The following is a 144,179-nucleotide window of genomic DNA, read 5'->3' as shown; positions in this document are numbered from 1 at the left end:
TGTACTTGCTCTGTTCATGGAAGCATTGAATCCAGTCCGATGTTCCTGCATGTGGAGTATTTTGCTTTTGCCCTACAATTTTTCAGTGGTAAATTCCACATTTAATTTTTTTTTCAAATGCTGAAAGTCTAGTTACGTTCTTTCACATCTCTTGTTTTTTCTTCATCTAAGCAAACTCTGCCTATGTAAAACTTATGAAGTGTCACCAAGCTCAAAATTCTCCTATCAAAATCAAATGAATATGATTCGCTTTGGATGGATTGAGGCTATTGATTTCAAAGAAGCCTTGGCAAAATAAATAAAAGACAATCAGAAGCTAATAATTATTAAGAGATGTGTGCCTTTCTGCAAGTACAGAAAATAATTAACCAACAAACACATTTCCCTAGTTTACTGTTCCTACTGATATATTTGAACAAGGAGAAAACTGGAATATATGGCAAGACTAATATGGATCCAGGTATTTTTACACTTCTGCGAACTATCTGTAACAGTAGCAGTAAAACTTTCAAAAACAAATGACCCTTTTTATGTTCCCTTTTATTTGTCTCCTGTTCCAATTGTAAAGAAAGTCCATAAAAACTGGCAACTCTGTAACTTGCAATATGAAACCCAACCTCTGGCCATAATGAGCAAACAGTTCTCCCACCCCCCGTAAAAATAAATAAATAAATAAAACTGGCTGTGACCTCCACAAAAGTCACTGAATGTGTTTCAGTGCTTTGGCATGCTATTTATTATCGGGACTGATGTTCCAGCTAACCAAACTTGAAGCCCTGTGTTATTCCGCATTGGTTAAGGTAATGGAAATGTTACCCACATGGATTACGTGAAGGCTATTTGGCAACATCAGCAAGATTCTCACTGGGGCTAGACTTTGGGAATGGGTCTCACCAGTATTAAAATGAGAGATGCTACCAATGCTCATACTTCCTGTGCTCAAAATGAAAATCTCAGTCAAAATGAAATACTTACCATCCACGCAAAAAGTAAGCATTCCAGCTGCAAATTCTTTTCTGTCTCAGATTGAAATGGGTTCCCTATTTTTCTGCTCTCTTTGCCTCCTCCAGATTGTCACTTTGTGATGGCTTGTGTCCTTGACGGCACCAGCTGCAGTGATGGCTGCCTAGCTAATGAATGGAGAAATAGTTTGTCCTCATCTCCCTCCTCCTCTTCCTCACTTCAGCCAGTGACTTAGACATGTTGTAGAAGCATCCAAGATAATCCTGGAAAATGTATTCCTCATGGTGCCTCACACCTACCCCAAAGAGTATCTGTTGTGGGGAGAGGAAGGGTAGGCAATTGTAAGCCACTCTGAGACTTCTTCAGATAGTAAAAAAGCACGATACAAAAAAACTCTTTTTTTCTTCCTTTTTTCATCTTAAAAAAAAAAAAAGGCCATGGAGAAGCAAAGCTTTGCTCTCCCTGAAACCTGAAACATTCCTGAAATTCCAGGAGATAACTTTTCATTACTCCTGGAATTTGAGGAGTGGGGGTGGGTGTTTGGCTCAGATATACCTGAACTGAATTAAACTGTCTGATTTGCGGAATATTTTCAGCTTGGGTACCTTCAGAAACACACTCAAATAGACTCTCCCTTTGTGGCTACATAGTACTATTAGCACTGGTCTCACTCCTGTACTATATTGAGAAGAAGAAGAAATAGTTGATTCTTACATGCTGCTTTTCTCTACCCGAAGGAGTCTCAAAGGGGCTTACAGTCACCTTCCCTTTCCTCTCCCCATAACAGACACCCTGTGAGGTGGGTGAGGCTGAGAGAGCCCTGATATTACTGCTCAGTCAGAACAGCTTTATCAGTGCTGTGGCGAGCCCAAGGTCACCCAGCTGGCTGCATGTGGGGGAGGAGTGGGGAATCAAACTCAGCTCTCCAGATTAGAAGTCAGTGCTCCTAACCCCTACACCAAGATGGCTCTACAGTTGTGTTGACGTCAGTTGTGCTGCCACCCTAGCAGAGCATCCCGGGACTATAATTATAACTTAGAGTTGAGTCACATTCTGGCTGGATTCAGTAGAGTTGGGTTGGGGTAGATTGTTTTCTGCCACTTTATGGGACACTATGTGTATTGTTCTGCTGTTTTAATGCGGTTTTATGGGATATTGTTTGTGGTTTTAATTGTTAGTTGCCTTGAGGCAACAAGTCGTGAGAAGCGGGATACAAATCCAAACATGAATGAATGAATTAATTAATTAATTAATTAATTAATTAATTAACTGTCTAATATATCTTATCATTCCACATTTAAGTACCCAATCTCTGGGCGGGCCATGAAAGCACACAGCGGGGCATCATTCTGGAGATGCCTGTTGTTAGAGGCATGGATGGGCTTCTGTACTCAGCAAGAGCCAAGATTCATCAACAATATATTGGCTCGAAATAGGAATCTATACCAAATTGGCTTTGATTTTTTTCCCCCCAAGAGGACATCAGACAGCATGAATAACTGGTAGAAAATCTTTGATCAAGATTTATGAAATATCTAAGAACCAGTGATACGGTTCAGAGACCACGTGAAATAGGGAGGGCAGGAAGGAAAGGAAGCAAGGGTACAGTTTGCAGGAACGGCATGAGGGCTGAGTTGTCTTTTAGCAGATGTATGGGAGCAAACTTGCAGAAGGCAGGCCAAAGAAGTTTCAAATTGCCAAGTGAACCAGACATTCTATTGCATCCTGCTATCTTTTAGTTAGCAACTTACTCTCAGGGGACTTCTGTAAACTCCTGGTACTTTTGTGGTTTTTAAATTGTCACCTTGAAGCCCCAGGGGGATGCATGGCAGCTTGGGGAAGTGTCAGTGAGACATTTAACCATTTTGCCCCATGGCAATTCCACAGTTTAAAACTCCTCTCCAAAACTCCAATTTATTCTTGCATGAAAATACTCAGCTTCAGACACACCGACCGTGGCATTTTTCTGCATGAGCCAAACGTTTAAACACCTTCTCCTGCTGGGGGAAAGGGGAAAATTTGCTATTGATCCTCTCCTAATTGATCCTCTCCTAATCTTCAAAGCATCCACGTGGGACAGTAAATTAGGATTAAAATATGTAAGTCCTTGTACATGAATCTCATGTATCATCTAGATGGACCTGAAGCCATCAGAACATTACTGGAGAAAATACAACTTTCCTATCTGCTATATAGTCTCAGTCGTACAAGTCAGTTTTGTCAGCATTTTCACTACGCTATTCTTCTCTGAAGAGGTGACAAGATCTGTGCTTTCACTGAAATAATTTTATTGTGTTTGATGGATGCATCATGGCTATAAAGTTCAGGATCCATTGACCTCTTTGGATGACCCAGTGCCATGAGGATCCTTCTGGAAGATAGCTATCTGAGTGTACCTGTTACAAAGTCAATTTAGGAAGTTTCCAAGCAGAAGCTATTTTCTTCTGAATTGCAGCACTACAATGAGACAAACCCAACTTTCTGATTTCTTTCACAATTCCAAAAACGTGCCCCTCATGGGCCCTAGCACTACCCAAAGTAAATTCACTGGGACATCTGCCATACTATTCAATGTATACTTTGATTTCCCCTTCAATACTTGGGTCCATTCCGCACAACTTAAATGTAGCTCAGTTGTAACACTCCAGCAACACTCCCACAACATTCACTTTTTTATAGCGCTTCAGGGGGAATCATAAAAAGTGGATTCCCCCTTTAAAAAGCGCTTGACTTTTCCCCCCCCTACAAACTGTATAAAGCAATAAACAAGCGAGCATGCTTTTCGTTTGACAGGTTTTAAACTTTAAAATTTCAAAGCAAGCATCATAACGTCACAGAGTCCCTTGCTCACCATGTGCCCGAATTTTGCCCAGCTTGCACTAACATGCATTGTATGTTATTTTTTTTCTCTTGGAGACGTGTGTCAACAATTACATGCATGTCCGCCTGCAGGCTGTATTAATTAGCGTGGATGGAGGAATGTGAAAGCTCCCTCAGTGGGCTGTTTTTCATCTGCAATGAACACCTCCCCCCTGGTTTAGCCTTGTGTAAAAAGCCATTTGGGGGGAGATTACAACTAAATACAGTTCTGTGTGAAGCAAAAAAGCAATGAATTAACACATTCATTTCCACATGTGTTTTCGGATTTAAAAAAAATAAAATTTAAAGGGAGGGGGCATTTCAGAACCACAAAGGCAATTCTCCATTTGATTGGTTCTTCAGTTTGATTGACGGGCTGAGGCAGGCAGAAGCGCCACAAATTTAGAGTGCCTTGTATGCAATTCCTCCAAGACCGGAAACGTGTTACCAAAAAAAAGAGCTACTGAATATTGCGCTACAATTTGCACTGTGCGAAATGTCAAGATTCCACTACAAATTGTAGTTCAGGCTGCCGCAGACATCCAGCAACATTGGCAGATGTGCGGAATGGACTTTGGCCATTGTTCAGCATTGCTGAAAAATTCAAATAACTCGCAGAGGTTGTTTCACTCATTTAAGAACCAGTTTTATAAAATAAGCTGGCATCCAGTGTGTCTAGGGCTTAACAAGGTGAGATATGAACTGGAGATTTCATAGCTCACTGCCACACCAGTTCTTCAGTCTTTTAATCCTATTAATGCACTTCTCTGTCCTCCCTAATGCTCTTCTACACATCTTCACTAACGAACGGCAGATGATGTGCTGTTCTTAAGGACAGTAGGCTGAAAAACTTATGAGCCTGCCTTGATCACTAGCAGTTGTCTGTTGATCAAGGAGCATTATTGGTTAGGATGTTCTTGCCATCCTTCTTTCATCTAAGTAGGATGTTGCAACTATTTTCTCTTAAATGCAGACCTTTCCTCCTATGATATTGCACTCAAAAGCAAATGTATGCCGTATCATTTCAGTGATGGGCTTCCATGTTGAAGATTTCCCATAAAGCAGTATAAAATTCTCAGGTACAATCCAGTAACAATGGATCTTAGGGGAACAATCCTAAGGTCCTAGTCCTCCTGAAAATGAAATGAGGGTGTGTTTGGGTGGCTCCAAAACAGGTCTACTCAGCAGGAAGTCCCTTGTTATTCAATAAGGCTTAATCCCAGCAAAGTGTCTTTAGGACTGTAGCATGTCCTGCTGAAATCCATTTGACCAGACCATTTAACAGGGCCCCCTTGTTTCATTTTCGGTGGGACTGGAACTTCACTTTATCAGGATTGGGCCCCTGAAATCCAAAACTACAATGACATATTATACATATAAGACAGCGAATCAAATAGTATGCGTCTTTAAGGAATCACTTATGCTGCTGTCTTCAGAGTAACAGAATTTGTTTATTATCAAACATTTATATCCTGCCTTTTCTCTTGGTTCAAGGCAGCTTACAATAAAACATCCCTAGCTGAAGCCAACAATAAAACAGCAGGCTCCAAACCCTTCCCCCTAAAAAGGCACCTGCCATCCAAATCCCTTGAAGCCCCTCCTGAAGATCTCCAAGGAAGAACCCTCCTCCCCTCCCCCCCCCTGCTCTTCAGGGAGCTCATGCCACAATGGGGAAGGCCCAGGCTCTGTTCCATGCCAGATGGCCACCCTAAGTGGTGAGATAGCCTGCAGATGGCTGCCTGATGACCCTAGTTGGCACGCAGGAACATATGGAAGGATGTGATAGAAGAGATGCACATCATGTGCCCTGGCTCTCATTAAAGGTTATTCTTGTGACAGGGGAGAGCATATAAGCGGATAACATAAAAGCTGTGGCTGTTTGCAAATGCCAGCGTGCCAGAATCTGGACATAACAGGGGAAATCCTAGACATTCTATAGGATATATTATTTCCAGACAGATACTGACTGGGGGATCTTTACCTAGACTCATAGTTACTGAATGCTAGGGAGAGTCATACTGTCTGAAGTGCTGTTATGGTTTTCTGAAGACAAACTCCTAAAATCCAGACTGCTGAGAGGGGACACGAAAGGGTACAGAGATCTGGGGACTTGGTTGCCCTTAGGGTTGCATACTCAGGTTAGGAAATTCCTAGAGATTTGGAGGTGGAGACTGAGGAAGGAAGGGTATAATGCCATAGATTTCACCCCACAAAGCAGCGGTTTTCTCCAGGGTAACTGTGCCATCTGGGGATTAAGATCTCCAGTCTCTGCCTGGCAGTTGGCAACCCTAGTTGCCCTGAAGGCCAGGAGCTGAGCAAACACCATTAGTAGCAGCATATCTAATCAAAGATCCTGAGTGTTATTTGATGAAGGTAAGGGTTTTTTTGAGGTGGTGGAGGGAGCCTATAGGGAATCCTTGTTTAGGGATCTGTGGTTCTTCTTATTGGCTTTATACTGTTCTCAGACTATTAGCACCCTTCTGAATTCATTAATGATACTGTAAAATGAGAATGTATTCAATGTTTTGTTTAAAATGTTACCTTCCTACAACTAAACCACAGAATCATCATTATTAATTAGACTTATTACCTGCTGCTATCGGTCAAGTCGTCTCATGGCGGGGTTACATTAAAAAAAAACCATACAATACATAAAACCTTTAATCCCCTATTAAAAATAATATATATTGGCAACAAAAAACTACCCTCCTCCCTCCCAATCCAACAGCTCCCACCCCTGCACCTCAAGGGACAATCTGTGGATGCCGACTCCACTGCAGATGATCCTGTCTAGAAGGTCCCATCTGATCTCCCACGCCCTGGCCTCAAACAAAGACCCGGTGGAAGAGCTCCATCTTACAGGCCCTGCAGAACACCAAAAGTTCCTGCAGGGCCCTCAGCTCTTCCAGGAGCTCATTCCACCAGGTCGGGGCCAGGACAGAAAAAGCCCTGGCCCTGGTTGAGGCCAGGCGAACCTCCTGGGGGCCTGGTATGACCAGCAAGTTGGTATCATAGTCATGAACATTGCTGTCTCCGTTCTGCCCAAGGTGCCTGCAAGGCTTTTTTGTTCTCGTTTTTGTTGTTTGGGAATTTTAATCCCAATTGCGAGTAAGTAGCTTTTAAAACAACATTTCCCCCTCTCTTGCTGCATTTAGCTCAGTAAAGGAAGAGGGAAAAAATTAAATAAAAAAGATGCCAGATGTCATGAGGCCAATAAGCAGGTGGGCTGAAGCTTTGTACCAATTCAAACTGGCACAGCATCAAACCTGGTGGGTATAACCTTTAATTCAGTGCTTCCCTGGCACCAGATCTAGCGCCATCTGCTTAACTTTGCTAAGCTGTGCTTGTTTCTGTGCAGGGACGGTGCCAACAAAGCAAACTGTCTCCTTCCTACATGTGCAGGGAATCATCAGTGCGAGGGTTCCCCCCCCCCTTTCTTTTTTTTTCATTTTTTCTTTCCAGACCCATATGGTGGCATCTGCAAATGTACACTGTCAGCATCGCTGCTCGCACCACCCTTTGTGCTCAAGAACAAGAGCACCGAGTCCTTCTTCAGAGTCTATGGAGAGCTTGGAGGAAGGACTATCATGACCCAACACCCCCCACCACCACCCGGACTCTGCCTCTCTTCTCCGCACCTCTAGGGAAGGCGTAACACATGGCATCAAAGGCAAGGGAGTCAAGGAAACAAGGGGATCCATCAGAATAATGACAGAGAAAACAGACCCCCAAGATGGATCAGAAAATTCTTCTTCATACAGCGGTGGTGGCAACAGACGGCTATTGACATTGGCCGTCTCTTTGATGGTGCTTAGAAAGTCAGTCAGAAGGGTCTTCAGTTGTTTCCTGAGGTGATGATCACATAGGGATGCTTTTGAATTTCTTACAGGGAAAATATGCTTCCCCAATTTTTGGTTTCTTTTTGTGTCCGTACATCATCATGGTGAACAGGTTCGGTTCAGTGATACCATTAATGCTTCTATGTACTATCTTGTCAGGCTCTGGTGGGTACGGGCTGGAGACTAGAGCTGCTGGCCCTGCCAGAGATCCCACTTAGGTCCCTGTCCTCTCCAGACTTCATCCCAACATCTCCAGGACATTTCCAACCTGGATCTGGCAACCCTACCCCACATCCCCCACTATTAGCCAGGGGGTACCTGGCAACCCTACACAAGGAGCATCTAGTAGGGATGTCAGATAACCCCTGGTGACAGAAGTCAGTTCCCCAGGGGGGGGGGGGGATGGCTTCTTTGGAAGGTGGATTCCATAGCATTATACTTAATTGAGGTTTCTGCTTTTTGCCTCCCAACAAGCCTGCAAGGGAAAGTAAAACAAACTTCCTCCCCCCCTCCCACACACACAGACTTTTTGGCTTGTCAATCACAGCACAACAGCACAAATACAGCACAACAGTTCTCTTGTGGACTGAAGCTTTCTCCCCCCCCCCCCCCGCCTCAAAATTAATTATTTTTTTTAAAGGCACTTTCATGTTGCTATGCCATGCCACAACACAGATGCATTTTTAATACAAAATTAACACTTCCACATTGCTATGGAGAAATGATGTAACGATACAGCATTGCAGCCCCCTTTTGGGGGTTCATGGACTCTGTTTATGTCTGGGTGGGTGAAAATGGAGACGGGTACCTGGATCAACGTGGGGCTTAAATCACATGTTCAACGGTACCTATGCTGGATGTAATATGAGAATTACTTGACATGTATAAAGAAAAATCAAGGGTACGATGCACATGGGTTGCACATGTATGTGTTCCCTGTTTCTTGTGAACACTGTATGTGTTCATGTGCTGTGAGTGGATGCCCATTGCTATTCTGCTCCTTTATTATTCTGTAGGGTTACCAATCTCCAGGTGGTGGCTGGAGATTTATCGGCATGACAAGTGATCGGTTCACCTGGAGAAAATGGCCACTTAAGAAGGTGGGCTCCTTCTTTTCACCCTTCCCTCCCCAAACCCTGCCCCACCCCTCATATCAACAGTTCATCCATCCAAAGGGTATTTCCCAACCTGGAACTTATACCCCTACAATTCTGGATAATTTTCTTTCTGTTACATTTCACTTGGCATTTATTCCCTTTGAACTAGAAGATCTTCTAAAAATTAGAAACTGTGTGTGCAGTTTGGCAATTTTCTTACTGCTTTAGTCCATTCACATTCTTTTTCATCTCTCTTTTACTGAAGCATATCAGAGGATTAATAAAACACTGCCAGATAATAATTGTATTCTATTGAGTCAATTCTGAGAGCGGCAGGTAAGAAATCTAATCAATAATATAAATATTTTTAGAGCCCACCATTCCCTGCTGCTTCAGAGTGAGTAAGAAGTCGTATACAAGTATAGGATTACATGGATAACAACTTTAAAATGTTTAAACAAATCATCTTACTTAAATTATAATAGTAAATTGCCTCCTTAAAAACCTTCCATAGGGTAAGTTATTTCTTTTGGAAGGTTGATGTTATGGATGGTGCCTTTTTTGATGTGGTTTTATGCATGCAACATTAATATTCCTTTTTGCAGTTGTTTGCTGATGTATGGAAATTGCTTTTTTGCCATGTTTAAGTGCTAAGCGACTGCTTTTCTTGCAGTGTTTTATATCGGGTGGAAAAGATGCATGTGAAATCAAACAGTGGTTCTACATGATTTTGAAAGAAAGCCAAATTACCCCGGAGGAATACTGACGCATAAGTCCCACTTCGCTAACAGGAGTATGCATTTTGAAAATGGAAAATGCAAGAAGAAATATGGACAAAGAGAATCCCGGAAACATTTGTTTTTATCATGTAACGACAGCCTTTGTCACACTGCCGTGTCTTTCTCTGTCCACCACTCAGGAACAGCAAGATGCAATTGCCAATTAAACTGTACTCCTTTTTGTGCCCACAAGAACTGGACAGAATCCTAGTTCAATTAACACTTGTTTCAGCCAACAGGAGCACTGTCAGTACATCACAGAGACCAGATAATTGACTGTATCCTTTCCTCGTGCTATAAAGTAGAATTTTTGTTCAAAGAAAAAAAATTACTTGCAAATACTCCCTCTTGTGATCAAAAGCTAGAAAACCAATGAGATCACTTCCCACTGGTATAGCCCTTTACGATTGGCGGGGTGCAAACCCCATAGGCAGTTCTAAGCCAATCTGTCCTTTGTTCTCTATAAGATTAGAGTAGCTTTTCAAAGGGATGGGGAAGGGTCAATTCATTTCCTGATGTGGCATTGTACATGTTAGGCACCATGTTTGGATTCATTACTCACGTGAAGGAGAACATCAAGGGAGAGGACTTGGTATGGCTTATTTCATTCTTTCAGGAGCAATAGTATGAAGTGATCTGGTTTATTACTATTGTCGCCGGATTCCAACGAATGTACAGAGTCCTAAAAACATGGTTGCTTTATTTGTGTCTGCAGCAGAAGCTGCACTGATGCGTTTTTTTCCTGTTTCAATGCAAAATGACCATTACAGTAAGCCCTGCAAAACTGCATTGAAAAGGTTGCCTGGGGAATTTCCTAAAGGACCTGTAAAGGGTCTGATCTTAATGGCTTAGGGTCCTGAATCTTGCTTCTGCTTATAAAGTGCCCTTTACTTTTACGAAGATGGTCCTTTACTGCAGTGGTCCCCAACTCTTGGTCCGGAGACCGGTGCTGGTCGGTGGATCAGTTGGTACCAGGCCGCAGCCCCTCCTCATCCTCCTCCCCGGCTTCTGGCTTGGGAGTTGCCCTGCCACTCTGCTGCCGGCTCACCTTTGATGCTCTCCAGCGGCTGCCGTGGCTGAGGCATGGCACTGCGCAGCTGCTGATGGCAGCGCCCCCCAGTGGGTAGTGGGAAGTCAGGGGCACCGGAGGGGAAGCAAATGGAGCAGGGGCTCAGGCGGCGGCACTGTCCCTCAGCAAAAGACTACCCCCCCCCCGGGCCTCAGCAAAATTGTCAAGTGTTGACCGGTCCCCAGTGATAAAAAGGTTGGGGACCACTGCTTACTGTACTAAGCACTTCTGCTCATGCAGGATCCATGTCTTTCAATAGCCAAAAAAAACACCTAGCACTATAGGAATGTGCTCTGCATACAGCAGAGGGCCACCCCCCACAATAGACAACATGAGGGGCAAGTAGAAGCAATCTTAGTATCCAAGCCAATGCTTTCATCAAGGGATCTGATTTCCACATATATATATCAAGATGATTTGAAACTGGTTTCCTATCTCTCTGCATGGCCCAATATATATATGGTATGGTTGCATAGGATGCATAACAGAAACTGCTTTATTTTGGTGGTCCATCTGCTGTAACGCTATTGATTCTAACCAGCAATGTCTCTCTAGGTCTTTGGGGAAGAGGCCTAATTGAACACTTGCTATCTGAGATGCTTGAATGGGAAAATACCAGAAACTGAACCAGAAACAATGTACATCCTTTACTATTACTGTAAACGCTTGACTCCCAATGGGATGCACCATTTTCACAGCTCAGCTTCTCTCGTGTCGTATTTTACTTGCTTTTGTGGAATGCTGAACTACTAATTTGACCCTGAAATTGCACACCAACAATGATTAAAAATTCTCAGGGGAAACAAAAAAGTTATTCACACATGCCAATCATCTGCTAAGGATTCCATATGATCCTACCCCCAAATGCCCATGTGCCAGATTTTAAGAAAGTGTGAAGCCTAACTACATAGATCTCTTGCTATTTCCTACTATCAAAGCAGCAACAGAAGCATAGTCATGGTCACCAAAAACAATGCACAGTGTATTCATGCAATCCCTGTGTCCCCCCCCCTCAAATCACAGCTGAATTATGGCAACTGCATAGGGTTTTCAAGCCATGTGACATTCACAGGTGGTTTGCAATTGCCTGCCTCTGCATAACAACCTTTTGTTGGAGAGGGGGAGGTTTCCCATCCATATACCAACCAAGGATGATCCTTTACTGCAGTGGTCCCCAATCCTCAGTCCGGAGATCAATGCTGGTCCGTGAATCAGTCGGTATCGGGCTGCGGCCCCTCCTCATCCTTCTCACCGGCTGCTGCCTTGGGGGTTGCCCTGCCACTCTGCTGCCGGCTCACCTTTGATGCTCTCCAGCGGCTGCCATGGCTGGGGCTCCCCCTCGGCATGGCACTGCGCAGCTGCTGTCTGATTCAAGCAATGCACAGTAATTGCCTGAGATGGAGTTGCAGTTCCTCCTGCCTTGCAGGCATTTTTGCACCCACACAGTGGGCAAAATCATTTCCCCCCAATATTGTGAATAGTTGTGTCAGGTAACTGAATGGGGACTAGATCCATAAGGCTGAGCAAACATACGTGTATACAAGCCAGTAACCAATAACATCATTGAGTTGGCCCCCTCCTGGGACGGATCCTTCCCCTGGAATGAGGAACACTATTGGAAGCTGCTTTGATGCTATTATGTCAACCGAATCTTTGAGAATTATTTTAATAGGTTTTGTTTTAATTAATACTATAACTGTATAAAAGTTTCAATCTTCACGTAATTCTTGTGTTGTTAACTACCCAGAGCCAAATTGTTGGGAGGGGTGGCATATTAATCCACTAAATAAACAAATAGACAGACAGACAGACAGACAGATAGACTGACCGACTGACTGACAGATAAAGTGATATCAAGAACACAGATCAAAACCATATGGGAAGAGTTACTTATTTATAAACTAGGAAAAGAGCCCATTGTAACCCAAATACAATGGGCGCTAGAATGGGAAGGACAGGGCAGCAGGCAGGAAGGGAGCGAACCTTACATGACAGAGCCCCAGAAGCGACTGCATGTATGGATCTCCACGAAATACCAAAGGGCAGAGTGTCATTCAAATGCACTTGAGCCGCAATGTAAATTTTCCAGCAAAGCAAAGAATATCTGAGGGAGAAGGGATCTCTGCAGGCTGCCTTAATTAGCCGGGAAAGGTTATTTAACCCCGCAAACGCAGCTCTGAAAAGAGCTTTCACGGAAGATAACAAAATGCGCACCTTTAGGCTCTGGGCGGCGGCGGCGGCGGCGGCAGCAGCGGGGTATCCTCAGCTGCTCCACGGTTGCGTGGGCGGTCACTCGGCGGCCATTTCCTGAGCTGCGTCGTGAAAAGGGACGGGAGTCCCCGGCAGCCGCTCGCAGGGCGGCTGGTGGGTGGCGATCCGAAGAGCTTTCACAGAAGAAAGCAAAATGCGGACCTCTAGGCTCCAGCCGGCGGCGGCGGCGGCGGCGGGGCATCCTCAGCTGCTCCGCGATTCTGTTGGCGGTCCCTCGGCGGCCATTTTGTGTGCTCCGTGGTCATAAGGGACGGGAGCAAAATGCGACCTCTAGGCTCCGGGCGGCGGCGGCGGCGGGGCATCCTCAGCTGCTCCGCGATAGCTCTTCGGATCGGCCCCCAGCAGGTAATAAGGGACGGGAGCCCCCAGCAGCTGCCCTGTGGCCGGCTGCCGGGGACTCCGTAGGTGGCGCCCTGACGCGGCGGGAGGCGCTTTGCGCCTCCCGGCGCATCAGGCCGCCAGGCGTAGTGCGGCTGGCGGGTGCTCCCTTGCCAGCAGCCTGACGCCTTGGGAGCTCCGGGCGGCGGCGGCGGCGGGGCATCCTCAGCTGCTCCGCGATAGCTCTTCGGATCGGCCCCCAGCAGGTAATAAGGGACGGGAGCCCCCAGCAGCCGCCCTGCGGCCGGCTGCCGGGGACTCCGTAGGTGGCGCCCTGACGCGGTGGGAGGCGCTTCGCGCCTCCCGGCGCATCAGGCCGCCAGGCGTAGCGCGGCTGGTGGGTGCTCCCTTGCCAGCAGCCTGATGCCTTGGGAGGCGCTTCGCGCCTCCCGAGGCGTCAGGCCGCCGGCCAAGGAGCAACTGCGAGCCGCGCTACGCGCGGCTCACAGTTGCTCCGGCAAGGAATCGGAGGGACCAATCGGCAGGCGCGAAGCGCCTGCCGATTGGTCCCTCCGATAGTCTGTCATGAGGAAGGGGCCAATCAGCACCCTTCCTCATCCCGGACACAGCCTGCCTTCCAAGGGCTTACTGTTTTATTTAGTCCGTGGCGCCGCCCTCGGCGCCACAGGCGGTGTAAAGATGAAGAAGACCTGTTGTTTTATAGCCCACTTTTCATTACCCAAGGAGTCACAAAGTGTCTTACAAACACCTTTCCCTTCCTTTTCACATAACACACGCCCTGTGAGGTAGGTGGGGCTGAGAGAGTCTAAAAGAACTCCTCCCACATTACCCGGCCCCCTCGTCATGGCTTTTTCCTTCCCAATGAGGCAGTGGAGAAGCCTAAAGCATGGAAACCCACACTTCTCCCCCTGCTCCTCAGGTAGTCAATCAATGCAAACCACCAATCCCTTCACAGTGGTTAATTAAAAAACAACAACAACACTTCTATGTTGTTATGGGGAAATGCCAGAACAATAAAACATTTTTTTAATCGCTTCTGCATTGCTATGGGACCACTCAATAACAATAAAACATTTCCTTAGATCCCTTTTTCCGATACTTTGCATAATGGTAGATTCAGGTAGATTTGTAATTGGCTGGCCATGGTAACTGGACCCTGATGACTGTGTTGTTCACAATAAAGATTTGAATGCCAAACGAGTAGGGAGATGGCTGCTTTATCACATGCCTCCCACCTAGGCTTGTTCGATTCAGCCGCTTTGGTGGCCGTTCCCTCCGGGCGCAGTTAGTGCCGCGCCACGGGGGGGGAGGGTGGTGCGGGTGGCGATGTGATGGCAGGCGCAACCACGCAGGAGGGGAGTTCTGCACCTGCATGGTTGCGCCCGCTGTCACGTCGCCGCTCACGCCACCCATCCCCCCACACAACGCAGCTCTGGCTGCGCCCGGAGGGAACAGCTGCTTCGGCGGCCAAATCGCACAAGCCTACTCCTACCTTCTTTCCCCGTTCATACCCCACTGCCAGAAAACACAAACAGGAATGTTTTTTAGATGCCCAATCCCAATATTACTGTGCACAATGAAGAGAACATTTTATTTGTACTGTACAAGGCACGCTGCTTGTGGTCCTGTAGCAATGCAAACCATGCCATTTATTTTATTAAAATTTCAGTCAGGAAATGGGGAGTGGAGGGCAGGTGTGAGGGTGGGCAAAACACTACTGAGACAGTTGCCTGTTTCTCCCTCCAGACAGGCTTGCTCCCGTTTGCATCCCGATTTGTGGCATGACAATAGGAAATAGGGGTTTTTTTGCAATTTCCCTCACCGCGGAGCAAACCGGACAAAAATTTGCGCCAACTCCTACACAGCCATGGGTTGCTGCTGACATCATGAGGAAGCAGCACTAAAACCCATGAGCAATGAGAGGCTGTGCAGGGGCATATTCCTCATGCAGAAATGGTCTAGGATTTCATTGGGCAATGTGAAAATGTACATGAGTGAAATGTCGCCTGTTGCACAGTGCTGTTCTGTTTGGATACTCAGAAAGTATCCTGAACAGGTTTAAGCTGCTCACAATAAAGCAGTCCTGTGAAAAACTAACCCCCTGTTTGTGACTGGGGAGCAGAATGTGAGGCAAACCAGCAAGGGGTTGAGTATCCCTGGCTAGCAATCCAAACATACATTAAAAGTATCTACTCCACTTTTGAAAGCTTTACTGAATCTTCAAGGGAAAAAATTGTCATGATTTTAAGCTGTAAGTAGAAAGAATTCATTTCTGCCCCTACATTGCAGGAAGTCCCAAAAGGCAGAATTTAGCCTCAGTTTCACAAATGAAATAGAAGTAAAATATAGTGCCAAAATCAGATGATATTTATTTATTTATTTAAGACATTTCTATGCTAGTTTTTCATATGGGTCAAAGTGATGGTGTATCTGCTTCAGGATTTCCCCACTCATATGAGGGAGCGTGGAAAACCTGTAACATGAGCAAAATGTCTTTCAAAGTTATACTTTTACTCCTTAAAATGCAAGGGTGCACTTAGCTGCCCGAACACTATATCTGAAATCTAAATAAATGCATATCTGCTCAAATGCAAGGGCTGTAAAATTAAAAAGGTTCTTTTAGGGGGGTTATTTTTTCCCATCACTTTTACTGGTATTTCAAAATTTCCCTCGGGGCTTGGAGATGCTGAAAATGTATTGCTACTTACTGGCTTTGCAGCCGATTGAAAATCTTAGCAATTTTTCTTAATCAAAAAGTTTCAGAGTTTTTGTATGTGTGTGTGTCCTTGTTTAGTTTTTCTGCACATAAAATTGAAAATGGATTCCGCTCCCACCCCCTACCCCTACGAAAAAGATTTATGTGCATCTTTCAGCATGTGTACTATTTTGTGCCTAGGCTTAAAGGTAATTTCTTGATGATTGTATTCAAAATGTTCCCTTGAGTTATTGACTATTCTTCAGTTGTCTGCTCCTCAAACAGACCTTCAATGATTCAGCTTTACCTCTATCACCATCCTGAAGAAGAGTTAGTTCTTATATGCCGCTTTTCCCTACCTGAAGGAGTCTCAAAGCAGCTTACAATCTCCTTCCCTTTCCTCTCCCCACAATGGACACCCTGTGGGGTGGGTGAGGCTGAGAGAGCCCTGATATCACTGCTCGGTCAGAACACCTTTATCAAGGGCTATGGCGAGCCCAAGGTCACCCAGCTGGCTGCATGCGGGGGAGTGGGGAATCAAATCGGGGCTCCTCAGATTAAACATCTGCACCTGTAACCACTACACCAAGCTGGCTTTCTGAGAATGTTGTCCCCCATCTTTAACCGCTCCTGCGGAGCGGATTAAATAAAAGGCTAAGGGCTCCTGGGGAGGAGTTAGGGGGGGCTGTCCGGGATAAAAACTCGGAGGGGCACTCAGGGGCCAAGTGGCCAAAGTGGCAAAGCGTGGCTCCCCATTGGCTGCTTGGCCCGGCCTCGCCTCGGCCACCAGGGGAGTCGCCGCGCAGACAGAGAAGACCTCCGAGGTGGTGAGTCCTCCCGGTGAACTCCCCATTGGGAAAGGAGCAGGGATGCCGTGTCCCTGTTCCTTTCCAGGGCTCCCCAACAACGCATGTGCTCTCTCGGCCCCGGGAACAGCTTCGCCACATCGCAGACCTAGCACCCATTTTATTTTATAATAAAATGGGCTTTAATTCTAGTAAAGCAATAAACAGATAAAGTCACCTTCTGCTGAGCTAGCCCACTGGTCTCCCTGTCCCAGTGTTTCTTCATCTGAGGCTCCATTAGGGTTGTCAGCCTCCAGGTTGTGGCTAGAGATCTCCTGGGATGACAACTGATCTCCAGGCAACTCGTTCCCCTGGAGAAAATGGCTGCTTTGGAAGGTCGATTAATTGAAGTCCATCTGCTCCTTAGACTCCATTCACCCCAATCGATGTGTATTTCCCACCCCACAACTGGCCACCTTAGGCTCTGCCTACACATTACCAGGTCTTGATGCTTATAGGGGAACAACATGAACATTTCATATTACACATGCAATGGAGGTGTTGTGACCTCCCCCGTCCCAACAGTGTTTTGTGTCCTTCAAGCCATTCTATAGAGTTGCTGTTAGCTCCATTGTGAAACTTGTAAATAATGTAATTTTTACAACTGAGCCAACAGCAGTTCCATGGGGCAGTTTGCAAGTGCAGAAACAGGGAAGGAGGTGAGGTTGGGGGGCTAAAGCTGTTCCTCTCTGTGTCTTGGTGTTACAACCCAAAAGAGCCAGTACACATCTGGGAGGCACAAAATTCACATGGCACATTTGATACAAAGTCCACATGTTTCCCCCAACAAGACAAAAAGAAGGGAAGAAAAGCTGTTTTTTTTATACTCCACTTTTCACTACTCAAAGCAGCTTACAATCACCTTTCCCTTCCTCTCTCCACAACAGACACACTGTGAGGTAGGTGGGGCTGAGAAAGTCTAAGAGAACTGCTCTGTGAGAACAGTTCTAAGAGAACTGCAACTAGCCCAAGATCACCCAGCTGGCTGCAAGTGGAGGAGTAGGGAATCCAACCCAGTTCTCCAGGTTAGAGGCCACCGCTTTTAACCACTACACCATGCTGGTTATATAACGTGTACATGGAGTCTGGGATGTAGAATGGTATAGCGAAGCCCAATCTGATCAGATCTTGAAATCTAAGCAGGGTCACTACTTGGATGGGAGACCACCAAGAAAGACTTTGCAGAGGAAGGCAATGGCAAGCCACCTCTGCTTGAAAGCCCTGTAGGGTCACTATAAGTTGGCTGTGACCTGATGTCACTTGACACACAGAGATGGAGCCTATTAGCAGCAGGCACAGCTCTTCAAGGTTTTACACTGACACTTCAAAAAGCTTACAGACAAAATTGAGAGGGTGCAGAGGAGAGCAACAAAGATGGTCCTGGGGACCAAGTCCTGTGAGGAAAGGCTGAGGGGCTTGAGAATATTCATCCTGGAGAAGAGAAGATTGGGAGGGGACATGATTACTGGCTTTAAGTATTTGCAAGGTTGTCACTTAGAGGAGGGTAGGGAAAGGTTCCTGTTGGCAGCAGAGGATAGGACCCAAAGTAATGGGTTTAAACTACGTGGAGAACAACATCAGCTGGATATGGGAGGGGGGATTCACAGTCAGAGTAGTTCAGCAGTGGAATCAGCTGCCTAAGGAGGTGGTGAGCTCCCCCTCACTGGTGGTCTTCAAGAAGTGGCTAGAAAACAGTTGTCAGGGATGCTTTCAGCTAGATGGCCTGTATGGCTCCTTTCAACTCTATGATTCTGAGTTTGGTATTTTTCACTCTCAATGGAAACATCCAATTAAGTTTATGAGACATTTAAGATACTGTCTCCTTTCAGCTGTTGCACTCACACACACACACGCACAACATTTGTTTTGAATCACTGGAGCTGCTGGCCTTTGACAGTCTGGTTTAAAAGGTTTCCTGGCAATATGCGGATTGCTGCCAAGAAATGGGCCGCAGCTGAGGTCTTTCCCATTCTTGCAAGCCTAGTTTATCAGACAGCAGATGAAATCTTTTCTTGTGTGCCAGTTTACTCAGTCACATCTGATATTATTTAGCAGCCCATTCATTTCCCTGCAGAAAGCAAAGTACAGACTACGGTAGGACCCCTTTTGCTCCAATCCTGTCTGCAACATAGCCAGAAGGTTGGTGCAGTAACTGTGGGAGCTAACTCTCCCTTCCCTGGCACTGTGTGCTTTGCCCCTTAGGATGTCTCTCTTGCGTGAATGCAGCTATTGAACTGGGAGCTGGGGTGTGCTGTCCAGATCTGTGGGAGCCTGGCTCTGATTCATTCATGGTCAGTCCTTCCAGGCTGGGCCATCTGTTTCCCCAGGTGCTGGCACATCCCTCAAACACGTTCCACTACATGCTGGTGACATCCAGGGCACAGTGCTTGAAGTCTATGGTCTTGTGAGGGTAAATTTTAAAAAAGTGATATTTGCAAAGTGTGAAATTGTCATTGCTTAAGTGATGGTTTGAGGGGTTTTTTTTGGCATTGTCAGACCAACTCATAGAAGCAACTTTGGTATTCGAACAGCAGGTTAGTGTTGCCGGCACTGTTTTCTTTCACCTGTACTTGGTGCATAGACTCTCCCTGCCTACCTACACACATCCCAACTCAGCTAACCTAGCTACAGCGATCCATGCTCCTATAGCCTTAAACCTGAATGACCATGAAACATTTTGTGTGGGGCTGCCCTTGAAGGTACATCGTGTCTTTTGGGAGGAATAGAACAGCATATCCATTGGGATGTGGGATGCAAGGTATACATGCAAGCAGAGCTACACATTCTCACAAAGCCCATTCATTTCTTTTCAAAGTTTTAAATGCTTTCCACCATAGATGTGAGAACCTGCATCAATTCATTCTGCAAACCGGCATGTAAACAAACGTTTATTTCCACTAATTTGTGCATTTGTGTTTAGTCATGCTGTTATTTAGCCAAGCTTAGTTCAAGTTTCTTATCTCCACAGTTTGGGACCCTCAAAGAACATCCTCTATACCTGTGCAAGCAAACATGCCTGCAAAGTTCTTCTGAGCAAAGTATGTGTGCTGTTAACTGACACATACCTGATGTAGTTGATAGTGTATTATTTCTGAAGAGCATAACAAACATTAGCTAAAGCATTTGAAGAACCAAAATAACTTCAGCATTGAAGTGCCATTTCCGACCTCTCCATTACCCAGAATGCCACAAGGTTCTGTCTTAAAGGGGCAGTAGCATATCAGCAATCAAATATGGAAGTTACACCAATTATTACTCCCTGTCATACTAGGACATTCACTATGACCGATTATGCACAGCGGCAGCTGCACAGGGCTACCACTGATTCCTAATGGTGGGGCAGCATGCTCCGCGGGGTCCCATGTATGCACAGGGTAAGACATCCCCTGGCACACACGGTTCACCCCAGAGTTGTGCACGGGAATGCACAACTCCAGGGCGGAAAAGGTTTGCCACACCTCATGGTGGTGGCTGCAGCAGCAGCAGCAGGGGGGGACCGGGGATCCCACTGCAGGATAGGAGGATAGTGGCATGCCCTTCAGCTCTGTTCGGCTCTACAGCACTGCAAAGCTGAACTGGGCATTTTGTGTCCCTGCAGAGACACCATAGTTGGGAGAAGAGCCGGGCCTCAAAGGCCTGGCTCTTCCCCTAGGCACAGACCTGTTCAGACTGGACCTCTGCTGGCCATCGCAGCAAGATAGGGAACACGGAAGAATCTACATTCCCTTGCTGCGGGCCAACCAAGACCCTGATTCAGGCCAGAGCTGGGAGGGGGCCAGGATGGTGGTGATGTCATATGTCTGCAGGAATTAGCCCCACTGCCCTGTTGCTGCCAGCCAGGCCTTTCCGCCCCATGCATAATCGGTCTATGTGATCCCTGATTGTCTAGGATTATGATACAAAGAAAACAGTGTCATATCAGCATCAAATCTAGGGTTGAACAAACCTGTAAAAATGTGAATCTCTGCACATGGGGGGTGTCAGGGAGTTTTCTGTCCCTCTGAAATTCGGCTCTAAATATTACCCAAGTCAAAATATAGCAGAGCCCTGCCTGTGAGTGAAATAATATACAGATATCAATGCAGTTAATGTTCATCTCTGTAGCTGGAGTGAAATAATATGAATATATTTTAAAATGTAAGAATATCACAAAATATATTTTCTGAGATTTTCTAACACATTCAACTTTGATTACCCTCAACACCCCATTTAATTTTTGTTAACCTTTCACCATCTGTCAATAATATCACTATCCATTAGAGATAGATTTTTGTAAAAAAATAATAATAATAATAATAATAATAATAATAATAATAATAATAATAATAATAATAATAATAATAATAATAATAATAATAAAACCAGATAGTTACATGGTCTTTCTTCTTGACCCTTTAAAATTGCTGCTGAAGAATCGTGGTCAATAACAGACTATTGGGTAGTGTGTTGATTATAGACATCTATTGCTGGAAGGCAAATTGATCCAAAAGCGAAAAAGAAACATTTTAGTTGGCTGGCTAGTTTGATTTTCAGAACTAACCTAGTGCTGTTTCGAAATACCAAAAGGATTCTTGAATAAGAAACAGATCAATATGAGACCTCCCAGTAATTTTGGTTCAAATCACCTGACTATGTCACAATGTTGATATCAATCGAGTTGCTTTCTTCTCGGGCAAATGACAGCTTAACCTCGTATCGACTCATCCATTTACACGTTATAGTCAGCTATTATGTGGCCCAAAGTATCTAAAGCTAAATAGAAGAGAAGAGACCACCTGGTCTAAACTAAGCCAGGAAGCTAAAATGGTATTTCATGGTATATATTGTTCACAGCAAAACATGTTAGGATCCTTTTTCCATGCTTGGCTGCATATGGTATAGTGTGTAGAGAGGGAGACTCCCTCTAAAGGAATGTTTAAAGTAAACATTTTCTGAACAGACAACATCTGATTTTCATATGGCAAGGAAAACTGATATAAAAATAGCTGTCCTTGTGTGAGTAATCTGAGATTATGAGGACATTCTCACACAGGCCGTTCATTTCTCTTCAAAGGGTTTAACTCTTTCCACCATGGAAGTGCAAGACTGCATCAGTTCATCCTGCTGTCCAGCATGTAAACAAGCCTTTTCTCTTCAACAATTAGTGAAATATAACCTCTCATCGTAGCCAGTTTAACTACATAGCACATGAAGCACGTGCCTACAGGCCCTGCGCTTTCAGGGGCCTCTATGGTGCCTCCCCCCCCCCCTGGCCATTCACTTTCCACTGTTGAGAGGAGGAAGATAAAAGAAGCCCATGGGACTGCAGCCCTTTCCAAACTAATTTCTATGGTGGCTGATACAGGACAATACAAAAAGGCAGCTTGCCCTGCTTCAATACCTTCAGCTTCTGGTTGGATGTAGTAGCTGGTGGTAGCAGGAATTCTTTTGGTCTCCTTCCTGCTGTGGGCAGGGGATTTCAGTTCTTCCAATGCACACCTTTTGTCTCCCCAGCTTGGAGACACAGTAGCACAAATGTATGATTTGTGCTGTCCTGGGGAGCAATAACAAGAGCCCCAACATGGCCACCCGCATGGCAGATGCATTCCTTGCTGCTAGAAACCTGTGTTCTGGCTTGGGGAGTAAGCAGCCTGGAGGTCTCCTCATGAGCAAGTTTCTGCTGCTCTCTATTCCATCAGAAAGTAATGGCACATTGCATCTAGGGAGGAGGAACTAATACAAGTAGTATGCACAAGTGCAGGGGGGGCAGGGCAAGTGCCTATAAACAAATGCTCCCCCAAGCATTTGTTTACTGTTTGTGTTGAAGGATTTCCTTCCTTCTGAGGCAGTAAAAGAATGGAAGGGTTTAGCTCAGTGGTTCTCAACCTGGGGGTCGGGATCCTTTGGGGGGGTTGAACGACCCTTTCACAGGGGTCGTGGCAGGGCAAGCATCCTGGCTGGGAGGGGGGCGCCATCCACACAACAGCCTCCTGGGGTAGATCGAGATAGAGCGTTTGTCTGCCTGGAGCAGCGGAAAAGAGTGAGATTGGCATGGTGAGACAAGAGGAAGAACTGAACTGAGAAACCCCCTGAAAAAAAAACAATTTATATACAATCATGAACAATGGATCTTCACACAATTGGTCAGTTTTGGTTTAATTTCTGTGAAAGAACTCTTGCATAATTTTATGGTTGGGGGTTACCACAACATGACGAATTGTATTAAAGGGTCACGGCATTAGGAAGGTTGAGAACCACTGGTTTAGCTTCATTCGTGGCAAATTTGATGGCGATTTCAAAATGAATCCTTTTTTTCTGTATCTAGCAGACACATGAATGCTTCTACCTTGAATAAAATTTTGTTCATCTTAAAGGTGCTACTGGATTCAAAATTTCTTTGACCTAGCTTGTTCTGCCATATGGCCCTGTGTTGGCTGCCATGTGATCCTAAGTATATGTGCTGGTACGTTCAGTGGTGCCTACTGCCAAGTTAGTGTGGGTAGGGTTGTTGGTCTTAAGGGCATAAGTGGATTGACCTCACAAAAACTTAAAGAAACAACTGCAAACAATGCTGGTTAGTGGTCCTTTGTTCATATAGTCACCCTGAGTCAGAAATGACTTGATGGAACCTGACAACAATTACTTAACGACCCCAATTTGGCTTGCAAATCCTAAAACCAGACCTGCCCCTCATTAGTGTGAGTTCTTTTAGAACTGTCACCTGTGTTATATGGAATACTTCTATGCAACTTTACTCAGGATATCAAACTTTTTCTCCTTTTAAGCAGCAACATTTAACTCTTCAGATTTAAACTAATCAAAAGGGAAGGGAGAAAAGAAAACAAGAGAAGAGCAGCAGAGAAGTCCAGAGAACCATAAATTTCCACGGCTCTTGGATTTCCATTCAAACAGATGTTTCCTTTTCCAGTTTAGGGCTAAATCATATTTGCAACTTGCAAGTAACTGATATGCTCAGCAGACAAAGTATTTCCTCTGGGAAAAGGCAGTTTATTTAGGGTGTGATAGAAAGTTCCAGACCTATCCAAATAACAGATATATCCAAAAAACTCAGATGAGGTAAGATAAAACTCAAGGCATACCTTGGCAATTTTTTTGTCATTAACAGCTTATTGAGAATTTATAGAAATGTTTTAAAACTGTTTCATAGATAAAGTAATCTTAAACATTCATTGATTTGAAAATATGAGTAATCTTCTCCATATGCAGTCTTATTAATTACTTCATTTATAGCCCACCTTTCTTGCTGAGAATCACAAAAATTAAGGTTAATCAATCAGACTGTATAAGACATCCAATAAACAATGCAATGGGACTGGACTAGATTTCAGAATTAGAAAACAATGCAAACAGAAAACTTCCTGAGGGTGACATACCATAATGCAGAAAGAAGGTAGAAGACCATGCTGTAAAAACATGGTGATAGATGTAACAAATATTCCCTCTACCTCCACCAATAAATATGGTATATGTATCCATTAAAATTAATAACATGAAAACTAAAATAATTAATTTTAGCTGAGGTAATTATTGCTCAAAAGATCTCCAGTCACCACCTGGAGGTTGGTAACCCTAGCTAACAGGACCATTTTTAAAAATACTACAGTACATATTGTTTCAACTTGCCTCACTCAGTTTCTGTTGTTGATCATTCTAATAATGATTTTTTTTTAGTCGTCAGGTGGAAGTTTGCCAGTTCCAGCATAGAAAAATGTCTGGAGATTTGGAATTCAGAATTAGAATTCAGAACTAGAATCACACAGAGCTGGAAGAGACCACAGAAGGCTATCCAGTCCAGCCACACACACCCCTTTCTCAGGGACATTAAAAGCATACAAAGGTGCTCATCCAATCTCCTCCTAAAATCTTCCAATGAAGGAGACTCCACTATCCTCTGAGGCAGCATATTACATCTACAAACAGCTCTCAACATCAGAAATGCTTTCTAATATTTAAGTGGAACCTCCTTTCCTGTAATTTGAAACCATTGCTGCTAGTCTTTGTCTCTAAAGCGGCAGTAAACAAGCTGGCGACTCTTTAACATGCCTACCTTTTACATAATTAAACACAGATATCATATCATCCCTTGCCGTTTTCTTCTCCAAACTACACATATCCAGCTGTCTCAACCTCTCCTTGTAAGATGTGGATTCCAACTCCTCAACCCTCCTAGTCATCTATCTCTGAAGACATTGGTAGAAAATACAACTTGGGGTTGGGAGGAAAGGGAGTTCAGTGGGAATGTGATACCATAGAGTCTGTCCACTGAAACTTCCCTTCTAGACTGAGTCATCTCTGTAGTCTGGAAATCAGCTTTAATTCCAGGATAACTCATCTAGAGCTTGGTAGCCCTAAGTCCATAGCTTTCTGAGTGTACAAAATGTAAGCAGGATAACTGTAATGCCAAGAAGGTATCAAACAAAGTGTACTTAGATCTAGGTCCAACAGCCTGAAATTGATAAGTGTTGAAGAAAAAAGTACTGAGTCAAGAAAAAAGTACTGAATGGAAAGGTGAGAAATACATGCTAGGAGCCGGTCGCTATTAGGTAACAGAACAAAAGGGGAGCCCAGATAATTTCTACGCCAATGAGGAAAGGGAGGGAGGAGGAAGGAGGGAGCTTTACCACCTCCATTCAACCATGTTTATTCCACCAGAGCTCTTGGTGGAAGAATGTAAAGTCCCATGCAGTTTAAACCATTCCTACACTCCTGCTAGATATCTCTTCAGAAAAATTTCTGCAAATACATGCATGTACAGTGAATCCAAGGAGAAACATTTTATGAGGTTTACCCATTAGCAACTTAAAGAATTACATGTTATACTTTATTTTGAAATTTCCTATTCTGCACCTGGTTCAGCTGGGGGGAGGGGGGAATTGCTAAGGCAAGAGTTCTGTGAGTCAAAGTCTGCAGTGGGTAAACAAAGAGAGCAAAAAAGAAAGCGAGAAGGAGAGCGAGGCCTCTGGGGTCAGACAGAGCAAGGCCCCGGAGAGTCTGCCGAGAGATGAAGGTCACTTTGAATGGAATTTTGAAATAACTGGGACCCAGTCAAGGTGCCTGAAGATGAGGGTCATGTAATGTTGTTTCCTTGTATGAGAAAGAGGATAAGCAGCTGCACTTTTCAAATACCGAAAGCTACTGAGATGGGATTTGGGCAAAACCTTGCCAGAGAAAAGAACAATAATCAGGGTGAGAAGAGATGAAAGCCTGCTTGAAGTTTCAAGGAAAAGGGACATCAGGGCTTTCAAGCACAGGAGAATTATAGATCAAGTTCTCTTCTGGTCTGTATCAGCATAGATCAACTGATGTCTGCATCTAACAAAGAGCCACTTTGATTCACAAGAGTTAGCATCTTGGACACTCACAGGTAATTGAAAGGCAGAAGATGACAATAAACAGGAGATTTATCTAAATGAAGATACGGTGCACAAAATAAATTCCGAAGAACAGCCTCCAAGCAGACAACAAAAGAGCAGGGCTATGATGGAAATCATCCCTCGTTTTAGGAATAACTGGAATTTTGGAAACCCAGTGGTATGAAACATCTGCCAGAGAGCAAAATGGCTGGATAGGGTATCTGCTGCCACTTTGGCATCTGTGTTTTACAACCTGTTACCAGAGGATAAACACATGATTGTGCCATTGACAGTCTGCAACAATTAAATCCGAGCCCATCTATTGAGTCATGAAATGGATAGGGGAAATGGAAGGGAACAGGCATGCTATGAAGGAAAATCCGCATAATGAATAACACATCTCTCAGTGCCTTGTTACTTGATGTCTCTGTACTCAGTATGAGAACTGCTGCCACTGAAGAACATTAGAGTAGAAGTGAGGTTGTATGTAGGTTCGGAGCAACGTTTAGGGCACAATGGAAGTTTATACAATTCAAGGCACCAGTTGCTATTGTCACAGTCAGGGTTGCAATGGAACTGCTACCTCACTTCACTGTACCCTTCTCCATGGACAGTTTCTTGTCTTTCTCTCTCTGGATCACTGTGGGGAGGGGTCCAATCCGGTGATATGGAGCACAGTGGGTGGAATGGGTTTATAATGGGGTCACTGTTTAGAATATCACTGCAAACCTGTTTCTTTTCTTTTCTTTTTGCAAAAGGAAATCTGAGTCTTGCTCACAGCCTTTAAAGCCTCTCTTCATTGTGAATGGGGGTGGGGGTGGGGGGTGAAGGTACAAATTAAGCTAACTCCCTAATTGAGAGCCTTTGTGGAACAGTCTCTTGAAGAAAACAGTTTGTTTTCCAAGTTTGCAGGAAAAGCAGAGTTTACGTGACTCAGCCCTGATTATACTTGATGACTCACAGAGTGAAGAGATGGCTTTTGGTGAAGGAGGGTGGGGTTTTAGTGTCACTGGAAGAGTAGGAAGATGTTAGTGTGGACAAATGCTGGTGACAGTCCCCAGTTCCTTCATATTTTACTTTGAAAATGCCACAGACTTTTATTTATCAGATCCTCTCCTGTCATTTGCAAAGAGCTCTTGTAACAGAAGATGGGAAATGTGGACAAGATTGATAAGACGATGGTACCCTTTTCTGGACTTCTCTTTGTCTGCACACCATCATCTTGCTCAAGAGATAAAATACGTATAAAAGAGATTTCCTTGGGTCGGGACAAAAAAATGTCATAAACCAAGTCCTTGAGCTTTCAAGGCATCACACACCCTCACAATCTTCACAAACAATCTCATCGGTCTCTTTTAAAAATGAAAAAAAACACAGTTTGCAAACAATTGCTCGTTTGTATCAAATGTAGGGGATGATTACTTGTTGTCTACTCTAACAGTCTGATTAGATTGTGTTCTGCATATGCTGGGCTGAGAATTGCACGGATCTTTACATGAATTTTCAAGCAGGCCAATCTAAAGCAGGAAAAGAGAATACAGAAACCATTTAAAGCTATATATTATTTTAGGTGTATGGTTTGCCCTGCCCAGAAGGCCTGAACAGAAGCCAAATAGGAGAAAAATCATGTGTTTCAGTAATACATGCTATCCTTTTGCAAATGATTATGCTATCATAATTGGGGGAGAAAAGTTTGCATATGTGTAGGCAGTGTGTTCCATCTGAATTCACTGAGGAGCAGCCCTAGGATACGTTTTCAATGGTAGGGGAGATACTTGCCATATTATGCATCAACTGAGATTTCTGCAGAGGCTGGATGGTGAAAGGCATGCCTCTGAGCATTTTTATTTACTTTAAAAATGTATGTCCTGCCTTTCTGCCCTCACAAAAGCCATCAAGGTGGATAACAAGATGTACATGATAAAATTGCATTTTAAAACTATTAAAATAAATCCCCCAAAACACTCATGATTGAAACAATTAAAATTAGGGCTAAAATGTATTCCCAAACATAAAATCAATGATTAAAACACTGGAATATGTATGTAGAGTAAAAAAGAGAGAGAGAGAGAGAGAGAGAGAGAGCAAAACAAGTACCAACGTAAGATCTGAGGGCAGGCAGGCTTAGACTCTGAGGTATGAATGCTATGGACATGCCCACACCCCAGTACTTCCACTCAGACATTTCATATTAAATTTTTCATTCTTTCTTGTGCAGACTGAATGAATCTTTCTTTTGGAGCCATATTCTTTTTCCTGACCCCTGGGAGAACTTCCACTAAGAAGGAGAGGGCAATATTCACCCATTCACCTCTTTGGCTATCCTCCTCTGATTCCCCCACCATGATGTTCTTGCGGTGCTCTGTTCTCCAACATTAGCAGGTGGGGGGTGGAGTATGTACATTGCAGTGGAAAGGTATGGGATGAGGATGCTCCAGTCTGCTGATGGAAATGCTTTCTATCAACAGAGAGTTGCTATGGCGTGCAAGCACCCACTTTCCGATGGGCTAGTTCCTGGAAACACATGACAACTAGAGAGTGAGGAGGGAATGCTCCTCCAAGTGACATGGCGGACTTCTGTGTGTCTTTTCAGAATGTGGCATCACCGGGCAGCTGATTAAGCTTAGGAGCTTAGGGAGGCCTCTTGTCATTGCTTCTTCCCTTCTTGAGCGGTGGGATGGTGGCAGAATTGGGGTCTTCGAGCCCACCTGTTTAAGGAAGGGGACGATGGCCGCTAGGAACTCTGCCTACTGTCACTTGCTTGTTTGCTCTCCTTCTTTGCATGCCAGCTGCTTGCTTGCTGGGCGAATGAATGAATAGCAACCAGCAGCACCAGACACCCCCCTCTGTATGAACGGGCATGGAAGAAATGGTGCTGAGAAAGACACAGTAATGGTTGCTGCAATGCCCTTAGCCATGGGGGGGATGGAGCCCTGCAAGCCATTTTGCTGGGACCCATCAAAACCCAGCAGGCATGTTGAGAAGGATTTTTTAAAAACATTTCAGTGGCTCTTTATGCCACATCACATGCTTCATGATATCAAGATGCTGCCATTTGAAAGAGAAAAGCCCCTTGCACGAGGGGAGGGGATGCCCTGTCCCTTAAATAAACAACGTACAGCAATGGGAAATTGAAGCTTTTCATGGCATGGCATAACAGCAGCTGATAAATAAAACTTCTAATCAAGTAACAGCAGTAGGAGGGAGGAAGGTTCCTCCAAGTAGTTGCAACTCAACTCCAAGTGGGTCCTGAAGATCTCCTGGAATTGCAACTACTCTCCAGAGGGCAGAGATCATCTCCTCCGGAGAAAATGGCTGTACTGTAGGGAGATGTATCCAAATGAGACCCCTCTACTCTCCAAACCCTGCCCTCCCCAGCTCCACCCCCTAGATTTCTATCCAAACCTACTGACTGGTTAGGGTCATTGAACTGTGACCCAGGTGACTATCTTGAACACACTCATTATCGTTGTGTGCAAATCTAACAAACTTGTTGAAAAGTTCCTTGATATTTTAGCCATGGATCTATATTTTATGTTCTGTTAAAAAGCCTTTTGGTTTAAAAGAAAAAAGAAAAAAGCAAGCCACAGCAGACTATAACAAAGCTAGAAAGTTCCTAAAATAAAATATCACAGCCACCTACGATAATTAAAACAAATGACCTCAATGGTTGATGTATTAGCAGTGGATAAATTCCCCCCTTTATGAAAATGCGTGTGATCTTCAGCCAGCAGAGCTACAGTGGTGGCTACCTCTCTTTGGAATATGACACAAATGGAGGTTGCCCCAGAAAAATAAATAAAAGCCTCTGTTAGGCCATGAGGTCACTGCCAAGCGAAAGATGACATTAAGCAGAAAGGGTTTTGCTGAGTCTTAAATGCAACAGCCTTCTGCCCTTAATATCCAAACGGAGTCTTTTGGGAAGTAGGTACCATAAATTGTGAACCTTGGAATTTGGTGGGTGGGTAAGGACTTTGGAACTTTGTTGCCATGTTATATTTTCAGACAGGGAAAAATCCTAACCATAGCAAGAAGCAACCCACAGGCCGGTCTGGAGAGGCTCTTTACGCATCCAGTGACCGGCCTTGAGAAGAGAGAGAGATGAGAAACAGAAAAGCAGGGAAATATCGCTTTGGACATCCCTGAGTGAAAAGTTCATCTCCATTGAAAAGTTCTTTTTCAAAAGAGAAACAGAAAGGGTAAGATAGCTGCAGGGCACCAGTTGCTCTGAGATGATAATTTACACATTTTACACAGTAGTACTTTACTATTCCTTCTCAAATGCGTAGTTGCTATGGCAACCGCTGTATCATATGATCTGAATGCCATTTCTAAGATTTAAAAAACCTTAAAGGACTGGGCTACATGAGTAATGTAGAGATTTCCTCAAAGAATTGGAATGACAGATTGTAAAGCACACAAGTTTTATATCCTTCGATAACCATTGGGAAAAAAAAATTTAAACCTCTCTCAGCCTGAATCAGGACTGCTTTACATGGAACCAGGTACTGCTTGAGACTAGCGACAAATGGGAAAGCAGGCACAAAGGTGAAAAGGCACCTGCAGAGGCTGCTCAGATCTTATGCAGGCTCCATGGAACTTATGCAGGCACAGCACTTTTCCCAACAAAGAACCCATATCAGTCCAGCCCCAACCTATTCAGGGCCTACAGGGGCATCTGTAAAAATCCCAAAAAAAATCATGGTCAGATGCAAAATTCAATGTTCTTTTCCTCTTTGCTGGCCTCATGTATTCTCCAATACATGGGGGGGGGGGGGAGCTGTGTGACTTCTCTTTTATTCCAGGCTTTCTCAACCAGGGTTTTATGAAACCCTGGGGTTTCTTGATTGCCCTGGAAGGGTTTCCCGAATGGGTGAGAGTTAATTAATGTTTTACACATGTTAAACATTTATTGGGTGATATAACCGTATATGATCATGTTGACCCATCCATCCTTCCCAAATTGGCCAATGGTGGGCCTGGAGGGGGTGGGAAGGGGAGGAGTCCTGGGTATGTGTGTACACAGCTGTTTCCTAGAAGAAGAGCTGGGTTTTTGTACTCCACTTTGTACTACCCAAAGGAATCTCAAAGCAGCTTACAATCATCCACCCCACAACAGATGCCCTGTGAAATATGTGAGGCTAAGAGGGCACTGAGAGAACTGTGACTGACCCAAGGTCACCCAACTGGCTGCAAGTGGAGGAGAGGGGAATCAAATCTGGATCTCAAGATTAGAGGCCACTGCTGCACCAAGCTGGCTCTCAAAGGCAATCACTACACCAAGCTGGCTCTCAAAGGAAAGCAGCAGGGCAAAACATATGAGGAGACCATCAAGTAACTCCCAAGAGTTGATTATCCTGGCATGCACCGAAGGGGAAAAGATGCAGAAAACAGCATAAGATCACAGTCATCATAGCTATGAAATGGGAGCTTAAATACCACTGATTTAAATAGAACTCCATAGCAACTAAGTTGTGCAGACCCATGCCAAGAGGCAATAATGGAGACAGCAAGAATAACTGAATCTTTGGCATGAAACATATTTAATTTGTTTCATTCCAACATCTAAAAACTCATAACAATGCAATATTACTAGCAATTTTTAGAGAAAAAATCATATATTCATATATAGAATTCTTTAACACATATTTGTTTTATTATACCTGGTATAAGCACAACAGTATCATACAGTGGGGGGATTGCCTCCTCTAAAACGGTTTGCTTCTTTTAAAATTGATTTTAGTTCCTTCCATAATAAAGTGATATTAATCAGAGGTTTTTGTGGAGCAAGGACTAAACAAGATGAATCCTGCATCACTAAACAGCTGAGGACAGTGCTATATTGCTCGATATGGTGATCATAGCTGGAATGAAAACATTTTTTCCTAACAAAAAACATGTTTTTGAGATTTGCAATTAAAAAAAGAAAAAGAAAAAAAGGAAAACAAGCAGAATGCTTGGAAGGCTTCAGAATCAGAAATCTCATGTAATCCTTAAATGCGCCTATAATTACACACATCTGCATCATTGTATACAGATGTTTGTGATTATATGAGTGTATTATTAGAACAAGGGAAGCAAACAAAGCGGGACAGTTAAGCTTGCCAGCATGTAACTGGTCAGCGCGCTGGTTCCAACAAGCCTGTGCAAAGGACAATGCATTGATCCCCTGCTGGTTTAACCAATATAGTGCAGAACAGCATCCTTGTCAGCTTTGATGCACCCTTAACCGGCTGCAGAGGCATTTATATTCATGTTGGGATGGGCCACAGTTAAAAGAGGACAGGACTGAAAGCATGTTACGCCTTTATTTAATAGAGACTGCTTTTGAGTGCGGCTGCTGTGTTCTCAGGACCGGCTGTGTGTGTACTTGAGCTAGAGAGGTCAGAAGAGGGTTGAGAGGCCCATCGTAGAACTGAGCACCAAGGCTACACATTCCTTTACCCAATGACGTATTATTCACACACTAGCTTCAAAGCCCATTCCTAACGGGCTTTGAAAGGGTCCCCTGGCCCCTGGCCCCCGGCCCCCGGCCAAGCAGCTTAAAGTGGCCTTGGGCGGCAGCTCACAGCCAAATCAAGTGGGGCGAGCGGGGGCTGGGCAGCTCATTAGCAGGGCCGACAGAGCTCCTTAGCAATCCTTAACAAGCAGTCAGCAGGCCGGGAGGCCCTCGTCAGCAGGCCCAGCCTAGCAGGCTAAGAGGCTCTTGTTAGGAGGCCCTCCACCACAATCATTTGCCCAGGGCCTCTCCTCTTAACCTGCTGCTGGCTCCAGGCTCTGAGGCATCTGAGAGCAAAAAGGCTAGAGTCCAGGGACAGAGGGCGGGAGATGCAGGGGCAGGGCCAATAAGGGCAAAGCTGGCTGCACCCTGATTGGCCCTATTCCAACTTGACTGTTTCAGAAATATATAGAGGGACAACAATGGATAAGGATGCTAGCCCATGAATTATATAAGTCATATTACCATTCCATGAGGTGGACTCCTGGGTAGTGTGTGATGGGGGGGGTATTTTATCTCATATATCTGGAGAAATTGTGGGCATAGAGTCTGATGTACAGCTGAGCTTTATTTGTTTATCTATAATTTAGACTTAGGCTACTTATTTCCACCCCATATGTTAGTTGCAGTAGATTCAACTCTGAATGCAGGCTTCAGTTCTGAATGTAGGATAGGAAACCCACAGAGAGACACTAATGTTTATAGGAGCACAATGCCTTTAAATGGTTCAATGTAGTCAGGTGATATTGTTTAAATAGCAGAAGTAGTTTTTATTGTGCTTTTTGTGGCTGTCCCTTAGAGGACCAATGTTCTAATGTGCTGTCTTTCTGACAGACTCTATATGGGCTGCTGGGCGTCCCTAGAACTGTATCTTTCAGCTTTGGGTTTCTTTTTCTCTCTCTTTTCTCTCCCTGCTGTTACTGACAGGCTTGTCTTATGTTATCCTCTTATATCTGTACTAGCTTCAAAGCCCATTCCTAAGAACGGGCCTTGAAAGGGTTTTCTCCCCTGGCCCCTGGCCAGGCAGCTTAAGGTGGCTTTGGGCTGCAGCTCGCAGCTGGATCAAGTCGGGCGGGCAGTGGCTGGCTAGCTTGTTAGCAGGGCCGGGACAGAGCTCCTTAACAGGCAGTCAACAGGCTGGGAGGCCGTTGTTAGCAGGCCCAGCCTACCAGGCTGGGAGGCCCTTGTTAGCAGGCCCTCCACCATGATCCTTTGCCCAGGGCCCTCTCCCCTTACCTGCTGCTGGCTGCAGGCAATGAGGTGAGTCTAAGAGCAGAGAGGCTAAAGTCCAGGGACCGAGGGCAGGAGCTGCAGGGGCAGGGCCAATCAGGGTGCCAGTATTGGGATCTGGAAATATAAGGAAATACCAATTTTTTAAAGTTCAATATACCCAAACTAAACAAACAAAAAAACGTGTGTGTTTTTATGCAGCCCTAGTATGAAGATGTAAACTGAATTAAGAACTAGTTTGCAGGTTCACAAGTTAGATTACTTCTTATTGGATGATTCTTAGTGTACAACAATTCTACCCAAAGGCTCTATGACCACCCCACTCTTCTTCCCCTATTCTGGGTTCCAGGCCTCTTGTTTCACTCAGAGTCACCCTCTAAAGTTTGTTTCATGGTTCTCTGTTGAGGCATCTGTTATCAAAAAAGATTCTGTCTCCTCCTGGGAGGGGCTACGTAATTCCTCAAGAGCACCATATAGTCCCCATAAAGGAAAGACTGTAACATGCCTGGCTTCTTCAGCCTTCTCCCCGGGGAAACCATTTGAATTATGCTGCTACTGTCTTCAGGATCAAGATGGAAAATGAAATCAGACACTCTCTGCTTTCATCTCAATCAATTAAATTTTAATACGTTACAAGATGAGATAGCAGCAGGTTGCACTATTCAATTTAACATACAACGTGCGCCTCATCAAAACTCCACAGCCGAATGTTTTTTTTTTTTAAGGAAAGGAACTTCAATCTACAGGCAACAAAACAACTTTCTGTTTGAATCTCTTTTGCTATTACATGGCATTTTGTTTTCCACCAGGCTGTGTTATAAGAAGCATGATGTAAAAATGTGGCAGTGTTGCCAATAATTAGGCAGCTGGGTGGCCTAGAAATCTTCTCCATTACACTCTTGCTTCCTTGCCAGTTCCCCATGTTCTCTTCTGAAAGAATGTTTTGTTTGTGTTTACATAGCCTTGCAGGCAGAATGAATAAAGCCCCTTCCCCCACCCCCACTCCTCCAGCTTTCCGGCTTGTCAAGGAAGATATTTATATTTCACATGTGTAGACTTTGCACTGGATAATTTGGGAAGCGTGGTTTGATTGGAAATTAGGTTTTGCTTCACATGAGTACATCAATTGCTCCAGAGAGCAAGCTTGTGACCAGTGACCAGATTCACTCCTTGAGAGACAGACAGACAGAAACATGCATGCATTTCCTGTAAAAATCCAAACAACTAGCTCTTGGTAGTATCTTTCAGTCACAGATGACTTGCAGCCCTGAAGTCTGGGTGTAGGGCTGATACAACAGGACTGGCAACACAAGGGGCTATTAGGAATAGCAATATTTTAAGGTTGTTGATGGAAAATGTGATATAGTCCTTGGGCTCCTTTACCAGGTCAGACCAGACCATGCATGGCTGCTCACTCACTAAGAATCGGACATAAATGTGATAATGCGAGGCATCCTGGGGTACACCCTGCAAATTAAATTTCCTTCTTGTTCTCCTTACAGCTCTCTGAATCTCTCCCACCGTATAGCAGTCCCAGGTCATAAACAAATGGAAGACATTACATTTTACTTTCGATGTACTATCAGCATTGGCCTTTGCCTTCTTTTGTCATGGTGCCTGGTGCAGCCCTCTTCGTTTCTTGTATAACCTACATTTTATGTAAACCACTGAAGATGGTCTTGCGAATTTAGTTGTGAATTTCCAGCATTCTACAGGGGGTTGGACCAGGTGACCTTGGAGGTTCCTTCCAACTTCTGATTCTGTGAAAGGGAACTTAAAATAGCCTTGCCAATTCCCAAATGCTATGATCCACTTGACTTTTAAAAAAATGATCCAGGGATGGCTGTTATCTTGGTATGACCAGTAACAATGTCACCCCACTGCACATCATCCTACAAGCACTCATTCCTGGAAGCACCGTGATTAAATTGCAGGCAGCGTCTGTCTCCCCAGACACTATACAAGGATGATACTTGAGTTCCGAGAGAGTCTGTATCCAGTAGATTTAAAGAGGACAGTGCTGTTTTGACTTGAAAGGGGATATCTACATATCTCTGACATACCATTAAACATGTCGGGTGCCATTTCATTCCATTCAAGTGCTTTTCCTTTTATTGCCTGCTACCTATAACAAGATTATGGAAATGATTTGACAATAGTCACGCTGTAGCTATAGATACTTGTTCAAAGTAAATAATAAAAGCATTTTATCAGAATTGCTGTCATTTTCCAGTTGAGGGAGGCATATGTTTCATTAAAAAAACATTTTTTTCCCCTCTCTGTGCCTGCCTTAGGTGAAGCATCTCTAATTTAGTTATATTGATAGGTGGCAGTTGTAGCTTTCTTCCTAACCATATTAACAGATGACTAGGGCAGTCATTTCCAGAGACCGTTTTGCAAATAGGGACAAAGTGGATTGGTTCAAGATTGCAGCCGAGTAAGAATGGATTTTGCAGGAGAGGACTGGGAAACATGTGAGTTATGCAGTAATTTGATATATAAAATACACCTTAAGGAAAACTAATTTGGGGGCTGGAAATAAATCCACTGTGTTTGTACGGAAACCCTACTGGTAAAGTATAGCCTGCAGAAAGGGTTAGGGGATTAGTCAGCTCTTCAGTCAATTGGAAATGCACTGTACCTACAAAGAGCTACCTGTCAGAATGTGAAAATCTTTAGAAGTTTTGGAGCACATCGGGATAAATGGCTTATAACCTTATTTAGAAGATAACATCGGTGCCATCAAACAAAACAATTCCCACATAGCCAATTAACATACATGTGCCTTTGTGACAACCGTGTCTCTTTTGATTCTTCCCAGCGCTCTTGCAAACTTTAATCCTGAAGGCAAATGTTTAAATCGCTCCAACGGTAGAATCGAATGTGATAGGCTCATAGGGGAGGGAGGGGAGGAGGAGAAGCTGCTAGAATTCTCACATCCTGTATACTTTTGTGTGGTAATAAAAGTTTGGCTTTATTACTGGAATTGAAAGCACACATCTGTAGCATTGTAGCTGAAGCAGGGATAGAAGGCATGCTGCTCGCTTTTGAGGAAGCGAGTTCAACTTGAGCTCCATTGAGAGGATCGCTCACACTGCATGGCCTTCATCCGTAGAGGAAATGAAAAGTGTGACATCGTAACAAGCGTCATTGCCAGATGCTCCAACCTGCTCCTTATGCAAAGCCAAAGACCGAGGAGCACTACTGAGGTAGTCTCTTTCTTTTTATCCTTTCGCTGGCAATTGGTGGAGCAGGTTGTCCTCTCAGCCAATACTCTGCTGTAGGTGCCACTGGATTTTTTACCTTGTTTATAATGTTTCCATTCCTGGCAACTGGTGGCAGTAGTTTTGTCCATTTGGATAGTCAATCGCTGGAACTCTGCCAAGGAGGTCCCAAGCCCAGCTGTAAAAGGAGGAGGGTGGTCACTCTGCCGAGGTGATCAGAACTGGGAAACCAGGGAGACCAGGCCAGGAACCCCATGGAAATTCAAACAAATGCAATATGAGATAGCAGCCTAAATCTGCATGCAAACTATCAGGCTGGCCATTAATCTGATGCCACCAAAAGAAGAAAGAATCTGGTGGCACTGTAAAGGTTATTCTTAAGGACTTTAAGGAGTCACATTAGTATAATAACAGTGAAGCTATACCCATAAAAAAGCTGCACATTACAAAGAAACAATAGATGCCATCGAAAGTGAAAATTGTGCTTCCTAATGGATACTTTGGTTTATTCCTTCCTTGAAATCATCACAATTATGTTTGCATTATTGCAGAAGTCAATAATGTGGAGCCAGCAGGTCATAGGAAAAAACATGGTCATGAGATCAAGTCATTGATGCTGCATCTACACAGAGGTTTTCTTCTCCTCCTTGGCTCCCAAACTGCAGCAGAGTGTTTAAGGCCATGAATAATTGCTCCTGCTCAATAACAGGACATCTATTCACACGATCTGCTACTTCCTCTGAATCCCCAAATTTCCTTTAAAATCGGGACTTACTCTGATAATAATGGAACATACTGAAATTAAATTATTTCTAGCAAGAATACATGCCTGAACACAAAAGTGCAACTTCTGTGGTGTAGCAAAACCCTACAAAATTTGTGTTCTGTTGCAGACACAGGAGCTGATTGTTTCTTTACAACAAAGTTTGTGGGAGTCAACGTGTTTACAAGTGAGCTATAAGAACTGTGATCCGCACTGCTCTAAGAGGGACAAATTACACTTGCAAATTTAGTAGATGCCTGTCATAGTGGCGAACCTGTTTGGAAAATGCCAGTGAGATAATAAACACAACCTGTGTGTGTGTGTGAGAGAGAGTGAGTGTGTGTCTGAGAGCCCCTCCTAATGTCCTTAAAACTCCTGCCTGTCTTCAGCCTGTAAGCCACTGCAAACAGAAAACGTCTCTGTGCCCCAGTGTGTATAACCTAGTCAGCATGATGAGAAAGAACTGAGGAGAATGAAGTTCCCCTGATTAAATCAAGTTCTAATACACACGGAAGTGTTTATTACATGCCTGGAGAGGACAGGAATGAATCGGAGATGGCGTTATTAAGTATTTATTATTCAAGCGCCGGTGCCAGGGAGAAACTAGCAACCGGGCGGCAAAATTCTGCCTTTTCTATGTGCAGACACGGTTCCAATTGACTTTTTGCAGAAGGCCTGGCGAGCAACACAGGAGCAATTCTGCTCCAGCTCTTTATTCAGACTGCAGTCATGGCTAATTGAAACACAAAGAGGTAGCTGGCTGGAGGACAGGTCTGACTTTTAAGTAACTGTGGACAAACAAGAATAAGTGGTGGGTCTGTTTAATACAGGTTTAGCACGGGGCAGAGTTACTGGAGGCACAACTTGCATCTCCCTTTCCAGTCACTCACCTGCTAAACCTGGAAATGCTCCAGTCCATTTCTTTTTGCTTAAAAAGAAACATTTTCTTTTCATTCATTATTGCATTAACTCGTTCTTGTCTTTTCTCTCTTTCCCATTGGGAATGATACCTTCTATCTCTTCCCCCGTAGTGATCTAGGGTGAAAGCTGGGACTACTGTTGTTTCTGCTTGCACCCTGAGGACTACTTTTCCCATGATGCACCAAAGGGCTTGTTGGGAATGGATGAAGGGGAGGGAGGAGGAGCCAGAGGTGCTTCCACCTCCCCATTTGTTAGATGACTGGCCAGATGAACCCACAATGGGCAGCTGCTGCCTGGTCCACAGCATAGTCAGTGTGGAGCACAGAAGAGAATCTCTGAAGCAACAAAAGGACAAATGCCATTTCATTGCCTTTTGGGTATATTTCCATTGTCCTTCATTGGTTTAGAAGCAAATGCACATCCATACATCTAACTTGCCTGGTATTGTGGCTTGTTAAGTCCTACATGGTTTTGATTCATCTTGGTAGATTTAAATAAGTAGCCATGTTGGTCTGGAGTAGCACAAGAAAGCTCACATCTTGAATAAATCTTAGTTGGTCTTAAAGGCGCTACTGGACTCTGACTTTATTGATTCATCTTTTTACCCTTTCTCACATATGGGGGTTAATCATATACTGAAATATCACAGCTTTCCTGTACCTCAGTGATCATAAGATCTGATCGTCATATTTTGGTTGCTGGTACTTTACGTTCTCTGCCTCAGTTCCAGACTCTCCAAGAGATTCACTGTCGTCCTAAGGAGAATGTGAGCGGCCATACTTCTCTTCACCTTGAGGGGTATTCATAGCTAGCACAACCATAAAGGCCCTTCCATTACATACCAAGTATTAATTTACTGAACACTTTCTGGCAGGAATGGACGTTGTACTAAATATAAGTTCCTTCTAACATGGCCAGAATGCACTGCCTGCTCCCAAGCAGAAAACATGGGTGCCAGCCAGGTGTCACATATCCAGGACCTCCCTGGACATTTAGATGATGTGAGATTGAAGGAGCTGACTGACTAATGGGCTTTTTCTCCCTACTCAGAAGAAGAAGAAGAGTTGGTTCTTATATGCCACTTTTATCTCCCCAAAGGAGGCTCAAAGCAGCTTACAGTGGCCTTCCCTTTCCTCTCCCCACAACAGACACCCTGTGAGGTGGGTGAGGTTGAGAGAGCCCTGATATCACTGCTTGGTCAGAACAGTTTTATCAGTGCTGATACAAGCCCAAGGTCACCCAGCTGGCTGCATGTGGGGGAGTGCAGAATCAAACCCGGCTCGCCAGATTAGAAGTCCGTACTCCTAACCACTACACCAAGCTGGCTCTCAGAACAGAAATGCATATCTTTGAGAGGATAGGCTCTCCAAGAATGGTGGTACTAATCTCATCAACCAATCTATCCATCCCCTCACACCCATGAACTCAACTACCAATCACTAATGGCTTGCCACACCTTGACAGTTTCCTGTCCAGCAACCTAGGGGGTCATCAAGAAGCATCAACATCTTTAGTTCTACCCCAGGAGAGTAAACATGGTTATTGTCTGGTTCATAGGGAACCCTCATGGTTCCAACCTGGGTATTGGCCTCACTCTGGACAATCCCATCACATACTTTCTAGCTTCTTTGTCATCCATAAGAAATCATATCAGTACATTGTTTCAGGGGCTATCACACCAGCCATAGCCTGAGGATACAATTTTCCCAGAAAAGTGGATCACCTAACACCAGTGTGCATTCTTGGGTACCCTGCATACATTGCCTACTTGCATGTAGGCTTCTCTCTCTCCTTTCCATAAAGTGTTGGCCATTTCACCGAACTTGTGAACTTCTCCACGTCGTAACAGTAACTGTTGCTTCCCTTCTTCATCAAACCATTCCCATTCAACCCTGCTTTTCTCTTAGATAATTTCTGTGTCTATGGTTATGTGCTTTTTTATGCTTGTACTTTTTTAATGTTTTCCTTCAATAAAAACAACATTCCAGTTTACACCGGACTGGTTTAAGTATTTCTTAAGGGAGCTTCCTGTATACACTGATGGACATCCTATTGTTACCCCCACCATCACCTTGCTAAGCTAGTTTCCCCAACTAAATTCAAATACTTTCAATTTGGGTGACAAGAGTGCCCTTCAAATGACAGTCTCAGTATATCAGATTGGGATCTGGAAGACTCAGATTCAAATCTCTGTTCTGGAGGTGTGACCTGGAGCCTGTCACTGAGTCTCAGCCTAGCCTACCAGTGGTAGGTAGTGGTGAGAATAAACCGGAAGACAGGACAGTAGTAGATGTCTCCTAGAGATCTTTGGACATAGAGGGGGAGCAAAATATGCCCAGTAAATAAGAAGTGACAGAAGCATCAAGGCCTCGTGAACTACATACGTGACATCAGAAGCTGGCAAAACAGGGGCATAGCTCTTTAAAATTCCCTGTTTGTGCATTAACTACAGAGTAAACAGCAAGACTTTCATTCCATTATCTGACACTATAATGAGTGCAAGTACCTACTTGTAACTATCATCGATAGGAAATGAACCAAAGTGACTTAGCTTTAATTGAAACTGTGAGGCGCAAGTCTTAATGAAGAGAAAATACCCTCTCATGACTAGAATAATGTTTGGCTTCTCATTTGGTGCCACAAAGAAACGGACAAATATCGACCCCCGCATTAGAAGCCTGTGATAAGGGTTACAAACGGAGGCAGGAAGGACTATAAAAATTACCAGCTTTCAGTTAGTAAAATACGTGGCCCTCTTCAAGGGTTGCTCTTAAGCAAAACAGCCCTCACAGGGAGAAGGCAAGGGGCTCTGGAGCAACAGGCCCCTCTGCATTAACCTTCCCCAAACCTTGGGAGTCCAGCCACCCAATGTCTTTTGTGCTTTCAGTCTATTTCACAGGCTGCTGTGCACTTGCCCATTGCAAGGAAAAAATGTTTTGATGGCTGGTCTTTTATTCTTTCCCGCTGTGCTGCCTGAAATCAGCAGCTCTTTAAGTTAAGAGAACACCACCTGTCTAGTACTGCTCCCATCTCCCTCTCCAATAGTTAACGGAGTGCAGTCCGCTTAGAATGCAGATCATTAAAGCCAGGCAATCCAATATATTGACCACCATCTCCCCCAAACTACTTGTATTGCTTTAAGAGAGACAGGAAGATGCTTTACTTGCTGTCAAAATTGCCAAGTGTTTGGTGTTACTAAGAGCGATCCTTGGCTGTTTTAAAATAAAATTACTCCAAAAGTAGCTACTTGGGAGAAAAGTCATCTACTTCTTTTTGTTCCTAGGAAAGGGCTATATAATGTTTATGTAAATATTATTTTATTGTGATATTTATACCCTGCTTTTCTTCCCATTAGACACCCAAAGCAGCTTACAACATCGGTCTCCCCTCCTCTGTTTCACCCTTACAACAACAGACCTGTGGGGTAGGGAGGATGAAAGAGAAAGATTAGCATAAGATCACACAGTCACATTGTCTTGGGACGCTTCTTTTGTAACCTCCCCCAATGTTGTCAGATAGATAAAACTGCATATTTCCACACATGGAATATAACCGTTAGAAAGGAATATAGATTCAAATAAGTGGTTGTCTGCACATTGCTTTAAAAAAACCCACTCCTCTAGAAAAATGATGTGCCCCATTATTACCTGCTCTGTTATATGTTGTTTCTGGGAAACATGACTGAGTGAGTCACTACATAACCACTTCAGGTCTTCCTGGATGACTCATCTGCTCTGAATCCATTTCAGGTCTGGGCTGATTCCACACATGTAGGAGAACTCACTTTCAGTGTTCTTTTGCAGCTGGATTTTCATGTGCAGAACATGAAAATATGCTTCTAAAGTGCATTGAAAGTACATCAACCATTGTGTGCAAAATGGACTTGGTTTCAGACCAGGCTATAGCATGGAGATGGCACTGGTGACTATAGTGGATGATCTCCACTTGAATGTAGAAAAGTGCCATGTCTCTTAGTTGTTCCTGCTGGGTTTATCAGCATTCTTTGAAGCAGTAGACCGTGTCATATTCTTGAGAAATTTGGAGGTAGAAGTATCATGGGATGTGTTTTGAGTTAGCTTAAATCAGGAGTCCTAACAGGGCACTACAATGCCCACTGACACCAGTCTTGGCACCCAGGTACTTTAAGAAAGTAGGGCCATATGTGGCATTTTCCCAGCAGGGCTCCTTATTGAATTTTTTCATCTTCATTCAACCTGGAAGATGGCTCCGTGTCTTGCCTTCACTTATCTGGCCACTTAGATTCCTGCCATGTTGACGTCATGATTACACTATTGAAATATATTCTATATTGATCTGCCTTTGGTCAACTTTGGTCAACAGATTGTGAATGGTTGGGCAGGAAGGGATACACCAGTGTTTGTTGCTTGTGGCCCTTTTCTGCATACCCAGGGAATTGCTAATTGTCGCTGTGGGAGGTGAATTTCTTCCACACGAGGCTGATTCTGGAGATTTTTGATGGGGGGATCACTTGGGCATGAAATTGGGGTCACCGTGGATGGGCAGGTAGGTGTGAGTTCCTGCACAGTGAAGGGATTGGACTGGATAATCCTGGAGGTCCCTTCCAACTCTGTGATTCTATGAACTAAGAAATTACCACATGCTGCAGAATGGCTTTGCTTGAGCACTATCTGGACGAGGTTGAGTATGCCATTCCACTGGTTACCTTATCAGTCATCAAGTTCAATGAAAGTTACTAATTATCACATAATGGACCCTCATATCTGAAGGACCCCATCCTCTTCTGTCCTCTGCCATACTCATCTGAACCAAGATACCACCTTGGAAATGGGTAAGTAGGCTTTCTGTTATTGCAGAGAGCCTCCAAAAACAGTCTCAAAAGTTAGACGGCAGATATGTAACAATCTTTTAATTATGTTTTCTTATCATCTCCATATGCCTGCCTGCATTTTTAAAACCTTTATTGTTTTATTAATTAAAAGGAGGAATGAGTTGCCAGCTGAGATCTCAGGCTGTAAAACGGCATTCTTCCACCGGGCAGATGGCTAAGGCCAAGGCCGAGCAGTTACAGACAGCTAAATGGGCCTCCCTGCCACCCCTCTCTTTCCCACCTAAACCTGGGTGAAAGTCTGATTCATCTGTCCCCAGGCGTTAGGGACAGAACATGTTTTGTTGGGGTTTTGTTTTAATACTGTTTTAAAAGCATATGGTTCTCTCTTGTATGAAGTTTTAACTGTTGTGAGCCACCCCAAGACTTTTGGTAGAAAAGGGAAGCCTAGAAATTAAAATAGTAATAGTAATAATTATTATAATAACCAAAGTTTCTCCTCAAAGCAGCTGGTCAGCTAAAGCACAGTGTAGTTCTCTCAGACTGCTCTCTGAATCAATTCCCTCCTGCACACAGCTACTATAACAATTCCCACTCAGCTGTTGCTAGTGGAGCTGATCTCTGTCACTTGGATTTCAGTTGCAATTCCAGAAGAACTTCAGGTCTCACCTGGAGGTTGGAACTCCAGATTCCCGGCTGCAGAAGCAGCGATCATGATGAGAGGAAGCATCAGGCTTGGACTGGAACAGAAAACAGAGGGTTTTTCCTTCCATACTTGCCAGCCAGTCCTGGATCATGTTGGCGGGAGCTGGGATGAGAGGATGGCAGGATTCATTCTGATTTTCCCTCTTCATCCATCCAGATCAGTCAGCTTGCAGTGGTCCCAGCAGCAGTGGCTCCCAGATGCTTTGGGAAGGGCAGGGCAGGCAACATAGAACTTGTGACGTGGATAGTTGACAACATAAATTACCTGATTGGAGCTAGATGTGCTGGTTATGAGGATGTTTTATTATCTATAGGATTTTTTAAAGTCCATATTAAAATGTATTTACAAAACATGCGGTTCCTTCAGGGAAATAGTTAATATACTTGTGGCACAAAGAAAGAGAGAAGATCAGGAGGAGTGAGTAGGAGAACATAAAAATTATAATAACAATAATAATTAATAACAAAAACAGCAAAATAATGAATGCAGTGTTTTGAAATGTAATGACAAAAAGTAAACAGTGTTTGAACCTCTCTAGTTTTGCGTGCTTCAGACATGGAAGTGCTAGTCAAGGAAAGAGGGATATAGTTAACATGCAGGAGTGGAAAATGTGACTCTAAGACCGTTTATGCACTGGGCACTTTACTGCCCCAGCTCTCATGCAAGAACACAAATAGGGGGCAGATGAGGTGCACTGGGCCAAATGCTCCCCCATTTGGGTGCAGGAAGAGGTGGGGCCACCTGCCACAACTAAAACTCCAGCCTGCAACCCAGCATGAAACCTCCAGTGCATAAACGGTCTAACTGAGGTCACCACAAGAAGGGCTAGATTTTTTTCCGATATTTGACAGTTTCTTCAGCCATTGTGGGAGACGCCACTTCAAATACTAGCAAGTCAGCTCCTAACTGGCGACAGCTGCCAGCAGTGTTCAGAGGTTGTCTCCAGTATAACTCTTGTTACTCCCTCAGCTAAAAGTGTATAAGAAGCAATGGTTGTAGAAGGAGAACAGGAAGTTATAAAAAACCTAACAGGGCCAACAATAGGTGTAGTGATTACAGTGATGGACAAGATCACCCTTAATATCTGAAGAATCAATATCTGAGGTTCAAATGCTTCTTCTACCATGAAATGCACTGAGTGACTTTAGAAGATCTTATGATAAAATTGAAAGAGCATTACAATATATCTGTAGGAAGAAATAATAATGTGATAAGAAAGAAAAGGGGGGAAAAGCTTCACTGTAATGCCAGCTTGGTGTGGTGGTTAGGAGCGTGGACTTCTAATTTGGCGAGCCAGGTTTGATTCCCTGCTCCCCTCTTCCTGTCAATTGCCATCTTGCTAATTGTTAATTGCATGAAGGGGTGTTTTTAGGGGTTTCACTGTGTTTTTATCATTTTATTGTAAACTGCCGCAAGTGAACCAAGAGCGGTGGTATAGAAATTAAAAAATTAAAACATTAAAAAAAATAAACATCAAAAGTCTTGCTGGGTGGCAAAGAAAAATCTGTTAGGTGCTACTCCGAATAGTCTTTATAATGTAAAGGTATTTGGACCCCACCTTGTAAAATATGCACTTCCTGAGGCCACCACTTTCTGCTTTTACCAGCTCTCAATCACCAGGGCTTTCCCAAGCGTTTTATGACACACATGGGAATGCACTGGTGCTTTTATACATGAGTGCATTTCTCGCAATAATTTGACCCCTGGGGAAGACCCCTTGGAACTGAAACACATTTGGTCCACTCTATGTTGGTCTATTCCATGTGCAGTTAGAAATGTGATGTTTTTAAATTACGATGACTATGCTTTTTAATATGTTGAATTATCGCACTTTGAATTATCGCACTAATAAATATTTGATTAAAAATATTTTTCCACAATACAACCTATACTATTAACTGTCCCCCCAGCCAGTAGTTAAAGTGAACAGACACATTGCCCTAGCATGGCCAAACCTCTTGGCCACACATGTCAATGGTGCAGAAACACAATCCCGGGTTGGGTGGTCATTCATAAACACAATATTCCAGCAAACCAGAAAAACAAATCCCTGGGACAGTGGCACTAGCCTTGGGAGGCTGGAGAAGACCCCTTGTGCCAGAGGAAGGCACCATCCTGATTAGAAAGGATACACAAGATCCAATGTTGCCTTTTGCAGAAAGAACTGGCTGCATTAAAATAAGAGCAAGAATTCCAAATGTATAGAATTAGGCTTTGTCAACCAAAACTAGGTATATGGAACAGGAAGCAAATTGGGTAAATGGTTAGGGAATTTTCTATTGAAAATCTGGACCTTGCTATACCTAAGTAAATCTAATTGGTTAAAGCATAATGTTAATAATAACAATTTAATGAATAAAATGATACGTCTGTCCTTATAGGTTACATTATAATTTTCCTTTCAGTTGCTGCCTTCAGGGAACCTATTCAGCCCATTTATTTCTTCTTTGCCCTTTTCTCAATAGATTCAAAGTTCTTATGGACAAGGTTCAAGCAATATAGTTGCCTTTTAAAATAAAGGAACACACTGCAAATGGCCAGTAGAGCAGGAGTTCTGAAACACACCAAATTCTAATTCTCACTTTTACCCGGAAAACATTTTACACTTTTAAAAAGCTGAGAAAAATGCACTGTTTTGTGTTACTTTGTGCAGTCCTTTGACACAGCTAGTTAAATCTGGTGTTCTAAAGAACGAAAGCCTGGGAAGATGTTTCCAGAACATGATTTTGTCTTCCAGTTTTTTTAAGCTGAACAAAAATTCCATCTGAAACCAAATACCTAGTCATATGTAAGTGAATAAAGCAGACACGAGGGAGATATACCTCCAAATTGGAGCCAGACAGTGAATAACAGAGAAAGAATGTACTTGAAGCTGGGTACCAGCTCAAAGGCCTGTGTTCTGTCTTGGACCTTCATATTTTTGGAGAAGCTTCAGGAGCTACAAGAAAAAATGTCAACCTGAAAACTCTCCCCTGGCTGGAAAAGACTCCTGTTTTAATTCACCACAGATGTGTGTGTGTGTGTGTGTGTGTGAGAGAGAGAGAGAGAGAGAGAGAGAGAGAGAGAGAAAGAGAAAGAGAGAGAGAATGAAAGCTTTATGGTTATGCAATTGCACAAACAAAACCATGATTTTGAAAAAGGAAAATTATTCAAAATGCTTTATTTTCTCCATACAGTTATACTTGACCTTTGCCTGAGAAAAACTGTAAAGTGGACTACAGTGCCATTTATAATTTACTTGTCTCTTAAATTTCTGAAGCAAATCCCACATATTTTTATCCCATTAACATCAAGGGGACCAAAAGATGTCCAAAGCCCTCCCAGAAGGCAATGAGAACATTGGAATGTTAGGCTGATAAGATACAGAAAATAACCTTTAAGACCAACAAAGTTTAATTCTGGGTATAAGAAAACACTGTGTGATTTAGTATGTGTGGTGAGGTAAGCATCCAATATCACTATTAAGCCCTGTGGGTTCCATTGCCCTGAGTGCTGTAATAACTTATATATCAGCAATTTCCCATTCCAGTCTGTTTCTGAAATTCCTTTGCAATAAAACAGCTACTCTGCGGTCCCCCCTTGAGTGCCCTGGAAGGTCTAAATGTTCTGTAAGTTTCTCAATGTCGTGATTCTTGATGTCAGTTTTGTGTCCATTTATCCTTTGGCATAGGGTTTGATCTGTTTACCCTGTGTAGAGAACTGAAGGGTATTGTTGGCATTTATTGGCATAAACATATTTAAGGGCATATAAAATGTCAGAAGAGGAGCAAATGGACAAATTGTTGATGTTGTTAGGTCCAATGCTTGTGTTGTCTGGTTGTATGTGGCAGCATGCCCTTTGTTAGTCTTAGAAGTGCCACTGGACTCAAACTTTGTTCTGACCTTTGACCAGTCACTCTGTCCCTCAACCTAACCTATTTCACGAGGCTCGAGTGGTTTCAACCTGTAAATTGTCCTGAGGATAGGAAAATTATATTGCAAGCCATTCTTGGTCCACATGGAGGTGAGGGAGCAGAGTATAAACATCTAATCTAAGGTGACCAGATTGTCCCACTTTTGGAGGGCCACCTGGGGGTACCTGGCAAATTGTACTTACGGTGAAATTAAAAATATATACATTACAATACTATTTTTGCGTTCTATGAAACTTTTTGTTGCTCCATATAGACCAAATTTTTAATCAAGAACCCCCCCCCCCCGGTCAATGGTGTCCCGCTTTACCAATGTTAAAATCTGGTCACCTTAATCTAATCTAAATAAATATATAAATCCAACTCATGTGTTTCGGATAGGGCTGCTAGCCATGATGTGTTTCTCCCTGATAATTCTTGATATTCAGCTACGGATGTTGCAAAACAATTATCAGCTCTTCAAAGCCTATGGCACAGCCTTCCCCCAGGGCAAGAACCCTGGCCCTAAAGTAAGAGTTGTGTATCATCAAAGAAATTCAAATGAGTAGCCATGTTGGTCTGAAGTAGCACAATAAAATCAGAGCCCAGTAGCACCTTTAAGACCAACAAAGATTTATCCAAGGCGTGAGCTTTCAAGTGCAAACACAAAGAGTGCTTGCACTCGAAAGCTCACGCTTTGAATAAATCTTTGTTGGTCTTAAAGGTGCTACTGGGCTCTGATTTCATCAGAGACAGTTTCTGCCACTAACATAATGGATTCATAGGATCCAAGCTTTTGTTTTTTAAAATCCCCAACAATCTGGAGTGAAATTAAAATTTAAAGCGTTTTGCATTTTACTCTTCAAATGAAGCACATAGTTTCTCACATCATTTTACTCTAGGACATCCAAAATATGTTTAATATTCTGATGTAGTCACAAGAAGTGTCAAATGCTCATTTTCATGGAAGGCTTGAAATTCTATTCTAGGGAATTTTGGGAGGTTAATATTTGTTGACATTTTTAGAATTCATGTAAAAGGCTGACAAAAATCCTCTCATAAACTTCAAAAGAAATACAGACAATAGGGCTGTCAGAGCTCCCTCTCTCTTTAGACAATAAGAAGAAAAGCAAAAATGATAAAGGGACTATGAATAACTGGTTAGCGAGTCTAAAATGATACTATGTGAGCAGGAGAGGTTTAAAGTTATTCTCCAGAAAATCACTTGGAACGAATTTCATCATTCTTGTTACAAATGTGTTTTTCTGACACTTTAATTATGAAGAAACTATTCCTGAAACACACAAAATGAACTGAAGCTGCCATACATTTAAGTAAAACGCTATCACATTTCCATATTACCACATTCACAGGGCAATTCAAATTAAACAGCATTTTTTTTTTGCGGGAGGACAAAATGAAGATTACAAAAATGAAAAGGTAATAGAGAAATGCAGGGAACATTCTAATCGTTTTATTTCCTTTCAAAAAAGGGCATAGTAGAAATGGAGCACTGGAAGCTTTAGAAATGTCATGAGTATCACTTCCTCCATAACACCAAACACAAATGTCCTATCTGCTTCCAAATGGCCCAGTGCTCACGATGGAAATATAATGAAGAGAACCTCAGTCTTAAAATTGGTGGGAGGTAAAACATTTCTGTCACACAAGTAAGCCGCATGCCTGTCTGAGTACTAACAAACTAGCCCTTGCATGATGCATTCAGCTCTTCCTATTGCTTGAGCACCCTTGTTCACCCCCATTTAATTCTGAATACTATGGTCATAAGTTTGTTTTTAACCAAGGATTACTCTCCCCCTCCATAAAGTATGTGCAGGGAGTGCATTAAAATATTTTATTTTCCTTGCCTGCATGCCTGTTTTGTGGACCACGATTTTAGAAATCTTCACTGATCATTTACTGCTTAGTTACCTTGTGTGACTCTGAGAACCATTGTAACTGTTATGTAACTATGTTCAACTCATATTATTGAGTAATAATTGAGTTTTTCAGAAAGATGTACATGGAACAGTTATGGCACGGTCTGAAATCTGAGTCAACAATGGTATTCACAGGTCACAACAGATAGCTGTGGGACACTGTTGAAATACAGAAAGTATAACTTAAGTCCGTATTACAGAATCTTCTCATTGTGGTATGCTTTTGTGCTATGGCGGAAATGAACCTAGGGTAAGGTCATCATAAGATCTATGCACAGACTAAATATGATGATGTATAGTTTCACCAACCTTCGAATGAGGCCTGGAGTTCTTCTGGAATTGTAATTGAGACCCAGACTATAGAAATCAGTTTTCTGGGGAAATCCCTCCCTAAATTCTCCTCTCAAAAGGCACCCCCCTACCCTGGCCTCCACAAATTAATTAGGCTGGAGTTGACAGCACTAGAACAAATAGGGCTCATGATTCTGTAATTTGTGGATCATACTAAACTGCAAGTAGAACTAGTTTTTGGAAGGGAGAACTGCTCGATCTTTTCATTTTTCAAAAATTAATTTCAGGACTTGGGGGGGGGCTTGTGTCCCCCAAAACCACTGCAGAGAAGGGATTAGTGGCTTACACTGATTCACAATCTGAGAAGCGAAAGGAAATCTGTGGGTTGTCCATGCTTCCAACTTCTCCGCCACATTGTTGGGAAGGGAAAAGCCACGACAAGACAGTGGGATAACATAGGAAGAGTCTCCCATAAGGAAGCAGCCAAATGTGTGGTTTACAATTGTGCTTTTACAAACAGGAGATGGCATGCGTTGTCCACCTCTATGCAGAAATGGTCTGGTTGTCTCTGACTGCTGCATAGTATTTTAATTGCATTATGGTTTTCCATTACTTAATTTGTGTGGCGAGAAACCGTGTGCAGCTTCATTGAGGAAAGGTGGCATGTCAGATAAAGAAATGTTAATAAACAAAACCGAACAAGTGGGAAACTTTCCAAGCCTCACAAACAACTCATGAGTGAGGCAAATTATCAATGGGTTTCATGAAGTGATCTACTGCATGCTGAGGAATTTGATTCTCAATAAACCAGTGTTTTCCTCTTTAGGGGCTAGTAAAGGGTAAGGAAATAGTAAATAGAAGCACGAGTCTTGATGCCAGCATTTTTAGTTACAAGACAGGGCAAGAGACACAGGGGGAAAATACGCAATTTATGCTTCTATATGTGCATCGCATCTCTCTTCCTGCCTCTCAGGGACATTGTCTAGGTATTCCCCACTGCTTCTCAATTCTCACCTCAGCATCCTCCAAGCCAAAGCCAGCCATTGTTTAAAGTCTGAAAATCAGCCAAAAGCACTTCGTTAACAAAGACAAGGTATAGCAGCCATATTTAAAGTCAACCATCACACAAATCTGTTGAAAACCAAAGGGTAAACTGCCTTAAATATTAGCGATCAATAGCAATTTGAAAAGAGAGCTTTTTGGCTGGCATACAGCAAGATCTGGGTGACACACTTAGGTTTAAATTTCAATTAATTTTCAGTATGATTATCTTTGGCAAACCATTTATGTTTTTTTTTACTTGGAGAGATCCAGTGAGGTAAATATTTTATCAAACCAGCTACCCAAGAAACATGGATTGACATTTAGATGTTTAAATTTCATCCAGAGTTCATCCACTCCCATCATCCTCAGAGCACCCTTACTTCTAACCCTAAGAGGTTCCAGACTGGCAAACTACTGAAAACATGATGAACCCAACTCGTATTCATGTGTTGTCAAAACAAGGTATTAGATTGAGCTAGGGCTTTCAAGGGCTTAGGCTTGGAATTTCTGCATCTGGGATGCCAGAAACACCTCTGGGCAAACCACCCCTCCAGTGCAATCTGGGAGAAAGAAAAAGAGCTTTCCTATTAGAGATTGCACATTCCAAGAAGGTTAGAACTCATTTTAAAAATTAAACATTGGTTAAAGGATAAAATGCCCTTGAGTGAAACATTTGGGAACTTAGATGGCATATATGTTCAGCTGTAATTGTGACCTCCACCCCCTGTGTAATGCAATTATTTCATCAGTGCTTTCAAATATAAACAATAAAAGAAGAACACATTAATCAAAGATATTGATCAACCTCAAACAAGGGCCTGTGTGAATACATAATTGCACCATAAATCAATCTTTCTTTCTATGAAGCTACAAATTCAATATTGTGTTCAAGAGACAGCAATTATGAGCATTTAAATGTTTGACTGAGAGATGAAGTGATTTGGGTGCATAAATAAATAAACTGTGCCTTATCAGTCTCTTGCTACCACCGGAGTTCATCCACTGGCCTTCCATCTTCCACCTCCTATAACTGGAGCCATCTAAGCTTCTTCCCATAGGGTTTTATGCAGCCAGTTTTTCAATTCACGCTCATCCAGTTGCCTTCCTCAGTCCAGCCCCTGTTGTATATGCCTCATGATCCCAAGAACAGCCTTTTGGGTGGTCAAATGGGGCCCTTTTCATTAATGGAAAAGTTAGTTGGATTCAGCCCATTGAATGGCTAATCTGTCTGAATACGTTTACTCTCTGATCTTACTGTATGAATAAAACCTGAAATGAAGAATGAATAATTCATTGCTCTATTTGTCTTTGACTATATATTATTAAAGTACTGAGATCAAAGTACTGCAAATGACATGTATAAATAATTGGTTTTGAAAATGGAGTTATTGCCAGAAGGGGTTCAGACCCAGTTGTGTACAGAAATAACAGCTGGGTCTCTAAGACAACTGGTAATCTTACTAAAACACTGGGAAAAAAGGGCAAAACTAAATTTAGCCCTCATATGCCATCCCCCAGCAGTTGCTTATGATTTTCTGGTAGGAGTAAACCTACATAGATTCAGTAGTGCATCAAATAGCTCACATTGGTTTGAATGGTTGGTTCCTCATTGGGATGGTCATATGAGTTTAAAAGACTACTACCAGTCGTTTATGTCCCCTAGATAGACCAGGAGTTGGACATTATTTATTTTCGCAAGCTAGAAAAATATGTATATAGTAGGGGCCATGCCCATTGTGTTCAGGAATACAACGGGCACTAGATTGCGGGTGAATGCGATGGAAGAACTCTGCAGATGGCCTCCCCCTCCCACCAGGATCTGGAAAGGCTACAGGCAGCTGTTATGGAACTCACCAGCAGGGGCAGCTCTCAAACAGCAGGGATCTGGAGCCTTTGATCCTCGAGGAAAGTGGAAGGAGAAGGGAGAGGTCAGGGCTGGGGGCGGAAGGCGATTGGCTGGCCACTGGACAGACAGACAAGCCAGTTGGAGGAGGAGGCACTCAGGGGCAGGACAGCCGCCCTGAGTAGGTGTTAAGCACTGAGTAGCACATAAGCCATGAAACACGCTTCTCCTCCAAAGCCTTACCAGAAATATTAAGTGGAACAGATAATAGAGCCCTGAGGCACTTTTGAGACTTAAAAAGCTTTATTCAAGATGTAAGCATTCATATGTGTGTAAACTTCCTTTCATGCACACTTTGTTTTGTTACTTTAGACCAACACCTACCCACCTGACTCTAACTTGTGTTCATAATAAAACCCCGTCCCATGCTTAGTGAACTGAGTGATATGATTTTGTAAAAGAACAAAAAGTGTTCCAAGGTCTTCAGGCTTGATTCCATATAATTGAAAAGAACTTCTAAGTGGAACCATTCTAGTAAGCAAATGTTTCAGAATTCTCATATTCATGTTAGGCGTGGAAAGAGTATATCAGGAATGAATCGGAACAACACTGAGCACCAGGTGAAATATGTCACCACCTCACACCTCTTGGTTTTTATTTGGAAAAGTACTAATTGACTCAGTTATTCAAAATCTTTTTTTTTTCAAACGGTTCATTTGCATGGGCTATGCATCTGTTTATCTCTTGGTGCAAATTTTTAAATCACTGTAAACTACAATTATCTCAAATTAGGTGTGGAGAGTTTCCAAGAATAAATATCCAGTTGGGCTCATTTTCTTTTCTTTAAAGAAAAAAAAAGATGCTAACATGTTTGTGCAAAATCACTTGTGGGTGGCTGTTTTTGATAACTAATTTCTTAAAAATCAAATTTAGAATTAATTATGTACATGTAACACATATAGCGTAAATGAAGCTCAAATATGTTTGTTAGTGTTAGATGAGAAAATAGTATGAAGATGTACTGCTCCATACGGGGAGGGGTAGTAGGACACACGTTCTGCAATGCTCAGGGTACCAGCTCAGCAACCGACATTTGTACGTACAAGCTCTCAAGTATCAGTGATGCGAAACATCCAAGACAGAAATCTTCATCAAATGACTGCCAGTTTAAAAAGTTAATGACCTGATAATATAAAATCAGGTATACATAACTATACTTGCAAAAATATATTTTATCAGCTAGCCTTCTTCCCTTTCTCCAAGGAGATCAGAGGAAAACAGATGGAAATATAAACTTCTTTATATCAGAAAACTCATGTGAGGGCAGTGTGGTGTAGTGGCTGGGGTACCAAAAAAAGACAAGATTCAGGTCCGAGTTCACACTTGGCTATGAAGCTTACTGATTGACTATAGGCCAGTTACCCTCTCTACATCTCACAGGACTGTTGTAAGGGTACCATGGAGAAGAAGCAAGTTCATCACCCTGCTTCCTTGGAAGAACAGTCAGACAAAAATAATATTTTAGCTAAATGAAATGTGTCCATTTCAATGGGATCTGGTAACTGGGGATTGATTCCCACCTATTGCTGATAATTAATCTCAGATAATAATAACAACAACAACAACAACAACAACAACAACAACAACAACAACAACAACAACAACAACAACAACAACAACAACAACAACAACAACAACAACAACAAGAAGAAGAAGAAGAAGAAGAAGAAGAAGAAGAAGAATACAGTTCAGTGTCAAAAAGTCAGAACAGAGTTATGACAACCCTCATGGGATTTTCAAGGCAAGAAATTAGCACAGGTGGCCTTCCTTGATATCATCTCTCTTGGTCTCTCTGTGTCCCATCCGAAAACTATCCATAACTGAGTCTGCTTTGCTTCCATCCAATGCAAGCCCAGGCTACTCTGGGCTGTTCATGAAGGCAAGATGACAAGGTGAGAAAGGGACACCAGGTATGACTAGGGTGGACAGCAGGAAAGAGTGGTTATTAATCTCATAAGTGAAATCGAGGCAACAAACAAAATGATAGATATCTGTGGTAAAACTTTTTTATTTCTATCCCGCCCTTCCCTGGTCGGCTCAGGGTGGGTGCAACTGACTTTAATAATAGACAAATTAAAAAAACATTAAAAGCAAAACTGCCTCCTCTTGATAATTAGAGCTGGGTCTCACCAAAGGCTCTCCGTTGCAGCCACGGAGGAGCGAGCTCAGCAGAGAAGAAAGACGCATCTCTCTGACGTGCCTGTCAGGAAGTGCCTCTCTGTGAGGCTCCGAGGAGACATGTCGTGCCTCTCTGGCAGCGGGGAGGAATAGGCGTCTCCGACGCCTATTTAAGAGGGCGGTCTTGTATGCTCGGTCTCTTTCCTCCTGAGCGCGGCAGTTGGAATAATAATATTCCAATATTCCACACCTTTCTGAGATTCGTCAGAGCTTGGAAAGTCTTTATGCTGGTGGATAGATTCTCAGGCATGGAGGCCAGTATCATAGGCCTGGCAGAACAGGTATGTTTTGCAGGCCCTCCAGAACTGCTTACATGATGAAATGACCCCACTGAATCTTTGAGGCACATTCAAAGGCAAACAAAGGGCAAATGAATTAAGACTCTCAAGACAGCTAGTAGAACTATCAAAAACACAAGTGCAACCTAAAGGAAATGGTGGATCCAATTCCTTGATCCTATTTCTTATCTACTTAGTAATCTTATTATAAATGCCATCATTTGTAAACATTAAGTAGGGTTTTTTCTCTTTTCATTGCCTACAGGTAGAACTGTCTGGCATTCCCTATATGGCAGTCAATTGGTTCAACCAATAGTTAAAGAATATCAGCCTTTTAAAACAACAGAACAAAATACTCAGTGAAGTACATAGTGGAGCTGCCTTCTAATTAAAGATCTGTAGTTGAGTAGTTGATTTTGAATTAATAAATTAATTGCGTTTAATTATATTTGCAGATAAGACTGTTCCATGTATTGTTTATATGTTTAATGTAAACCGCCTCCGGGAAGGGCGGTATAGAAATATAATAAATAAATAAATAAATAAATAAATAAATAAATAAATAAATAACCACACTTGAGGAGACTCCAATTTCAGTGGCATACCAAGTTTATATGTATGCATTATTGGAGCCTCTAATGCTTGCATGGAAGATATCCATATGTCTTGAGTGGCCCACATGTTCAGTGGATCTCTAAGAGGCTAGTATCATAACGTATTAGCTTTTTGAATCAGCTTTTTGACTGCTATTGTGCTTTACTGGTAGTTCATATATTTCTGGCATGACACAAGTCACAATGTTTGTCCAAAAAAAATTGATTTCCTGTCATTGGCCTCATCATTATCAAACTGGCAACTGATGAAAGCTCTGATAACTGGTGTAGTGTAATCACAAGATGGATGAACTTTAAAAAGAGGGACCTGAGCTCTAATCTCTATTCAGACATTCTGTAGGAGAGAAGTTCCTAGTTGGTCTACTGTGAATTCAAGGGTATTCAGTGGGCCTTATTTCCTTTATTTTGGAGGTGCTGGAGCCAGTCACTTTCCCTCAGTTTAACCTATCTCACAAGGTTCTTGTGGGAAGGTAATCCTGATCTCCTAAAAGCTCAGCATATGATAGTTCATGAGGCAGTTTAGGCGAGGGTTACATATAAATATATACTGTGCTCTTCCAGCCATCTCTAAGCAGTTAGTTCTACTCAAAGCCAAGATGTTTTTAAGGCCGGTATAATTGTTTCAAATGTATTCACATGCCATGCAGTCTTTATCAAACCTGTCATTTGAAACCTCACCAATACATACTTGGGAATTAACCTATCTTGCAACTATTTCTGAGGAATTTCTTTTCTGTTGTAATTAAAAGCCCACTTTGTATACAGTAGGCATCTTATTTCTGTAATTATTTTCAAACAGTTACCGATTGCTTGCTTATATATTTATCCTGTACCCACAGTGCTATTCCCTGCTGGAATACAGCATATGCTGAAACGATTCCTTTGAATATCACAGTGACAAATATAATTCCGGGATATCTATTTGCTGCCTGACTACACCTCAAGGGAATTAATTTGCTGGTAACTCCAGATCAGTGTTATGTTCCTTGCTCTATAGGGGGAAGAAAAGATCAGTTAATCAGCATCCCTATACTGAGCCACAGGCAAAGGCTATTTTATGGTAAGCTAGTCAAATGGCTTCACAAAGTTCTCCTCCATTGGAAACTGGTATTGAGGATGGAGGTCCAAAAGATACGGATGTGGGATTGTAGTCTAGTTGTCCTGAATGGGTGTATCCCATGCACTTGGCCTAAATAGAATGCCTCAGGAATCCAGAACCTGGGGTTGCCAGGTCCCCATGGCAACCAAAAGAGGCATGGGGGACTTACCAGGTGGGGGGCCTTACTGGTGATATATTGACATTGCTGGTGGCATCCCCCAGTGACATATTGACATCAGTTCCAGGCACACAGGGAGTGACATCAACATGTCTGAGCACTGCTGACACCCTCCCCCCCCACCCCCGCTGCCCCAATCAGAGCAGCAGCAGCAGGAAGCATCCACAGTGGACAGAGTGTTTGGAGCGCCAAAGTTCACAGGAATCCAGAGAAAATGATATGCAAGATCCAGGTTTGCTTACAAGGAGATTTTAATAAAGCATCAAACGTACAGAAAATATTAATTAGAAAATCAATCCAATAGCTCTTATCTGCCACTGTTTTACTTTACCGTGAATTATGATATATATTTTTATGAATGTGTGGGAGCTGAGGTTCCACCATGCTGTGGGGCACTGTGGGTTTGTGTGTGTGTGTGTGTGTGTGTGTGTGTGTGTGTGTGTGTGTTTATAATTTAAGAATGTAATATTGTAATATTGCAGTCCACTGCAATACTGCATTCTAAAAAAAAAATTTTTAAGCCCCTTCTGGGATGCCGTACACACCGAGAGATTATAACCTCAGTTTGCAATTTAAGAAAAACTGAATGAGAATGTTGGAGACATAGGCTTTGAGAGAGAAACAGAAACTAGATCCTATGGATTCACTTAACACCAGTAGTCTCCAACCTTTTTATCACCGGGGACCAGTCAACGCTTGACAATTTTACTGAGGCCCGGGGGGGGGGGGTAGTCTTTTGCTAAGGGACGTCACTGCTGCTGCCTGAGCCCATGCTCTGCTTGCTTTCCCGCCGGTGCTCCTGACTTCCCACCGCCGGCTGGGGGGTGCTGCCAGCAGCAGCTGTGCAGTGCCACGCGGAGGGGGAGCCCCAGCCATGGCGGCCGCTGGAGAGCACCAAAGATGAGCTGGCGGCAGAGTGGCAGGGCAGCCTCCGAGGCAGCAGCCGGGGAGGAGCTGCGGCCCGGTACCGACTGATCCACGGACCGGCACCGGTCCCCGGACCGGGGGTTGGGGACCACTGCTTAACACTATACATGTATCCAGAGGCAAGAGGTCTACTAGATGTAGAACTCTGTAGAGCTCTGTATTAATAATAACACTGGGAATGGGGGAGGCCATCTCAGAGAACAGGAGCAAAGGTTCCCAAACCCACATATGCTAGCAGAAAAAATACAAAGGTCCCTTCTGTCAAACATTTTGCTGTAAAAAAAAGGGTGGAAGATGCAATTCTGGTTGAGAAGGCTGAGAAATGAATATCTGGGTTCCTTGAGCCAGCATTTGATTTCTTGTTATGCTTCCCTGATGGTTCATTAGGGAAGGAGGGGGTGGGGTCACACTTCTGTGAGCACTCATTTTATATTTTATGCATGTACTCACTTTATGGTTGACCCTGTAAATGCTTTTCCAAATGATGGTGGCCCCTAAACAGAAAGTGAAACAGTAGGAGCCTTAAAGAAGACACCTCCCTCCTCTGCACTTAGCTCCAAGGAGGCAGAGGCCTCCAGACTGTGCAAAGGAAACCATCAAGGGAGGCTGTGGAAGTCCAATGCAATCCTGCAGGAGCAGCGTCCTAGCTCACCATGACTCTAAAAAATACCAGGCAGGCCAAGTGCTGTCCAGCAGCCAACTCCCAGGGGTCAGCCACAGAGGCACAAAGTAACAAGGGCAGCAGAAATTATCCCCCTACTCTTTTCTGAGTTTCTTTCCCTAGAGCAAGCCCCACTCAAGGAACCCTGGAGAAAATGGCCTCCAGCCCAGTGCTGGAGTCTGATGCCAAAACTGCTTTTTTGCCAGTTTACCTGTATAAACAGGAATCTGCACAAAGATTGGGACCATTCCCATATGAAAGAGAGGGGCCTGGCATCCTCATCTCATGTTCTTGTCACTCACAAAAACACTAGGATATCGCTGGAACATTCTGGAGGGGGTTAAATAACCGGGCTTCATGCAAAAGAGGATTTTTTGAATTATGGAATTCTTAAAATAGCACTCCCAAGCAAACAAATTAGTCCTTGAGGTCTGACATTATTTTTAATGAGTTTCCAGGTATGATTAGAACAGCCTTACTTAATAAGCAGAAGCTGATGTACCAGCTGTGTAATTTTCAAATGTCCTGCAACAAAAGGATGGAGAGAGAGAGAATACAAAGGCTAATGAAAAGATCTTTGTTAAGGTTCACTCACTGAACACCTGCCCTTCAGAGACCCTTGTAACTGTTTGCCTACCATCTTCTTCCTTCTGTATACCTGATAAATTAACCAAAAACTGGTGCTCAGACCCTCGAGGCAAAGAGCAATGATACACTAGTGACCTTGCTTTGGGTCAAAAAGGCAAAATGCTTTTCCTGTGAGGACCTAATTAAGAGCAATTAGTTTGTAGCTGGATAAATTGGGTCACACACAGACTAAGGCCCTCTTTTCATATAGGATGCTCCATTGATCAAGAGGCTTGAGATGTGGGACTAATGAGACACTGGGAGAAAAAGGTAGTTCAGTAGAAACTGAGACAATGGTTCAAAGGTTTTTGCAGATAGGAAGTCTCCTATCATGGTGGCAGTGCTGTGGGTGCGTATACTGCCCTAGACATCATTACATGTCACAGTTATATGATGCATGCTAGACAGGAACATCCAAAAATACCCATTCTGACTTTTAAAAAACATCCACTCACAACATATTGCAATGAGAAACTGGGTCACGTCTAACTATTTCAGCATCAAGGCCATTAAACCCTAGTGGTCATGTCCTCACGCAAGCTTTACGCATGCGCAGTACTGTGCCAACTATTGGCCAATCAGTTTTTGCCACAATAGCTTTAATTGCAGTAAGGTCTTCCAAACAAGGCAATTTATTTTTTATTTATGATATTGAGGATGATATTTATAGCTTGCCCCTCTTGAACCAGTCATTTCAAGGCTGGTTACAATAATGTAGACAATAAAACATGCAATAAATAAGACATTTACAATTTCTATAAAATACCATCAAAATTAGTTAAAACTAATAGGGTACTGCCTTCTGGTTAGTATAAATTCCTTCCTCTGAGAGGGAGGGGGAATAAAGGAGGAGAAGCCGTGGCAGCAGGAGAAGTCCAAGTGATGTTCCAGATTTTCTGGTTGTACTCTGATTGGCTATAAGGGATTCTTTTCTCCATCTCAAGATCTGCCTCACAGTTCTGAATAAGGGAGTAATAGTACACTCCCACTTTTTAGCAACCCTTGGAGTGTAGTATTGACAATGGAATAAACAAAGTAAGTGGGGCCAAGGGACCAGGCCCTATGAAGATGGGTTGAGGGACTTGGGAATGTTCAGCCTGGAGAAAAGGAGGTTGAGAGGAGACATGATAGCCCTCTTTAAGTATTTGAAAGGTTGTCACTTGGAGGAGGGCAGGATGCTGTTTCCGTTGGCTGCAGAGGAAAGGACGCATAGTAATGGGTTTAAACTACAAGTACAATGATATAGGCTAGATATCAGGAAATATTTTTCTCAGTCAGAGTAGTTCAGCAGTGGAATAGGCTGCCTAAGGAGGTGGTGAGCTCCCCCTCACTGGCAGTCTTCAAGCAAAGGTTGGATACACACTTTTCTTGGATGCTTTAGGATGCTTTGGGCTGATCCTGCGTTGAGCAGGGGGTTGGACTAGATGGCCTGTATGGCCCCTTCCAACTCTATGATTCTATTCTAAAAGTGCAGATCCAGCCTTAGATAGCCCAAGCAAGAACAATCTCATCAATTCTTGGAAGCTAAATAGGGTCAGCCTTGGCTAGCACTTGGGTTGTGACTTGGAGGTAGGCAATGGGAAACCTCCTCTGAACGTCTCCGAAAATTTTCAATAACATTAGACTCTTTTTAGCTTTAGCATGTGCTGTAGCTTGTAACTGATGAGTAGGCCATTTGTGGCATCAGACTGTGAAAGTATGGCTACCACTACTTCCATGTTCACTGTAGGAGTTCTATCAAAGAAAAAAAAATATGTAGGAAAAATTGGCAATCAAGCAGTAAATGTTGTCAGCAATGCTTTTTGCTGTATGTATGGAAACATTTGCTATAAATTAGGGTCTGTAAGAAGATCCATACGATTAAATAAAGGATCAAACTATAAAAGAAAGTTGATAGAGAGAGGAAACTCTGTGCCTGACCAAATTAAGGATATAATTAGAGGAAATGATGCGTTTGAAGCTGTGGGATACTTATGGAATTTCCTGTAAAATCCCACTAAGAGCAATTTTATGGCTACCAAAGAGTAAAAGGCATGGTTACTTTCACTTGGACAGTTTTCTCATTCAGCCATTATTACTTTTAATCAAGTTAACCAAACATGATTTTTCAAGACTCTAGTCTTGATTACTAACTAGGCAGATTACTAGTGTAGTCCTAAACAAAGTTACTCCTTTCTAAGGCTACTGAAGTGAGTGAATTTAGAGGGTGTAACTCTGTTTATAACTGAACTGTAATTCATAGATTTGTACAATTATTATAGTGTCATAAAATCCTACAGTGAAAGATATTAAAAAGTCAATAGCAATATTTTCAAATTAGAAGCTTCTTGACAAATGCAAGTGTAAATATTGAAACAGCAAACTGCACAATCCTTTGGGAGATTCTTAAATGGATCTCCTGAGCATTCATATTATAAATTGCAGCCATAAGGCCTGTAGTTTGGATTCAGAGTATGACATGGAGACGGGAGTTGGGGGGGGGGGACATTAGAAGGGATTGATTTTTTCCCTGGTGCTGTTTTTTTTATGATGATATCACAGATAAATGATACAGTATGTTACAGAGAAGAAAGGAAGATGGGAAACCATTTTGGGCTACAAGCTGTATCTGCCATAATATCTCATTTGCTGCAAAGAAAATATATAATTGGGTGCAAAAATATATATATATTCTAGGTCTCTGAGAGTAAACAAATACATTAGTAGAGACTGCACATTAAGCAGGAGAAACCTACATAATTCTTAACAACCTCTCGGGTGTAAATGTTGTTCCTTAAAAGAAAAGTGGAAATCAAAAAAGCTACTTTTTCAAAAGGAGTGTTTTATGTTCAATGCCTGAATATTTTATGTATGGAAATTCAAGCTTTGTGTCACTTCACCCATAGTTTCAGGACAGAACAGTGGCTCATAAAAGTTACACATCCTTATGGTTTTTGCTATGGCAGTGTTTTTCTAGAATAAATGGGGTCTTTTATACAATTTAAAACTTTAAAATGTAATTTTAATTTGTAATTATAATATACTGTAACAATATTATAAAATAATAGGAATTCCAAAGGAGATCTATAATTGTACTAAGAATGAATGGAAGGAAGACCAAAAAATAAATTATATGTAATAACTTATCTTAAAAATATGTTATGATTGTTATTTATCACATTGTTACAATGTTCTATGTAAGTATTCTACATTGTTTCATGTAAACCGCCCAGAGCCGTATGGAATGGGCGGTATAAAAATATAAATAAATAAAAAATAAAATTGCACATGCACCCCCTTGAAATCAACGTTAAAATCTTGGTCCCATTCACTATGGTTTCTGAAGTAGTTGTGTGTTTGATCAAGAGTTCTGTTCTACAAAGTAACTAGAACTTTTTTTTTAATGGTGTGGGACTATACAGTCTTTCTCATTTTGGAAAATTTTCCATTGAGGTGAGTGGAAAAGGCAGAAACTCAGATATACAGATATTTCTTAATTTCTTCTGAGCTTCTCCATACATTTTAGAATTCTGAATTATTAAAGTCTTGTCTCTGAAGTGGATCGTACCCATAAGCAGCCTCACACTAAGACCCAATTCTGGCTTTGTGCCTTTGACTTCAATGGGAGTTCAGCCCCCCAAAATCACATAGGATTGGAGCCCAAGATTATTTCCTGGTAAAAAGAGTTCTGCTTTTCCCTTCTTTCAATATATACCATAATCATTATTTATTATCATTCTCTCACCTTTCAGATTTAGTTGTCACCTAAATCCTAAAGTGCCATAGTCAGCTGGTACTTCAATTAACACCTTATTAACTTCCAGTGGCTCAGCTGGGAGCACCGGACTTTCACTATTATTTGCTAATTCCAAATTTTACATTACGTCATTTTTTTCAAATGGCACCTTCCTCACACTGAGCCATTTGGCAAGTTCTGCACATCTAGTCTCTACCTGTAATCTTGCAGTTCCTGTATGGAAGAAGGCAGTTTAAACATTTCCATTGCCCATGAGGAACATAATTTTACTAAAATGCTTGTACAGGGGACAAGCCACCGTCACCTATAAATGGACAGGCTGTTACGAGTACCATATAGCATTTAATTTTAGAATTGATTTATCTGATGACATTCTGGAATGTGTCTCACTCATTATCATACAGGTGTTTTGCCTGCTCTTGGTATTCATAATAGTAGTTTACAATTGCTTTTCCTTCCTCTCCCCTCAACAGACACCCTATGAGGTAGGTGGAGCTGAGAGAGAGCTCTAAGAGAACTGTTCCGTGATAACAGCCCAAAGAGAACTGTGAGTAGCCCAAGGTCACTGAGCTGACTGCATGTGAAGGTGCAGGAAATCAAACCCAGCTCTCCAAATTAGAGTCCACTCTATACCATGCTGGGACGCAAAATGCCATTTTTTTACTGCCCTAAATACCATATTACAATCTGGAAACATTTATACTAAAGCTGAATATCCTTGAACAAATAACAGTACACTCCATTCTGGGATGGTTGTCCTCTTCCACCAAGCATGCAGTTTCTGGAGCAATGCACATGGAGTGGTGATGAAGGTAGAGGACACCGGCCTAGATAGCCAAATCAACCTTGGCTATCAGTGGGATGAGCGATGTCAAAGCCAGATTGCCCTCCCAATCCTATAGTAAAGCTCTTCATTAATAACAAAAGTATTTCACAGTAATGCCCTGCTTTGAGATTGCATGGTCAGATAATATTCATCATATAAGGCAGTCAGCTGCTGCTGATGCATGCTTAAAATTCAATAATTAGGGTTGCTAAGAATTTCTCGCTGAAAGTGAGTCATGATTCCCATGTATGACTGTCATGATCAGCAATGGTCCAGTGGTTCAGCACTGCCAAACTGCCCATGGTTCAGCACAGTCATGAGCCTGCCAAATAGGTTTGTATCAAGTATTTTTTTTAAAATGTGCATGTGTGAGAATTCTGCCTATCCAAATAGATCAACAGCCATTAATGTCACTGAGGACTAGTTAAACAAACACTGGATGGCAGAAGTGTTTTTTCCTGTAATCACCATGTTTATTTATGACTTGGATCTTTAATTAAAGCATCTCATGTAGGAACTGGTGAGAAAAACTGGGACTGGTAGAGTGTGCCAGACAGCATAGACCAGGGGTAGTCAAACTGCGGCCCTCCAGATGTCTCATGGGAATTGTAGTCCAAGGACATCTGGAGGGCCGCAGTTTGACTACCCCTGGCATAGACAATACTGAGCTACCAATGGCTCAATTCAATATAAGACAGCTCCAAATGTTCACAGCAGGAAAGCACTAGCAAAATATGAGTCTCTGAATCAAGAGAGAAGAATTAGAGCTTCACTTCCTTTTGACAAAAAAACTTACACTTCTGGCCACACCCGGACTTAAACAGAAAGAGAAGCTCAATCCAAATTTTCTTTAGCTGGCAGACCTGTTACAAAGATTCTCCTGTCCTCAGGGCCACTAACAGAGGGGGATTGTGAGGATCAAAATCCGGGGGGAGGGGAGTCAGCTAGAGAGCCCATCATGCTGCATCCAAGGGAACATCTTTCCATGCATTTGTAGCGTAGTTCTGGTGGCAACCACAAGGAGTGCAGAGAAATCTGGACACAGCAAAAAGCACCTGCTAGACTTCTCTTTCTCCATAATGGTTAAACATCTCTTTCTCCAAGTCCAAAGCAAAGCTGCCTAACAAATCATGCTAAACCCATCAACTAATCCAGAGAGCCAGTTTGGTGTAGTGGTTAGGAGTGCGGACTTCTAATCTGGCATGCCGGGTTCGATTCTGCGCTCCCCCACATGCAGCCAGCTGGGTGACCTTGGGCTCGCCATGGCACTGATAAAACTGTTCTGACTGAGCAGTGATATCAGGGCTCTCTCAGCCTCACCCACCCCACAGGGTGTCTGTTGTGGGGAGAGGAATGGGAAGGCGACTGTAAGCCGCTTTGAGCCTCCTTCGGGTAGGGAAAAGTGGCATATAAGAACCAACTCTTCTTCTTCTTCTTCTTCTTCTTCTTCTTCTTCTTCTTCTTCTTCAATGGAGCAAGACAAGCAACCCTGGCATATAGTCTGCTAACCAAGGTCATTTTTCTTTGGTAATCTAGCCTTTCTGTCTTCCTTCCCTTGTATCTCGCTTGGACTGGTCTTGCAAAGCAGTAGTTAGGATGTTGTAGCAAGATAAAACAACCTTGCCCTGTCTTTTCCTTAATTTCTCTCCCTCTTTTCCACACTGTTCCCATTCATTTCAATCATTTCTATTTCTCCCCATCTAATCTTTCCAAGCATCCTCCTCATTTATTTTTGCTTCTTGGTCTCAAGACCTTCTTATCCCTATCCTGCTTGGTGACAGAATTTACTTAAAAATAGTATTGCAGCAAACTATTGTTAATATAATGAGCGGAAATGAAGGGGAAGTTAATATTCCCCCTGATCTAACAAAGTAATTAAAAGATGTTTCTCCTCTCCTCCATCCTTTACATACACAGTAATAGAACATCACTCTGTTTTAGTGGTCATTATTGAGGGACAGAAGCTACAACTGCCAATTCAGGTACTGGATTGTTAATCTTTGGCTACTTTGCTATATGACAAATGATGTAATTTTCTTTATACCATTAAAGTTGGATTTACAACAAATACCATATCCAGTCTTTCTCCCCAATGGGGAACCAAAGCTGCATAGAATCATAGAATCATAGAATCATAGAGTTGGAAGGGGCCATACAGGCCATCTAGTCCAACCCCCTGCTCAACGCAGGATTAGCCCTAAGCATCCTAAAGCATCCAAGAGAAGTATTCTCCTGTCCTCCATTTTATCCTCACAACAGACTTGTGAGGTAGATCTGGCTGAGATTGTGTCCCTCAGCAACTTTCCATGGTGGGTTGGGAATCATTGCTTACAAGCTTTCTTGTTACATGTTGTCTGTTGTAAAGGTGATCCGGTTCAGGGTGTTCCGGTCCCTTTCAGTTTTGGCACTGTAGCTTAGTGGCCAATTTCTAATCACGTAGCATTATATTCTGAGTTATGCCTGCCACGGAGACCCTTAGCTTCAGTGGCAAATAGCATGGCGTGGGGGCACTTAGGGTCACCTGAGCCAGTATTTTCCCACACCTTTCAGTTTTGGCCGTGGAGCTCCCACAGTCATCCTGAAGTGGGTGGCCAGATTTAAATCTCCTAACTTTATTCTCTGATGAGATATTCGTACCAGTGTGGTATAGTGGTTAAAGTGTCAGGCTATCATATGGGAAGCCCAATTTCAAATCCCCATTCTGCCAGGGAAGCTTGCTGGGCAACCTTGGGCCACTCACACACTTTCAGCCTAGCCTACCTCACAGAGTTGTTGTGAAGATTAAATGGAGAACAGGAGGTGGGTGTAAGCAACTTTGGGTCCCATTGGGGAGGAAAGTGAAGTATAAAGTAAATAAATAAAATGTGGACAGAAAGGCCAATTATTTTATTAGAATTAGAGTGTATTTATTAGAATTATTAGAGCCCTCAGGGAATGGTGGCATCTCAATTGAAAAACAAACAAACACACACACACAAACATACATACTATAGATTCACGATAACAGCCAGCCACGTGGTTTGTTCATTTTATTATGATTTTTGGTTTGGATCAGGGTCATAATGGGGAGAGGCAGATGGAATCTGTCGGAGGGCACATGGCGGTTCTTACCTGTCCTCCCTACATTCAGTAAAAGAGCCAGTTTGGTGCAGTGGCTAGGAGCGCAGACTTCTAATCTGGTGAGCTGGGTTTGATTCTGCACTCCCCCACATGCAGCCAGCTAGGTGACCTTGGGATCGCTGTTCTGACCGAGCAGTGATATCAGGGCTCTCTCAACCTCACCCTCCTGACAGGGTATCTGTTGTGGGGAGAGGAAAAGGAAGGTGATTGTAAGCCACTTTGAGACTCCTTTGGGTAGAGAAAAGCGGCATATAAGAACCAGCTCTTCTTCTTCTAATACAGAAGCCAGGAAAGAAACAGAACTGCAGCAAACCTAACTTCAGGGAGTATTAGGTCTTTGCAGGGTTGTCATATTCCACAGGAAATCTGGAAAAAATATGGCCAGAGAATTAGAATACTGGGCTTAGCACCCAGGTTCTGAGACGGCTGCTGTTCCTTTAAGTCAGGGGTAGTCAAACTGCGGCCCTCCAGATGTCCATGGCCTACAATTCCCAGGAGCCCCTGCCAGCGAATGCTGGCAGGGGCTCCTGGGAATTGTAGTCCATGGACATCTGGAGGGCCGCAGTTTGACTACCCCTGCTTTAAGTTGTATATAGAACAAGCTTTTGTTTTCTCAACAGAGCATTAGAACTTAACCATCCTAAGGACGCAAAAGGGGCCAAGGAACCAAAGGAAAGAGGTTAGAACTTTGCACATTAATTTGAGCCAGTCCTTGGCGGCAGTTTAATTGGATAGTCCCTCTTCAGCTTTTGTCACACAACAAACATTTCACAGTGTCAAGTGAACCAAGAGTACGCGTTAAGAAACATCTGGGCTGATTATAATTCACTCCCTTTCTCCACCAGCGTAATTTATTCACCTCATGGTCAGGTTAAAAAATAATAATAATAAAAATAAGAGGGCAGCTGCTCTCGGCTAAAAATGCACAACAGCAAAGAACCCCCTGAGGAGAAGTTCTGACACTGAGGACTTTCCCCTCATTGACAGCACGGTGCAGCTTGTCTGCTCGGCTGCTGCTCCCAGGAAGAGAAATGGCAAAAGTTCAGCCCGTTAAAGGGGTGATTGATGGGTGCTGTCAATCCCTACCTGTCAGTTTGCTGTAATGGCAGGAATGAGCCGCTCCCTTGGGACTGAGGTCTTCACAACACAGCCATGATCCCTTTCTGTGGCACTGGAATGTCCTCGTGCTGCCTCCTCCCCTCGCCCTCCCCAGCAAGTGGCAATCTGCTCCACAAGCTTCTGTCTTCAACAGCAGAGGCCTTTTATTTTAAAGAGGCCTTCTCTCGCAGTAGTACAGCATACTAAAATCAATGCTCTTCCTGTGGAATTCGCTGTCACAAGAAGTAAACCCTCAATAGAAAATAGAGATAGCTATGGCTGTTACCTGTGATATCTAGAGGGACCAGTACATTTCAGCATCAGTGTATCTCTTGCTATAGATATGGAGGGCAAATAAGTGTGATTGCCTTCTGAACCTGGTCTCGGTGACTCCCCCTCCCTGTTACCTATGAAGGTGCATAGCATCGCAGCTGGCCCATTAACTTCCAGATCTTCTGCCTATGTATGGGTCAGCACTCCAAAAAAGAATGAGGGCGAAAATAGTTCTGAAAAGGGAGAACCCGCTAGCTGTTAGGCTATGGCTGGGGTTGCCAGCTCTGGGTTGGGAAAAACTTGGGGACTTTGGGGGTACAGCCTGCGGAGGGCAGGGTATGGGAAGGGGAAAGGAGAGGAGGGACATACAGTCCACCTTCTAGCAGCCATTTTCTCCAGAGGAACTGGTCCCTGTTGCCTGGAGATGAGCTATAATTCCTGGACATCCCCAAATCTCACCTGGAGGCTGGCATCCCTAGCTAGGGGAGAAGAGTCCAGTACAGGATAGGAGACAGAAAACCAACTGCAAGGGGTTTTGGGGAGGTTCACTGATTTCAGCAAAAGTAGGGAAGTTTCACTGATGGAAGGAAGGGGATGTCCACTCCAGAATCATCCCCCTTCTCAGGTTTAAATTGGCCATGGCAGTAGGATTCCAGGTGGGACCTGTAGATTTCCCAGAATTATCACTGAACTCCACACTAGAGATATCATTTCTGCTGAGAAAACGGATGCCTTGGAGGATGGAATCCATAGCATTGCTGCACTCAGGCCCCTCCCTTCCCCAAACTCCACCCTTTCCATTCTCCACCCTCCTTGAATCTCCAGGAACTTTCCAGCCTAAAATTGTCAATCCTTTTTGACAGGCCCACAGCCTGCCTGGTCCAGGGAGAGTCTTCTGGGCAAACCCCTTGTAACCAGCCCAGTCTTTCTCACGTAAGGACACCCAGTGGAAAAGTCATGGGTACGTAACAGAGCAATGTCCCTGCTTGCTGGACTGGGCCTCAAAGTCAGTCACACTAAGTTTCCCACAGCTGGCCTGTGCTTCCACTGACTATCATCTCACCTGGCTCTCCGAGCTGCTGAGTCCCTGCAACCCCTGACATCTTCATGTCCTGCTTGTAAGCTTCCTGGAAGAATGTAGATGACTAGAAGGAAGGGCTTCTTTTTCAGACCCTGCCTCCCTGACAAGCATGGGGCAAAACCCATTCTGCAGATGTCCTCCTTACTCCAGAGGAGAATGACCCCTCATGGTAAGTGTCCACTGGTTGGTTTTGTCCATAGGATGGTGGGTGAAGTGTGTTGGGATATGCAAAATTTGCAGTGTGCATAACTGAGCAGAATATCAAGTGGGCATCAGAGGAGATGGATATTTAGCATAGAAAAGAGAAACTTCCTGATGATTTTTAAATTATCACCTCCAGTATCTTCCCTGACAAGAGACTTCCTGCTTGTTTGAACACACTTCCTCCCTGCTTGCCTGCAGAACAGCTGAACAGAAGAAATACTGCAGCTAGAACAATATGTTCTACCTTAAAGGTAAAGGTATCCCCTGTGCAAGCACCGGGTCATGTCTGACCCTTGGGGTGACGCCCTCTAGCGTTTTCATGGCAGACTCAATACGGGGTGGTTTGCCATTCCCTTCTCCAGTCATTACCGTTTACCCCCCAGCAAGCTGGGTACTCATTTGACTGACCTCGGAAGGATGGAAGGCTGAGTCAACCTTGAGCCGGCTGCTGGGATTGAACTCCCAGCCTCATGGGCAGACGGCTTCAGGCAGCATTTCTGCTGCTTTACCACCCTGCGCCACAAGAGGCTCTTTGTTCTACCTTACTCTTCATAAATAAAACAATTTTATTCTTTAAGCAGCCTGGTGCTCTTCTGTCTCTACATGTTGAAACTCTGCAAACAAAGTGAACCTGATCCATCAGGGCTGTTCTTGTGGACTCTGTTCCCACAGCCGCCTTTTAATAAGTTGGACCAAGTCAGTAGTTTCAGGGAGAAGAGTTAGCTCTGCAAAGGATTAAGAGCTCCAGAAGCTTGAGATGTTCACAGTTCAGGCCAGGCAATTATTTGTATTCCTGTATTAAGTTTATATCTGGCTTTTTAGATGGAAGGCAATTCGAAGAATAAAATGATAAACCAAATAAAATACTGTTCATTCCAATGTGCACCTACCAGCAAGAATGAGCTTTAAATAACCATCCTTCTTGCATTAGCTGGAATCACAATTCCAATTGTCCAGTCTCCAAAGAAATTTCTGCACATCTGGATTCTCACACCTTATAAAAGGAGCGTTTAGTTTTGAAAGATACAAATAAGTCTTGCATTAAAGTGATTCCACAGCCTCCTAAGTTAATTAAATGCTAATTTTCAGTGAGGTGACAACAATGGCAGGGACCTGTTATCAGCATGGTAGCTGATGCCAGCAACCAATGAGAGAGCTGGTGCTATTATTAAACCTCATTCCTACATTAATTAATTACCTTCACAGCTGCATTATTCAGAAGCGGGACAGCAGTATGGATTGTAGTTAAAGAGGGGGAAATACACAGTATTAGCAGTCACTTTGTGATACTTATTGTTTCTCTGACCTTGTTGTTCTCAAAACCTCTTGTGTGTTTGCATTCCTGTAGAGCTACTTTAGAAAGGAACCATCCAGGGAAAACTCTCCTAAGTATAGGCTTCCTCTGGCTAAAGCCATTTCCGCAACTTAAGAACAGGGTACATGAGTGGAATGTTGATTATGGGTATGTCCCTCAAATGTATGTCAATAGAGAAAATGACCTAGAAGGGACTAGGTTGGAACCGATCAGGCCAGTTTTGATCCCTTGTGGTGTTCTTGTCATGGGTTTGGGTTGGCCTCGCTTCTGTCACTGCTATCTTTTACGACATTTTATGCCATTTCTACACACATCCCATTTCAAAGCCATTTGTGCAATTTTATGCCATTTACCTGCAATTAATAAACCACTGACAACATTGGGCATGTATCGCTTTTCTAAAAATGTGGAGAAATCAGCAGAAGGAAATTGAAACAGGTGTGAAAATAAAGATTCAAGTTTATTTCTCATCAGGGGCCCATTACACACAAACATCTTACTGCAGATTTATAGAGCAGTAAGCCTTTAATCTTGACTTCAGATTCTGTGCCCACCTTATACACCATTCTTTTCTTGCGTATTTATTCTGCAGCTACAATTTTTAATAATGCACTTTTCAAAATCTGGGTAGATTATCACTTGTGGGGATTGGTGTCCAAAATTATTTTTAAAAGGAATTATGCAATTGCCTCATTGTAGACAAGCAGTAGTATCCAGCAAGTGCTTTGCATTTACATTCTCATGGTTCAGGATTTGTGATGTTCATGTTAGCACTAGTTCATTGAATGAAAGAGAACAGAAAGGATCCCTAAAGCAGTGAAATTGGCCTTGATCAGGGCTTTTTGAGCACTGTCCCCAGCCTGGTGGGACACACTGCCAAAAGAGAGCACGGGCCCTGTTGGACCTTAACCAGTTCTACTCGGACTTTAAGACAAAACTGTTCCACCAGGCCTATTGTCAGGGCTTGGAGAGACCATCAAGAAATGCTGGTCTCGCTCCAAGAACTCCAAATCCCTCTCCCTGTCAGTCTGTCTAACTAGCTGGGGGTAACATAGATGATAAAGAGTTTGTAATTTTATCTAATTGTTGTTTTAACCATGTTGTCACCCACCCTGAGGAAGGATGGGTTATAAGAATAAAGATTTATTTATTTTATTATTGCCATATAGGATCTCAATTGTTCATTTAATTTCTTCCACTATGAGGAAAACATTTTGCTATAAGGACTACAGTTACAAGGACATGCTTTTAGTATTCTAAGCCTTGTGATTTTGTCTTTATTTTTGTTGGATACTCTGACAGCTGAAATCCTGGGGGTGGGGGTGGAAACTATGAACACAGGGACCACAAAGGCAAAAGATACAGGCTGTGACATTTCTAAGTAAAATGCCAGTGTTTACAAGATAAGAACAGTGATCATTCACAAGAGAAATAACTGGTGGTAACACAATTTTTCTAGCTTTGCTAGGCCAGTTTTCCTCCTGTAATTTGAGAGGAAACCATTATCCTGATTGAGGCCTGTGTGAGTAGAAACAAGCTTCCTATCTTAAATGCTAGTTCACCATGCTGGAGTCTCCCTTTGAAGTACCTTGGAAGAACAATTGTGACCTTCAAGTTACCTGGGAGACAGCAATGCTGTTTGACTGTTGCCGTTTTTATACCCATTTTTTTCATAGAGATTGACCTATCGTTCCTAAGTACAGAGCACAAGGTCATCTTTTGCAGGTGATGGCATCTGTCACATTAGAGGTGTTATTGTAAGGGTTTTTCCAAAGAATTCACTGTATCTAAATCACTGTATATTTTGTAAGCTGTTATTTTCTTCATTGCTAATCCAATATAGATCTTTAATGCAGAAGGGCCGGGCCATTCTGCACAAGTTTTATTTAGCGGTTGCTTTACCTTTCGTGGGTGCTTTAAAAAAAATTTTTTTGCACAAAGTCGTGCACAATCCACCAACTTCTTGCCAAGCTCCCACTACATCGTCCCATTTGTAGCAGGAGCTGGGAAATCCAGAAAAGTGGATTACCCCCCCAAAAAAGCATGTGCTTGCTGCGAGCAAGAAGCAGCACACATGCCAAACACATGTGCGTTCTAAAAATAGCGCTAGTTGTCCTCCAGCTCACCACAACTTCGGCCTCGCCTCCTTCCCTACTTCCGGGAGACGGGACTGCCTGATGACAAGATGCATGGAGCAACATGGAGGCATTTATGCAGCTTGCCCTGCCCACTACCCCTTTCATAGTGGCTGAAAGCATTCCCCTCCAAATGTCCTGTGCTTGAACTGTGTTTAGAATTTTTTTTTCCTTTTACACATGTATAAACGCGTACGCACAGGCACGATCACTAGCATATATAGGGCTTGAAGAGCCCTGTGCACATTTGAATTCTCGCTTACGTGTTTATACATATACATTTATTTTTTCAAAAAATAAAGGAAAGGGTTAAGTTGGAGGCCCCAGGACATCATGACATTTGATTGGTTTGCCAGCCTGATAGACAGAGCAAGGCAGGATGAATCTCTGCACAAAACAGGCACCCTGCTGTCCCCACCGGCCCAATCGGAAGCTGAAGACTAGCGGGGGGGGGGGGGAGGCAAAACAAAAGTAGGACGCCTTTTTTTTTAGTGCTATCCCATTCAGTGGGAATCACGCAAGATGGAGCTGGGTGCGGAATTGCCCTCAATTTTACTACTGTCAACTTTGCTCAGAAATGGCTAAGACTGCTGATCTGAAACTGGAGTTTGCCTAAGCACAGAGGATGCTTACTAGATGCTGCTAACTTGAAGCTGATGGCCAGTAAGTTCAGGACAGACAAAACGAAATACTTCTTTCAAAGAGAGTCAGTAAAATGTGGAATTCTCTGCCAGAGGATGTAGAAGAAGAAGAGTTGGTTCTTATATGCCGCTTTTCTCTACCCGGAGGAGGCTCAAAGCAGTTTACAGTCACCTTCCCTTTCCTCTTCCCACAACAGACACCCTGTGAGGTGGGTGAGGCTGAGAGAGCCCTGATATCACTGCTCGGTCAGAACATCTTTATCAATGCCGTGGCAACTCCAAGGTCACCAGCTGGCTGCATGTGAGAGAGCGGGGAATCAAACCTGCTCACCAGATTAGAAGCTGCACTCTTAACCACTACCTCTTGCTTGGTGCCGACAGGACTAAGCAACTTTAAAGGGTTCAGGGAGGGTAAGTAAATTCAGGGAGGGTAAGTAAATCAATGGCTACTAGCCATGGTGACTGAGGGGAGCCTCTACATTCAGAAGCACTAAATCTCTGAATTCCAGCGGCAGGAGGCAACATCAGAGGAAGGCCTTGGCCTCTATGCCCTGTTGTTGACCACCAGAGGAACTGGTTGGTCATTGTGTGAGACAGACCATTGGTCTGATCTGGCAGGGTTGTTCTTATGTTCTTATGTTTTATTTTCTAATGAATGAGTTATGCAGCTATCTTGCCAGAACTGGTTTGTTTTGCTGTTGTTAATTTGTAATCTAGATTCACAAATAGCTGGTCTGAAACCAGTCTCTACCATTCCAAACTAAACAGAGTTACACCTTTCTAAGCCCATGCACTGTAGAATATTTAGAAGGCTGTAACTTTCTGTAGGATTGTAGCTTTCATTCGATAGTGTTTGTTGAAAGTAAAATCATTGGTTCTTGATGAAGGTCACAACATAGTATATCTGAAATGTTGGGTGCCTGTAAAGCAGGGAAAAACCATGTACTCTGAGACAGCAGAGATCTGGCAATACACCTCCAAGCATGAAGTGCTTCACTTCAAGCCGAGCATCACACCCCAGCATTTTTTATCATGTTAGGGAAGACTACCGAGCACACCACTTTCAGGACTTAAAGTTTATTGGGTGCCTTTCCCTGTAATACCCATGGAAGTATGTACATTCAATAGGAATTAGATCCCACCTCCACCCCCTGCATCCTTTGCATGATTCATGCCTTTTGAAAAGTAGTTCTGGCTTGCTCTCAGGAATCAGAAAGAGTTTTTCAGCATTGACATTGTGCACCTGGTTTTGACTGTCATGTTTAGTTAAAGAGGTTTAGTTTCCAGCTAGGGCCTTTTTGTAACTATTATCTTAGCAATACAAGTCTAGTCATAATAAGCAACAGGTTTGGCACACCTGTAACCATTTCCTCCGAGTCTTCTGCACAGCAGATGTAATGATGTTCTACAAATGCATTCAAAAACCTGCCAGGATAATAAAGCTGTAATGTGAAATTCATGCTTGACACTGTTTTTTTTTTTTTAACAAGCCCACATGTTTATTGAATTCACATAAATATCTTCAAAGGCCTCATCTTACAACCTGCATGTTGCAAGCCCATGTTAAAATGCAACACAGGTAACGGAGAGCAAAATCATTCACAAGGAGCAGTGAGTAGATTGGTACCCATCCGGTACAATCTCTGTATGCTCATTTGCTCTGCCATAGCAGGATGGCATTTCTGTATGATCTAATCTGCTACCTAGACCGCAGGATGGTAATTCGCAGTCATGCAGTGCCTTGTCTTTTGACATACTTTGGAAACTTAGAGAAATGTCGTGGAATATTTCTTTTATTTTGGAATTAAGCTGCATCTGCAATATCAGGGGGTCCGTGGGTATTATGCAGGGGTCACCGTGAAATTGGGGTCACCGTGGGTGAGCAGGTAGTTGTGAGCTCCTGCTTTATGCAGTGGGTTGGACTAGATGACCCTGGAGGTTCCTTCCAACTCTATGATTCTATAGGTATGCTTCTAAAAAGAGTTTACAGATATGCAGTGAGGCTGCAGGGATGAGTAATAGTTACATTTATTTCTTAAAGAGTTTTTCTTTACTGCACCAGAATTCATCAGGCTCAGTTTATTCGTGGCCATTTTCCCCCTACAAGTGGCCAAGAGTTCTGAAATGGTGTGTGTGTGTGTGTGTGTGTGCTTGCATGCTGCAACAGGAACAGGGCAAAGCAAACTTATGAGTCTCAGAAATGAACAGAAGAGGGGAAATCCATCGATCTCTAGTTCAGTTTGTATTTCAGACGTAGGTCTGACAGTGCGCAATCTGTGCTGCTTTGTTTTTAATTTGAACTAACCCTACCCAGGAAAATGGGATTCCTCAAAAATTGAATGCATTTATTTGTACTTGAAGATTCTCTTGTGGCGCACAGTGGTAAGGCAGCAGACATGCAGTCTGAAAGCTCTGCCCATGAGGCTGAGAGTTCGATCCCAGCAACCGGCTCAAGGTTGACTCAGTAAAATGAGTACCCAGCTTGCTGGGGAGTAAATGGTAATGATTGGGGAAGGGAATGGCAAACCACCCCATATTGAGTCTGCCAAGAAAACGCTAGAGGGCATCACCCCAAGGGTCAGACATGACCCGATGCTTGCACAGGGGATACCTTTACCTTTACCTTTATTTGTACTTGAGGGTCATCAGATTCCTTAACCTAGTGACACAATGGAATGAAATTCCCCCAGCCAACTTCAGCAGCAGCCATTTGCAAGATCAGCCTGCACTTTGCGGCAAAAAAGAAGCAAAATAGAAAGAACCGATAGTTGTGATACGCACCGGTATCTCTTAAGGATTTTGCCATTCAGATTTTGATAGATCCACCACCTGCAGATCAGGCAGGTTCTAGTACTGACTTGGAAAAAATGTAATCGTTGGATAGCTTCTTTATAAGGCATAACTATAAATCAAGGTTCAATTTATTCAGCCTTTTTAAAATGGCCAATTGGATACTGAAAGGTTTCATTCCCGCATTCCTATTACCTCTGTCGAAAGATATGCTGCCCTATCAGTGACGGGCCATTGAAGCAAACAGACATGGCCTCTTCATATCATTCTATGCTAAACCATATTCAGAACAGGGAAGCTGTTTTAGTATTCCCACTGTTACTTCAGCTCAGATATTCCCTTAATACAATACTACCTGTTGGTTTTGGGCTATATAGTAGCACATTCTAAAATGTTGCTACATGGAAGTCCTGAGTGGCCATTTTTGGTTCAGAAGGGGTGATGCCCATTTGCCTATTCATAAAATATGTTCATAGGGACCATTTTGAACATCTGCATAAAGTTCATGGAACTTTAATCAGTGAATCACTTGGTCCAGCAGCAGTGGTGATGGAGGGAGAGGAAGGCTGAGCAGGCCTGGCAATGGGGGGTAGAAGCTTCAGGAAGGTGAAGCAACCTGGCAGCAGAGGCCAAGAGTCACCCTGGACTTTGTGGGGTGGCTGGGAGCCGTGCCAGACTTTACAGGAGCAGCAATCGCAGGCAGGGTTAGAAAGCTGCTGCAGGTCTGGAGGTGGGAAGCTGCAGTGGACAGCAGTGGGTTGGGGAAGAATGGAGCTTGGTCTACTAAAGCCTTGTGAAAGTAAGACAGGTGGCAGCAACTGGCTCTGAGTGCATGAAATGAGACAGGTGGTAGCACCTGGAATGGGTAAAGCCCATGCAAGGCAGGTAGATGATGGCACCCAGCCCTACCCCGTGCAAGGCAATTCAGATTGTAATGCCCATCTTGGCTCGGCTGAGCCCTGAATGAGACAAGGCAAACGGCAGTGCCTGGCCCACGTGAGGTACAGCAGATGGAGACCCAGCTAAGCCTTGTATCACCCACCTGGGTTTGGCTGAGCCTCATACAAGTTGAGGCAGACAATGGTGCTTGCTCAGCCCTGCATAAGGCAGACAATGAGGGTGCCCAGCCATCCTGAGCCCAACTCGAGGCAAGGCACACAGTGGTGTCCATCTCAGCCTAGCTGAGCCCCAATGAAACAATGGAGGTGCTGAGTTGGCCTGTCCAAGCCCCTTGTGAAGCAAGGGTGGTATCCAGGCAGTCTGACCAAGCCACATAAAAGATGCGGGAGGCAATTTAGTAGGCTGCCTCCCCGCTTCCATCCCTGTTATTAAAAATACAGCCTTGGCCTAAATAACCCAGACTATGCTGATCTCATCATTTCTTGTAAGCTAAACAGGGCCAGCCCTTCTTAGTACTTGAATGAGAGGCCAGCGAAGAAACCCAGGATTGCTGCACAGAGGCAGGCAATGGCAAACTCCCTTTGTTTGTCTCTTGCCTTTGTTTGTCTCTTGCCTCTGGCAGGGTTGCCAGAGCTGTGACGTGACAGCAATTTCCACTAGGGATGTGCATTTAGATATTCCTAATTCTGCACACACTAAATAATGTGCTTTCAATACACTTTTCTGTTCTGCACAGAAAAATCCAGCTGCAAAAGCACACTGAAAGCGCATTATCCAGTGTGTGCGGAATGGGCTGGTCTGAAAATATATTATAAAAATACTTCATTGGTATTTCTGTTCAGGTTGAATCTCTAGGATTTATCTAGATCCCAAAAATTGTTTATTTTCTTTTTACTGCACACACCTACTTTCAACCATTAAAAAGAGGGGGAAACATGATTAAGAGGCAAGTCTTTTAGGGGGGGGGGATCACCCCCTCAGAGCTTAAGAAACCATTTCTCAGAGATGTATTTTCAAGCCCACCATTCTCGCAAAATATGCAATTTTTTATGGTTTTCTCTCAGGCTGTCATGTCAGAGGCTGTTATAAATGTGGACTCAGATGCCACCATTTTGTGCTCAAAGCCAGGCTGTTTGTAACAACTGTCTCAAGAGTTCTCACCGGCTTAATGAGCTGGTAGCTGCTTGTTCTGGAAAGGCAGGCAATCATATGTGTCTTTATCTGTTCATTAATCTTCACCATTCTCAAGCTGCTCTTCTCTGACAATTCTTTACCCCTGTGCCGCTTCATCTCTCCCTCACATGTGATAAATAAAAGGCAAGAATTCCAGGGCTCTTACATATATTGTTATTAAATGCTGGAAACAGTTTCTGAGAGGAGTTTACTCCATAATTGGATGTTGTCTCCTTTGCCCTATAGGATCACTATAGGAGACAAAATCTTAAAGACCAAAGCACACCTACCCACCCCAATCTATAGTCTTATAACTCAATCTAACAATCTAGTCCTCGCAGAAACATACTACAAAGCAAAGCAATGACACACTGCTTTAAGCACAGCTTTCAATTGCTTTTGTGTTGGCAATTAATAGATGGAAAGCAAAACCTACTAATATTTATATGTTTATCTATTGTAAGGCATGTGTGATGTGGCCAGGAGATCCGAGGATTGTCTGGCAAGGGGCTTTTGGAGGTGGTTTGCCATTGTCTGCCTCAACATCATGACTCCTAGTATTCCTTAGAACAGGGGTAGTCAAACTGCGGCCATCCAGATGTCCATGGACTACAATTCCCAGGAGCCCCTGCCAGCATTCGCTGTCAGGGGCTCCTGGGAATTGTAGTCCATAGACATCTGGAGGGCCGCAGTTTGACTACCCCTGCCTTAGAGGGTCTCCATCCAAATCCTTGGAGGTCTCCCATCCATATTCTATCCAGAGTCAGCCCTGCTTAGCTTCTGAGATCTGATGGGTCTTGTGAAACCACAAATGAATTAATCTTACTAACATGAAAAATCTTAACGTAATCTTACTGCAGAGTACATGGCAACTACAGGGGATGGGGGGTGCTCTGAGTTAAGATGATGGTACCTGCCCAGGGTTGCGGAGCTCCGCTCAAGGCAAGACATCCTCAGTAAAATGAAGCATGTAGTTCTGCTTTGGACACCAATGGAAGTTTACAGAGCTTTTGCTGTCTTCACGTGGTAGCCATTAATGCTTCCCCTCATACTCCAAAACATTGATTATCATAAAGGTGTTCATCATGCAAGCACCTCCACCCTCATGAATTTTAATTGAATGTATTTTAATTGAATATATATTTTATTTAATCAAAAGACAGTTGAATCAAAGCTATACAAATTCATCTTCAGTTTTATATAAACAGATCACTCCTCATACATTCACAAGGAGTGTTCTTATTCTACCATATGAAGGCAATCCTGTTTTTTTTTTCCCGTGGTATGCTCATTAATCTCTTGGGAGGAGAAAAAAGTACAGTTAATTTGGTAATTTTGAGTTTATTTGGTAAATTTCAGTTCAAAAATGACAATCAACAATCTAATACAAAAAAAAGCCTTTAAGTAACAGTAGCAGTTCCAGCTCCACAAATTTCAATCAATTGCCATATATTTTATCACAACTAATTCTTAATAAGCAAGCAGAGAGAAGAATTTCACTTATAAAATGTATGATTGCTTACTCTCTGAACTCGTCAGCATGGCATTATTTTCATTCTCGGAATGTTCTTTTGTGAGCCAACCCTTTGGTCTTGAACAACTTTGAATAGCTGGGGACAATTTATTTTACAGGAAGAATTAAAAACAAGCAGCATCAAATATATCCATAAAAGAGCATCACGTCCAAAATTCTTAACCAAGTCCCAAGATTTCAGTAAATCTCATGGGTTGGATCCTACCAACATTCTGCAGGCAGAAGTGTCTTTTTCCTCAACTTCGCCCATTGCCAGTATCCTTAAAAGCCATTGCTAGAATTTGGAATACACTCATGGGGGGGGGGGAAGCATACGTCAAGCAGATATTCCAATGGAACGTTCATTAGATTCATCATCAATTCTTTTGCCCAGGAGCTTGTATGAGTTCCCTGTTCAAATGAATGGAGGAAACGTGGCAGCAGTATCTGATGGAGCTCACCATCGGACCCATATAGTAAATTATCATGACAAAGTAAAATAACAGACATTCATCACAAATACTTTTATATTACATATCAACATGCATCCACTTTTGATTGAAACAGAGGGGGGTGGAAGGGGGGGATTCCTTTTGGAATACATATTTTGCTTATATTGCCATAATACTCCACCACTGAATCGGATGAATATGATGAAGCCAGGATACTACGCAGTTACTGGGACCATGTGCAATAAAAAACAGTGTTTATAACAGAGTGCTTGCTTCCTAAAACGGCTACCTGCAAAAGGATAGATCCAAATGGGTAGCCATGTCGGTCTGAAGTAACACAATAAAATCAGAGTCCAGGAGCACCTTTAAGACCAACAAGGATTTATTCAAACGTGAGCTTTTGGGTGAAAGCACTCTTCGTCAGACTGAGCTCACGCCTTGAATAAATCTTTGTTGTCTTAAAGGTGCTACTGGGCTCTGATTTTACCTGCAAAAGGTCTTTTTAAAGCCTCTGCAGTTTCCATATTGAAATCACAGGCACCAGCAATAGTATAATTAAAACAGAATTTCAACTTTATATTAATGAAGCAATGTGCTAATTAAAATCAACATGAACCGAACTTTCTATTGACGTTCATTCAGATAGCCCAGGAGGCAAGGAACTCTGCTTTAGAGGCTTATGTGAATGCTGGAGCTTCTGTCATCCAGGTGCCATTTCTGACAGAATACATGTGCCTGGAACAGTTGGCAATGAATGGAAAAGAGGATTGCGGATACATATTCACAAAGGAGCCAGGATGACACTGGGATAAACTTGTACCAAAAGGGGGTGGGGGAGAAGGATCTTCCTGAAGAGAATTTTACTGTGACTTTTGGTGGTAATTTCAAATTATTACAATGTGATTATTTGTGGATCTACAGTTCTGGTACGTTTTGACTGCTTGCTTTGATTCACAGATTCTGATCACAGTTGACTCTAAATGGCGTGCATATTCTCTCTTTCTCTGTGTGTATTCATATGTATATGTATATAGACACATACACATGCAGAGAGAGAGCATATGTATACTATTCTACACATATTCTGTATAGATTTAATATACACACTCCAGAGAGAGAGAGAGAGAGAGAGAGAGAGAGAGAGAGAGAGAGAGAAGAGATTCTTTCTCTGGTTCTGGCCTTTTACAGTGATATGCAACCAGGAACAATTCAGTATCAGGAAAGAAATCCAACCCTAGCAGTTATCTGCCTCTTTTATCCGCCTCTGTGGGGGTGGGGTGTTTGATTATTTTCCCATATTCTTTCCTAATGGAAGCTTGATGTGGCAAACTCAGTGGGGGTCTATGCACATTGTTTGTTGAAAACTATACTGCTATCTTGGTTGATGCCAGCATACACATCAGCACAAACTAGTGTCTCCTTGCTAGTCAGCATCCTACTGATGCTTTGAACTCTTGAGTCTCGGCACTTGGTGCTCATACTTTTCCACAAAGACCAATGGCTACATCTTGAGCATGCTTCACTCTCTCCACTGCAATCAACAAGACTTAACCCCTGTTTAGGACTGCACTGCAGAGCATCCAACTTGGCTGCATCACATCCAATATTTTATAGCTGCACTGCTATGAAAGAAAAATGCGGGGCTACATGCAAATTTTGCTCTAGCCACAAACAAGACTAAGTTTAATTGGGACTTCAGAAATGTTTATAATGGGATCATGCCCATTGATAGCATTTTAAACTGTAATTTAACCCCGCCCCCTTGGGTTGGCATATATTTTGCAATTTTGGGATGTTGCAGTTTTTAAAAATTATTTTTCCTTTAAAGATCCATTTAATTCACAGATGATTCCAGAGGAGTCAAGTTCTTCAAAACAGCAGTCATAATAAATGAAGCAAATTGTCTTATGAAACAGGACATTTGTTGTCGTGAGAAACAAATATTAGAAGAGGCGCTGTCAGCTGATCCAGGCAGAAGAAGCTTGCTGTGCGTGATTCTTTGTAAAACACTTTAAGGTTGACTGAGCTATTATCATGAGTAGTATTGGCCTCTGAACTGCTGAAACTAGTTGGAGTTATGTCCACCTCAGCGGAGAGACAGTTTGTTTGCAATCTGAAGTGATCAAGATGATGCTTTTTCAGAAGAGAGTTGGGGGGGAGGAGGGGAAATACATCTGCTAGTTTTCGTCTTGCTCCAGATCAAGGTCGACCTCTTCAGATAGTTTCAGATAAAAGAAAGCATAGCAAGCCAACAGAAAGACCAATATAGCCACAAGGACGAGGCTGACTTCCTGTAAGAATAAATTTAAAAAGTTAGATATAGCTGACTTTTCAGAAGCATAACATTTTTTTTCCTGTGCAGGACCACACAATTCTAAAACTTGCCCTTTCTAAGATAATGGCTTATATCTACATCTATCCTTTTGCACTTGTGCTCCTTCACTGGGGATTGGGGGAGATAATTAACCACTACACACATCCCAAGAATGGATTTTGGGGGAAGAGGGTGCAACAAGAAGGGGAACGCAACAAAGCCATGTTCAGCTTGCCATGCTAGGTGTCAAGCAGGAATCAAAGTCCTTGAGGGACCCATGGATCGTGTCGCTTGGAATGGACTGCTGAAGGATCCTAGCAAAGGCAGCATTGCGTGCATTGCTTTAGCCTCCCTACACAATCAGCCGGTGTTCACTAAGCTTTTAAAAAGCTATTTCGAGCGAGAAGCCACTTTAGCTACACAGTTTTATGCAATGTTAGAAGGCGGTGACCTGGCATGAACCTGGTTGACCCTAAAGTTGAAGTGCATAAATGAGTCCCTTTGGATTTGGAAGAAGATCCTCTTCTGTTGAATAGCATGGATTAAGAATTCTGTCATGTGCATGCGTGCGTACCCACTGTAGAACCTGCACCTATTTGACTGCTTCCAAACGATTTAATGATTTTTTCACAAGGCGTGTCAATTCTCTCTGCCTAAGTGCTTATGCACTTACTCAAGTCAGAAAGACAAAAGTGTCGTTCCCAGACACTGAAAGAGTTAACATTCTTCTACTGAGTTGCTAAAAAAAAAAAAAAAAAACAGACATCTCTACAATAAAGCAAGGTTCTTTTGAGCGTGCTCTTATTTACATTTACATGAATGTGTAAAGTTATCAGCATTTTAGATCCATCATGCGGTACCACCTAATGCACATCTCAGCTATTATGACTTCTTTGGGCTACAGGTGATGGCAGGTAGCACCAATTTACATTTTCACACTAATCATCTGAACTTGCAGTTTCTTTCTTCACAATCTTAATTTGGAAAGGCAAGAAACATATACAAAAGATATCTTAAGCCTCTTTCTGCTTTTTTTTCTAAGGGGAAAACAAGAATGTGCAACCGCAAGTCTTCTGTCCATGAAAAGGCAATGGCAGCAGAGGATGGGATTAATTTATTTTCTTTTATCTTCAGCAGTGCTCCCTTACCCATCTGGGCATCTAGCAACTCATCTTAAGAGGATGATGCAGTTTCTTTACATAAAAAAGTTAAACATGCTCAAATATACGGAAAATACATGTATTTATTACAAAATAATTAAAAACAATTTTAGGCTCAAATGATAGCCTTACAAAGTAAAATTATTCGATAATATCAAATAAGGACCATATGAGACCCTGACCAAACACATATATGGCTGAAATTGCTTTTAGAAAGACACAGAATAGTTCCTCATCTCCATCTCATCTAGTTTGGCTCTGCGACTATGAAAATTGCTGCCCATTATGTCCATATATAGCTGATTCAGTTCTTGTGTTTTCCCATGAGAGCAACTGCTTGAGAATAGTTGACACTCCTTGCATTAGAGTAAAAAGGAAACTGGAGGTCCTTTGGCTGGATTGGGGAGGGGATATGTTTTATGGCTTCAGGTGGCTTTTGAAGATTGAAGTGCACAAGTTGCTGAGGTTGGTGAGGGTGTCTATCTTGATTGCTTAAGATGGGTGACCATAGGAGGCCCTCTAGGAGAGATGGTTAACCTCTCTCTGGCTACTGCGGAGTTCCCAGAAGCACCCTTTACTGAAGAAACCGTTATTGGATCCTCTGGACCTGGCAAACTACTGGCATCTTGCATTTCTGGGTAAGGTGGTGAAAAGGGCCGCTGTGACCAGCTCCTGGCATTCTTAGAAGAAAAATCAGTGCTCAATACATACCGGTCAGACTTCTGTACTGGCCATGGGGTGGAGACAATGCTGGTCACCTTGATGAATGATCTTCGGCGCCAACTGGATTGGGCAGTTTGCCTATCCTCATGTTGCTAGACCTTTCGAACACATGTGACGTGGTTGACAACAAGTTGTTAGCCTGCCACCTCATTGGGGCCATTATTTGGGAGACAGCCGTACAGTGTCTGAGCTCCTTTCTCATGACCCAGACACAAGGAGTCACAGTGGGGGAGACGTTGTCGCATCCCTGCTGACTCCCTTGTAGAGTACCTCAGGGAGTAGTCCTCTCCTCCATGTTGTTTAACATCTTTATGCACCATCTGGCCCAGCTGGTCTGGAGCAATGGGCTTGGATGTCACCATTATGTGGATGATATCCAGCTCTATCTCCTGATAGATAGCCACCCAAACTCCCCCCCCTCCCGATACATTTACCAGATGTTTGGAAGCTGTAGTTGGGTGCTTGAAGCAGAGTAACCTGAAACTCAACCCCAACAAGATAGAGGCCCTGTGGCTGGGCAGGAAGGCAGTAGATCAGGAAGCACACCTACCTACCTTGGCTGGGTGTAACTTAAAATCTTGCCCTCAGCTACGAACCTGGGAGTGATTCTTGATGCTTCCCTTTCTCCCAGGGTCACCTCTAGAATAGACTTCTGTAACTCACTCTACATGGCCTGCCCTTGTCCTTGACCTGGAAATTCCAACTGGTGCAAAATGCAGTTGCTAGGGTCCTCACTGGAACAACTTGGAGCACCCCATCCAGCCTGTGCTGAGGCAGCTGCATTGGTTGCTGGTTGTGACTCGGATCAGGTTCAAGGTTTTGGTGTTAACCTTCAAGGCCATACATGGTCTGGGCCCCTCATATCTGTGGAATCTCCTTATGCCCCCTGCAGAACACTGCACTCTGTGAATATGAATTTGTTGGAGGTCCCCGGCCTGAGGGAGGTTCACATGGTCTCTATCAAGGCCAGGGCTTTTTTGGTCCTGGCCCTACCTGGTGGAATTAGCTCCCAGGAGAGCTAAGGGCCCTGACGGAATGTTCTCAGTTTCACAGGGTCTGTAAGACGGAGCTCTTCTGCCAGGTGTTTAGTTGAGGCCAGGGCTAGTAAGATCTGTGCCCCCCGCTGGCTACCTGGTCCATTGCTCCCGCTACCCATCCCCTGGAGCACTGTTTTATCAAAAAGGTTTGTCAAGCCGGGAAGGGGGAATTTTACCGCTAGGGAGGATTATAGGGGTTTATACCGTTTTGAGGGGATTTTGTGTGGGTTTTCTTATTACTAACCCCCACGAGCCACTGTGTGGGAGTGGCAGGATATAAACTGAAACATAAATAAACAAATAGAATCAATCCCCTGGGTGAACTGTGATGATCTGACTTTTCATAATGCATCAGTTTCTCTGCAACAAAGAGTGCTCTTCCTTAAATTCTAGGGAAAGTTCCATATGGAGGAACTAGTTGATGGTCACTTAATTTTGATTAAGAAACCAAAAACTGTTTCAAAGAAATTTTCTCTAAGATGCTTAATAGGAAAATCAGGCATTTGAAGAGATTTGCGTCTACATGGAAAAATGAAGCACATGCATTCTCCAGACTAGCAGTCATCCTTCCATGATACCGAGTCAAAAGTGTCTGGTATTTATTGTCTACAAGTTACTACGATGACATTATCAACATAGATAAATATCACTCTTTGGGGAAATTAACACAGTATTAAATGGAAACAACTAACCGAAACTTTGTTCCTTTCAATCCGGCATGAAAATGACAGGCAATCAAAATCTGACAGGATAGACTAATTAACATGCCACTTATGAAATCAGAATTACCGCAATGGGGTTGAATTAGAAAAGTTTAGTGCCAATTTGCAGGGTGGGGAGAGTGCTGAATATTTTCTTAAGAACCAACTTTGTAAGCTCTAAGTACAAACTATCTCCCAGGTGGAAACTCAGTCTAGATCACTGGGTAAACAATAAGGAAACTTAAAAGACTGGTTAATATTTCTTGATCTTAAACTGCAATGTTCTTCTAAGCCTAGAAGATACAGTCTTCATTAAGTATACAATTCATCAAAGTATTTGGCCCCAATTATATTTGCCCATCCCAGTCCTTTCCATTTACTGCGTCTTTAAAAGTAATTAATTTCATGTAGTAAAAATCATGTGAAATTGTGAACAGATGGGTTATCATTTGTTACTTAAGGTAGCTCATGTAAAAATTCTGCTGCTGGAATGGGGCACAAACAGTTTAGCTGCCATGATCACATTTCACATAACTTTATGGGTATTCAGGTACAGGTGGCACTGCAACACACCCTGGAACCAAAACACCAGAAAAACACAAAAGTGATGCCACACTTCCCTAGGAATCACTGGAAATTCTATGGTAAAATAATTTTTCCACAGAGTTTTAACATCAGTTGCTGGTGACTCCTAGAAAGGCGTGACATCACTTCTGGTTTCCCCCCCAGAAATAACATGGCACCATCACCTGACAGCAATTTTTTTCTCTCCTGCTGGCTGTCAAAGGGGCAATGAAGGCAAGAGATTGCCCATCCCAGAGGGGAAATGGCAAGCCTAGAAAGAAATGGGGGCCGTGAGGCCTTTTTTATACACCTTTTAAGAAAATCTACCACTAGGTGGAGCTGGTATCAGGTGCCTCTTTTGGCTTCCTGAAAAAGTGGTACAGTGACAGCCATCAGTATAGAAAATACGGATTCGTCTCTCCAGCACAACACACAGGTCCCTTATTGGCTGAGAGCTGAGGAAAGATGACAGTCCTTATACTAATGACACTGAAGATTAATTTTAATTGATAGTCTAGGTATAGTCAATGGAAGTCAGATTGGGTCATTGTACTTAGTGTGGTTTGGTGTTATTATGGCTGGTAATATAATGCATTACATGACTATTGGTTTTGGATTTTTCTTTAGACCGACTCAGTTATCTGGAATCTAAGCTGCAAACAACTGACTTTAGCCAATACAGAGAGGGATTCTTCAACTGGAAGGAAACAACCTGGGGAAAAATCAACCAACCAACCATTAAGTCTGCAGGACATTTTAAACAGAACACAGGCTATAGACTGGAACGGCATGGCTTAAAGAATCTTCTTTTCTTTCACCTTTTCAAAATCTTGCCTACAATTTTATGAGAACATGAAATGTTGTAGGCTGTTTTGAAGTGCTTGGTTTGTTTTTGGATACTCCTTTTGAATGGATTCCTAAAAATTATTTTGATTTACACACCTCCTTTACATGCACAGCGCTTGACAATCTTTATCTTCTTTGATCATCACAACTGAAGCAGGTAAGTTACTTCTGTTTCTCAGATAGGCAACTCATGGAGAGAGCTTCTCATAGGCCCATTATGCACGGGGGGAATAACGCACATTCGGGGTGGAATGGCGGCGACTAAAATCACCGATAACGCACGGAGTTGGCTGCAACCGGCCACAGCTTCGGTGCATGCCGCCGAAAAAGCCGTGTTTGCGAAACGCGGAAGAGAGCGCAGCTTTCGGGTGACCGGGGCGCAACCAGAAGCGGTGCCGGGATCGCCGCGTGCATAATCGGTTACTCTGGGTTTTGCTGCCATCATGCCCCGCCCCGTGTATAACCAGCGTGCGCCGCGTCTTCCCCCTCCGCGTTTTCCATGTGACCCGAAATTGCCGTTTCGGCGGCCGTGCATAATGGGCCATAAACTGTCCATTCAATCCCTGACTAAAAACCAGACCAAATTCTTACAGGAAACTGGGACAAGTGGAGCCCTGTGAGAAGTAGTAACATTTCACCAGGAAGGGGAGGCGAAGACCGTTTAGCTGAATAGGTTAATAATCTGCCTTTTAAACAAATGACAAAAAAGACAATCTACTTTTTAAAGCCTGACACACAGCAGTAACTGAGGAGATTATGCTGTGAAAACAGACTGCATTGCATGGCAATGCTTGATCGAGATCAGCTATCAGAGAGTGAAAAGGAACCGCTGTTTTGCGATTATAATAGCAAATTCTGGAAGACAACCAAATACATCATCTGGTGACTCAACAGCTGTTGCAGCTTGGTAGTAATACCTTGCCATTTGCTATAAGCGATAACTTGGGGGGGAAATTGATTTCTCGTCTGCCAGGAACAAGAAAATGTTCTTCTTTGAACATTACAGAAAATTCTCTTCAATTCAAATTTGCTTGTTTTCAAATCTCTATCAACCCCCTCCCCCCCCCGATCTGCATTTTCCTCTCAGCGTGGGATGCTAACCTGATTTTATGTTAATTTATTTTGAGCCAAAAATAAATTGAGGGGAAAATATTGGAGGCAGTTCAAACAAGCTACGGATGCTTGGCCAAACTCGACAAGAGGGTCACAAAGGGGAAGGTGAATATAATATATTCTCTATCTCCCTTTATATTAATATTTATTACCTTCACATATTAACTCATAATTATACCTTCTTTACTCTTCAAAAAACAGGAAGTTTCAAAATAATTTAAAGTCCACCAGCCTCCATGCTGGGCCATTGATAGGGAAGGCAATAATTTTCCATGCTGGAGGCCAAGATGAAAACCATAGCCCAGATGTATATGGATTAATGACAAAATGCTACTTATACTTAACCGTTGTATCTATACACAGAAATCCCACCCTCATGGTCACTGATGACATGTAAAAAAATTGCTAAAGCATTTTCTACCTGTTCACAGTTGCCGTCTTTTAAAAAACAATTCTTGACACAATACCTCACAGACAGCGGTCTGACAAAACTTCTTCATATCAAGCCTCTGCAGACTGATTGGAACCATTCACAGGATGTAATGGGGCTTACTCCAAGAAAGTGTGAGTGAAGACTACAGCCCTGCAGTTTAGCTGTGGATTACAGGGTGGTGGTTGTTTTTAAAGTGTCATGAATATTTTAGACTCATGCTCTCCACTTAGGGTTTTGAAGTGTCATAAACAATCACTCTCAAAGATCAATATTCACACAGGACATCTATGGGGAAAAGAAACTCAACATCTATAGGAGGTTGGGGGAAGCAATCAGCTAGATATACCTTTATGCCTGGTGCGGTTTTCTTGGCCTCTGCTTTTAATCGTGTTGCTTTTAACATTGGCCTGGTTTTCTTGTAATCTTGTTTTCCTATTGCAAGAGGGGGGAAAAAAACAGTTACCAGAAAGGATGCATGGGGCAATTATTTTACTAACTGTAATATATCCAGATTTCCTTTTACAAAAAACAAACATTCAACAGCAGTCCTTAACAACCACAGAGAGTAAGTGTGGTTATCAGATAGGCCTGCCGGATCACTCCCCCCCCCCCAGTAGAGGTGAAGGTCCCATGTCGCCAAGACCTAACACCAAGAAACCAATCAAGTGGCCAGCAGGGAGGAACTTACCAGGAGAAAGAGAAAGGCCCTGACCACGTTGATGACATTGCACATGACATCACCATGCCAGCAACTTCCTATGGGAGAAGTCAGTATAACCAAGGCTTGGGCCTTTCTCTTTCTTCTGGTAAGGTCCCTCCCCGACCCCACCCCACCCCCCAAAAAAATGTCCGCTGGTTGCCAGAAGGGACCTGGGAATCCTATTATTAGGGCTGGTTTCAAAGTAACCCACATGGTAAGGTTTGGTCTAATAGTGACTACGTGACAGTACTGCTTGAGCTGTTTATTACTTTGTGCTTACTATGTAGCCATGTCACTTCTAATGCAGAAATTCCGTGGGGAGGAGAAATGCTATGAAAAATGTACATAAACTGACTGTGTGTGAACTATTAAAGTTCTGAATATGCTAGGATTAGTGATGCCTAAACTTTTGGGGAAAGTCTTTGTAGGATTGAAATAATTCTTTGTATAGCATTATTAACTCTACAACAAAATTCAATTCTCGAAAAATAAGATGGACTTCCCACCTAGTAATAACAGGTCTTGACCATGTTGAAATTGTTTCATATGAATCAATTTTTCATACATGTGTCACCTGACTGCATTATGGTGGCATGCTTGACTGCCTATCACTGTTACATTAGCTGAAAGCTATACTTTATAGTCATAGAACTTTTAAAGTGGTTATCCTAACTTTATGACCAGTGTTTATGGTACTGAATGTTAGTGAGGTTTTGTTTTTATAGAGATATATAGAGATATATAAAGTTTTGCAGGAGAATATTCCTTCACCAGTGTGGCAGAATGTTCAGGGACAGCACTGGAGCTAGTTGCAGGACAGCTCTCCCCCTTGCCAGCTGGTGGTAAATGTTTGGCACCTTAGCAGCAGCCTCTCTCCACCCCTGAAAAAGCACCACCTGGACCATTTATGCACTGGGAACTTCACTGCCCCAGCACCTGTGCAGGAGCACAATTCAGGGGCGGATGAGGTGCACCGGGCCAAATGCTCCCCCGTGTGGGTGCAGGGAAGAGGTGGGGCAATCTGCTACGACTAAAACTCCAGCCTGCAGCCCGGCATGAAACCTCCAGTGCGTAAACGGTCCTGGTGGTGCTTTGTCAAATGGCTCCACAAACTGGTAGTCAAGAGGTTATTGAGGTTTCTCTCTTGACTGATCTTGGCCCTATGCAGCGGGCACCAAGCGAAGCGGGGATCCTCAGTTAGCTGGAAGTGTTTCAACACTTTGGAGATGTTGAGGCATTCATGCTGACCAACAGCTGTAGGAATCCCAAAACCTCCTGTTATGAGAACCTAAAGGAGACCCACTGGGTCTTAGGGGAACATGAAGAGATACCTGAGGGGGGAAGGGGTTGAGATGGCAGCACTTTGTGGTGCACCTCCATCTCTTCCTCTTGTGGTTCCAGCCTCCCCCCCTGTTCCTCCTCAGAAAGCCTACTGGATTTCAGAGGAACCAAAGAAGGGGTATCCAGACTCTCTTCTAGCTCCTCTAGAAGCCTCTGGGTTCCTGGTGTGAGCACCAGAGCTGGAACACTCTCATCCCCAAAGCTCATCCTAAAGGACTGTTCAAACAGCTCCTCCTGCTGCTGCTGAGCTTCAGCAACAACAAAGCAATAATTTTTGAATTAGGATAGGACTCATAATCATCTAAAAATCCTACTTAAGGTTGTAGTAGGACCCAGAACATTTTGAATCCAAGACTGGCTCAAAATGAGGTTTGCTATCCAGTCTTTCTGACTTTGGACCTCTTTTCTTCCCCTGGAAAAAAAAAACTCTGTTACTTTGACAAGGCGTAAAGGAGTACACCTGGCCTCTGTAAATGGTGATGTAATTATATTCACATGATGGAAATCATGAGATTTGTCATTTGCCCTTGTCTAGGGTTGCCAAGAGCCTCTTGTGGCGCAGAGTGGTAAGGCAGCCGTCTGAAAGCTTTGCCCATGAGGCTGGGAGTTCAACCCCAGCAGCCGGCTCAAGGTTGACTCAGCCTTCCATCCTTCCGAGGTCGGTTAAATGAGTACCCAGCTTGCTTGCTGGGGGGTAAAACGGTAATGACTGGGGAAGGCACTGGCAAACCACCCCGTATTGAGTCTGCCATGAAAACGCTGGAGGGCGTCACCCCAAGGGTCAGACATGACTCGGTGCTTGCACAGGGGATACCTTTACCTTTACCTAGGGTTGCCAACCGTCAGGTGGTAGTTGGAGCTCTCCTAGAATTACAGCAGATCTCCTGTTAATCGAGTAACCATTGAAGTCCCAAGCCCATCAGGCTTCACACCAAGTAAATCTCCAAGTATTTCCCAGTCCACAGCTGGCAAACCATGTCCTTGAGAATTTCTGCCTGGGATGACAGGGTATCATTTCCTTTGCAGTCAAAAAGTCAAAAAAGCTACAAATTCTGTGAAGATCCTATCTAATATGAACAGAAAAGTGTTCCTGGAAGCAAACTTACCTGTCTCCCCCTCCCACTGAATCCTGCTCCACTATAACAATCACTGGCCTGGGCTGGTAAGGCCCTGGGGAGAGCATCAGGATGCAGTGGGAAGAAGGAATTGGAGACACCTTCCTTCAGCCAGTGGACATGTTTTCCACTAATGGAAAACACATTTCCAAATTGTAAATTATGACGATGAAGACAGTTCTGCTGTGCCAACAGTGAATTATAAAGGGTTCAAGAGATTGACTCTACTGTTTGAAGGAGCAACTGAATTCAAGCATCAATAGCTGAGTTGACAGTGACAGATATTTGGAAGTGAGGCCCAGATTCTTTGTATATAGTAGCGTTAGAGCTTTAATTAAAAAAAAACTGCAATTTGTTTGCTATTTCTACATCAGTAGGTTATGCTTGTCCTATGAATACTGTTAAATTATGAACTCCCTTTTCATTAAAAAAAAAGGTTTTAGATGCTTGCATCATTGAAGTCTTCTATATGACCGTCAGGATTAAAGGGAAAAAGCATTTTAAACTACCTCTAATCCTAAACTCTAAAACTATGCACTATATTTTCTTTCCTGAAAGGCTTCAGCACAAATTCTCGAGTTTTGCACGATGCACCAGGAATGTCTGACACTGTAAGTCTAAGGCATGGGAAAGTTAGCCATTTTCTCAGAGGAAAAGTCCAACAATGGCTAAAGCAGAAAAAGAACAAAGCTTATGTGGGCTACTCTCCACCAGTCATTATGATGTGACCACTTGCTATGTAATAGTAAAAGACCTGTCAGAATTTCCATTATGAATAGAGTGAGTTTATATGCTTGTAAAAATTCATTCCAGGGTGAAAGTTGGCTGAAAAATAGATTGGAGCTTGTAATGCTGTTTGGAGCCAGTTTGAACTAAAGACATGCAGCTGCTAAAAACTTTTACTTGCAAGCATACCATAGACATTTATCCACTTGGGATACTGCAAACTGATTTGGAAGACTTTAAGATGATGACAAAAAGAAAGTGTTTGCTCCCCTTCAAGATGGAAAGTCTGAAACATCGTGCTGCATCTGTAGTGATACAAGAGTTAAGACAACAAAGCTGTGCATTCCATCCTGTTATTTCCAAGGCTGAGACAGGATCAAATAGAGAACCATACAGCACTGGGGGGGGGGGGGACCCAGAGAATTATGTTGATAATGTGTTTTCTTGGCATTTTCTCTAATTTACTCTGAGTACATTTTGCTATTAGCAATTTGGATGTGGATCGGAAAAGATGTGATGAAAAGGAAGTCGGAAAGATGGCACATGCTACAAAGATGTGGATATCTTCGTGTTTTTCCTCTATGTTTTGGACTGTGGTGTTGAGGACAGAAGCACATAACTAAAAATTAGCTTTGACCAAACACCAAGGACAACTAGTTGTATGCCTCTACCATATAGCCAAATGAAGTTTTACTGTGTGACTAGCTGAATAAATTTTTCTATACTCATTATATACAAGCTCTTTGGCTATACATGTTTGACATGCATTGGACCACTGGAGTCAGTTTGGGGTTTCCCAGATGGGATGAGCCAAGTGTTTCTCCTCCCCGCTGAGCATAAATATATATATCCTGGAATAATTGCTTCCTTTATGCATCATTCTTCTTTAAGAAGTTCTGTGGATCAGCAAAGAAAAATCAACAACCATGAAGGCGTAACGTCTGCAGCATTGCTGCTTCCCTAGCCCACCAATTGAATTGTGGGTGACAGAAGCTTGGGCACAGGGACCAGTAGGCGTTTAGAGCACATCTAATGTTCTGGATGAATGTTAAAAGCTTTCATCAGCACAGCCAGCAGAATCTACTCTTTTTCAATGAAGATATTTTTTAACCATCTTCAAGTCTGTAACACACCAGCTACCCAGTCCACCCACTTATCGGGCCCTTTTCAGCAAATACTTTTAGTAATTTCAGCTGAAATCCTAAAGAAGTTACGATCTCTTGTGCCGTTTCCCAAAATCTGACCTCAGCACAAATTATATGGACAATATTTGCAGACTGAAATAAAAACTGATATTAACAACTGAAACTACCTTTATTGCAAACAATCTATTTTAATAATGACTCTACAGCTGGTATGTCTCCAAAATAAAGCATCTGTGATTAATTTACCGCTCTCCTTGCTAAATGCCATAGCCAGAAGAGAAAGTACATACTGGAGAATACAAGTCTGAATCAACTGTGTGTAAAAATTTACAAAGGACATCTGTTAAGTCCTCGGTAATGAAAACCACATTTTACTATTGGATTTTTAAAAAAATCTCTTTAAGCAGCTGAATGTTCTTAAAAATCCTAACATAGCCACCTGTACTGCACAACCGCCATATGTGTCCAAAGAGTTGCAACCTGAATAGCTAGATTATATAAATAATACACACCAGTCAAACTGTTATTCAATCAATATACCCCAGTAGATGGAATATTAATTTATATAATTTGAGGATGGGGGATAGGTTTTCAAGCAACCAATGGTTTGAATTGGGATTGCTGTATAAGGTTATCCTTTATTTAGCCTCTAATTAATAATATTTGTTGGGTTTTATATTCATTTCAAGAGTTTGCAAATCTTGTTGACCAGAGTTGAAAGTGGAACCGAATGGGAATATAAGAAGAACCCTGCTGGATCAGACCAATAGTCCACTTAGTCCAGCATCCAGTCTCACATCGTGGCAACCAGTTCCAGCTTGGTGTAGTGGTTAAGAGTGGTGGCTTCTAATCTGGCAAACTGGGTTTGATTCCCTGTTCCTCCACATGCAGCCAGCTGGGGGGGACCTTGGGCTTGTCACAGCCTTGATAGTACTGTTCTGACAGAGTAGTCCTGTCACAAAACTCTTTCAAACCAAGAACCAAAAGGGGGAAAAGATTTTTGGAACCAGAACCACAAAAACCCAACTGAAGTCAGTCAGGACCTTAAAGGCTGAATGTCTGTTATCAGTTAATTACAAAATTATGTGACCTTTATTGTGTACAATTTTAAATTTAAAAATAAAATAAAAACAATATATATATTTTAGACCTAATGCATGTAGGGCCTTCTTCATAAATCTAATTATAACACACATTCATAAAACATGAGATATAGACAGCAGCCAATAAAACAACCAAGATAAGAGCCTGTAAAAGATTTTAAAATATATTATGATTCTAAACAACCCAAGTCAATGCTTAACAAAAGAAATTACAGTCATGAAACTTACTTTAGAATAACACAGTCAACCAAATAGTTGAAATGGAAGATGCCTATTTACCAGTTGTTAGTTCCCTGTAAAAAGGAATTAATTATGGAAAAATTAAATCAAACCATTTGTAAATTGAGAGGGAAGGGGAGAGGGTGGAGTAAAGATTACCTTACAAAGCCTGTCAAAAATTTCAATTGTGTGTTCAATTGTTAGGCTTCCTCAGGAAATTTTTAAACAGATGCTGGATAGCCATCTGACGGAGAGGCTGATTCTGTGAAGGCTTAAGGGGGTGGCAGGTGACAGTGGATGAGCGACAGGGTTGTGAGTGTCCTGCATAGTGCAGGGGGTTGGACTAGATGACCCATGAGGCCCCTTCCAACTCTATTATTCTATGATTCTATGATTCGATGTATTGCAGAAAGTAAAGGGGTTGCCTGATGGGGGAGAGAATCTTAAATGATGAGAGGATAATACAATTGTGTTGATAGGAGGCCATGCCTATCCTGTTAGGACCAGTTAGAGCTAGAGGGAGAGGGAGAGGGGAAAGGATTTCTGTATGTGTACCCGTAAATGGACATCTTTCCATAGACAATTAAGAAGAAAAAGAACATAATGGAAAAGCATTTCATACTTAAACACATATCCAATCAGTCTCTTAATTTAAACCCACTGGTTCCAGAGTCCCAAGGGTGAAAATCCAAAAAGTCTCTCTTCATTCCAGGGCAGATATGAGAGGTTCCTTAGATGCAGTAATCGTTTCAATGCCATAAAACCAAAGAACTTTTATAGTTCGTTGAGTTGTTCTGAAGTGTTGGTCCATTGGGGCTGAGACTCGATGATTTTTAAGGCTGCTTAGGTGCTGCTTAGGTGTTCAGCTTGCTGGGGGGTAAACGGTAATGACTGGGGAAGGCACTGGCAAACCACCCCGTATTGAGTCTGCCATGAAAACGCTAGAGGGCGTCACCCCAAGGGTCAGACATGACTCGGTGCTTGCACAGGGGATACCTTTACCTTTACCCTAGGTGTTCAAGAATAGGTACTCTTAAAGGTCTAGTTGTGAAGCCTATGTACTGCTTATGTTTACTTTCCACTGAATATGTGATACCAGATGTAGCACATATTATATACTGATTGATGAGAAAACCTTAAAGCTATGCATTTTTTTTTAGGATACTGACAGGCTTTACGCCGCCTCCCAGCAGCAACTGCAGAGGGTGGGGCCTGCAATCAGCCCCAGGCAAACAGACCTTGTTCAATGAGCAACAGGTCAGACAAAAGACCCAAACAGACCCAGATAAAAACACCACTCTCCAACAAGCTGCAAGCACCCACTCACCCTCAAACTGTCCTCTCAAAAAGCAATCTCAGTAGTTCAGCAGTTTAGGAAAGGCAAAAAAATCCCCAAAAACTCACCTTCCCAGCAGCTTTCTCCTGGGTTCTCTCGTGTGCATATTTGTATATGGGAAGCAATGGTACTTAAAGCAACTTTTCTTTCCCTCATCATCATTTAAGTCTTACTTAAACTAGGTTTGCCAACCTCCAGATGGGATCTGGTGATCACATTACAACGGATTACCAGACTATAGAGATCACTGAAAGTCAGTGTGGTGTACCGGTTAAAAGTGGTGGATCTGAAGAATTGAATTGGATTCCTCACTCCTTCACATGAAGCCTGCTGGGTGACCTTGGGCTAGTCACACTTTTCTCAGAACTCTCTTATCCCCCATATCTCATGAGATGCCTGTTGTGGGGAGAGGAAAGGAAGATTTTGAGACTCCTTAGGTAGAGAAAAGTGAGGTATAAAACAAAAAACTCTTCTTCTTTCCCATGAGAAATGGCAGTTTTGCAGGATGGAATCTCTGGTATTATATCCGGCTGAGATCTCTTTACTCCCCATAGCCTTCCTTCCCAGTAAAGGTAAAGGTATCCCCTGTGCAAGCACCGAGTCATGTCTGACCCTTGGGGTGACGCCCTCTAGCGTTTTCATGGCAGACTCAATACGGGGTGGTTTGCCAGTGATTCCTCAGTCATTACCGTTTAACCCCCAGCAAGCTGGGTACTCATTTTACCGACCTATGAAGGATGGAAGGCTGAGTCAACCTTGAGCCGGCTGCTGGGATTGAACTCCCAGCCTCATGGGCAAAGCTTTCAGATGGCTGCCTTACCACTCTGCGCCACAAGAGGCTCTTTTTACCTTCCCAGAGCCTCCTTCCCAGGCTCTACCCCAAATATCCAGGAATGTCTCAAACTGATGTTCGTGTCCCTATATGTACCACATGGTGTCCAATAAATTCTGGGGTTTCAGGAAAATCTTCACCTTAATCTTCCCATCTGTTGCCTGGGTGATTTTACTTTTTCCCCAAGATTGGGAGAAGTCTCAGGATCCCCCAAGTCTTAGGAGAACCCTGAAATCTAAGGGTTCCTTAGATCCTTAAAATTAATTCCTCAATTTTACCGAATTCTCTAGATTTGCTCTGGTGGGAAATCAAGGATTAAGATTAACACCTTCATTGCAGGAAAGTCCTGCAAAATTGGTAGTGGTATATGGGAAGGGTGGATTTTGGGGATGGGAGAGAGTTTAGAGCAGGGGTAGTCAAACTGGGGCCCTCCAGATGTCCATGGACTACAATTCCCAGAAGCCCCTGCCAGCATTCGCTGGCAGGGGCTTCTGGGAATTGTGGTCCATGGACATCTGGAGGGCCCCAGTTTGACTACCCCTGGTTTAGAGAGAATGTGTGATGCCACAGACTCCTCCAAAGCTGCCATTTCCTCCATAGGAAGTGCTCTCCACAGTCCGGAGAACAAGAGAACTCAAGACCCTACTGGAAATATGCTAGCATCTTAGTAGAAGTTTAGTTAATGCCATTAAGGACCCAAGAGTCTCCGAGTACTTTTCAGTTTCTGAGTTGCAGCCATTAACAGGGTCTTCATCTTTGCCCTTTGTTCTCACTGCTGTCCAAGTTCATTATCATGCAAGTGTCTAGTTATTGTTTTATGAATGTTCACATTTCAGAAGCTCCTGTCTCACCCCCTCCCTGGCCCCCCAAAAGACTTTCCGATATCCGTCCTCATTATCGTCATGAGGCAGGGCTGCTCTTCGCCTGCATTTGCGACTTTAAAAATTAATGCACTGATGTTTTCTGAATACTGTAAAGCATAAGCTGCTTAGGAGCGCATTATGCTATCAAGCAAGCACATTCTTCCATGGAAAATACAGCTGGTTCTGATTCAAAGGCATTTCTTTTCACCTGCAAATGGACTTGCTTCTATACTTGTTCCTCAATTCATTGTCTTTTATGGGTGCCTGCAAATCTTTAATTGTCTTTAATTCAAAAACAAAAGTAAATTCAGTTCTTTAACTCTCTAAACATATTCAATCATAATTCCTCCTGGGATGATTACCAAGTTCTATTCACTGCCTGATCTTTATAACAAAAGTCTATAAATTTATTGCCCATTTATATAGACCACACCAATTACACCACAATTGAATGGCAAACGAGAAGGAGTCAAAATATTTGAAATGAGAAATGTGCAATCTAAATTTAATTACATAGGCAAATTATTTGAAAATGAGTTATTTACTGCATGCCAAAAACTGACAGATAGTAAAAGAAATCAACATTACAGATTTAAAATCCCTTTCAGCACTTTCTCTACAATTTATAACTGCCAAGAAACTGCTGCCCTGATTATTTTTATGCTGGTACCACAATAATAACTAAAACAAAAACATTATATATTTTTTCCCTTACATTTTCCAGCCTACCTTCACCACTACAGTAATAAATGATGCTGGAATAAAAAGGCCAGGCAGCATCCAAACCAGTATGAGCCAAATATCCTTGTTAGCAGACACTGCTGTAAATCTTTTGTCCCATGGCAGACAACTATATTCCCACTCATTCACGTTCCTATTAAGACTCATAATGGGCCCAGAAGACCCTCAATGGAAAGTCTCAGGAAGGAGAACAAGACCTGAGCTGAAAGTACCTTGACATAAAAGACATCCCTAATTGTAGAACATCTCAGCCCTACATAACAGAGTCCACAGTATGCTTCATTTTGAATCAGGCATCCTTAACCCTTGACATGTATTTTAAAATGACAGGGAGAAATATTTAAAATTATAGCTAAAGTGCTCGGTGCAATTTAATATTATCGCCTGCTGCCAGCCTATCAGGTTCAAAGAAGCTTCTCCTCTTTTCTAATCCCCAAGTATAGTCATTTGACATGTGTTATTGAAGAGATAAAGTTAAGCTACATGGAAGGGGAATAGGAAAGCTGTAGGGCCTTCACAGAGGGTGTCGTTCCTGCAACTCTTGCCCGAGCATCCTCTGTGCTCAACTGTACTGGCATGACAACAGGCAACCCAGCTCAAGCAGAGGCGTGCTAAAGCATGTAACCAGCAAGCAAACAACCCCCAGCCTGATGCCATGCCAGCCTAGAAAGTGATCAAACTACAAACCAATAAGATGCACACGTTTAAACCATCCTTTCAGAGGGTAGCTGTGATGGACTGTCAAAGAAGAGCTAGATTTGAGTCCTGTGGCCTTCTAGAGAACAACAAGATTTAAGGGGGTGCAAGCTTCTGAAAGTGAAAGCTCTCTTCACCATACCAATGTTTTATTGTTAGTATGATGCATGTTTTATGAATAAACTCTCCTTAGGATGAAGAAGAAGAAGAAGAGTTGGTTCTTATATGCCGCTTTTCCCTACCCGAAGGAGTCTCAAAGTGGCTTACAGTCGCCTTCCCTTTCCTCTCCCCACAACAGACACCCTGTGAGGGAGGTGAGGCTGAGATGGCACTGGAAGAGTTGTCTGAGAAGTAGGAGCATCTCAAAATTGGTTTGGCAGTTCGCACACCCACCGCTTCCCAATGCCCCGCAAGGAGGTCATGACGGAAAACTCATAACCCTTTGATTAATGTAGAACGGTGGGTACTAAGGCAAAACAATGTGGAAGTCTTTGTAAGGAGCAACTGTTCTGAGTACCGACCGAATTTTGCAACATGCAAAATCCCACTTTGATTCAAAGGCTCAGGCTCCATCTTTATTCATGCTAATTGCAAATAGAATGACTAAAGCGTAAGAAGCATTTGCAATGGTCTTTCACAGCATTGTACTCTTAACATCCTCGGGTACCGAGAGAATGTTTTCCCCATAATAGGGGAAGAGAAATGTGCTTTAATACAACTTGGATTGCTGTGATTAAAGATGTTTTTGGAGTCTTCAGCTAACAGAAACATTTTGATACATGCTGAATATAGTCAGAGTGTAAGTGTTCAAAGGGAGCATGAAAACCCCCCACCGTCCCTCTCCTTTTTATTCAGGTTTAATGGCAGCTCACATCACTGGCCATTTTTCAATCTTGAGAGATGGAACAGCTTGACACTAATAATACATTTGCAAAGGACACATCATCATTTAACACAACATTAAGTGCTCAGGGACAACTTTTTTTTACAGTAGACACAACGTGTTCTGAGCTCAGGGTTGACATATCATTACATTTTATGCTACAAAGATAATCCAGCCAGTCATTCATGAGAGGTAAATTAATTTTCAACTGTATTTCAGTTTTAAGCCAACAAGAAGGATGCATTAAAGTGAATAAGTTTCTTTTTATGCTATCAGCAAGGGTTTCTTCAGTCTGAATAAAAGACTTCCTTGAGTACACCAATATCTATACCTTCAATTATTTCCATTCTCCCTGCAGCTTATATAAGTTAAGCTACAATTTGAAATCCATCAAGCAAGCATTGCACACAGATGAAAGGAACCCAAAAAATCACATTGAACCCTAAAGGCTGGTTCTTGTGTATCAGCAAACCCTCTGGGGAGGTCACCAAAACCATGGATGTGCAATAGTGGACCACAAAGATGTTGCATCTTTTGTCAGCTTCTGCATGGTGCATCCTAACTATAGGGCTACTGTGTAGACACTTGTGATGGACTGCACCTTTAAAAGCTAAAGAGTGCTGTACAACACATGGCGGACTGTGAAGGGTTAATGCTTCACAGAAATGAAGACAGGCTGCTCCAAGGAACCTGGCTGGATAGCATCAGCTGAACAGAGACAGTATAATATTTTGGGAGTTTGCTCAGCCCAGGAACCTGAAGGATGAAACTTTTATATTCCAAATGTTGTTAATTTGTTTATTCAATTTAGAGGGGAAAGGTCAGTTGAAATCAGAGATTGACATTTCTGAAGTAAAACAAGTACATGAAAACCAGTACACGTTTCAAGTGAATGAGAGTTTCTCAAGATACTAAGATTTACTTTAAATCATTGTTGGAGGCTTTTGTTCTAGTGTTTTCCAAACACTCCTGCCCACTTGATTTGGTTTCCAGAAGGCTGATATCCGAAGCTCTTCTCTTGAAACACCAGTACTCGTCTTGAGTTTTTAAGTATCACTTAGAGTCTCTAAAGGCAGTTTCTAACTACCCCAGGCCAGGGTTCCCTGCACTATTTAGAGATAACACCCTGCCTGACTGGGTAGGAAATTTTCTCTCTAGAAGATTGATCTCCTAGACCGTTTATGCACTGGAGGTTTCATATCAGGCTGTAGGCTGGAGTTTTAGTCGTGGCATGTTGCCCCACCTCTTCCTGGACCCACACAGAAGAGTATTTGGCCCAGTGCACCTCATCCATCCCCAATTTGTACTCCTGCATGGGAGCTGGGGCAGTGAAGTTCCCAGTGCATAAACGGTCCTATCCTTGGCCTGAATGGGAGTCTCTAACTACCCACTCATCCTTGACAACATTCCCTGATTCTTCAGGAAATTAAAAAAAAAACATGTTTAACATGTTTTAAATGCAATGAACTGTATTACAGTACAGATTCATTCAATTTGTTGTTCACTGCCATGAATCCACTTTGGTGGAGAGGGTGGGTTATAAATGTAAAGAAATAAATAAAACTCAGTCAGACAAGGAAAGAAAAATCTTGCCAATAAGGAAGGGAAGTTGGCTGGTGGTGTCATAACGCTCCAAAAAGCTATCAAACTAGCACATTTATCTGCAAGTCATGTACACTGAGGGCATTTGAAGCAGACACAAATTTTTAAAAACTGGCTTGAGTAATCTCAGCATCCTTTGTCACTGTGAACACTGCTAAGAAGAGCAGAGTCCTGCTGTTCATCTAGTCCAGTATCCTTTCTCACACAGAGGCTATCATACGGCCTTTGAAGGCCAACAAACACGGTCTAAGTACATAAGAAAAGACATAGCTTTTTTGTGATATTGGAGTGCCAATGGATTGTGTCACTTGTATGGTTTTCATACTGCTTTAAAAAACCACTTTATTTACGCATCTTGAGAGCTTTCTCAAACATTTTCTCATTTACAGTAGTATACTATATCAACAGTAATATACTAGGACCATGTTTGAAACGTACCAATCTCTACAAAGTTGTCGTTCAAGTGGCCATCAGATATGATGAATGAAACATAAAAGCAGCAGACCACAAATCTGTGGCTATACTAAAAGCTGGGAGCACTTAAAGACTTCTGAAAGATTCCAGCCAGAGTCTTCGAACCAGAGAACTATTAAAGAAATACTCCGGGCAAAGTGTATGAAGACAACCAAATTTTCTTCCAAGATTCTATGAATGGGAGAATGACAGTAATATGGAAATAAGTTTCATGGAATGAGTTGATGGGAAAGAAGAGCCTCGCGATCATTGCCACCTTTCTTTTAGCCATATTCAGTTCTTTTTGCTACAAGGAAAATGGTCCTAGCTACAACATAAATGGTTACAGGAGTCATCCCAATGTCAACAAAGAGTATTTCCTCAGACCGGCACTTCATGTAATAAAATACCTCATTGGTTACCAGAAGTAAATATTCACACTGTAAAACAGGGCGGGATCCCACTCATGGAAGACGATGAATGATTCGTAAAGCAACGGAATACTTTAATAGAACTGACAGGAAAGAGTGCATTTCTTGTATGCGTCACTATTATCTCGTGCTAAATTTACTGGCGAAGAATAATCTTCCCAAATCAATCATAATTTTAGCACTCCAAAGCCTTTAGGGCACTTGTAATTCTAAACTACTTCCCTTCAACATAAATGCCACCTGACAGGTCTTAACTAAAAATGAATGACACCAATAACAGCTTACATTAAAGAGTCAAAGCTGTACATATTTATGAGCAACTGGAGCTTTGGCTCATGGACCTCAGGTGAAATTCAATAATGTATTGGGAAATATTCCCAGCTAAAGTGAGCTGGATTCCAAGGTGCTCAGGATTGCAGGATTCAAGAAAGAAGACAGGCTGATGTAAAATTGAGTTAGCACACCAACACAATATTCATGTGGACTATGGATTTCTAAAGGAGAGGAAGAAGAGTTGGATCTTATATGCCGCTTTTCTCTACCCGAAGGAGTCTCAAAGCAGCTTACAGTCACCTTCCCTTTCCTCTCCCCACAACAGACACCCTGTGAGGTGAGTGAGGCTGAAACAGCCCTGACATTGCTTCTCGGTCAGAACAGCTTTATCAGTGCCGTGGCAAGCCCAAGGTCACCCAGCTGGTTGCATGTGGGGGAGCAGGGAATCAAACCCGGCTCGCCAGATTAAGGGGTCCACACTCCTAACCACTACCTCAAGCTGGCTCTCTACAGGTATCTGTGCCTAATGTGAAACACCGATCATAAAAAAAACATTTATGGTTCTTAACCTTCCAAATCACTTTTAATCAAAGCTATATTTTTAAATAGTAAAACATAAAAGTAGAAATTAGGATGAAAAAAAAACATTTTAGTGTTTTGGCTCTCCCCTTCCCCCCAGTGAAGCGCTCCAGGAAAAGATGCAATATGGAAACCATACTCAATTCCATCGTCAGATGACATTCCTCCCCAAGTCTTCCATTCTGAAAACCTCAGTCCTGGTCTAGTCAGGAACAGTCAAAGTCTAGGGCTGGGGCTCAGCAGCAGAACATCTGCTATGAATGCCGAACATTTCCAGTTCAGCCCCTACTACCTTCAGTTAAAAGGGTCAAAAGATGTGAGAGATCCCTTCCTGAGGAAACCCCGGAGAGTGACTGCCAATCAGTACTGACCTTGGCAGAACAATGGACTGACTCAATCTAAGGTAGCTTCATGTGCTTCTAAGGTAGCTTCCAACATTAGTTGGAATCAGATTGGCCCACTTTCTATCCACATGTTCACTAAGTTACTAAACCATGTAGCTTTCATCTAGGTATTGTCAACACACCATCTCTTTTTTAAATGCAGCCATCCACAAGTCACATTCATCTTTTGCTGCAATACTCTCAGCTCAGACTTCCTGTTTCTTCTCTCAACCACCTTTGTCTTGAATTTGCCTCACTTTAGCCAGCTCATCACTGTGATAATGGCCTTCCTGTTCTAAACAGGATCTTTTTAAAAAACTCACATTCCTTTGGCACCGGTTAGTAGTGCTTGGCTGGAAGACCACCAGGGAAGTCTAGGGTTGTTACACAGAGGCAGGCAAGCTACTTTTGAATATTTCTTGCCTTGAAAATCATATAAGTTGGCTGCAACTTGATGGCAATAAAAAAGGGAATCTAATGGAATCCATCTGGAAAAGAAATCAGTGGCACAAGTAAAGCAGAATAGAGACAAACTAAGAAGATACTGTAGAATGAGAGGTGGGCTCCCATCTAGCTGTTCAGACCATGGAATATTGACCAATTAAATTCCTCTAAAGGGCATGCTCTCCTATGTATTTCCAACTGGTGAAAAGTACTTCTGATATACTTGCTCTTTTTAATGCTCACTTTTCTTATTCAATAGTTTTGAAAATCCCCAAATCTACCACTTTAAATCAGATTTTTTTTGGGGGGGTGGATAAAGGAAATGATTGACCCAACTGAAATTCAGGCTGTATCAACTGCTCATTTTCTATAATTTAACCAAGAAATCAAATTGCATTGGGATACAAGGCACTACACTCTTATTGGGCAGTATTAAATGTAATTATTGGTTCAATATCATAATTTATTATAAGGACTATCCCCCTGATGGCATGTTATAAAAAGCTTCATAAATTACATTTACTACTACTGTGGAAAACAACTGCAGATGTATCCCTTTCAAAGTGGCTCACATTACCGGACTTCAAAATCAATTACTCATTTATTAAAACTTAGTATTAAATATTTACAGACAAATGTATAGGGATTAAACTCAGCCCATGGTTACATATACAAAGCCCACAAAAAAATTGGTTTGCAAAATATATGACGCCAGCATATATTCAGCTAACTCCAAGGATACCACACCAGTCCAGTTATGATCAATCATCTTCCTGAGCCCTATTTTCTATGGAGAGGTGAGGTAATTGGTGATCAGAAGTAAGTTTTGGTTCAACAACTGTAGTACTCTTTGGAGGGCATGATAGCAAAGGCAGTCATATAGAAACGCCAGTCTCAGAAGGTTATGGCTTTGAAGGCCAGCACTTAAACCTCAAATGTGATCTGATTTCTAATCTGGAGCCAGTGCATTTGGACAAGCACCAGTGTCATGTGGACCCTCCACTGGGACCTGGTAAGGTACTGTCTACTGCATTTTGGACCAGTCAGAGTCTCCGGATCGGTCTCAAGGGAAGCCCCAAGTAGAGTGAGTCGCCGAAGTCTAACCTGGAGGTGACTGCATGAAATCTAGTTTCTTATCAAAGGCATTTGAACATTCCAACTGAACATTTTCAGTACTACATAGGTGAGAATATAGTTGTTGTCTAATGACAGATTCAGGTACCATAGCATCACAGGGTGAGCCCTTATAAATTTAGCCCATCGCTGAATCATCTAAGTGGGAAGCCATTGTTCTCATTACCAATTCCAAACAACAGCCCACAGTCCCAGTTGTCTGTAAACTTTCTATGATATTTACATATTCTTGCCTCTTTAATACCCCTCACCACCCGTTATTCGTCTGCCTTCCTTCTACAACTCTTGAGCCTTCTGCCAAAGAAGTCCCTCCTGTCCCTCACCCATGACACTCTACATACCCCAGCCAAATGGATGCTCTGCTTCCTCTCAGCACCTGTACTGATTTCCACCATTCCACAACTAGCCCTTCTTCCACAGCAGATGGAATATTTATGACCAGGGCAGCTTTAGCCAAGGGGGAAAGTAGCAAATTAGCAAGGGACAACAGCAAGACTTTAACTCAAAAGTGATTCATAAGTGTTATATGATTCTAAGACAGAACCGAGTGACAATCAGGTATTTATTTGACAGGTTAAAAAACTACTGTACTGTTAAGAAGTGCTGTGTTGGAAACAGGCACATTTCTGCTTCTTTAACCTGTGTCACTTTGATAGTTTTACTGTTTTGTGCTGAGAGCTCAAGGGATGCATGACAAAGGTTAATAGCTACCACAGTCACTCAGCATGAATTTCCTATTCACTTCAACAAAAGGAAACAATCTGTTTAATTCATGATTGTATTCTTTCATTCCTTTGAATTGTACAGTTCCCTCTGATGGATATAGCATCTATCCTCTGTAAAAAAAAAAATTGGAATAACACACGTGGCTGAAATACCTCTAAAACCTAGTCCTTCCACTCTACAGAGTTTCACTGAGGCTGAATTTTGACTCTATTCAAAGGCAGAGGAAATGCTCAGGATTGCAGATAACATGCCCTTTTGCTCTTTCATGTCTGGTTGTGGACACAGAAGTACAAAAGGGTTCCAGGTAGGATATTAAGAACCCTCTTTCCATATTATTCTTGACTCTCATAATGCCTCAGCATGCTGCTTGCATATGCAACCAAGACAAGGGAAATGAGCAAGGCCCAACTATCACGTCTCGAGCGCCACAAGCTAAGTTTAGCTATTGTTAGTATGACCTTATACTCTGTCAAGAGATTCCTTTCTAAAGTTGAAGTTGGTCCTTAAATCTAAAAACCATTGTCCCTTGAAAAAGCTGTAAGACGAAATGCGTTGGGACTTGTGTGAAATTATAAAGAATTAATAAGGAATTGCTCAAGACAGAAGACTCTATATAAGTCCATTTTGGATATTTTATTGCCATATTGGCTCTCCAGTGCATCTATATTTCTCCAAATAAGCCTATGGCAATTCTTCCACATGCCGATCCTGGGCCTGCAGATTCCTGGATCTTGCCCCCATTTTCATTTAGAGTTCAATACATACAGCCCTCATTGTATACTCTTTCTGGACGGGATCACTGCTTCTAGTGGAATGACGGAGCTCCTACCCACTGGAATGTCTGGTCACCTACCCGCCATCGGGGGAGAACAACCCCGTGCAGCATCCACTTCCCTCATCATAACTGAGAAAAAGAGGCAAAGGCATATCACTGTGTTTGGTGGACGTGTTCGAGTTCCTTCGTACCCTATTCATTAATCATCCCTGCAACCCTCTTTTCTCTTTCTTGTCTTGCCATTTTAAATTTGAAATGGAAGAGGAAAATCCCCAGAAAGACACACATTCCATTTTAAGGTGACTTCTTAAAGTCTTCATTGATAAACAGTGGGAACAGGTACAAGTTTTTATTCTTGACAGTAAATAGATCGTAAAACGTTTATTGCTTGCTATTGGACTGACAGCCCGATTTCTGGAACATCGTTGGCTAAAGTTATTTTTGAGCCGGCACAGAAAGGGCAGGGTCTTTACAAAGAGGATAATAAATTGGATAGCAATCTGGGTCCCCAGTAAGCTTGCCAGCTCTGGGTTGGAAAATTCCTAGAGATTTGGGGGCACTGCTTGGGGAAGACAGGGACCTTTGCAGGATATAATGCCAGAAAACCCAGCCATTTTCTCTAGGAGGACTGATCTCAGTCTTCTGGAGATCTGTTGTAATTTGGGAGAGGTTCACAAACCGAGTCCCCAGGAAACAACACACCCTTTTAACTGGAACAGCTGCAATGAAGAATTCAGAGAAAGCGTCTTTGGCTTCAAACCAGGGATTCAAGACAAACTCTGGCTGTATGGAAATTGATTCTCAGAAGCAGAGTCAGCCCTGACTAGTATTTGGGTGGGAGATCAAGGAATACCAGGGTCATGACATAGAGGCAGGCGATGGCAAACCTCCTCTGATTGCCTCTTGTCTTGAAAACCTTATAGGGTTGCCATAAGTCAGCTTTGACTTGATGGCAGCAGCAGCCATGTCTCTTTTTATTAATGTGAACCCAATTTAATTTCTACCAACCAAAATAATTAAATAAATGGATGGCTTGATGTGAAGGTTTTTGCATGTGCTCAGAAGAGAGAGGGAGAGAGAGGGGGGGGAGAGAGAGAGATGAATGTGAACATCTGTCATGAACTCAGGGGTGTGTTTGTGTGTGTGCCCATGTGCCCTGTGGTGAAACTGAGTAGGATTCAAATTTATCAGTTTCTCCTTGCCATGAAGGGGGGGGGGAGAAGATTTGTCAATTTCACTCCTGCCCTTTGAAGCATTTCTTGCATTGTTTATACATTTTATGTAAACCGCCCTGAGTCTCTGTGGTGGGCGGTATATATAAATATAATGAATGAACGAGTGAGCGAGCAAGCCAGCCTTTGCAGACAGCCCTTCCATGTTTTCTATTATTCAGCCCCCCACAAAAGGCTGAAGATTCGGAGAAGCCCCCATCAATGCAGAAGCTAAACTGCCATTGAGTTGACTCTAAAATATGGTTTCTGCTTACAGAATGCATGCATCTTCATAACCACAACAGAACTTTCTTACTCCTTCCCACTGAACTCTCTTAAGCTGCTGTTCCTGGGAGAAAAAGGGGGACTTTCAGGAAAGCATGAGCAACAAACGGGGAGCCTGCAATGGAAAGGTGGGAATCTGGCAGAACTGCACCACCCACTTCTACTGCTGACAGAAACCGACTCAGATCCAACCAAATGTGTTTAACACTTCTGGCTTATTTTTGCCACCACAAAATATAAATTGCTTTGAGTCCCTTGAAAAGGGACAGTGAAAATTTGTCTGTCTGACTGCTTCTCTTGACAGCCTTTGCCTAGGAACCAGATAATTTGCCAATCAGAGTATAACTTTCAGTAATGGTAGTACAAGCTAGTGAGAAAAAGAAAAATTTGGGGGGAAATGCACAGAAATGGTTTAGAAAGTACAGGGATCTATTTGCAAATTTTCCATAGCTATCCGACACCATGATATATAGCAACAGAAAAGAGCCAGGTTCCACCCAACCGTAATGAGTTTTAACTCATCCCTTATCTTACAACTGTAACTGAACAGGTATTAGAGCAGTTACTGCAATAAATTAGGGCACAGTGACTGGTCAAGCAAAAAGCGTTCCTATCCATTATCCTCTGCTAACTGAGGAAGAAAGGGCAATGGAATGTGTGCCAAATATAGTTCTAAAGCATGAATCTTATTACGAGAGCTCCCTGAATAAAAGAAATTTCTGTGTTGACTCTATTACTTTGATTCTCATGCTAGTAAATTAAAGAGAGACGCTATTGCCTATACATGGGAAATGGAAAACAAAAGTATGAGTGAAATTCATCCTGACCAAGAAATCTTTTCTCTTTTGGATAGATCATAAGAACATTCATTCTTATCTCCTTTTATTTGTATTACCTTAAGCAAGTGCAAACCTAGGCAGAAGAAGAACATCTAGTGCTTAACGCTGGTCTCCACAACAGATGGAGGCAAAGCACTTGCTTGAGGATTCACTAGATTCAGCCTGTAAAGAAACAGTCCACAATCTGTTTGGTTCTGGACCAAATGTCAATTATCACTGAAATGCAGATTATGCAAATGGTGACAATAATTTGGATCTACAGTGAAGAAGTCCAGGAATCTTATGTGGTTCAGCATGGAAAGGGCTGTACCATTTCAGAAAATAGATGAGGAAGAAGGAGTCTTTGAGTGCTTCTTGGTATGAAACCAAAGAACACAACCAAATCCTATGCCTAGCCATCTCCTTCTCACACTTATATGAGAAAGATTATGCCCAAGGAATTTTTATGTAGTATTCAGATCTGTATCCATCACCAATCTGCATATGGTCTCTAGCAGTACAGCCCATAAAGAATACCACCTATGGATTTCCTGGTTCAATTGGCAGAACCACTGCAATGCCACAAGATAATGTCAGCTTGATGAAGCTATCAAGGCTTGATTCATTACAAGTCTAAATCCTGCATGTAAGCTCATACCTAATTTTAAGCTACTCTGGTGCCATCAAGTCACTTCTGACCTATGGGGACCCTATGAATTAACGACCTCTAAATTGTCTTTTCCTTAATAGCCTTGTTAAGGATCATGCCTTCCATGAATGTTGGGTCTTTCTCCTTTCCTGCTTCTTTCAACTTTTCTTAGCATGATTGCCTTTCCTACTGTCTTCTTACATTGAGACCAAAGAACAATGCTCTCAGTTTAGTCACGTAAGCTTTTAGGCAGAGTATGGGCTTGATCTGATCTAAAACCAATTTATTTGTTTGGGGTTTTTGATGGTCAAGAGGAGGAAGAAGAAGAGTTGGGTTTTATGCCCCATTTTCCATGGCCCGAAGGCATCTCAAAAAAGCTTACAATTGCCTTCCTTTCTTCTCTCCACAACAGACACCCTGTGAGGTAGGTGTGGTTGAATGCTCTGTCAGGACTGCTCGGTCAGAACAGCACTCTCTGGGTTATGAGGAATCCGAGATCACCCAGTTGGCTGCATGTGGAGGATCAGGGAATCAAACCTGGCTTGCCAGATCAGAAGCCACCTCTCTTAATCACTACACCAAGCTGGAACTGGTTGGCCACTATGTGAGACAGGATGCTGGACTAGATAGACTATTGTTCTGATCCAGCACTACGCCACACTGGCTCTCCACTGCATTGTTAAATCTCTCCCCCAACACCATATTTCAAAGGAAACAACCTTTCTTCATTGTCTAACTTTCATATCCCTGCATAGTAACAGAGAATTCTATGGCATGAATTATCCTGATCCCAGTTGCCAGCAACTCTTCCTTCTCCACAGGGATCTCTTCTAGTTCCTTCATGGCTGCCCTTCCCAGACTCAATCTCCTTCTAGTCACTTGGTTGCAGTCTCCCTTTTGGTTGATGATGAAGCAAAGGAATATAAAATCTTCAGTGATTTCTGTTTTGTCCATGTCACCCTTAAAGGCTGTGAAACTCATCGGTAGTCACTATGTTTTTCTTCTTGGTGTTCAGCAGTATGCAGTATGCCACTCTTACCAAGGTTTAATTTAACTGCCCTAGTTGTAAGTAAACAAACCGCATTGTGAAGCAGAACCTTCAAATCACATTTTAGCCTAGTACACTAGAGTGGCTTACCAAAAAGGAGAGGCAGAATTCATAACACTGTCAACACTGGCAAAAGGCAGTGGATAGTCCTATATTTCTATTGGAATCACAATTACAGTAACTAAGAAGGGGGTGGGGAGATACTAGGACAGAGTGACATATTCAAAGTACATATTTACCTATCTGTTTTCTGTACTGATCAACAGGAGTTCTTGCAGCAGAAGCATCTTTTCTACCCATTTTGCCGTGGTCTCTACAAGAAAGAAAGATAAAATGGCTCTGATAAGTAATACATTACAGAGAAGAATGCTACAATATAGTATGTGTATATATATATATGTATATATATATATATAAATTTACTTGTTCAAGATTTTTAACCTACTTTTCAGCCAAATCAGGTCCACAATTAGCAGCTGCTAATTATTCTGGCTGCAAGTTGCCCTGGTAGATTAGATTATCTGCTGAAGGACACTTGCCCCTCACTGTCACTTCTGCTGCCTTTGTTGAGTGGAACTGTGAGAAAAGCAGCCATATACCAGAATAATAACTCTAAATATCGAAATATTTTCAAAGAACACAGCTACCTATCTGAATCCATCATTCTTTTTATCACACACACACAAAGCTGTTCTGACTGAGCAGTGATATCAGGGCTCTCTCAGCCTCACCCACCTCACAGGGTGTCTGTTGTGGGGAGAGGAAAGACTGTAAGCCGCTTTGAGCCTCCTTTGGGTAGGAAAAAGCGGCATATAAGAACCAACTCTTCTTCTTCTTCTTCTTCTTCCAACTCTACGATTCTATGTCTGAGATTTTATATAGCACAATGGATCTGACTTCGATTTTATAATTTGCCAAGTTGCATGTAAATCATCTCCATTTCACATATTAGAGGTTTGATTAATCTTTTATATTAGATATATGTATGATCCTTTGTTGGAACCTTTCTTCCTTATTTTCTACAACTCTGGAGGTTATCAAGTTATGAGTGCTCTCCCATTTGGGTGCCTTGAACTCCAGAAGCTAAACAAATTACACCATCCTTTTGCTTTGGTTCTTCCAAGTTTACCACCTCTGGTGAACACAGACTGGGGGACAGCTCTTGGCAAACCGTGAAGCCCATCAGAATTCCAAGAAGAAAACGCTTCTGCACTGATATTAACCCAAATATTCTATGTGCTGTTCAGACGTGACAGACCAGAACTAAGTAGGTATCTCACCATTTGCAAAAGTACTAAAGTTGTTCCCAAGTAAAAACACTTCACAATCCATACGCTGTACGGATTCTTGGGCAGCTATAAACTCTTATATTCATTCTTTAGGCTAGCAAACACACATGCCAAAGACCAATAAAATCAGAGTTCAGTAGCACCTTTAAGAGCAACAAAGATGTATTCAAGGCGTGGAAACCGGTTTTAAAATCCTCTCTTCTCCAGGAGGCTTGGGGAATTTTCTGCAAGATCCTGAGCACTAGGAACCGGTAAGCAGCGGAGTGTTAGCTTCCTTATCTCATTACAGTCCCCAGGATACTTTCTTGGGGGGAACTCACAACCAGTACATTGGTATACAAGCTATACAGCTTTGGACCACAGATAAGAGCACACTCATAAAAGTATTGCAACAAGAACAATACAATACAAGCAGTCTTCATAATCCTTGTCTGTCCCATCTTTAATTTCATCCTATTTCAGACCAGAGAAAAGGAAGCCGTTTTTCGTGCAGTGTTTATGCCAGGGCTGCAGGAACAATATTTGAAGCCACTATTTAACCTAGTAGAGCAGACGATGTAAACTTTTTATGTTCGACATTCATTTCATGGCTTACTGTTTATTTTATTGGGTAAACTATTCCTTTTATTTGCCTTTTGCAATTTCAATAGCCTTGTAACGTTTTGCAACAAAATGTCAGCGATATAAAGAGACTTGCACTGTGGGTAGCAGCTGAGAAATCATAAAACAGAGCGGGGGGGGGATCATTCCCCTTTCCCCCCCCCCCCAAGTTTGGCCTAGTTAATACAAGCCACAGAGACCCTCCTGGATGTCTGTGTGGTTAAAGCTGTCACATATTTTGCGGCAACCAGGACCTCTAAAATTGCTGTGACTTTTCTTTGTTCTTCAAAGCTGTTGCCATAATCATCATTCACTTCAACGGCTTTGATGGTTAGATAGCAAGCTCCCCAGAAACCCACAGAGACCCAGCACACTCAGCCGCAATGTCTAATAAGACAGCTATTTGCATAAAAGATCAGCCACAATTTAAAACGTCTTGCGATAGATGTGGAAAGGGAATAACAGATCTATATTAGCATGTACGAAACCAAGATTGTTTTCACAATTTAATTCCCGGGGGGGGGGGGGGGGAGGCTGTGGCTCATCACCTTCCCTTGTAAAGAATTCTGCATTCCCTGAGGAAGCAACTTGCCATGAGCTCAAGGTAAACTAAAATATGGATTAATAAGAAAATATATGTATTATTTATGCGTTCAGCTCAGGTATGCTTTTTGTAGCAACCTCACACCCCTGTTCTGTGGGCAGGTAAGGGTGGGGGAGCTTTCTGACTCTCCGAACAAGTTGAAGAGGGAACTCTTGGCCCTTGATTAAGCTAAAAAGGGGTTTCTTTCCTTTCTTTTTTCACTGAACAAGGAAGGAGTTTGACCCTCTTCTCAATGTACTCAGTGCTAAAAAGTCCAAATTGAAGCAGAAAAAAGTTATTTATTATTTATACATTTTTCTTTTAGAATATATGTTGTGTGTACGTGTGAGGGGGGGGGACATCTGCTTGGGGAGATTTTTTTCTTAAATTCAGATCTGACCTTCCCCGTGCATTCTGCACTTCCTTCCAACAGGGGTTGTATAGCTATGTTGTTATGTACTTTGTCAGCGACAGAAGCTTGTTTTTTGCACATTTTCAGAAGCATCATAACATTGTTTTTAAAAAAGTCTGGATATATTGTGGCGAACAGCATTGTTGCTGCCATTTCTAAGGTCTCTCATTCCTCCTTAGTTGCCAACTACAAAAATGGCTAGTGATTGTCAAACTGGATACAACAATTCAATCATTATGATTCAGTCATATACTCAGAACCTTTTTTTCCCCCCTGCATATGCACTGATTTGGTTGGAGAATGGGAAGAAAAGTATTTAAAAGTGCACATGTAACTACAGAGTGTAGGGAGGGAACCCTAACTATGCCTTCACACGTGAACTTTACACATGCACCGGTGTTACTACATGACTACATCATAGGAATTGACAGTTGGCACCAATACAGGTGCACAGATAAAAATAAAGCCGTCATGTAGTTCACGTATCTCCATAAATTTCCTTTTATAGTACCTAATAACAAGCTCAAAGCTGTATACTACTTAAAAGTAGAGTTGCAAGTTTTAATTGATAATCAACTGAAGTTTTAGCTGATGAATCAGTTGGAGTCAATTTTAATCAGTAGGACTGAAAGTCTGTTGTTTACTTTTGAAGATATTTTGGTCCTGGTGAGTTGCTTTAACAGAGAATGATGAAGAAGTGACCTTTCTTAAACATCAAGTGGTAAATCTGCTTTTTAAATTGGTGACTTCCCTTTCATCACTTTCCCCCAATGGCACTTCTAATGAAGGTTTTGGTGGTATGCAGTTTGTTTACTGAGTACTTAACAGGCCAAATTAAAAGCAATAAAACCATCCACTGATCTGTCTGCAGTTGGTAGCACCCATAATGATTTTCTTACATTCCCATATACTTGTAACTGTGCCCCTCAAAAAGCTTTTCTTCCTAGAAAGACATGTCTGCACATGGCACAGGGGTATGACTGTAATATGCTCATCTCCAGACTAAAGGGATGTTCCCCTGGAGAAAATGGCTGCTTGGGAGGGAGGACTCCATGGCGTTATACTCCACTGAGGTCCTTCACACCAAGTCCCACCCACTCCAGGCTCCACCCCCAAACTCTCCAGGTATTTTCCAACCCAGAGTTGGAAGCCCTATTCAGCTTTGAAGACACAAATTCCTCTGAATTTGTCCAGCTAATGGTGACACCTTCCCCCAGCAGAAGGCACCATTTCCTGACTCAAGATTCTCTTCCACTAGCAGAAGAGCTTCTTGAATCAGGGTGGGGAATCTTGCAGCACAGGAAAGGGCTAGTTTTGGCAGACCAGATCCAGAGGATCCTCCCCGATGGCTGCTATTCTCATCAAGTGACGGGATGATTCTCTGTTGGAACTCCTTTGGTAAATAAAATGGGATTGTATCTCATAATATGAAAAGCCTGTGAAACACTGCAACATAGCATGAAGCCAATGTGACTTCTAAAGAAATGTTCCTCTCCCTATGCATTCCTCCCTATGCGGTCCTGCTGGATCTGCCCTAGTTGCTTTAATATCCCATGAAGTGTGAGGAGGTGCAAAACTGTGCAGACATGATGTTACACAACAAGGTTCCTTCATTTTGCATGATTGAATCTCTCCCCCCGCCCTTACACACAAACTATTACAAACAGAAGGATAGTTCTCAAATGACTTTACATAAAGTTATGTAATTTATGTGCAGCCTCACTGAGAATATATCTGAACTCACTACTCATGGAGTATCCATTATTTCTACATTTGGAGGGAATTTATTGCTTAACTCTCCCTGTCCCAGGGAATCACACATTCCCTTTCATTAATAAAAAGAAACATATTGTGAATGAATAAAATAATAAAAATGAATATAAGAGCTATAAAATACATGGCACTGTGCTTTGTACATTTATGGGCCCATATAAATGATTAATCAGAATAATAAGGTCCAAAGGGACTGCCACCGTACATGGCAATATCTACCGGCGTATAAAATCTCATGAAAATTAAACTGGATCTTGTATAATGCATTTTGGTTCTTCAAGCACAGAAGACGCTTAAATTATTGATACCAAATGTTTTAGATAATAATGAAATCTTGAAAAGCAGTGCTTTGCCACACGGAAAAATTAGGGATGCACTGTTGTTAATCCAATGAGCGAAACTTTCAAGCAGTATATCAAGTGGATTTTGCTGTCAATGCAAATTCTGTACATGCCTCTAAAGCGCTGTGTCTTCAACAAAACTGGCATATTTCTAGGTTTCCATTAGTGTATTTCTAGACAGTTCCTCCAGTCTGAGATTAATGAAATCCATGGCTCTCACTGGAGTAATTCTGCATAGGATTTCTTATGTTCCTCAGAAAACTGAACATCTCTGGGCTTTAGTGGGATCTGGACAAGATAACCTCCAGTGAAATTTCATTCTTTGGAAAGCTGAATAGTCATTTATGAATGACTAATCTGTGAACACGAACCTGTGTTTAAAGTTTGTCTGTGCCATTGAGAACCCAAGGAAATGCAAGGTCCTGACTGCAGGTATGGGAACCTGTTTCTGAGGATAAATGACCTACAGGGGCACAAGGGGAAGGGGAGTACAGGAGGCTACACTGGGAGCAGGTAGCCAGAAAAGCTGCCTTCCTCTAGTGCAGGAGTAGTCAACCTGTGGTCCTCCAGATGACCATGGACTACAAATCCCATAAACTCCTGCCAGCAAACACTGGCAGGGGCTCATGGTAATTGTAGTCCACGGACATCTGGATGGCCGCAGTTTGACTACCCCTGCTCTGGTGCGTGACCACACTCACACTGCTTAGGATCCAAGCATTCATAACCTCTAATAGATATATTTACTGTAAAGATATTGAGTGGCATAGATTTTTGTTATTTCACTGTGACCTGAAATGGGTCTTCAGAGTATGCAGCACCAACCTCTCAGAGTGTCTGACCAAGAGACTACCAATATTGCTTCTGCGTCTTTTAAAGTGTATGTGCGTGTGTGGGGGGGAGGTTGCTATTTTATCTTGGGCTTTAGTTGATGTTTTAACTATTATTATAAGCCACTTTGAACCAAGATAAAAAGGGGGTTACAAATATTTAATACAAACACTGCAGATTTTTAGGGTCATGGCACAACAGATCATGGGGCCACTGCATGTTTTCCATGCATGTCAGCAACTCCAATTAGCAATATCCTCCACACCAACTTCCCTTATGTTTGGGCAAGGTTCTGTCATTTGAACCATAGCCATAATGCCAAAGAATATTCCAATTACACCCTTAACCTTAGGGCGACCCATTCGTGGCACATGCTCCATGAGCACAGATTAGACTGGGGAAGGGGAGGATTGACTGTTTCACACCTTCTGATCACCCTGGGGCGGATGGCATTGATTTATACGTTGGCCAACTTTGGTGAAATAAATGCTAGTAGATAACAGACCAAGCAGGGCGATCGTACTATCTTCTAGACCAGGGGTAGTCAAACTGTGGCCCTCCAGATGTCCATGGACTACAATTCCCAGGAGCCCCTGCCAGCATTCGCTGGACATCTGGAGGGCCGCAGTTTGACTACCCCTGTTCTAGACAGCCTGAGCAGAAATACAGAAGCTGCAGCATGTGGAGTATTACTGAAAACTTCACTGCATCTGCTGCGGTTACACAATGTAAAAAAATTCTGCATACTTCTATGTATAAAGTCAAAAGCTTACAGAGGCAATTATTTCCCCTGCCCAAGTGATTAAGGATATCAACAGCAAACAAGATATGGGAATAGTTCAATTCCCTCTTTAATCCTTAAAACACACACCTTTTGCATTTATTCCCTTTCATGCAGAAGGGAAGAAAGCCCCGGTGATAAAGGTCAGAGATCTCACATTCTCAGAATCAGCTAAGGCTTCTAAAGCATTGTTACCCTAATGGTTTTTACAGTGTTACGACAATCTAGAGACCATCAAAGGCTGCCAAGATTTAGATATGGATTCCACAGAGCACCAAATTATATGCATCCAGTACAAAGCAGTGTGATTATTCACAGGAGTTAAAGGAGGGAAATACCCAAACAAACTAGCTGCTTCTTCTTCTTTTTTGGACAATGTTTAGGAATAGCTTTAGCTTAAGTATTTAACAATTATTTACATGGCAGCTTTAACCACTTAAGAAGCCGCAGGCCATTCAGTGACATGACACTGCCATGCTTTTTGCTTACCCGTCATCTGGTAGGTGTGGCAAACGACTTATACATGGAGAGACTTTGGAACTTATATATTGGTTCCCAATATATACAGAGCAATCTTGCATTGGGTTGCCAGTCTCCAGACAGGACCAGGAATTAGTTCAATTCCCCTGAAGAATACGGCTGCTTTGAAGGGTGGCGTTCTCCCCCAGTGAGGTCCCTTCCTTCCCCAAGCCCCAACTTCCCCAGGCTCCATCCCTGGATCTCCAGAAATCTCCCAAGCAGGAGTTGACAACCCTGTGGGGCAGGTGAGCTACCAGATTCTGTTCTAAATATTTCATGAGTAACAAAGTTTTCCAATAGGTAAGTATTTTGACTTCACCAAAGTCTTCAATGAAAGTTCCACATGATGTTATTTATGTATTATATTTCTACCCCACCCTCCGCTTGCAGCCTTGTAAAAATGTTAGAGATGGATGAATTAGGGTTCATTTTATTTATTTATCCCAAAATAAATAAATTTGAGTGCAAAATGCAGGGATTTACTACATTTGAATTTCTTGTGGTCATCACAAGCCACTCCCTACCCTCCAAGTCCTAATCTCTGTGCCAAGAAGAGGAGGGAGGAGGAGGAGGAGTTGGTTCTTATCTGGGAGCACCCTGATATTACTGCTGGGTCAGAACAGCTTTATCAGTGATGTGGCAAGCCCAGGATCACCCAGCTAGTGCATGTGGGGGAGTGGGGAATCAAACACAGCTCACCAGATTAGAAGTTGGTGCTCCTAACCACTACACCTAGCTGTTGTTCTTCCTGCATACACCACCCTTTTGTTAAGTACTGTGATTCTGTCTTCTGCAGAATGTCACCATGAAAACTCTTCATCTTTCCTATTACAAGTTGTCTGTGAAATGCAGAGTACTTGGATGGTGGGAGTGGTAGTTTCTCTCTCCCTGCTTTAAAAAAATTAAAAGTGCAAACAGAGCCTTATTGCTTCTGTAATGGTATAGGGCGGGAACAAAAGGGAAGGAATAGAGCAGGGGTAGTCAACCTGTGGTCCTCCAGATGTCCATGGACTACAATTCCCATGAATCCCTGCCAGAAAATGCTGGCAGTGGCTCATGGGATTTGTAGTCCACGGACATCTGGAGGACCACAGGTTGACTACCCCTGGAATAGAGGACACCCAAATTCTCTAAGCATATCAGATAACTAAGGGGAAAGAATGTTTTCTCTGACTCCAAGATGTGCTTTTGCAGAGAACAGAATGAATATCCCTCCTTCCCCCAAATTCTCAGAAGCTCATGAAGAAGATAGGAGAAGGAGTCTTTATGCTGGGCCACAAATGGCTAGCAACTGGGTACATGGAAGCCTACCTGTTGCTATGTTTGGAAAAATAATTTTGCTATAAAGGGGGCATATGGGAGAGACAGGTGTGGCCTGAAAATGCTTTTTCAGTTTACCACTGCCTGATGGCAGCTCTCCAAGTCAAGGCTGATGGATTTGCTGCAGACGACAGACTGGGCTGCCAGATGTGCCTGATTTCAAAGGATTATCTCTTATTCCAAGCATCACAATCCTATTGAAAACAATACATGTCCTTTCCTACAAGCACAACAAGCTCAACAGTGTCTCATTACTAAAACTGTGATCTGCCAAGCCAAACTAAAGGCAATTGACTTTGGGCTCCAAAGCGATATAGCAAAAAACAAAGACCCTGCTCACTATCCTTCTAGAGCAATTCTTGTATCTGTAGATCATTACCATCATATATTTCAACACTCATCAACCCATGTCAGAAGTGATATTTTAGGTTGGCTCGGCTAAACATATTACCAACTAAACATATTCCCACTGTCATGATGGTCAGTTCATAGTCTGAGGAAGAGTGCTGGCACTCAAAAGCTCACACCTTGAATAAATCTTTGTTGGTCTTAAAGATGCCACTGTACTCTGATTTTGTTATATTGCCAACAGGTAAACAGGTCAAGAGGTAGACTGAGCCGCAAGCCCTACAATGAACGACTCTGCTCCTGTCCACCCGACTCTGTCGAGTCGGCGTCTCATGTACTTCTGCACTGCCCCAATTATTCTTCTGCTCACAAGCTCTATCTTTCTCCATTACTGGCATTAAAATCCAGGGTCTCTGACGAGTCATTAACTCGTCACCTGCTGTAGGATAAAGAGCCTCTCATTTCTGCAGCAGTAGCTCGCTTTTTATGTATAGCCTTTTATAATCCCTGATGATCAACCATATACTTTGTTCTATGATGGACCCGTTCTTTTATTCTGTTTTTTTATCTGTAATGCCAATAAAAGTATGATTGACTGAAAAAACAACAACACCCCACCCTTTAATTTTAAAATCTAAATGACATTGCAAAATTACTTGCAAGTGTGTACAGCGGTGGCCTAGCACGATAGTCTTTAAAAAAAAATGGAAGTGCTTCTTAGGGAAAGTACAACTGGGAGTCCAGAAAGAGAGTAGTGGGGTGATGGGATGTAATTTTTCCCTGCATCCTAAGCCCCCGCTTCCTTGCCCTGCCTCCATTTGAAAACCCTACAGGAAGAAGTTGCTTAGTACAGAGTAATTTAGAGCAGGGAAAGTTTTAAGCACCATAACCATGACCTTACCCACTAGTCACACACACAAAAATGTGCATCCCCCCATACAGATTTTTTGTGTGTGTGTGACTAGTGGGTAAGGTCATGGTTTTATATAAGAGCTGTGAAACATCCAGAACTTTACTATTTAAATATGTGCCTGTTCCAAGAAACCCCTACTGCATGCCTATTTAACACCACTGTCTTCCTCGGATGAATGGCTTCTTTACATATGGAAATGCCTAAAGTTATTTTCTCATAGTTAAAATCCTGAGTTTGTTTATATTGATATACAGCCCTCCCCTGAGTCTCAGGGTGGTTTACATAAAACCAGGAAACAATACAGATAACTCAGTAGCTATAAACAGTAACAATACAGTGATAACAATAGAACACTATAATAGAACAGTAGAACAGTGGTGAGAATATCAATTTAACTACAGCATACTGATGACCTCATGGGTTGGATGAATCAACGGTGGACTTCCACTTCATGGGAGGAAGGCTCAGGGGGCCAATCGAAGGTGATTGGTTCAGTTCAACCTAAATGCCAACAGGATAATTCCCAGAAGAGGCAGTGGTTTTCCCACTGCTCAAAAAACCATCTCTGGACCCGTGACAACCTAGCAACGATCATCCCATCTCGCACTTAGCATTTCTGGGGAAGATGCTTGAAAGGACTGTTGCATTCTTGAAAGAAGCTTTGGTATTAGACCTATTCCACTCAGGTTGTACGTTGTAATGCAGTGGTTAGCATATCCGAACAGGATCTGTACTCCAATCCCCAGTCAACCATCAAGCTCGTCTGGTCAATTTAGGGCCAGGCACTCCTTCCCTCGCAAGCTACACAGGGTTGTTGTAACAATAAAAGCTGGGAAGGGAGAACAATCTTCAATCCCTTGGGTAAGAGCAAGGTTGTCAAAGTGTGCTAACCTGACGTGGGAGGGGGGCTCCTCAGATGCTAATCAAGGATTCCACCCTGCCAAGATCACAAATTCCTCCCTGACAATATCTTGGCATCATCGCCAATCTTTTCCTACATTGTAATGGAGACATTCTGGAATGCATCCTCGGGTCAATTTTGTCAAGAGGGTCAAGCTATAACAAATATAATACAACAAATTAAATATTTTATAGTGCGTATGTACGTAAATTAAAAACATTAGGTGTCTGGATATCAGACTGTACAAATTCCTAGTGAATGAGTATGTCCTATGAGCCACATGAAACCAGACGCATTTCAATAGAGTCCCAGCTCTGACTGGTTGATGTTACATATATTCAGAGCTGTTGGAAATCTCATACCGGATTGGAGATGTTTGTGTGAGTACAGGCATCATGAGGAGGAAGGAACCCATGGCCTGTGATACATTTTTTAAAAATCTTGGCATTACCACACAGCATAGGAGAGAACGACACCTGGTTTTGAAAAATATATTATATACTCTCTGAAGGTGTGTTCTGTATATTTAATATGCTTTTGACCACTGAAGAAGGCTGTAGAGGCCGAAACGCATCTAGTTTCATGTGGTTCATAGGACATAGTCATCCACTAGGAATGCTTGTAAATTGTATAGCCTGATATTTAGACACCTCATGTTTTTAATTTTACTTACGAGCACACTATATAATATAGACTTAATTTATTATTTTATTTTATTTGTTGCAGCTTGACTCCCTTGACAAAATTGGATTATTTTGTGTCCCCTCTTTTGTTGTTTGCTTATGCATTCTCCGTTCACCAGGAATGACAGTGGTGCTCAATGGCTAGACCCATTACGGTCTCCAAAATCCTCAGCAACTCTGGATAACAAATTCTACTGCTCAAGACCAGATAAACAAGCTCCTGAGACAGTGTACAACTCAGAGATTGGACTTTTGTTCTAGGAATGGACACTGTATTAAACCTTACCTCGTCTAGGGCACTTTCCTAACTGTATAGTTTCAGCTTGGCTAATGCTTGACCCTATCAATCTTAGCCAACGACAATGAAATGTACATGGCACTAGAGTCTGAGAAATCCCTTTACACTTGACTTTATTAGACATCTAGGCTGTGTTTGCTTCTCTGCATCATTTCTTGGCGTTTATAGATGCCATCATCTTTCAAGCACTGCAAAGCCATTTGTAATATGACTTCTGCTTCCAATCAACTGCTTCTCTACCAAACACCTAAGCCTGGCAAAGAGCCAACTTCTACATTTTAAAGATCAGTTGGCACAATACATGTTATTATCACATTTGTGATACATTTCTTTTTTACATTATCTGGAATCAAATAACCCATAACAACAGCCAAGCCCCCATATTTAGGTAGTGCATTGTGGTGCCGATTGTATGAGCCCATATTCAAATCCTGCTGTAGATAGAACAGTAAAAGTTAATGATTTCTTGGTCCACATCACAAAGCTAACATACGACTTGGCATATTTTGCTTGAGAGCCTTGGGGAAATGAAAACAGCAAATGCTACAGCTCAGATCAGAATAAAATCAGCCAAGGTTTGTGTAGAAGTTCTACATAATCATCCTTTTCCTTGTCAAAGCAAATGTTATCATTACCGTGTGATCATCAGCACTAAAATTTCTGCTAATGTGTTGGAAAATGACCGCATATCTGCTTTCCATTTACCATTTACAGGATCATCTGCTTTGCAAAGAGAAAGGAGGAGCAGCCAAAACAGTTCACAAATTGTTTAGGACCCAAATCCCTGATCGGACACTCAGGGCAATACTCTCCCTCCATAAACCGCAGAAGTAATCTGAAACAACATGACGTGGCATTCCTAACTGAGATTGCTAGAGTACGTTTACCTGAATGAATCTTATTGATTCATGATAATACCTATCATTAAAGATTCATTCCGGGTTGTTTAAATGGCACACACTTGCATTACCAACATTTCAAAACACAAAAATTATTCTGTCACTGAAGAAGAGATGGACTTCTCTTATGTATAAAATATGAAACACGTTGCATTTGCATAATAATTCCCAGATTGCTCTGCTCTTCATTTTTACTGCTCTCTTGTTTGACAGTACTGACCTGAGTTCTGTATGGCTTTATCACAGAGGATTCAACATAACGTGCCTTCTTTAAAAGGTACAATGAATTAACCCAAGATCAAATAAACTTAGTGAACAATATCAAGCTGAGATTGATTTTTGCTTGTTTGACTAAGCAAGATAAAGCAAACCAATCAAAGGAATGCAACGTAGTCCGTACCTCTAACATCTGAAAAGTGGATAGAGGCTCCACCCAGAAACATCCAGCCTTCACTGTGATGAGCACGTTCTTATTTATCGATTACAAAATCAAGAGCACACCAATATTACCGTCTTGGCATTCCATTGATACTCAATGGCAGATTGAAGTCATTTTGCTATGCATTGCTTTTAGGTTCTAATCTTCATGGCCATCCGGTTGAACATTCGTAACCTGTACAAACCGGCATCATCTTCAGGTCTTACTATCAGGCAGACCATTGGCATTTGATGATCCAAACCAGTCTGGGCAAGATGAAGTCCAGCACTATGAAGTCCAGCCATGGATACACAAGAAAGAGACTACTTCCTGGAGGCTGGAAATCCTTATCAGTGAGCCTCAAGTTCAAATCCAAACTCTGCCATGAAGTTTAATGAATTCACAGGGTTTTTGTTGTGAGAATAAAATGGAGGAGGGGAGAAACTGTAAGCTTTTTTGGGGGGTGGTGAACACAGGGGAAATAATCAGGACATAAATATAAAAATTAGGGATGCCAGCCTCCAGATGTGACCTGGGGGTCCCTTGGAATTACAGCTCATCTCCAGGCCACAAAGTCCAGTTCCCTGGAGAAAATGGATGCTTTGAAAGTTTGGCGGGTGGCCAGGTGTTTCCCAACTTGGATCTGGCAACTCTATCCTTGCATCCTGTGCTGGGCGGCCACATGAGGGACCTGGCAACCCTAATGAATAGAGCTATGTGGAACTCCATGCCTTTTAATGAAAATGTGAAAGAATCAGAACATTCCAGAGGGAGGGAAGTCTCTTTCTTTTTAAATTTTTAAATAATAAATAAAATAATAAACTAGGTCTACGCTTGGACGGAGTGTTAATCCCCATTTCAGAAAGGAGATCTAATTCTCATCCCCACATTCCAAAAATTATTAATGCTTTCCTTTTCTCAGAACCTATTGTTGTTGTTAATTACTAAGTCTCTAACCCAGGGGTAGTCAAACTGCGGCCCTCCAGATGTCCATGGACTACAATTCCCAGAATTCTCCTGGGAATTGTAGTCCATGGACATCTGGAGGGCCGCAGTTTGACTACCCCTGCACCGGTTGGGAACGCCTCAAATCAGAGAGTCAGGGAAGTCAGCAGGAATCAGGGAAACAGATCTTTGGGATCGAAGGAACAGGCTCCTTGCGAGAATCACACCAGCGTCTGCCAGCCTGGCTGGGATTTGCTGTTGGTCAAGAACGACCTGAATTCGGACTCGGGGAGCACAGCACCAGCCTGGAAGGATGCGCAAAAGACACGAACTCCCGTGCCCAGCGCGCAATCCATGGTCCCTCCTGTCTTTCCCCTCCGCATCCTACCTACAGCGCTCTCCAACCACTTCAGATCTCCCCCTCGCAAAACACATTTGCCCTAAAGCAATATGGCCACGCCGGCCCCATGACAGCCACCCCAACACCCTCCCACCGAAGAAGGCTCCGTGCGGGCTTCGACGTGGTTTAGATTGACAGGGCGCGACAGCCAACCGGGGAAGGCTACATCTGTCCTCACCAATAGGAGGCGGACAGGGTGAGAGGCGAAGCGGGCCTGGCGTAGCGTGGCCTTCATCGGCCTCCCGGGTGACCGTTGCCCTGTCGACGCCTCGCTTCGGGCTGGCCGAGCGCGTGCGCGGGGGAGCGGCGCTACGGGGGTCCGTGCCTCCCCCCACTTCGGTGCCCTCCCCGCCCGCGCGCCGAGCAGCGCCTCGGTACCTCCTAGGCTGAGCGAGCCACGGCTCCGCCTCCTCCGCCGCCTCCTCCAAGTGCGGGCGGGACGCAGGAGCGGAGCGATTCCCCCGTCCCCTTTCGGGAGGAGCCCAGCCCGCCTCTCCCCCCGGCGGCAGCTCAGCCTGCAGCGGGAGGTGGGGAAGAACCGGCGGTTCCCCTTTCCTCTGGGGCTAGGGTGGAATGTGGCCACTCCAGCGGTCCCGTGCCGGGTGGCCTTGGGCCAGCCGAGCCTACCTTGCAGGGCTGCTGTGAGGACAAGGGGAAGGAGTTGTGAGTTCCAGCGTTGAGCAGGGGGTCGGACTAGATGACCTCGGGAACCCTTCCTACTCTATGATTCTATGAATGGAGAATGGTGATTTTGTGAATTTAGGCAAGTTGCTAATTGCTGCTGTGGGATGGTAGATGAAATTCCTCCAGGCCAAGCTGGATCCTGGAGATTTGGGGTGGGATCATTCGGGCATGAAATTGGGGTCACTGGGTAGGCAGGTAGTTGTGAGTTACTGCATTGGGCCAGGGGGTTGGATTAGATGACCCTGGAGGTGCCCTCCAATTCTGTGGTTCTATATCCCACACATACAGCTAAAAACACAACCACCTCACCAGGCATCTAATCTAACAAGAGCATAAAACCACTTTATCAAGATCCAGCAACATCACAGCTGCTGTTCTATGTCTCTCCTGCTTGTTTAGGATGACTGGCTTGTGATGGGGGGGGGGGGATTGGTAACCATTGATCAGGCAGACTGATGGAGGAGGTTTGGGCATGTTCCTGGATTATTGCAGAGCAAGCAATGGTTAAAGGAATAGGTAAAGGGGCCCAGTTGAGGTTGCCAGTCTTGGACTGGGAAATTCCTGGAGATTTGTGGGCTGTGCTTGGGAAGGGGGGAATATGGGGAAGAAGCTCAGCAGGAGTGTGATCTCATACAGTCCTCCCTCTAAAGCTACCATTTCCTCCCTTTAGGGATCACTTGGCCCTGAAATTGGGGTCACCGTGGTTAGGCAGGTAATTTTTAGTTCCTGCATAGTGCAGGGGGTTGGACTAGATGACCTTGGACATGCCACCCTATCTGAGCATCCCGGGATTATAATTAAGATCATAAATAACATTGGTTCTGGCTGGAATCGGCAGAGGTGGGTTGGGGAGATTATTGGTATTGTCATATTATGACTGGAATATGGTGGTTTATGCTATTGCTGTCTTAAATGGGATTTTATGGGATATATTGTTTTATTATTTTATTCTGTAAGTCGTGTCGAGGCAACATCGTCGTGAGAGGCGGGGTACAAATGTAAAAATAAATTAAAATGTTAAAATATTTTACAACCATTCTCTTGCATAGAGACCATTAGTTTAAAAATAAACCCAGTTCAGCCACTACAGATGGTAGAAGGATATTATCGACATGTGATAACTTATATCAAGAGTATATGTGCACCTAATTGCTATATAAAATATGGTCCCCAGCAGCCTGCCACTCTAGCATAACCATAAAATAGACTGCAGAGTAAACTTACACAGAGACACAGTGGCTAGAATCATCAGAGGCAGTTGTGAGTTTCCTGATTTTTGCAGGGGGTTGGACTAGATAACCCTGGAGTTCCCTTCCAACTATGATTCTGTGAACTCATATTTTCAGAAGCATTACTAAGTATGCCTCCTCCTTGCTGTTATCGCTGAACTTGTGCTCAGCCCTGGGGTCTTGTTGAATGTGTTGAATACAAGGTATCTCTGCATACATGCCCCTCACATGGCCTGCACATAGCTAATAAAGGTAAAGGTATCCCCTGTGCAAGCACCGAGTCATGTCTGACCCTTGGGGTGACGCCCTCCAGCGTTTTCATGGCAGACTCAATACGGGGTGGTTTGCCAGTGCCTTCCCCACACACATAGCTAATATGTACCAGTATATCCACCCATGATGCCCCTATAATGATACACTTTGTATATGGTAATAGTACTGTGTATTTATATAGTACATTTGGTTTTGACTCGGTAGACATTACAGAAGCAGTCTGTTTATTTGTTTACTATTTTCTTATACAAAACAAAACACGATACATCAACACATTTTACCTGAATTTAGTTAATTATTCACAATATTTCAGACTGTAACACTGTAAAAATGCAGTATTTGTTGGCACATGACTACTTTTTCCCCCTGAAAAACATGCCTCCAAGTGGGGGGGTCATTCTATGCGCCGGGTGCACTTCAGTTGGGATAGACATAGCTGCCCATAGTGGCCCATAGTACTGTAATGTAACAAACACTATATTTTGAGTGGAAATGTTGGTGGGTCGTCTTATACGCCGGCAAATACGGTAATTCCATTCACAAAAAAGATAAGTTTAACCATCATGTAAGTTTCATTCAATTTATCTGTTCAGGCCTAGATATCTGGAGTCTCTTTCAACTTCAAGCCCTGTCTATTAGCTAATACTGGAAGTAAGAGAATAAAGACTTGTGAAAGACAACCAAGAGAAGTTCTAGCTAAGATGAGATTTGTGCTCTTGGTCTAACAAGGATGATAGTATCAGCTATTATGCTTTTTTGGTAACTCTGCTGGTCAATAAATATGCATCATGCGGGGTACAAACTCCCCATGCATACTTCCACTGTAAAAGAAATGTTATTGATTCCTCTTTTACCCAACTTTCCCCTGAAATCCAACAATCCATTTCTGTTTCTTTTTAAAAAGAAATTTGAAGTCTGTTTGGAATCAATTTCATTTTGATCAAAAAGAAATTTAAAGACAGAAGGGACAATAAGCCCTGCTAAATTTCAGAATCTTACTATGAAGTTGCTCAGAGGCAGGAAACACCTTCTCTGACCTCCCTATTTTTTGCAAGCACTATCCTCATAGGAGAAAGCAAAAATATACACACATATAAAATCACCCATCAGAAAATGTGATTTTTTTAAATCCCACATCCTCAGCCTGTACAGGTTTATGAAGCAGTTTACAATCATAAAAGAAACTAGGGTGGACATTTTAAAATCCCTAACAAATTAAGCTTAATTTATTTTCAGCAGAAAAACAATAAAAGCCTCAGTCAAAAATCCCAGCCTATACTCTCACTCACCCATACCCACCCACGCATCCTCGAAAACACACATTCTGTCCTTCACTTAAAAGCCCAAGAGGAGCATTCAGTCTGGCACCTAGAACTGGGAGCCCTGAGATGAAGTTCTGTAAATGGGGCACCATGTAGCCACCCATCTTACTTCAGGAAGTGGAGAGATTTGAAGAAGGGCCTTTCCATAACTGATGGGCATCACTGCATGATATATCTGATGTTGCCTGTGCTGCTTCTGGTTGGTGAACCAAGAACAAAAGAATCCGCATTCCATTATCCAGCCTCTGAGCCACCAAGTCTATTTCTTTCCCCCCCCCCCTACACTTTCTCCATATTGATTTTATAGCATTTTGCTAAATGCTATCATCCATATAGATGTCTGCCATCATTTTGTTGACACAGTGAGTCAATACTTCATTAAATGTTACCTTTCAGCTTTACCCTTAATTGTCTAAAGTATATGCATTGTTTTCATTATTTATGTGATTGTGCCATTCGATTGTACATTCTGGGTTTTTTTAATGAAAGGTTTTGTTTACATTTTTATTATTAGTATTATTGCTCTGGCGTCAACTTGTAGATTCCTACATAAAGAAATTAATCTTCTCTTGAAGGGGGAAATGGAAGACGACAAGCACTAGCTCCTGCTGCTTCAGGGACATAATTATGCTCCCAAATACAAAAACAGAAAAATCATAAGCGCAACACAGTTGAGACTCTTGAAAGTTTCATCTCAGCATGAAGCTATGTTTTAATTATTATATTTGTCTGCATTGTTCAGATTGTCAGTGCACCAGATAGAATAAGTGCTTGTCCTAGTTAATTCTTCATGAGATGTGTCACTAGGAGATGCATTTATGTTCTTTTCTTTTTTTCCTGCCTCCAGTACTTACAATGTTTTATTTTGCAGTTAGATTCAAAGCCTTGTAACCTCAACAGAAAGCCTGTGCAGGAAAGGTGTAGTTTAGCCAGGACTGATTCCAGAGGACCGGGGGCCAAGTCCTAGTTAGAGAAATGCCCTCCGAACATTCACTGTTATCCATTCTCTGTTTCCTTGCCACCAGGTGACTATTTGGAATCATCTTATGTTCACTGGCAAACGATGTCAGCGCAGTGCACAGTGGTCTCCCAAACTGCTATGCAACTGGAAAATTGGTCACCTTGTTGAAAACTGACAACTGGTTGTGTACTTCGGCTGCCAAACCGGCCGTTCCAGCCCGAAGTTCCTGCTTTGGGCTGGAAAGGCCACTTTGGAAGCCAAAATGCTCAACCCTACCGACAACATCCCTCAGACACCCCCACAACAATCTGAATCCAAACCTCCCTCCCTATAGGTTCATGTTAGAAGTTCTAAGAGTTATCATTGTTATAAACCAGGGGTAGTCAAATTGCGGCCCTCCAGATGTCCATGGACTACAATTCCCAGGAGCCCCCTGCCAGCGAATCTGGAGGACCGCAGTTTGACTACCCCTGTTATAAACTGTTGGAAACCTGCTGTTAACTTGGAACCCACTGTGACTTCAGATTATTTCAGATGAGTAGCCGTGTTGGTCTGAAGTAACACAATAAAATCAGAGTCCAGGAGCACCTTTAATAAATCTTTGTTGGTCTTAATGGTGCTACTGGACTCTGATTTTAGTCTAATAGAATATATACACTGGTGTCAACATTTAGTGTTTTTTTATATGTATTTTCAAAATTCAGACTTATTTTAATACAGCAGTGCAGCCAGATAATGTATATGTGTATTTGTGACCCACACTACTTCTAAGGAGCTCAGGGTAGTCCTCCCTCCCCCATAGTCCTCCCTCCCCTGGGATAAAATATTTGCACCCTGTCTTCTCACTTTATCAAGCAGCTATCAAAACAAGTTATAAAAGCATTAAAAAAACAAAATAATAATAGACCGGCAAGGTCAAAAACTGCACACAAGCTTTAAAACAAAAACAAGCAAACAAAAACCCCTAGCTGGTTACCCAATTGATTTCTCTGAGGGAGACTGATTTGCACAAAATCTCCTGGTGGGTTTCACAGCTCAAAGGGGATTAGAATCTCTGGTTCCAGCATCCAAAACCAATATTCCATACAACGTACCTATATTTAGTTTTCTCTCATCATTGCATTTTTGCAGCTTTATCTTAAAATAACTTCCTTGTACATAGATTCATGTGAGTAGCCATGTTGGTCTGAAGCAGCAGAACAAAGTTCGAGTCCAGTGGCCCCTTTAAGACCATCAAAGCTTTCATGTGCAGATACCAGAAGAAGAGGGCATGCATGCACACAAAAGCTTATACCTTGAATAAAACGTTGATGGTTTTAAAGGTGCCCCTGGACGCAAACTTTGTTTTCTTTTACAGAGCTGTTTAAGGAATGTATACTATTTTTCATTATTAACTGTTCATCTTTAATGAAGTAATGTTGGTTTTACGAGAAAATGATGTTCAAAAATACATGAAAGGCAATTCGGGAAATCCTTCAGTGCTGATTTACCATCTGGCTTCAGGCTGCTCTGTGCTTTTGAACAAATTGTCTTGCAGTGTCACTGGGACAATTCCATAGTACAAGTAACAGACTGCTTGAGTGATTGAGCTTGTAGTTCCGAGAAATATTGGAATGTGCTTCAGTGACTGATTTTTTTGACCCCCCAGCCCATCATCACGCTTGTGGACAAGCAGCGCAAACATGCTCATATTCGAGGCAGCAAGACTAAGAAATGAGAGACAATGAGGGTTGCCTCATCATTGACCCCTGTGATATCACCATCAAACTAATCTTGTTGTATTCGTATATATTTTCTTACTTAATTTGTCTTAGGTCAGAAATTTTAATTGCTTACATCAGGGATAGTCAAACTGTGGCCCTCCAGATGTCCATGGACTACAATTCCCATGAGCCAGCAGGGGCTCATGGTAATTGTAGTCCATGGACATCTGGAGGGCCGCAGTTTCACTACCCCTGGCTTACATGGTGCATTTATGTGCTACAAAGACAGACACCAACCAATTAAAAACATTTTCAGCTTCATGTAATGGTTCAGTAGCTTCTGAGCTCCACATGAGGCTAGCTGGGGGACCTTGGACCAGTCACAGTCTTGTTAGAGCTGTTCTCAGAGCAGTTCTGTCAAAGCTCTCTTAGCTCCACCTATCTGACAGGGTTTCTGTTGTGGAGAGAGGAAGGGAAGGCAATTGGAGACTCCTTTGGGTAGTGAAAAGCAGAGTATAAAAACTAACTCATCATCTTTAAGCAGTTAGAAACAGAGTACCATGGTGTTAGGGAAGTTAATGCTTTTCTACATATGCATTTCTGTTGGCTCAAGACTAGTTCAAGCTGCTTCCATGTGCAACTAACTCCCCTGGTGATCAGCTTCCAGGATCAGGACACAAATGTGAGTTGAACATGCCGATGTTTGAATGTGCCCACTCTCGAAATACCTGTCATTTCTTGAGCATTTTCAATCTTCACCTGGATTGAGCGGGGCTTTTATTATTTATTAATTATATTTATATACCGCCCTCCTTGTTCTGTATATTTAAGGAGTTCCCTACCGTGTCTGCGGCTGACCTGCATTTCTGGTTTTCTCATCTGCACAGGGGCTAGCCGTTTCACTTCTAAGCAGAGTGATGATGCTTTGAATCCTGACCATATTTTCCCCATGTGCCTGTTTGCAAATTCTCTTGCCTTTATGATTACGGGAAGGTGATATGGGCAGAACTGTATAGCTTTAAAAATGTCTACTTTTCAAGAATGAATGTTTTCTCTGTTACAGTTTTATAGCCCATAGTCTTCCATTCTCCAGCACTAATCATGCAAGTGATATAAAAAGTAACTTTCTATAAGTTTTAATCACATATATTTCAAAACTCAAATAGGGTGTTCAAACAATGCATTTTTTAAAACCACTATTACACTATGCAGTAGTGTGTGATGAGGAGATGCTACATTTATTTTAAGAGAGAGAAGCAGAGAGAGAGAGAGAGAAATCTGTATTTCATTTGTTACACTGCTAACTTCACTTTAGGTAATTGCATTCAGCTTTATTATTGCCCAGAGCAATAACTGACTGTTAGTTATTGAAGTCTGAAATGATTTTCTCATCTCCCAGGGGAATCTGTAGATTTACATGGAGCACAGCAGCAACTAATAGATATAATCTGGCCATAATGTAGCCAAAAATGTGTTATTTACTTGTTGAGAGCATGGATACTGAACATTCTCACATTTCCTTGAGAAGTGAGGCAGATTTTACTTGTGATATGTGAACATTAAGTGAATACTTAAAAAAAAAACTTTTTACAGCTTGAAACTACTAGAAGAACATAATGAAGGATACATTGTGATACAAATACACCTTTGTGTAAAAGGTTTATGAATGCTGTATACTTAAATGCACAGATTTCCATTGCTGTATAATAAATAGCCCACAGTATGACATAATAATGTTATGTCTTGTATATGTGAATAGTTTTAAAATGTAAAAATATGTTGATATAACCAGTAACCCATAAATAGTTAGACATACTTAAGCCTATTTAAAGCGTGTGCATATGCAAGACTTTGGATAGATCCATTCTAAAACCCATTATTAGTAATAATAAAACTACAACATAGTAAAAAAAAACCAACTAAAATACAGCATCTGTCCAACTAAAACTAAAAGAAGTTTCCTTTGAATTTTTCACAACTTTGGTGCCACCATTGAGCTTCGGTGCCACCCTGTCTCTTGTTGTCAGCCTGTAATCCTCATAAAATGGGGACCATAATGGAGTCACTGATCTCAGGGAACCTGGTCACAAATTATGTGGAGTTTATTCAGAACTAATACATGGAACCGAACATAGAAACTGTCAGTGCAGTTGTTTCAAAATTGAATTAATAGGCACCATATTGTTTTTCCTATGGATAATCACTCGGCCATTGTAATAACCTACCTTCTAATTTTTTCTGTGGAGACAAGACAATTAGGATGTGACTAATTATCCTAGATCAACAATAGCAAAATGTCCAGAAATATGTGTACATAACCTTATGTTACAATCTTTTTGAGCACATACATCTGAGCAAATAAGAAAAGAAGGTAACACTAATTGACACATGTGGATTAATAAGCATACTATTAATGTTTCAAACACCAATTCCAGTTTTGAAATCCTTGATCCCATGTTCCGTGGCTTTATTCTCATATATTCCAGTGCAGCTGCAACATATATGGAACGTAAACATTTTTTCATGAAATGAAAAAAGGCTGGAAAACTGAAACCCCAGTAAGCACCTTTTTATTAAAGCAGGTGTTCTTCACCCAACATAAATGTTTTATGAAGTATCTGGCAACTTATCTGGGAGATATAATGGAGTCAATCTCTCTATGACTGTTACAGGGATGAATGTATATTCTTCATGTGGAAGCTAATGAGTATTATCTGTTTTTGTTCTGCGCTAGAGTCTCACTATAAAAACAGCATATTTCCTTTATGTTGTTAATCCTATTTAGATCAGCGTTCAAGGTGTGTGATCCTGGGTTCTTTGCTCTTCCAATTTACAGTTAGTTATTATGGCTTCTAATAAATACAGAAAAATGATACGTTTTCATGAGCCCCCTGCTGAGAAACACCTGGCAACTGTTTCCGTCCTATCAAATCAATACCATGCTCCTATGAACAAAATGCTTTGTTCTGTTCACGCAACAAGCAAGAATCACTGGGAGTGTAATCCTGGAGCCATTTGACCAAAGTAGTTCAAAACAGTCAACTAACTACAAATGAAGGCATCTAAATCAAGCCAGAACGGTACTAGCCGCTAATGTGACACATTATTCCATGATGGACTGCAGATAGCAGGTACTAAAACTGTCGTGTATCACACTGAAGTTATATATCATGTCAGTTCTCTGTTGGAACATGCCCAGTCAAGCCACTGTTACAATGAGAGATCTTTTTTACCCCTCAAAATAGTGGAAGAATTGCAGCTTAAATTAATATTCCTCTAAGTCCCCAGAGCACTGTCCATCTCTTCCTTCACATATATCTTCTCATTAACTTCTGCAGCTGCTGTGTACTTTTATGCTCAAAACACAACTGGTAGAACTCAGACATGGCTCCGAACTAATTTATATCATTATGGGGCAGTGATGACTGGATGGTAAAAGAATTATTTGCAGCACAATTCTTAGCAGAGTTATACCTTACTAAACCTGATGGCTCTAGTGGGTTTAGAAGTGGCTAATTCTGTTTAGGATTGCATTGTTTGTTATTGTTTTATCCCCTTAGATCATCCCTTTGCAGCCTTTTGACCATGGAGGTACAACTGAAATATTTTTCAAGCGTCGAGGTACCAGGAAGTGATATCAGCTGGCTGCCCCCCCTGCCGTGCCCACCCTGAAGGGAGAGGAGCCTTGAACAGCAAAAGTTTAAATGGCTGGAGCCTTCCCACCCCACCCAGGCCCATCAACCTGCCCAAATAAGGTCAACCTAACCAAATAAGGATAGATTTTTAAAATTTAAGCCAGAAACAGGAGGTGCAGCATGGGAGGGCTCTCCCCATTCACTATAATGAAACCACCCCCCTCTGCACACACACACTCCATGGTACCTCGGTTCCATGTTTGAGAAACCCTGCACTAGATGGAACCATCACAGGCTTGCATATTTTCCAGGAAGTCCATGAAATTATACACACTTCCATTTTGGGTCACCATATGTCACAAGGCCTAATGTGAAGAGACGTTTTATTGCAATTGCTTAGATCATTCTGTGGGTTTCTTTGTTGGATACTGGCACAGTGCTTCAGGAGATGCAGCCAAAGATATGTTCATTGGCTACCTTGTTGGCCAATAAAGGCATGCAAAGAGAAGATGGATGGAGCATGGGGGCTAGCAGTTTTAGAGGTAACTAACAGTGTGATCCTATGCAGTCGGCTCTGCATAGCATTACACTATTCCCTGTGAAAACTCATCTCTCAGCTGGCATGATGGATTGCACTGGAATTTGAATTCCTTTGGGTTCATTGCCAGGCAAACTTCCTGTTTGAAATACCAAACACATTCATCCTTTGGGACCAAGATAAATTTAGGTTTTAATTTAGTGGATAATTTTATTTCAGAAGCTTCCGTTTGGAAATCAAACAATATCAAATCAAAATGACTATATATAACAATGAATGAATGAATGAATGAATGAATGAATGAATGAATGCATTTTCCTGTACGTGTATGTCTGTTAATATACATAGTAATAAGTACTTTGTTCTATATTGAACCCAAGATATCTAATGACATGCCAGTATTGCATACTTCCTCTTTAGATAGGTTTCTTAGATAATATATGAAGCTCACAGACAGGTTTTATAACCAACGCTCACTATAATGTAAATAAAATATATATTGTATTACATAATTTAGATTGCAACCCAGAGCAATCAAAAGCTAAAATTTAAAACAAATTCTTTCAATGCTATTAAAGAGACTTAAAATGCACAATAAACTCTAGTGTTCTGTGCTGAAATATAAGCAAGTTGGAAGGAAGTACCCCATTTATAAAGTTTGGAGTTTTTTGTGTGTTCAAAAATAATCATTCAATTCAGGGGAGCATCAGTAGGATCTTTGAACAGCCCCCCCCCCCCGCTTGTAATCTCTCTGTCATTCTAGTTGTAGTATATGTGCTGCCAAATTCTTCCGATGAATTACTAGAGTACTTATTTTTCCTGTTCCATTCGAACAAGCATTGGTATGTTCAAGAAATATGTTTAAGCAGATAACTGGTCCTCCAGATGTTCATGGACTACAATTCCCACGAGCCCCTGCCAGTGTTTGTTGGCAGGGGCTCATGGGAATTGCAGTCCATGGACATCTGGACTGGAGGACCTCAGGTTGACTACCCCTGCTTTAGAGTACAGCTCAACAAAGGTTAGTTCCATGCTAGGAACCACAAAAGGACTTCCTGGATCAAAGTTTTAAGCAAATTAATCAGAGGCTTCTATTAGAATGCTTAAGAGCATCCTCAAGCTACAGGACTCTATATATAAACATTTAATACTAATACTGTGATCTTGCTTTCACAGCCATATGTCAGGTGGAGACTTCAACCAGATAGCCTAATGAAGTATTAAATTAGCCATTGTTGGAATAAGATGGTGCTATTAAAAATGAGAGATGCAAGTATATATGTCAAGAAATGGTTAATAAAGCCATACGAACAGGTCATTAAGGTTATGTAAGTCTGTACATGAAGTTTATAGGGTTAATAAAAGTTATTAGCATGCGCTGTATATGGATTTTTTCTCCCACCCAATGCTAATAACAGTTAAGTGCAAGACTAATATTACATTGCTACTCATTACAGTATTTCTTTGGGTCAACGGTGACTGTTGCCTCTTTGACCAAAAAACTTCACTGAAATATAAAATAGAGACAGAATGATGTAAGCCACTATGAGTCTTCTTTGGAGAGAATGTCAGGGTAGAAATGAGATGGATGGATGGATGGATGATAGAAGTCTAGGTTTTTACTGGACCTAGCATTATTACTAGATGAGCAAGTTAATTGTTGTTGTTATGTGCGAAGTCGTGTCCGACCCATCGCGACCCCATGGACAATGATCCTCCAGGCCCTCCTGTCCTCTACCATTCCCCGGAGTTCATTTAAGTTCATACCCACTGCTTCAGTGACTCCATCCAGCCACCTCATTCTCTGTCGTCCCCTTCTTCTTTTGCCCTCAATTGCTCCCAGCATTAGGCTCTTCTCCAGGGAGTCCTTCCTTCTCATGAGGTGGCCAAAGTATTTGAGTTTCATCTTCAGGATCTGGCCTTCTAAAGAGCAGTCAGGGCTGATCTCCTCTAGGACTGACCGGTTTGTTCGCCTTGCAGTCCAAGGGACTCGCAAGAGTCTTCTCCAGCACCAGAGTTCAAAAGCCTCAATTCTTTGACGCTCGGCCTTCCTTATGGTCCAACTTTCGCAGCCATACATTGCAACTGGGAAGACCATAGCCTTGACTAAACGCACTTTTGTTGGCAAGGTGATGTCTCTGCTTTTTAGGATGCTGTCTAGATTTGCCATAGCTTTCCTCCCCAGGAGCAAGCGTCTTTTAATTTCTTTGCTGCAGTCCCCATCTGCAGTGATCTTGGAGCCCAGGAAAATAAAATCTGTTACTATCTCCATTTCTTCCCCATCTATTTGCCAGGAATTGAGAGGGCCGGATGCCATGATCTTTGTTTTCTTGATGTTGAGTTTCAAGCCAACTTTTGCACTCTCCTCCTTCACCCGCATCAACAGGCTCTTTAGTTCCTCTTCACTTTCTGCCATTAGAGTGGTATCATCTGCATATCTGAGGTTGTTGATATTTCTCCCTGCAATCTTGATCCCAATTTGTGACTCCTCTAATCCCGCATTTCTCATGATGTGCTCTGCATACAAGTTAAATAGGCAAGGCGACAGTATACAGCCTTGCCGAACTCCTTTCTCAATTTTGAACCAGTCAGTGATTCCATGTTCAGTTCTCACTGTTGCTTCTTGACCTGCATATAAATTTCTCAAGAGACAAATAAGATGCTCTGGTATTCCCATCTCTTTAAGAACTTGCCACAATTTGTTGTGCTCCACACAATCAAAGGCTTTAGCATAGTCAATGAAGCAGAAGTATACATTTTTCTGGTACTCCCTAGCTTTCTCCATGATCCAGCGTATGTTGGCAATTTGATCTCTAGTTCCTCTGCCTCTTCAAAATCCTGCCTGTACTTCTGGAAGTTCTCGGTCTGGATCACTGGATCACTGTGGGAGCAAGTTAATACTACTACTATTACTACTATGATTGAGTGATTGATTGATACCGCATGGTGTAGTGAATAAGAGAAGTGGCCTCTAATCTAGAGAGCAGCGTTCAAGTCCCCCCTCTTCCTCCACATGCAGCCAGCTGGGTGAACTTGGGCTAGTCACAGTTCTCAGAGCTCTCTCAGCCTCACCTATTTCAAAAGTCTGTTGTGAGCAAAGGAAGGGAAGGTGATTGTAAGCTGGTTTGAGATTCCTTCAGGAGCTGAAAAATAAACTAACCCCCTCCTCCTAAAAGTTATCTAGTTAATTGCTTGGTCCTGGAATATGTCTGATGAAGCTATTTTCATTAAAAAAAAAACATGGGCTTTATTGGTATTTTAGTCCCCTCCCCCATTCCCTAACACATTACTAAGTGACCTTGTCAACTGCTAAAAAAAAATGTTGTGAAAGTTAAAATATGTTGTCGTTCTCTCTGTAAAATTGCCTGTTGTGTTTGTTTGTTTTTTTAAAAAGGAATCTTGCAAAAGCTGGTCTACTGAACTTAGCAGAGGCTCGAAGGTCTCAATGAGAATCTCATGATTAATGAGTTAGCCATTAATGTCAGTAGATTGAACAACTAAAATCTGATTATATTAAAGTGCTTCCCAAACATTAGGGTCACATTAACAGTTTATTGAAACAAGCTGATAAAATTTTAAATGGTCATCTAATTCCCCAGGGCTCCTAATTGTTGCATGATAAATCACTCTGTAGAGAAATCTATTACATTGTTCCAAATGAGAAAATGCAATTTACTGTACCATTAGTGTGGTGGTCGAAGCATTTCAGTTCTTTGCTGGGGGAGTTTGGACCAGAAGATGATAAAATTCAACACATGTGCTCGCCACACTAAGTCCCTTCAAGCTTCATGCATTACAGTAAATGTGCATTTATAAAGAGACAGAAAGACAGTAATGTGTGGGCCTGCATATGAATCAAGTACTTAAGCATATGAAGCAAGTACTTATGCAACACTGAATTCTGAACTAATGCTTACATGTGCAATCTCATCCACACTTACATGAGAGTAAGTTTCATTGAATTACATAAGGTTATATTCTCTTTTTAACTGCTGGGTTGTTTTAAATATCTGGTGTGTTCTAAAGAATATGAAATGATTCCATATCACATCACATTTTTATTTTTTAAATATTATATCCAGTCCAGCATCACACTGCAAGACATATGTGCTGCTTTCCAGACTTTCAGATACACATATCTTGCATATCTGCATTTCCCACTGGAAACAGTTAATATGCTCCATTCCCTTTATGCACAATGCAGCCACGTGTGCTGTATCCATTAGAATCTGCTGAGCTGGAATGCTTGATTGACATTTAATAACATGAAATCTGTAAGGGGGATAATACACACAACTGAATTTGGGGTTCCAGATCCCTATGTGGGGAGAGGGAGAAATTGCATATATTGCAATGTAGACATGGCTTATCTTTTCGTTAATCACATTTGGAAAGAAAACCTTGTCAATTTATCTCTCAGAAGGGATGCAATTCTGAATGCAGTTCCAGTGTTCCATAGATAGTCAGTCCTTGAAATATTGAGGCCACCAGAATTCAGGAAAGGAGTTCACAGAATACTGAGCAGCATCCCCATTGGATAAAATTCTGAGAAGTCCTGTGGATTTTAGTGCCTTGAGAAGACTACATCTAGCATTTCAGATAGTTTCAGACACAAGAGGGGAGGAAAAGGGAGGCTCTCAGTTTTCCAGATCACACTCTCCAGTTTGGTGTAGTGGTTAGGAGTGCAGACTTCTAATCTGGCAAGCCAGGTTTGATTCTGCACTCCTGGGTGCAGCCAGCTGGGTGACCTTGGGCTCACCACAGCACTGGTAGAGCTGTTCTGACTGAGCAGTAGCATCAGGGCCCTCTCAGCCTCACCCACCTCACAGGGTGCCTGTTGTGGGTAGATAAAAGGGAAGGTGATTGTAAGCCACTTTAAGTTTCTTCCTGGTAAAGAAAAGCAACATATAAGAACCAACTTTTGGTGCTGCTGTAGATATCCTTGTCTCAGCTGCTGCTGCCACAAACCCAGGGACATCTAGAAGCAATCGGGGTCTTGTGGATGGTAACGTTTGGGAAACCTAGGTGTAAACTGCACGGAGCTTTTATTCCATCCCCAGATTGATTCAGTCCCTGCCCTCTACACAGAATGCGATTTCCATTTGGATTTGGGGCGATTTTAATTTTCCTTCTGCAGCAAGAAGGATTGATTCAGAGTGACCCTACCTTTATTGTGGGATATCTTGGAGTGCTGAAAATCCTCAGGGGCTTTTTGCACGCCTTCAAAATCGCACAATGGTTACTAATTGAAAACGCTATTGATTTGCCATAACGCACGACGTCGCCGACAATCTGCCACACACCTGAAACCAATCTGCAAAAAGCGCTTCCTTGTAGCGCTTTCAGGGAAATCCCCAAAAGTGGATTCACCCTCCGGAAAGCGATACACTCCTACAACCAATCTGCAACAGTAGCGAAAAAGACCTGTGCGTTAACATTGTTGCGGTTTCTACAAAGTCCCTCCCCCTGGCTGTCTTCTCTGATCTTCCGGCGAAGCGATCGCCATTTTTTTTTCTCCGAGCGAGCGGGGATAAACGCACCAGCGAGCCTCTTCTGTTTAGAGGCTTCCCTGGCTTCAGTCCTTCCCCTTTAGTCACTAAGCACAAACCACAGAAAAGCCCGTTTGCTGAAATAAAGTCCCTTTATTTTTTACACATTAATTCAGCCGAAAATCGGGCCCGCGAGAGGGGGGGGGTTCACTCGGAGGAAGCGTGGCAACGATCAAACGATCAAACGACAACTCAAACACACCAGGCAGCTGGATGGGTCTCTCCGTTGCAACGAATCTACCCAGATTCGTTGCTATGGGGGTGTTTTTTATTTTAAAAAAACCTTTCTTAAAGGGAAAGGGGCTGTTTGGGAGCATGCTAACGGCTGCCCATTGGCTGCTTGACGGCCAGGGGCGGGACGAGCTTGGCAATAGCGCTTCCTTTCTAGCGATTTCTGCCGAGACCGGAAGCTTGTGGGAAACGCTATAAAACGCAACTGGATACCACTACAAAGGCAGGTATGCATAACGACGAATTCCACTACTTTAAATGGCGATTTTTCATTCAGTGACCAATTTGCAACAAAGATCCCGGTGCGTAAAGCCCCTCAATATTCATTTGGGAAAGAAAGCTCCGTGGTAGAGAACCTCTGATAGGCCACACCTGGCCATGTGACACGCATGCCTTAAAGGAGAAGCCCCTAATTTCTCTCAACTTCTGTGGGTCCTGGATTTTTCCTCCCTTCTCTGTCTTTTTCGATCCTCTCCCCCTCCCCTCCAAGAAAAGCAAGAGGCTCCCTGCCTTGCTCCTCTTTCCCCCCCCCTTCAAGAAAAGAAAGAAAGAGGCTTGCCCCCCCCTCTTCTGAGCCTCCCTAACCACGTGCAGAAGACTTTCCTGTTTCAATGGGGAGGGGGGGAAGGAAGAATGGAGTTCAAAGCAATCTGAATTCAACAGGATTGACAATGGAATAAAGAAAGTAAGTGCAGACTCTGCCCTATATTCTCATAACACTCCTGATGGGAAAAGGTTGGGGGAACGTAGTCTGGATCTGATAACAATCTTCAAGTATTTAAAAGGCTGCCATATAGAGGATGGAGCAGAGTTGTTCTCTCTTCCCCCAGAGGGACAGACCAGAACCAATGGGATTATATTAATTCAAAAGAAATTCCGTCTAAAAATCCGGAAGAAGTTCCTGACAGTTAAAGTGGATTCTCAGTGGAACAGGCTTCCTCGGGAGGTGGTGGATTCTCCATCTTTGGAAATTTTTAAACAGAGGCTGGATATGACAGAGAGGCTGATTCTGTGAAGGTTCAAGGGGGTGGCAGGTTAGAGTGAATGAGCGATTGGGATGTGAGTGTCCTGCATAGTGCGGGAAGTTAGAATAAATGACCCAGGAGGTCCCTATCAACTCTGTGATTCTACGATGGTGTTAATGGAAGCACATCAAGATTTCTGAAGTTTGGAACTGGGTTCTGAAATGCACGCGTTGTTTGTCAGGAAATTAGCTTGGTTTTTTTAGTCTGTTTTTGAATTGAATCCAGGT

The 144,179-nt window shown here is 42.6% G+C and overlaps 1 protein-coding gene across 6 annotated transcripts; it reads right to left on the bottom strand.

Annotated features, from left to right (window-relative positions):
- Positions 1-80,506: 80,506 nt before the first annotated feature.
- Positions 80,507-127,328, bottom strand: TRIQK (triple QxxK/R motif containing). 6 transcript variants are annotated; one of them, XM_077351921.1, is made up of 6 exons: positions 127,181-127,236; positions 112,788-112,861; positions 96,396-96,460; positions 94,109-94,224; positions 90,384-90,469; positions 80,507-83,437 (listed from the first exon to the last, which is right to left on the bottom strand). In XM_077351921.1, the coding sequence occupies exons 4-6, from the start codon at positions 94,212-94,214 to the stop codon at positions 83,324-83,326; spliced, it is 306 nt and encodes a 101-aa protein (XP_077208036.1). In that variant the 5' UTR covers positions 94,215-94,224; positions 96,396-96,460; positions 112,788-112,861; positions 127,181-127,236; the 3' UTR covers positions 80,507-83,323. The 6 variants fall into 6 exon arrangements, with proteins under 6 accessions (XP_077208036.1, XP_077208035.1, XP_077208037.1 ...); XM_077351920.1 differs by lacking the exon at positions 96,396-96,460 and having other exon boundaries at positions 127,181-127,258; XM_077351922.1 differs by lacking the exons at positions 94,109-94,224; positions 96,396-96,460 and having other exon boundaries at positions 127,181-127,328.
- Positions 127,329-144,179: the final 16,851 nt, after the last annotated feature.

The sequence above is a fragment of the Paroedura picta genome, chromosome 9 (assembly GCF_049243985.1).
Source record: "Paroedura picta isolate Pp20150507F chromosome 9, Ppicta_v3.0, whole genome shotgun sequence".
NCBI classification, from domain to species: domain Eukaryota; kingdom Metazoa; phylum Chordata; class Lepidosauria; order Squamata; family Gekkonidae; genus Paroedura; species Paroedura picta.
Note: the sequence above shows the minus strand (reverse complement) of the source record. Positions and strands in the feature narration are given on the sequence as shown.

Coding starts and splice junctions, on each gene's coding strand:
- TRIQK (XM_077351920.1), bottom strand. CDS start 94,214: ATGTTTCAGACTTTCCATCTTGAAGGGGAGCAAACACTTTCTTTTTGT. Junction 90,470..94,108: donor CAAGTGGATAAATGTCTATG/GTATGCTTGCAA, acceptor CTCTTGCAATAG/GAAAACAAGATTACAAGAAA. Junction 83,438..90,383: donor AAACCGCACCAGGCATAAAG/GTATATCTAGCT, acceptor TTATTCTTACAG/GAAGTCAGCCTCGTCCTTGT.